This window comes from Diadema antillarum, unplaced genomic scaffold (assembly GCF_040938485.1).
Source record: "Diadema antillarum isolate AM-2024a unplaced genomic scaffold, OU_Dant_1.0 seq00000856_RagTag, whole genome shotgun sequence".
NCBI lineage: Eukaryota > Metazoa > Echinodermata > Echinoidea > Diadematoida > Diadematidae > Diadema > Diadema antillarum.
Genome location: NW_027271727.1, coordinates 16285 through 125483, shown reverse-complemented (window position 1 = coordinate 125483; position 109199 = coordinate 16285). Strand labels below are relative to the sequence as shown.

The window sequence follows — 109199 nt, the reverse complement described above, 5'->3', positions numbered from 1 at the left end:
TTATGGTCATTGCGTATGATCTCTGTCAGTAAACGGATCGGATAGTGCAGATTTAGGTAGGGCAAATGATGGAAACTCGTCAAATTGCTTTCTCATATCATGAAATGTAGATATGATAACAATTACACTGTAAGCCTTTTTAAATCTGTCTTTTTATGCACTCTTTTTCCTCACCATCTGTTAGTATTTCATATTCTTCTGTTTGTTGATTTTCTTTATATTTTTCCTTTTGCTTTATGAAGACATGGAATTATACTGCACAGTGAAATGTGAAAAAGGGATGATGTGTCGCATGCAGCAGAAAGGGTAATGAGAAAAGGCTTGCATCTGGCTCTGAAGAATGGTTGCAAACACAGCATAAAAAGCCACGGTAACTCTACACTCTATGCTTGCTGCTTGTAGACTGAGGCATATTATGTTACTGTCCTGTGCTGATGGAAAGTAAAAGTAGATAGCCTTTTGCACCAGCGGTTCAGTCGCTGTCATGAGCATGCAGTGCCCTGTGCATGCAGGCTTTACTTCACACGCACCAAGCCGACGTGGAAGCAGACTCGCATGTCAAGAAAGTCACAATTGGCATCTCGTTATAGTTCACAAGTTAGCGCTTCATGTTTTCCAGCACCCAGGCTCCAAAAGAGAAAAACCCGCAGTATGTTAGGATGGGGTGGATTTTTAATTTGACCTGATTTCTGGTTTAGCAGCAAATAGTGCAAATGATGTCTCAGATGTACTTACAATTTCTCTTTAACATGCTTAGTTTTGTCGAGCTTGCCTTACGCAAAACTATTTCTGGAGTCAGTCTTATTTCGCGGTTAGATTTCTATTTATAACCTTCCTTTAAGGTTGTCTCTTGTAAAACTCCACCATTAAATGTGGTCATTGGAAAAACTTAGTAGTGTCCCACACTGGTTGATATACTCTTGAAATCACACATACAGATTTATTTATTTTTTTAATCTTTATCAGATAATCCCGCCACCACAGGCACTATGTAATCAGATAAAGCTGTCCTTTAATAGTTTTCACACTTTAAATGCACAGTACCAGTGTAGAAATTCAGAAACATTATTCCTCTTGTAATTAATCATTTTGTTTCATATTTTTCAATGTTTTTGTGACACTGCATTCAGCACTTTTCACTGTAATATGTTCCACCTATTCAAGTTAATGTACCAATCAGATGGCAAGAATTCCCCACCTTTATCTGTTAGGGAAAGAAAAATTTCTATTGCTTACAGTGTGCAACTATCTTATTATATTTTGTGAAGCCCATAGTTTTCTATTCTGTGTATCAAAATTTTTACCAAACATTTGTAATGTAAACTAAAGCCGTTGAGAGGTTGTTATACATGTTTTTAAGGAGTATATTTCACACTCTCGATGTACAAGTAGCCATAAACTGCTGCTACAGTTACCGCACAGGTTAGTGCAGATGTTTTGAATTGTCCAAGGTGTAATACATTTTTTTTTTTTTCAAGAAAATCTTGCCAGAGCTAGGTTTATCATAGCACCTCATGTCTCTTTAAAGGGGAAATCCAGCCCAAATATAAGTAAGTCTGATTTTAAAAAATAAATAGATAAAAAAATAATGAAAATCTTATGAGTTCAACGGTATAAATTTGACTGAAATCTTCAAAACTTCAAAATATCGTAACTTCCGTATTTTTCATTCAATTTCGATCAAAATAATACCATTGAGCTCGAATTTACTCTTTCTTTTCAGACTAATTTATACTTGGACATATTTGGACTGGATTTCCCCTTTAAAGTTTGCATTCTTACACTGTGTTATGTCCCCAGTAGGAAGATATATGAGGAAATTTGTGTCGCATGAATACACTGAAACAATTGCAACAGACTTGTGAAAACACAGGTGACATACAATTTATAGGACACACATTACACAATGAATGTCTGCGTAAGTTCTCAAGTGTGACATTGTAGACACCATAGTGTAAGGTTCAAATGGCAAAACTGACACTGTGTGCTTCACTCAGAATCTTGTAATGAATGAAGTGTTGTACACTCCATTAACATCACAATGTTACATGGGCATTGCTGTGTTATACAGAGTAAAACCTCCCATTTACACATATTCATGAATATTGCATTTGTCATTAATATGATGGAAAATTGATTTTAGGAATGTACATCGAAAGGCATGTACAAAGATAGGATATTGATTAGGATATAGAGGATTCCATATCACTACAGACAACTTTATTGATGTCCAATGTCATGCCTTTGTGTTCATTGATTAATTTTCCATTGACTTGAAAGATTTGTTTCCTTCGGAAAATTGTCTTTTTATGCATCAACTGAAAATTTGAGAATTCATCCTGTGAGAACCAGAAGGTCATTGTAACAGTACAATGTTGATGATGTTAGCACTCCTAGGGTTCTAAGATTCTAGTTTATAATGTGCAGAGATTTTTCTGACTTTGTTTTACTGATATCGCCAGAATGTTTTATTTTATCATGAGCATTTATCATAGCGCAATGTCTGATGGAAGAACCTAGACACAGGAATCAAACTGTACTTTGGCATGTGTCTCACTCACCTTTGCTGCAACCATTATTATGTGATTTTTTGGCATTATACAGCTGGACTTTACTGTTTCTAGTTCATATCCAAAATGTTTGGTAATACATATTTTTGACATGTGCATCACTGAAGAACTAGTTTGACCTGTGGTCATATTGACTAGGAGACCTATTGTGTGTTTTGACTCAAAGGAATGAAATGGAGTGAGATTTATGTGTTTTCGTTCGCAAAGTATTAATGGCAGATTACCACAATGGCGCTATTACTTGATTTTTTAAGCCTCCGCCACGAAGTGGTGCCGGAGGCATTATGTTTTCGGGTTGTCCGTCCGTCCGTACGTCCGTCCGCTTTCGTTTACGCGATAACTTAAGTAATATTTACTGGAATTTTACCAAACTTGGTCCAAGTATGAAGTATGATGGGGCAATGATTTGAATAGATTTTGGGTGAAATCGGCTAAAGGTCAAAGGTCAAGGTCAAATCATGAAATTTATCCGTTTACGCGATAACTCAAGACTGTATGGAGCAAATTTCACCAAACTTTGTTGGAGGATGATGTATGATGGGACAATTACTTGAATAGTTTTTCAGTGAAATTGGACAGAGGTCAAAGGTCAAAGATCAAGGTCAAATCCTAAAATTTATCTGTTTACGTGATAACTCAAAACTGGATGAAGCAGCTTTCACCAAACTTGGTCCAAGGATGATGTATGATGGGACAATTAGTTGAGTAGATTTTAGTGACATTGACAAGAGGTCAAAGGTCAAAAGGTCAAGGTCAAATGCTAAAAATGTTGCTGTTTCCCCCATATCTATGCAATGCCCACAGTTATTTTCTTGAAACTTAGTGTAGACATGTACTACTGCATAAAGATTCTCCAGAGAGAGTTTCATGTCATAAGGTCAAAGGTCAAAAGGTCAAAGGTTAGGTGAAAATGTTGCAATTTCACTTTTCTCGCAAATGGTTCAATGTATCTTCATGGAACTTGGTACATATGCATGTACTGACTGGCAGGGATTATCTTGGGAATTTAGGGGTCATGGGTCAATAGTCAGGGGTCAAAGGTCAAGGTCAACTCCTCAAAATGTTACTATTTCCCTCATAGTATATGCAATGATTGCATTATTAGTTTAAAAATTTAATATATGTACATGTATTACGTAATGGAGATTCTCTTGGAAATTTCCAGCCAGAAGGTCAAAGGTGAAAGGTTAAGGGTCAAAGGTTAGGTTTAAATTTAAAAAAATATATTTGTACTGTAATTACACTCTTTCTTCATACCTTGAAAATTATACTCAATGCATAAACTTATAATAAGGTCGGTCAGAAGTCAAGTAAAAATTTCAATTCCCCAAATATGTGTACCTGCACTCTTTAATAGACAATTATAGCAAACCCAGTTCATGGAAAGTGAACATTCAAGATATTTCTGACAAACCTGTGATTTCAATATTTTGCCAGTTATGTGAAACTGTCATCACACATTGTGAAGACATTGTACTATACACCTATTAGGAGAATCATGCATTATGGCGGAGGCATCAGTCGCCGTAGCGACATTTCTAGTTTTTCATGTTTCATGAACAATTACTGTTAGACTAGTTATGAATCCTTTTTTTATTTTAGTCTTTGATGCCATCCCCCCCCCCCCCCCAACTCAATTCCACCTCACCTTGGAAGCTTTGATCTATTGAAGGGTAATGTTCAGTATGAGAAATCCCCTCTTATCTGCAGTCATACTATCCATTTTTGGTATTCAAGGGCCACTCTCACTTGCCAGTACAGCAGGAATCAATCTTTGAGAGAACTTAGCTCTGTTCAGACGTGATTGCAATGGACTGGTATTACACCTTGCTCAAAATTGTCAAGGTGTACCAGGAGTGCACTGTGTCTACACATACCTCCTGTCAGTCTCTAGGCAGTCCATACAAACTAAAGGAGATAGCACACGGGTGCCTTGAGATGCAGAGTTTCAGAAGTCGGCTGGGAATATGAGATGCCATGTGAGTGAACAAAAAGTGGATTTCAGGCTATCAAATTCACACTTCAAATCTGTGGGTGTCGTGCTCATCGGTATGTATCCAACAAAATAGAACATTTAAAAGACAAGATGTCTTGTTAGATTTCATATACATCTTTGATGTATATGAAATCTAACAAGACATCTTATTCTTTATGTCCACATCAATCCAACTTGAGTAAATCTCCTCAAAATTTGAAAGCTTGTTGTGTTTTACTGCAAAGGTGAATGGCCCTAAAGGTGACGTTTCATGCTCTTGTCATTTGTAGACGTATATTGGAAGAAAGTGTAAAATGACGCAATGTTGTAATCCATATTTGTCCAACCAACACTGTACGTTGGTGTAGCTGCTCGGGCGTATCCATGATGAGAAATTCTGAGCACATTAAGTCCAGAGACTTGTAAAGTCAGGAAGACTGCTTGAACTTGCGTGAGCAAAATTTTGCTCTTCATTTTTTCTCTTTTTTTTTTAAAGACTTGGTGTAAAAATTCTCTTGCTAAAGCATGCTATTTATTTGTAAAGGTATTGTATTGATATTTCCCATCATGTTTACAGTAAGATATAAAGAGCATTTTGCCGCTGCAGAAGATAATGCCATGATTCTTGTATTGTGTGGCGAAAAAAAAAAATGATATAGTAAATGATCTTATTGTTCTTTCTTATGTTTCCCAGAAGGCACACCATTTTGAATTCCTTTTAGATATTCTAAAATAATGTCCTTTTATGTCATTTATTGCGTCAAATATTTAAGATAGTAAAAGTCAAACTTTTTATCAAAGGATGCAAAAATAACATAAAAAGTTAGAAACGAAAGGTGAGAGAAAGTGTGTCAGATTTCGTATCTTGTAAGAAGATCTCTTTTTGTGTCTTCCACTGGCTGTGAGAAGAAAAAGAAAGTATTAGATACATCACTGGTGGATTTTATCCAGCAGGGTGAATAGTTATGCTGCCACGTGATTATAGCATTAATGATTTATGATATGTAGATTCAGAGGAAACGCTCTGGCCCGAATTCACAAAGGTGGTACAATCTTTGTCCATGATTTAAACCATGGACAAACGTATGGGGCACCAAGTGTCACATGGCCTATTTCGTGGACGAAATCAGTCATTTCATCATCACTTCGTTGACGAAGTGTTGACATTTCGTAAACATTTCGTAACGAAATGAACATTGCGTCGATGAAATCAACAAAATGACCGATTTTCTAACGAAATAGACCATGCGACGCTTGGCGCATCATACATTTATCCATGGTTTAAATCATGGACAAAGACAAAGATAGTACCACCTTAGTGAATTGGGGCGTATTTGTCTCTTAGAATAGGTTATCATGTGGCTGGAGTGTTACTGAATCAAGCCCACTTTCTATATAACTCACGTAAACTGATTATGACCTTGTCTGAGTAAAGAGCTTTGTGTTTGATGAAGGCCGTGGTGTCAATTTTTGATTGATCCTCAGATAAAATTTGTGGCCATTACACTGGCACTTCCTCTTTAATTCACAAGTAGTATTTCAATCAAAATCATGCACTAAATCAAGAATCTCCCTCCTTTCTGTTGTTGTTGTTTTTTTCCTTCACTACAGACAGAGAAGAGATGAGTACGTAGTCATCCATTATGATTGATATTTGTCCATGAAAGTCAATTGGGGAAAAATACATTCAGAGCAAAAAAAAAATAAAAATAAAATAAATAGATAAATAAATCTTAAAGATGTAAAGCTGTATGATGGGGGCACATTTATCGAAAAATAGAAAACAACTGTAAAAGTGGAAATTTTTGTGCACTTTATGCAATGTGCAACTAGGGCGTAAATGAAAGCACAGTAGTTTTTTGTCATTCCATGTGTAATACTGGTACTAGTTCATATTTTGACTCCACAAAATTAAAAAATGTGCAAAATTTACCTTACATTGTACCTGTCTGAGCACGAAAAAAAATTACTCATGCCAAAATTTCCACTCTTACAGTATTGCATTCAGAGTTCAGAAATTAGATTTGATTTACAAAACATATAAGTATGAAATATTGAAGAAAAGACTAGAATTAAATAGAAAGTAGGCATGATGCATGCATAGGCCCTTCATGAGAGTAACCCTTAGCAACCCAAGATCATGTTTTAGGGCCTGTCTGACTTAGCAGCCACCAAAGGGCAAAAAATTCCAGTTCTACAGATCAAGCTTGAAGCAAGTGGAATGAAATAAAGCAAGTTGTAAGGACTAGAAACACACATGCAGGTGTGAATATTCAAAAGAACTGGTCTAATAAAGTACAAGTGCAATGCCAGTGTAATATATCTTCTAAATAAGATGTGGAAATAGTATTTTTAAAGTGAAGCGTATCAACAATTCTAGAAAGACTGTAAGAAAATAGAGTATAGGAGCCCGAAGTAAATAAGGTCCAAGAAAGTTTTTGTGCTCTTGATTTAAGAGGAAGTAGTTGTGGTGTAAACAAGAGTTTTGCAGATATTTGCAGTTGTAAAATCAAAGACCTTTAGCTGCAATAGACGCAACTAACGTTCTTGTGGCTGATTAATTGCAGCATTCTGTTTCAGTGTTACTATCACGATGTTGAATGTTGTCCCAGCACATATCTACCCATATTACTAATCATAGCAGTGACAAATATAATGTCTGCAGCAGACCACTCATTGTTGTCATCGCGTAGATTCAACCCTTCACATAAACATGACTATAATTCAGATTGATGAACTCTTGTGTCAGTTTTTTTTTTTTTTTATTTCAACTGATTTACAATTTGCCCGTCATCAACATAAATAAGCATTTATTACTAACATATCGACACAAAAATTAATTATTTTGAATAAATATGCAGTAACCACAGCTATAAGGATAAGAACCAGCACTGGCTGTCGGGCGAATGCTTGGAAGTATAGTGGATACGACACCTGTCAAGTAGTGAAGGAGGTCGTTGGTTCAAGTCAGACCTCAGTACGTATCTATGCCCATGATGGCCTTTTTTTTCATCATGGCTACTACATATACTAACAAAACAGTGAATAATCGGTGCTTATTTATGTCAATAAAGGGCAACTTGTCAATCATTTGCTATGACTATGATTGTATGTCCCTTCGTGGTATGGAGATCTTGCAAGCTTTCGTTTGTTTTTCTTTCTTGTAATGCCTTATGTTGCCTTTTGTCATGTTTAATGTTTTGTGAATATGATAGCATTCGTGATCAAAGATTTTGCATCGTAAGGAGATGTACCACTGATTTTGCTCAGAGATGGCATTATTGTGTTGCTTGCATTCTGTTTTAGTGATGCTGAAGAAAAATATATATATATGAAAGAGAAGGGAAGGACTGGATTATCATCTGCTTTTACGTTTCTTGTAGACGTGGAAAGCTAATGGAGGTACACAAACCAAAATGACTGTGATGAATAAATTATGTCATTTCCGTAATAAACATTACGACTGCAACTGCAGGACAGATATGAATAGACTGAAAGTTCCTCTTTTCTAGCATTATTTTTTTTTTATGTGTATGATGCATGCTGACTGGCAAGGTAGTTTAGCACGTGAGATTTCATTTCTCAAAGAGTCATGTCAGTCGTATGGTATAATGATTTTGACAATGTTGGGATGGATGTATGATACCATGGCACTATGTAGCTCTATGATAATACCATTTGCATCGTTTTGCAGGTGCAGGGGTTTCTATTAAAGGATAATATAGTTTTGGTTGAGATTGGTCTTTGGGTTTGCAACTTTTTTGAGATAATGAGAGACCTCTTGTGACATATTTAAAAAGCATACCCTTCCAAGAGGAATTCAAAGTTTGTCTGATGAAAATTGGCCTTGAATTGGCTGAGATATCCAAAAACAAAGAGGTTGCAATAAAAGATGGGACCCACCTGTTATTAGGACCACTTTGTTTGACTTTGTTTATGGATATCTCAGCCATTTCAAAAGCGATTTTCTTCAAATAAACTTTGAATTTCTCTTTAATTGTGTGCTCTTTAATATTTCATAAGTGGTTTCTAATTATCTCACAAAAAGTCTAAATCTTAATCCCCCTCTCAACTAAAACTATGCTATCCCTTTAAAGGAATTTTGTATTTTGTTAGGGGGTTTTGGCATTGTATGAAGAAGCCACTCATTTATAAAGACAGGAATATAATGCAGTCTGAAATTCTACAGGGCAATTCTGCTCCATTGACACAGCAATATGATTGCAAAGACTCCTGTCAGAGTCATACGTGATATTTGCCACTGCCGCCTGCAACAGGAAACAGATGCATCATATGTCCATCAGCTGGCATTAAAATGCTGTGTCAGCTGATGTGCTGTATGCATGGAATATTTCCATATTAATAATTATGACTTAAAAATTAATAACTTTTCTGCTGAAAGTGCTCCACTTATTTCTCATTTGTCACTCAGGTTATCAATTGCAAATTCAACTCACACAAAGTTGTTATACAAGTCCATATTCATGACATACATGTCATGTTGATATCCAGTAGCTTACAACACATGCTACACAAGATGCTTTCATTCTCACACATCCATATAGATGTACACTTGTATACACCTACAAATGATTAAAATATATATGATTTTATTGTTGATTTTGATAATATCTTCAAATATATTATTTGTGATTAAATGAGTGCAGCATTATTGAAAAGATTAACAATCTGTATTTTCTTGATTTGGAGGTGAACTTAGGTACCAAACTCTGAAAATGATATTTCCCTTTTTGCATTCAAACTCATTGAATTATTATTAGGGACTTTAGGATAGGATCGGGAATAGAATGCAGTCAAAATTATGAATATAATCATTGATTATTGGTTATTTGCTTTCTTTTTTAAAAAAAACCAAGAAATGAAGAGTTTGTTTGCAAAAACCGATAAGTCCATATTTTCCCAATGGAGATATTTGCGATTAAAGGTCGAGAAAAATAAAGAGAATGATAAGAAAATGTTTGCTTCTTTTGAACATAACTTCAAAAATATACCTTTATATATATATAGTGACCAATATATCATTTAAAAGGTATTATTTTGTACTTTATGACAGAGACCGTACTTCAAAATCTTCAAAAATGGACTTATTGGTTTTTGCGAACAAACTATTCAAATAAACTTGTGATATACTATATACCTGATAGTGTTATATTTGGGTGTTAAGTCATAACTATACAGTGCACTCCCGTTAAAATGAACACACTGCAGTTAGGCCTATAACGAAATTTGGTTTACAATGGAATAAAAATTCAGGCCACAACTTTATTTTTTTATGTCTTTTATTGTTTATTTGTTCAGTTATAACGAAATTTCGATAGAACGAAAGAAAACTGCCGATCCCGACGACTGCTTCATTATAACGGGAGTCCACTGATTATGTGTCCATACAGGTAACCTTTCCTAAGGCAAACTCGGTCACACAATTCGAAATACCGGTGTTTACTATGGGGAAGAACAATTCCATTCATGGTGGATATAAACATCTTTTAATTCTAATTATTGTGTAGGTCGATTTTGATGGTTCAAGTCAGATTTTCTCCAGTACCGTACCTCTGGATTTTTACTTGGGCAAGGACGGTTGACTGGATAATAGACTTGCCGGTACAGAATTCTTTCAGAGGTGATTATTATTTTAGTATTTACACATCATGGTGATCACTTCAATGACAACTTCTCTTTTATTTTCAGATAGAAATAATGAGCCTTGTAACATTACAAGCATTAATATTTTGAAGACAGCATCGTTATGTTTTTACCGACTTGGAGGAAATAATGATTGATATTAATTGTGATGAATTGGAAATTCCTAAATATACCCAGATAAATGGGAAATAAGAAAATTTATCATTCTCTTGTGCCGACACCTCACAAATTTAGATAATTGGGCTGTTCGTGAGTCGTGACAGACAAGAAGTGCGCCTATGTCAAAAATATTTTCAACAATGCTATTATGAAACATCTTAGTACAAGAACTTTAGTTTCACAAAAATACAAATTTGGGGCTAATGAATAACAGCGCCATCTACGTTCAATCTCTGGAAGTGGCTCAGATCAGACAGTTTGTCCATGTCGCATCACAAGATTTAAGGGTCGCGAAAAACCTTACGAAAATGGGTAAAGGTGGCATTGAAATACCTGATTGGCGTATATACAAGGTAGAAAATGTTCCGGAGTTGAAAGCTGTCCAGGAGCGACTGGCTTTAAGAGGTCTAAAAGACCCATGGTTGAGGTAAGTATTTCACATTCCAAATCGAGGGGGTATAACTACGCAGGGAAATGACACAGTCCCGCACGTATATTTTGATGTAGGACTTTGATGCATTGGTAGGAAAGGGTGTAGGATTTCGTCTTTGTACAAAAATGTAACACTCCACGTCCCTAGATAGACCTACGTACCTGACCTTCTTTGTATGCGTTCTGTTCAATATCATGCTGTATGACATTGATGTGTCTTATCAGCTATCAGCAGGGGCGGATCCAGGAATTCCGTAAAGAGGGGGCGCGTTTACAAAATTAAAGGGGGGGGGGGCGCACGCATCCCTCCCCCTATTTTTTCCTTTTTATTTCTTTTGTTTGAACAAAAAATAAAGGGGGGGGGGGGGGCGTGCACCGGTTGCGGTCCTCCCTGGATCCGCCCCTGATCAGTAAGTTCAGGGATGCCAAGTTCAAAAAATTTTTATGAGTGAGATTTTCATGACTCTGCATCGCTCGGCATTTCCGTGCGCGAATGTGCGCGCAAGCGAGGGTGTAGGACTCTAGGAGGGGTTTTTCCCTCTGTGGCCTCCCACGGTAGGGAGCTTTTTCAATTTTTAGCCCTTAATGGTGCCATCAGGTGCTTACTTAAGTGATCAATTTTTACTTATTTTGAAAGACGTAAGGGAAATATACCCTCAATTGCAACTATCACTTTAATCTTTTGAGGTATGCTCCATATTATAGGCTCAAGTTGCCGACTTCGCCAAATGCGGGAGAAAAATGGGTGCCATGCGTAAGAACGTGAGACAGACACTAAATGCTTGAGTCGCAGAATGCGTGAGACTAGGTAGCTCTGTAAATTCTGTAATGTGATGTTTGTTTTGGCTTTGCTGTGTGATAGATGTGTAGGCACTCTCATTGGAAAATAAATCTAAACTTAAAATTGTCTAACGTTATTTAGAGGACTGTCATTGGATTCAGATATATATATCAAATGTCATGCGTGATGCTTGCTTTTTAGGATATTTGTTTGGAATCCGGAATAAAAAGAGAGAAAACTGTCCTTGAATATGTCTAAAAATATGTATACAAATGCCGTCACATGAGAATTCGATATCGCGATAATAGCTTGCTATCTCTAAGCAAAGGCTACTACGCATCCGTTACGCGCTCTGAAATACGAATCTTCTGCTACCAGCTCGTTCGCTAGCGCAGCCCTGCGAGAATGCGAGCCGCAGGCAAATGTGTCCCGTTCGTGTTGCCACTGCTTTTGCCGCGCTGAACTCCGGGGGCCGCGGGCCACCACAAGGCCGTAAGTTGCAGGAGCCGCCGAATTCTTCGTCCTTTGCCAGTTTGCCGTGCCACTATACTAGCGCATACTGACAGTGAATGGACCAGAATAACGCGGTCATGTGCATTTTTATTATAATTTATCGTAAGGAAACGACAATTTGAAACTGCTTTGGACATCGACACACAACAAATTTTGCCAACGAAAGTACTCTTACCATCATGCCTCCATTCACGCAACACATTATCGTACCATACAGTATAACTGCATAGACGCACGCTCGGGTTTCTTCCCGCGAGCGCAAATGAAGACTGCTCACTGACCGATATCATGTGAAAATTGTTCCTGCAAGCCCTACTTTGTGTACTCATTGCATCTATGCGCTACTCTGCGCTACCATGCCATGGTAAAAGAAAAATCGTACAAGCATTCAAGATTGTTAAAAAACACTAAAACATAAATAATTTGGACACACTCATTGATTAAATGCGATATTTTTCACGGAAAACTCGCATGTGATCTATTCAAATGTAAAAATTAGCCTCGGATTTCACTGTTGTTTCTATGACATATCGGTCGCATTCCCTCACAGGATTGCTGTCTTTAGAAAGCAGCAGTACTGATACAGTAGCAGATCACCGTACATGAGTGTGAAAACCGATTCACACAAAGTGAAAGGAATATTCATACGACCAACTTTCACAGAGCAACACGCCGATAGCAAAACGATCACACAGAATCGGGAACGAGTTACGCATTGACTTTTGTGACACATCCGCGACAGCGCCATCTAGTGCCTATGAATGTACCTAGATGTGCATTTTGTTAAGATTAATGTTATGTTCGTTATCAACACTTAACAGTTTAAGATTTGACCATGCATGTTGCCTGACGTGGATATAAAAACTATTACAAACAAAAGGCTTCTATACGGGGAAATTGGGCCATCTTCAGCATGCATGTATCATCATACATGAATGTGGTATGTGGAAATGAGCTGCTGATAGTGGAGGTCTGTGCTCTCAGAGTGCTTTTCTTGTTTAGAAAAGCTGCACTTGACTTGCTTGGTGCCCATACAATTACAATGTCAATGTCCAGTGTGTGGAATATGAATGAATAAGGTTTCTTGTTTTGTGATTTGTTTGTTTGTTTGTTTTTACTTGTCACCTGGCTTCACTCCATCACAAGAATTTACCTATCATTGAAGTTGAACAATTCCAAGACTGTAGTCCTAACTAACAGTGCTTTCAGTCCATACAGCAATATTTTATGACATACTCAGAGACTCCAACTCTCCCGTTTTCGACGGGAGATCTCCCGCCGAAAGCCCATTTTTGCACAATCTCCCGTTCTCCCGTTTGAGATTCGATTTCTCCCGCCCTGGCTCTGTGTCTCCCGGTGGAAAGGATTTCTTACTTATTTCTATCGTATATTGAAAAAATAAGCCTTAGATAGCACCAGAGAACATCTTGAATCCTAGGAACTTCGCGCTTCGCACACATCAACTTGGAGTCTCCCGTTTGGTAGGGGTTTCGGGCGGGAGAATCTCCAGATCAGAAGGTGCTTGGGGTTGGAGTCTCTGCATACTTAATGAAATGAACAATAATGCATGATCAGACAAGGGAAGGACCATTGAGTCATAGCTATGCACTTTTCTGAGGGTAGTTATTAACCCTAACTAGGCCGGGCTATTTAGGTAGTTGATAGAGCCGGGGGGGGGGGGGGGGGCCTCCCAGGCCCCCCTTGCAGATCTCGGCCGTCGACCGCGCGATCGTGACGAAAATTGGCACACACATTGCCTATGATGTAATCTATAATACCTTGAAGTTAATTTTTCAAAAAATTATCATTTATGCTAAATTATGCTAATTTATGCATAATGATGCATGAAATCAGACTATTTGGTATAAATCACAAAATAAAGCTCAAAACAGGCACATTTTTTGTGTAAATATTCTTTTTAGTGTCCTTAGCAAATGTATTTTAAAAAAACTTGTGACATCAGAAAAAATTCTGAAGTATTTTATTGTTTTTTTGAATTTCTTATGTATTTTGTTGTTTTGTGGACTTTAAGTTTTTCATTGTTTTTTCGATGAAATTTGTCCGCGACATCGCTCTGAACAAGAGAATATGTTATTCATTGATTTTAATCAATAAAACACCAAAATAATCATGCTTTTATGAAATTTGCCTGTAAGCACAGTTTGCATTGAAATTGTACACGAATTCACGTTTTTGAGCAATTTTGGGTCTGACATGCGTAACTTCGGAACCACGCGCCCGGGCATTGGAAATTTGGTGTCAAAAGGTGCGGGAGACTCGAAAGAAAAAAGTCCTGAAACGTCGCGGCGAAAGCTTTTTGCGATTGTGATACATCGCGCGGAACGTCGAGGGGGGGGGGGCCTCGGAGGGCCCCCCCCCCCCCCCCCCCCCCCCGGCCTAGTTAGGGTTAAGAAGGGACTTGTATCTTTCACACTTGTGCCTCACACATTACACATCTGTTCCTCCAACAGTACTCTTTCTGGTAGAACAGCAAATATCTACTGAGATAAGTAAAGTGAGGTATCTTGTCTCCATATTTCTGTCTGTCACGTACAGGAATGAGGTCTGGCGGTACCAACCTTGCTTCAAGCGGCTCTCGTTTTGGCAGGTACTCTTCCGTGGTTTCCCCATCGGGGCTGGCCTCTTCGTTGTAGCTGTTGGCCTGGAGAAGATGTTTTCCTCAAAGGATGATCATGGACACCATTGACCACCGTGAACCTTTGAGTTGAAATCACTGATGTCATGTTGTTTTTCTGATTGTCATCATTGATAAGAAGTGAACTGTGAGTTGTGAGCTACATAGAACTGACAGAAAGCCTGCCTGCCGTGGATCATCACTCCTACAGGTGCTGAGGGAGCTGCAGACAAAATAATATCAACGATTTTTACTTTTCAAAGAGACCTAATCATCACTTGTCCTTTGAAATGAAAGAATAGCTTGAAAAAGAAAGAGAGAGATAATCATTGCACTGAATTTATGCTGTTATAACTGCATCACCACTACATTTCTTCAGTGGTGTGCGCAGCATGATTCCTGTTACTATCCTATGAATTAAAGGCAATATCATAAACAGGATTTTATCAACCTTTACAGGTGCATATACAAATTTCTTTAATATATTTGACAAAAAATGTACTCCTCTGTACATGCCTACAGCACATACACTACGTATGTGTTGTATTGCCTGATTTTTAAAGATTAACACAAAATCAAAGATGATATCATTTTGCAGAATCAAGGACAGAGCTTGATGTACTACATTAAGACATCCACTCTCCAATTATCTTTATGCTGTGTTCATAGGAGAAAAAAAAAATATATTATGGATGGAAAATCCCTTTAGCTGCTAAACTCATGTTAATATCACTATGTAGAATAAATTCTGTGGTAAATCTAAACTGAAATTTTGGATACTTCAAGTGTTAAGCCCATTGACATTAATCAGTATTGTCATGAAAGATATCAATGACTGGACATTGTATCAAAGTGACTAAGCGGACATGATGGGCGACTGGATTTGAGAGTGCAGAGGAGTATTCCTATGCATTACCAATCCATGTGCAGTGATAACAGCCTACTTCAGACTAGTTTCCAAGCAGACAGTTAAACAGGAAAACAGAAACGGATGAAGCTCCCTCACTACTGTGTCCTGGTAGCTTACAGGCGCTTTTTTTGTCAGATGTTTTTAATGTTTACTGTGTTATTGAAAGAAACAAAAACTGCTATGTGACCAGAAAATAAAGATTCTTATATCACAGAAGTGGCAAAAGGATATCATTTTCAATTCTTTAGTGATCATTATTGGTATGAAGTCCAATGAAATGGGCCAGAAAAGAGAGAGAGAGAGAGAGAGGCAATAATTATAGAGAGTGTAAGGAGGAATTTCCATGGAAATGCTTTTGACATTACAGTATTGTTAGTGTGATTGCATGATCTAGACAGTTACTTCATGAGACTTCCTAATGCATTTTTGTACCATAATATTATTCACTTTGCCGACAAGTTGTGACTTTCATGTTATTTTGTTCAAATTTATTCACAATTTGAATGTGAAATGGCATAGCGTACTCTCAACAGTAAGGCTAGAAGTTCCATCACACATGAAACTTTAAACAAGGATGCCAGTTTTCAGGCAAAAGCCTGAATTCAGGCCCTGGCATTTTCAAAGTTCAGGCTTTTTCGTGTACAAAGGAGCTTCATGTAGATGTATTTCAGGCCTTCTCTTTCATTCTAACTGGCATCCCTGTTTAAAGATGTGGAAGTTTTTAGTTTAACCCATTTTCAGGGTACCACTTACATGTACACGTTAGATGACACACCTCGTTGATTTGAACAGAAAAATATAAAAATATTGTGGACAATAATTTTTATGGAAATTAGAACCCCTGCCCACCTTCATATCTTCAGTAAAGATAAACAACATTACAGTTATGCAAAGGACAGACATGTGTGGGTTGTTTTTGTTGTGTGCTTTTGTGTGTGTGTGTGTGTGCATGTGAGTATGTATGTTTTGAGGTTTGTTTTTTTAGAAAAGAAAGATGGGATACTTAGTATCGAAAATTTGTACAAAGGAAGTCGCGTAACTATCACAATGAATCTGCATGTTGCACATTATTTTGACAATCGTGTACGTGTACTGAAGCTTATGTGGTGTTGTTTGATTTTACTTTAAGAGTAGCCTCTTAGTAACTTTGGACAACTGTATTTCACTACTTTGTTGGAAATTTTCCCTTACTGAATTTTCATCCAGTAAACATGCATGTAAATCTAAGTAAGGTAACATTGTAGATGGGTGTCTATAGGAACACACTGACACTCAAAGCAATACAACCTTTTCTTTGCCAGTTTTTTTTTTTTTTTTTTTTTTGAAAACCGATACCTTTATTACCATTTTTGGAATAAGCAAACATAATTTTATATATTCTTCTCATAAAATAACAACATCAATATCATCCATATCAATTTCTCTCTTTGTACAAGTCTAACTCAATGCTTCACAGTAATACACACTTTAGACCAATACAAGTATTGGTATAGAAACATTTAGAAACATTTAGACTTTGGAAGTGTACAAAAACCTATATAAATACTTATCTGTGCTACTTACAGTAAACAATATCTTACAATACATTTCCATTTTATCTACTTTAGGTCCCCTTTCATAAGAAGCTAATACAACACTGGAATGGTGAATGCATTTACCATGGCAACATGTTGCCTGTGCCAAATCAGCTTTGACATATTAGCCGTTGCTATAGTAACCGCATTTGGCGTCTCACGATAGACCAGTTTACTAATATATTCAAATTATACTCGTACAAATATTACAGCAGCTGTATGTCGTACCTGACAACCAGTAAGCTTGCTCAAAACAGCAGCGTAACAAATTCATGCAAACCAGCTACTTTTCTTTAGACCATGTTTAATAAGAATCGGGTGAGTTGAACAGCAAATTGCCCAGTCCTCGGAAGGAAAGAAAAAAATCAAATAATTTGACTACATAGTAAATCAGCCCCATGTTAATAACAAAAAAAAAAATACATAAATAGATAAACTAACAAGCTCTTTAGGAAACAGGGAACCATGTACGGACTTCCCAACCTTTCTGACTGAAAAATAGGGATGATTTGGCTCAAAAGTAGAAAAGAAAGAGCAGTTCCGATAGGAGTGTGTAGTAAAATCATCCAGAAAAATAGGAAACTCCTGTTGAAACAAGAGCTGGGAATGGTACAAATTCAGATTCTTTCCTCCAAATTCAGTATGTTTGGGAGGTCTGCATGTATTTAAATCTGATGTAACAAAATCCCCAATTGTACAAGTGATATTTCTCGTAAACAAAGCTCTTAAACTATGAAGACGTGTCCCCTGACTTGCACTCATTATAACAGTAAAAATAATGATAAAATAATAATCATGGTAATAATAATGCTCTAAAGAGTCCCTTGAAAAAATTCCTAGAAAACAGTATGTTTCTGAAATATTCTAGTAGTGCTACAAAATTAATACCATTTTTTAAATAGTTTTTCTAGATTATTTTTGTGACTTTTTGTGTTATTTTCTGTTTGTTACATGTATTCTTTTTTGTTGTTGACACACGATATTGGATTTAAAAGAAAACAGCTTTCGTGATTTACTCAGACTGTACCAACATTGGGAATACGGGCAATGTCGACCAGTTTGCACACACGATTACAGTTTGCACGAGTGCAACTAAACACCTGTGAAATTCTCTCTACGGACTGAATTGTACTGTATCCCGTGTCTTGTTTCTGAAGATTTTATGTCATTTTCTCCCAACCCTTGCTAAAAATAAATGTAAACTCTTCTTAAATTTCCAGTTTGCTCCAAGTTTTCAATTCAAAACTTATCCTACATTGTGCCAAATTACAGTCTCTTGATGCAGTCCCTACTAAACTATGTACTGGCTAATCATCTCAAAACTTATACCTGATTATACAGAATATTTGACAAAAAGCTTTTCAATGCATTTGAGGTAATATTTGCAAACATATGGTAACATGGAAAATGTAAATGATGTAAAAAGTAAATCGTATCAAACACTTATGCATGGGGGATGGCAAAGTCAAAACATCAAACAAACGATATGTACTTACATCATACACCACACATTCAATGCTAACCTTAAAAAATATACACTGTACTAGCATATCAAAGCATCATACATACCACTGAAATGTACTTCCTGATTATTTTGACCGATACCTTCATGATACAAAATACAAGGTCAGGAAAATGTCACACAATAATGGCAGCTCTATTCTTTGCACACTGCATGAATGGATCCCTATGGAGAAAACAATATTCCAAGACATAATTGCATGTCATATTACATATGAGGGAGTGTACTGTATAAGGCGAATATTTCGCGAGGTTTTTATTTTCGCGAATTTCGCGAGGCGGGTCCTATTAGCGAAATTAAAGACACGCGAAAATATTGACTCTGATCCAGATGTGAATGTGACATACGCGTGTACACTTCTCTGTTCAGTACAGGACTCCATGATCGCGAATTTAATCACTCGCAAAATCGTCGGGAATTCCCGATTTGCGAAAATTTAGACTCACGAAATATATGGTGTATACAGTACTATAAAAACAAACAAATGAAATATATAGTATGGGCAAACCCAGTTCAAACAAACATGGCTACAACCAGACCTCATTAGTCCAGGAGGATTTCTACTGGGTGAAAAATTATTATTTCCCTTTTTATGTTGTTTGTATGTTTACATGAAATTTTGTCATAACAACAAAATTCTAGCAGTCCAAAATTATCTTGTGGCAGGGTTTGCCTATGCACTGATTCCATCTTGGTCGATCTGACACAATGATGAGTGCATCACACCATGTAGTGACTAGGCAGTTTTCTTCACAGTCCTTTATGACTCCTTTAACAACAGGCAATAACCATCACCACCTAATCTACACTAGTCTCCTCACAAGCCAAAAGCTAAAAATCTCACATCATGTGCAGTATATAGCTCATCATTCATTGGTTCTGACTTTTAAAAAGCCATTCACATCCAAAACTTGATGGTGCGAGTTTGTTTTTTATTCTGTATTTATTCATTTATTTATTTATTTATTTATTTATTTATTTATTTATTTATTTATTTATTTATTTATTTATTTATTTATTTATTTATTTATTTATTTATTTATTTATTTATTTATTCATTTATTTATTTATTTATTTATTTATTTATATATTTATCTATCTATTTATTTATTTATTTATCTATCTATCTATTTATTCAATATGGTAAAATTGCACTGTTACTCTGACCAAGATGGAAGTTCACACAAACTTTTCATTGATTACCTACCTCTAGGTAGAGAATGATTTTTAATGACAGCTATTCATAGACCAACTTTGGAATAGCTTTGAAGTTTCTCAAGAGTATCAACGTAACCTGCAAATTATGTGCTGAATTCTTCGTACCTGATTACAAGCAAAGTAAAAGAATTTGCTCTTCACAGACAAACAGACAGGCACACACACACACACACACACACACACACACACACACACACTTTGAAATGTGTGGTCTGCTACTTAATTTCTGTAACAAACAAACAGATGAATTCCATATACCCTTATCCAATAGAGTACAGAATGTTTTGAACTTTTTTCACAGAAAACATAAATGCAATTATTGCTTGGCGATTAACAGTTCCTGTCATACAAAGAACATCAGATGAATAAATCACAAACACATAATCACAATGACTCTACATTCAAGTCTAGAGTCAACACTTTTGGGAAATCAACAATGCCAATATTTCCGTACAACCATACATATACAACATTGTACAATATAAATCATTCAACTGCAAAAATGCTAAAACACTACTTGAAATTATATTCATTGTACATCATGCATGAGCCATACACTATATTGCATTTGAACAGAGGAGAATTGTAAAAGTAGAAATTTTTCGCACAGCCAGACTTTAGCATGAATATAAAATCACGCAAATATTTTCGCTTAACATACTTCCAGTACTTAATGCCCTGATTCTGCAAAATAAAAAAACAAAACAAAACACCAAATTCATCTTACCTGGCTGAGCAGGAAAAAACAAATATCATTCGCGGGGAAAAATATCCACTTTTACAGTATGACATACAGGACATATGTGGAGACTTGTAATGCTGGTTATTACGACATACGAAATACAAAATTCACTATCTGTATGAGAATAGCTGAAGAAATGAGCAAGCAGGACATACACGGATAATGTCTTTGAAGAAATAATGAATGATGTTACCTACATGGGAATGCAACTGGGGATATTCTACTATAGGAAGCAATGAAAAAGAAAAGGTTTTAAAAAGAGTGTTGATAACTGGAGAGAAAAAGATGCCAATTGAATATGAAATAAAATCAATGCACCTGGAACTGGGCAGAAACAAAAGAAGAGAAGAGATGGAAATATACGGAAAAGGAATATATAAAGTAGAAAGAGATGGAGAGAGAGAGACCCACTGGCAAATGCAGCAGTAGTAGAAGGGCATACATTGAATAATAGCTGGACAAAGGAGGAATATATTGGATGGCACATTATAAACATTTATATAACTCTAGTAAATTCACTAGCATTAAGTACCTTTAGACACATTTCAAATCAAATCTAATCAATTATGCACTGAAATCTGTAAATACAAAAAACATACGTAATATAAATAAACCCATCAAGAGCCGCTTCCAAGACATCTACATAATTGTACATAAATCTTGAATAAATTAAACAGGGGAAAAATATAGAGTGCCCGCACTTGCCTATCAATAGTACTCACACTAGAACTAATAAGTTTTCTATGTCCACCACATATCAGGCTGACATCATAATGGTATCCTGAACACCAAGCCACACTTCCTATCAAATCTCCATCTATAGATGAGGTTCCGTGATGTCGAAAAATGCATTGCCTGAGGGCAAGAACATATCACATGTGTATTAATATGTGTACCGCATACAAGCTGACCTGGCTGACCTGATAAAATCACACGCTATGATGGAACATGGGATGGAACGCTTATGTGCTTGCCCAGAGTATTGGGGCCTCCCCCCCCCCCCCCCCCCAAAAAAAAAAAAAAAAAGTTTTTGCTCCTCAGCATGACTTCATGACATCATTGGAACCTCATCTACACAGAACATGATTTCAAACTTGATAATTGATATTTCATTTTGATGTCACGTTATGAAACATCTGTGCAAATCTGCACTCAATTTCCCAAATTGGAAAGTTTTACCTCAAGTGGTTTCACCTCAAGCAATTTTTTCCCCCATCGTGACTAAATTGAGAACAAAATACATTTTTGTACACCCACAAATATGCAATTAGGTTGGGAGGAGAACACAGAGTTTCTAACATCCTTGAATACAAGCTTGCCAATGTTGATAATCAATCACAAAACCAGAAACATAAAAAATGCATTGTCCATACAAAACTGTAGCATTTCATAGTAGTGCATGTGCAGTGCATGTATTTCTTGAAAAGTGTAGATAAAAGCTCCTACACACCAGCCGTGGTGCACTGTTGAATACACCTGGAACAAAAAAAAAAAAAGAAAATTATTAAAAAGCACTATTTTTCAAGTGACATTATTGTCTAGTGGTACATTAGGAATAACGTTAGGCAATCACCAGGATGTGTCCACCCACATGGAGCAAGTTGGAAAGCACAATTGATGTCAAATGTGACATGAATGAATGGATCAAAACCCATAAACAATAATATTATGCTCCTACATTTTTGCACTTCTGTGCAAAAATGTATCTGCGGTAAATATGGGATACTTTATGTCTAGAAGCATTACATCATTCTTCTAGAGCAAAATTATACTCATTACGATGATGACTGCCGAATGATCAACAGGTGGTATAATGCAGGGGCCGTAGATTGTTTTTTAATGTGTGCGGTGAGGGAGGGTTGCAGACCAGGGGTTAGGAGTCAGCGGTACCTCCCCTTCCATTGATCTTTGATGTAATGTGAAACCACCACAGTGTAAACACACATCACTCTATACCTGTACAAACTGCAACAGCGTTATCATCGCCTAAAGATTTAACCCCATTTTCAGAACAATTCAGAATTCCCATCTGATAGACATTTTTACAGATCCTCCAGGTTCCAAAAAAAAGTGGATTTGACCCTCTGGCCCGAATTCACAAAGGTGGTACAAATGAAGCCATGGTTAAACCATGGACAAAAACCATGGAGCGCCAAGTGTCGCATGGAATATTTCGTTATGACATCAGTCATTTCCTCGATGAAATGATTATTTTGTAACGAAATGACAACATTTTGTAACTAAATGAACATTTCGTCCACGATATGATAAGTTCGTTAACGGAACGATCATTTTGTCGACGAAATGACCAATTTTGTAATGAAATATTTTGTGCGACACTTGGCACTCCATGGTTTTTGTCCATGGTTTAAACCATGGTTTCATTTGTACCACCTTTGTGAATTCGGGCCTTTGTGTACTTTGAGTGTTGATTCGCACATAAATCCCCATTGTGCTGTACACATTGTCCAAAGTCCCTGGTACAGAAGGGTTAAGCAACAGCTGGTGAAGTGTCAGGAACCAACTTCCTTTGTCTTGAAGCTGAAGAACAGCTTAATTATACAAAATCAGACAAAATTATAAAACTCCCAAACCATGTAGGCTCAACCGCAGACATCAGGATAAAGTGCTAATGTTGTGCTGAGTTGATTGTCATTCACATCATGTAACCTTTTATTCAGGTAAAACTTGTTCTTCTATCATTTTTCTTCTGTAATTTTGGCAGTAGCACACGACAGTATAAGAACCATGTAACCCTGAATGGAATGTATACGGAAATGCAGGGGAAAGTTGCATCACCTAGCCCTGGACACTTGATCCTTCAGCAAAGACACAACTGAAAAATGATGAGAAGGTAACTCGATCGTTCAGCCGTATGCTCTTGAAATTGACTGCTCAAGAAAGACATGCACTGTACACTTCCATTGTATGGATTCATGAGCTGATGAATGCCTGAACGGACCTAAAATAAATGCTTTATATACGGAAATCTAGTTATATGCACAGATTGTACAATGTATCATATCCTCCCTCTCATATGGTTTGAGGATCACCACAAAAAATATGATCATACATCACCAGCAGTGAGGAACATCATGCCTACATTTCACTCATCCTATCACTCATTACTTTGGTTTAAATCCTTCAATCACAAGAGAACAAACAAACACAGAAATGAATAGGTGGGAACATGATAAATATGTTTTTCACGCTTCCTAGACAATAAACTCCTTTTTTTCCCCCTTTCCACAACATTCTATGTAGATGCATGTCTCAGAAATGATTTTCAGTCACACGACATCACATTAAATTCGATGAACCTGGGTCTTATTTCATATAAAGTTGTAATGGTAGCAACTCTTGTTGAAATGGCAAGTGTCATGGTAACAAGAATCCTGCTTCCTGATTAGCTGTTGCTACAAGAAGTTGCAATTCCAGCAGGAATTGCTTTCATAACATCTTTTATGAAATTGGGCCCAGCTTGGCAAAAAAAACCCCTCCCCTTATATGGTGAATGGAATGGTCTTGCAACCATGCTACAGTTGTAACTGAAGGTGGAAAAGTTAGGTCCTCCCTGCTTTTCTATGCTACTAGACCTGGCACTGTAAATTACCAGAAAGCTATAACAGATTATTTCTTTGCCTGTTACTGCATTGCAGATGCAGATTGCAGATGCCAACTAAAATCCATGAATTTGTAGACATTTTCAGAAGTTATGTCTGATAATCCTAAGTTCTCATGAATAAAATAGCAAAAAAAACCTTGGTGGCATTAGACAAATAAATTTATACTACTACAAAAGTAATCACTGTGACGAATTGGCAGAATTGTAATTTTAGTGAAAGTGTAAGACAGATGTAGGTATCTTTTAAAGAATAAAAATAAAAACACTTGTGTGTGGTTCAAATAGCATCAGTATTTGATACTTCTGATCATTTCTCTGAAATAACTTTTTTTGAGCCTCAGACCTAAGCATGCAAAGTCAAATGATTATGCCCAAAGACAGACAAATAAATGAAGAATACGTGGAAATCTTCACTTTCTCCGGTTACAATCAAGTCTGTACCTCTTATTCAACACTTACACAAACGTTTGGCAAATGTATGAACTCATTCAAAGTTTGTACACTTTTGACAGACCGTAAAGCCGTGAAAACCTTTTGTCTGTAGAAAGACTAGTTTATTATATATCTATCATTGAAACACCTAGTTGTCTGTGGTTGCTTATTTACTTAATTTGCTTATCTGCCCAGTGCAAATCTTGAAAAAGCACAGACATCTGAAATGACTTATGCATGTCGATAGAAATATGTCTTGGGCTCATGTACACCGAAACACCACAAACTACACAATTTCATTTGCGACATGCCATCACTTAGCTAATTAGTTTTCTTTTCAAGGATAATCTATGACTGCAAGTGAAATTATCCGAGATAAAGAAATAATGACTGCATGTCGGCAATTTCTGGTGCCCTGAGCACATTTCTTGCGGCCTGTCACTTCGGTCATCGATTGACAACTATGGGTATGTCAGGAAGACCGACAGCGTAAGAAATTGCTTTGGAAAAGTCAGTAATGCATACAAATGTTCTGGAAGCAACAGGATGATACAAAACAAGACAAAACAAGAGGAAAAAAAAAATAAGAGTGAGATTGGAGGTCAATACGGCGCGATTCCAATCAGTCTCATTGAATCATCAAAGCGTCGTCTCATAGCTCACGCTATTTCGGCTGCCGCTCTTACTCCCATTGCTCTGATTCCCATTCAAGCCCTGATAAGTGACCGTTAGACCGTCCGGAGTGGACATACCAGCCTTCCCACCGATGGACAGGCCATCTATTCTCAGGTTTTCTGCTGACCTGTGGACATCTTCTTTTGACCGTGACCTCTCAACCGACTTATTGTCCGTCAGGTTGGAAGTCCTTTGTGATTGGCTAACGCCCTGCGAGAATCCATCGGCCCGACTTCCGTTTGTCGTCACTCTCGAGTGCGGCATGTTTTGCAGTTCCAGACCCTCCATGCTACGGCTGCTGCGCTGCTTGACCAGCGGGAATTCCTCACCATTGCCCGTCCCGTTGTGGTGATGCTCATGGTTGCCATGGCGACGTGACCGCTGCTCGTCCACCAGGTGATCCGAGTTGGTCTTCCGCACGATGATCTTTTCTGAGTTGGTGGGAACGTGCCGGTCACCCTTCTCTACACCCTCAATCATCACAGTTATTGTTGTCGTTGTGGTAGAGTCTGAAACAGAAAATGACAGAAAAATCCAAACAACGTGTACACACTACCATTCAAAACAAGCACTTGCATTCATAGGATTTTCAATTTCCCTGTCCTGATATCAGCAAAAGAGAGCAGCGAGCAAAACTTGAGTGGCATAGTATATACAAAGCATAATAGGAATATATCTCTTATCAACCATAATATCCTCTTTTACATTATCCTGTATAGTCGATATAAACTTCTGAAATGCAATTTAACACGTTCAACCCCCAAAACCTCCATCCATACGATAAATCATTTCAAATTCAATAATAGACATCTCAGTTTGTTGTCATATTACGAAATATTCACACACATTTAGTACTATACACTACAAATAGGATGTTGATAGGATTTGATTAGTAACTAGGAAAGCACTCGGAGAGTGCAGACCTCCGCCAAGCAGCATATTTCCACCCATACGAGCATTATGAAAATCGCCCAAATTCCCAATATAGAAGCTTTGTTTATGTCATCAGCTTCCAGCTACACATTGCATTATCTGAGCAGAGCACGCTCTTTAGAGTGTGTATGTAAACCTCAATTATGTGCAGCTTGAACTCCACAGTTCATTGACCCTATCATTCAAAAGATTAAAAAATCCTTCAAAGATCCATAAAAATTCTGAGATCACTACCCAAATTTCCTTGTGTCATCATCAACTTTTTCTGCAAGTTTTACTAAAATCTGTTTCCAACATTTTGAGTTAATTTACAAACAAACTAACCAACATCGATGAAAACATAACCGCCTTCCTTGGCGGAGGTAATGATATTTCCTCGGTTTAGTCGTGATGCTTGGGGTGGTTGGTGGTGTTGGAGATGGGAAGAATGACATAAAGGTGCCACCAAGAACAAACCTTTGTTTCTCCTCGTCTTGAAAGACGCATTGGTGATGGCCGCCCTCTTGACCGCCGGCGAGGCTGGGGTGACCGCAATGTTGATGCCCACTGGACCGTCGCTGGGCCGGCCAGAGGGATTGCTTTCTAGGGAGTTCTGGATGGCATTGGTCACCTGGGGAGAACATGAGAAATGTCCATTTCTTGTTTGACCGCTTCAAGTGACCAGAGAGGTACCATAACACCCTGTGACCAATTATTCACTCACCCTCCTTCAAATACACCTGTACACTTTGTGCAAAATCTTTTGAGTCCAGGCAGAGTTTCAAATTACCCTTTCATGTTAACTTCCTTGAATCTAGTGTACAGTTTGTTTTCAATAAACCCAAATATTGGGCTTTTATCATTCTTGCATAATCTACTTAAAATGAACATTGCATAATTATGTATACATTAACAATCACCAATCGATCCCAAATGGTAGTATCATGGTATTATCAGTTTTATATGAATGAAAAATTCATGAACAATTTGTTCCTGTTTTGCAATATGTTTTTGCAGTTGAAGGCACCATACAAAGTGGGATTTGAACCCCAAACATTCTGTTTGCAAATCCATTGTGTTACCCACTACCACACACTGACTACTTACCAATAAGACCTCAGAAAAGAGTTCATAGCTTGCTCTGAAGTGTATGTCTTCAAGTGCCTGTGTGGCAGCCGTGGCATGGCCATTAAACCTTGGACAGAGAAATCAAAACAAATCAACAAATCAACTTTATTATAAATAATCTATTATCTAATCATGAACTGACCAAACTTTGCAATGTATAAAATATCCTAAAAGATTTTTTTTCTTTTTACATGAAGAGAGATATCAGACAAGTAAAGACATTTTGACAGACTTGATCACTCTTCATAGCAAACAGAGGCTGATCACTTGCCACAAGGATCTGAGAATTGCAACTGTGCATTTGCTTGTCTAATTTGACAGTCTATGCTGCAACATTCTTCAACAAGCATTGACAGTTGATGTCAAAAAATATTTTATATCATGTCCTAAAGAAACCTCTTATGAAATATGAAAGAGCATGTAATTCTATGAGGAATTCATCGTTAATTTGATGAAAATTGGTTTTGAAATGGCTGAGATATCCAAAAAAGAGCAATTCTAATAAAGTGTGGGACCCACACTTTATTACGATCGCTTTGTTTTACTTTGTTTTTGGATGTTTCAGTCATTCCAAACGCGATTTTCATCAAATAAACTTTGAATTCCTCTTGAAATGGTATGCTCTGTACTATATCATAAGTGTTTTCTTGGTATCTCGCAAAAAGTTAAAAGCCTAATTTTCATCTCCATCAATACTGTACCATCCCTTTAACATGAACCCTTTTTTTTTCATTCTTTGTTCCTCTCTCTGTGACAGAATGAGATTTGAATATACTCCTAAGAGAAGATTTTCTCTAAATATTAAGATATTACGTTCATCCAGCACACATTATGTGGAATCATGAATATCACACACACACACATAAAGTATATGGCATAGACTGTAATATGAGGAATGTTTGCATGCATTTTAACTTCACCAATTTCGTAAGAGCCCAAAATCGAGAAGTTGAAACGCACACAACAGTTCTTGCCTACACTATCTGCATAGAATGCCACTGGCAATTCACAAAAATATCATGCTTTGAAAAAAGGTTGCCCCATTCTAATTCGTGAAAAATTTCATACCACGCATATGTCTTGTTTTACAGTAGCTTTGGTAGATTTGATCATAAGAAAGAGATATATTTCAGTCATATTTACTTACATTGCGAAGTATACACCAGTCATCAGTTCCAGGAGAAAGTTCGGAGTGAGTGCAATCCTGGGATGGTTGTGAAGATTGAGATGGAGGTCACTGGTCTTTGAACTTTGACCCGAAGATGAACGGCTGCTGCCACTGCTAAAGCCTGTGCGGGTCAGTCTGGAAGGCGGGAAAGAAATGATAGCAAAAACAGAAAATAACAATAAGCATTCTATTTTCGATACGGTGATCTTGGCAAAAAATAGGAAATGTGAAGTTGCTTGCTCTTAAATCCAAAGTACATCTTGTCTACACATTCTGAAAACTGGAACTTTTTAGTTTTTCTGCAGCATGTGACCACAGTGTGTCAATTCTCGTCCTAATGTGTTTGATTACCTCATCCAATAGAGTGTTTGATTGTATCTATAATCAGTCCCCATATTCTCTAAAACTTCATGCATGTTTCACTTACGGATGGCTTTCATTCCATTTCTGGGGAAGGTTTTTTTTTTTTTTTAAATAAGATGGGATAAATTTCACATATCTGGGCAAGCTCAGTCTGGAAAACTCAACAATACCAAAATCAGGATTGTAATGTTCGCCAACTTTATTGAGATCTGGGATTCAACGATGATGCGCCCCATGAGAGGTTGAGTACCGTACCTTGAGTATGCGACGCACATCGACTGAAGCGCGAGGGAGGAGAGAAAACCGATGTCTGCGTTGAAGTGGGACACGACATGGCACAGGACATCGAACCTGAGGGGGAGAGATGGGAGAGAAAGCAAGAAATGTAGTCTGACTATTAGGCTCCAAGAATGAAGTATTGTAGCTGCAAGCAAAGTACAAGTAACTAGAGAAGCACTCTGAGACCGCAGACCTCCGCCAAGCATGCAGCTCATTTCCACCACTGATCTTGTTCTTCCACCCATATATACGTACTTATAGCATTGTGTGCTGAAAGTCGCCCAATTTCCCAATATAGAAGCCTTTGTTGCGTCATAAACCCTCAGCTGCATGGCGCGCCTCGCCCTAGCAGAAACTAGAGCACGCACTTTAGTGTGCACAGGCAGACCTCAATACACGCAGCCTGAACTCCCAGGTTCATTGACCCTACCTGCCAAAATGTCAAAAATCCTTCATAAATTCCCCAGAAATTCTTGGATCACTACTAAAATTCAATCATCTGTTAATACTTGTATCATTCTAAACCTTTCCTGCAAGTTTCATCCAAATCCGTTAACTCCTTTCAGAGTTATTTTGCACACGGACAAAATAACTAATTAACAAACGAACACACAAACCAACGGTAACGAAACATAAACTCCTCCCTTGGCAGAGGTAATAATTCATAATAATATCTGACAACATCAAAAGCCGTTACCAGTGTTCCCATATTTCCTAATGTACATATCAATGCAAAAAGGACACACAGAATGTGCGGCAAATGGCACACATGGACCTTGTCCTTCTTTACAAGTATCTAGAACAAAGAATACTGCACACTGTTTGCTATTGTGCTAACCACTGCGATACAAATTTATCAACAATGACAACTTTTGTCTGTTCCTTTAAACTTTAGTATACTGCAAAACCAGAAATATTTGCGGCATGAAATTTCCACCAGTTGGAATCCATATAGTGCAGACAAGAACCTTTATGAGAGTATCAATGTTGTGAATCTTTGCTCTCATGAAATTTGCAAAATTAAAATGCACACAAAAATTTCTGGTTTTAGAGTAAGAAATAGAGGTGCAATTTGGTTGTAACAGTATCAACAACAGGAGCAGCAGCTGCAGTGTTTCAGTGAAAATGCCTTCAAAAGTGGTAAAATTACAGGAGCATTTTGTTCATATTTCACACATGAATGTACAGTTGATGTGCAAAAAATGCTTTTGCACACAGAACATCATTTGTTCATAGATATCTTAATAGTGACCTTGATATAAACTAGTTTGCGCTTTAATAGCAATGTTTCAAATAACCACAAATTTTAAACCACTGAAACAAAGCAGCTGCAAAACTCAATATCATCCACTTAATACAAAATCCAACTTGCTTTTCACAATATGTGAACAACGGAGGCTTAAGAAATGTATTCCATGTGCCGCAATGTACAGAAACCATTCAGGCACTGTCGATGATATTGCTTAGTATTGCTGGTTATGTCTGATTAAGATATGGTTAGAAAACACATTTCTCACCATGACCTCTGAAATGAATTTTTGACCTTGCATACTATCAAATTCAGGCATATGAATCTTTTAATTTCTGCCCTTATTACAAAATCATATTAAACATGGATGTTCCTAGATGACATCACAGCTGAGCAATGCCATATCTATACAGGCATAGTGCAGTGACCTTTGACCTCATGGGATTCTACCAAATATCTATTAGAGCAGGACATCTATACCTAATGTTAGATAGCACATGCCTGGGTCGCGCTTCGTACCAAGAAAACTCATAAGACAGTCTAATCGTGACAAGGAAATCTGGGTGAGACAGACAACCCATGAACATAATATGCCTGTATTATCTTTGGGGCAGAAGTATTAAGAAGAACACAAAGGAACGACTTGCGGCGACGATTTATGTGCCTGCAGCAATTTTCATAATTGCGAAGAAGCATGGTGCCAATATACGTGTAATGTGTTTGTGTGTAAGTGTGTACTTGTGTATGTGTGTGTATATATGTGTGACTGCGTGTGTATGAGTGTGTGGCATCTATATGCTAGTGTGCATGCCCGTGTGTTTGTGAGTACAACTGTACAATGTGTGTTATTCATTTTTTGTTTGTTTGTTTGTTCATGTGTGTGTGCGTGTGTGTGTGCACACTTGTCAGTGAATTATCAACAGTACCAGTACAAGCTGTACATATTCTAGTCTTTTACGTTGGCTCAAAATAGACAGGTCTCCACTGCAAAGGGTTTCCATCCATTATATTTTCTCTCCTGTGCAAAGACAAATACATCATCTATTCATTTTCACCTCGATGAATATATATCACCACATTCTGACGGGGCTGCACATTTGTAAATGTCAAATGTATCCCCACGTGCCTTCCGTTCTTCATTCAAATTCAAGACACAGGTACGATCCATTAGGCTTTATCCAGTAATCCAGACAAAAACTGTTAAGAATGCATCACGACAGCCCTCATGAAATGCATTTCCTGAGTAGATTTCTCTCGCCGTCTGGCTCTCTCTGTCAGCAAGTGAATTTCATCTTGAAGGTATTCATAGAAACTCGAGAATTTCTTGCATGTAAACAGATCAGTTAGGAGCAAGACAATAAAAAAAGGGGAAAAGATATGTAGTCATGTGCACACAACTTGATTATGCGGAGCATATCAGGCTGGAGGAAGAGAAACGGAAATATCAACAAACAGACTGCAGAGCCCTCATAATCAATGCCAGAAATACCTATAAAGAAATGTTTTGTAGATCATTTTTATACCCAATCAATAATGCATCACTCAGAATTCTCTGCACACAAGTACTGAACACGTGAGTGTGGCAAAGTTCTACTCAGAGGTACTTGATTATGGCTTGCCTGTGCTAACTTTTGGAGTTGTTTTTGTCTTTTTATATAAATTTCTTTACTTCTTTGTTGGTCTCATCTTTTTTATTTGTTTGGCCAAGCCATATTTCAGTTTCCCTAATTGTGAGAATGTAGCAAGGAGAATAGAGCTGGTTTGCTTTGCCTTTTGAGTGAAAAAAAAGAAAAATAAGCAACAAATAAACTATAGCATTGCTTCATGATTCCTCTCTCGTAGATCACTAAACTCCAAAGAAGATCAGTCTTCACAGGTAAAATGTAAAATCCTCAGTACTGTGTACTGACAAGCATGATTGTATTACTAATTGCCATCTCTACTGATTTGGGGTTGTAGAATACCACTTTTTAGTGATTTGAACCAGCTTACTGATTCTTTTTTTTTTCAATACCAATTTAATGATTTTTGGCAAACCGTCAAAGAAATTATTGGAAGTAAGATTTTAGTTACCTTTGTAAGTGTGTGTGCTGTTCTGTGTTTCACCTTGACTTAGCTCCAAAATAATAAGGATAAAATATGATACCGGCAAAATTGACTTCTATAATCATGGTGATTACTGCCAAGTAATTCACAATGCAAAACAATACGTCTTCTTCTACTATATATAAAACTCCCTATAAAGTATGGATCAAATAACATTATTGCAAACTAAGAACATGAAAAAGCTTTTAAATCAATCCCAACCACCACTCCCCTCGCAACTTCAATTCAATCTACTGCGCAGCTACCTCTTTTTCACAGTCATATTCTGGCAAGCACCAGAAAGCACACAGCACTGCGTAGGGACTGAATACTCAAAGAAGCTCGTTCTCATGGTGCCCTCCAAGCAATGCAAATCTGGGTCACTGGTTTATATAATCATCATGGCAGCAGTGCATTAGGATCACACGACACATCACAGTCCCACCAATAGATTTTCATGTCAGTGCTAACAATGAAGGTGACAGCGATACAATGCACTCCCAATAGGGGTACACACACATACTTTGAACCCCAGCCCCCGCCTGTCATCATTGCTCACCTGTTTTGTGCGTTGACAGTACTAATCTGTGGAAGAGGCCCTCTAGTGAGCGCTGTGTGGTCATTCGGATGGCTGAGCAGTAGGTTGTCAGTCAGGGCAAGGGGACTCATGGGCTGTAATGACAATATAATGTACAGTATACACATAGCCTTCATGAATATTCATGCACATGGTAATGAACTTTGACCCATGAAACATACAATAAATGATAAAGCCACTAACAAAGTGGACAAGCTCCTCGGTTGACAAATGTCAAAGAAGTGGTTACCCACACCCACAGAAAAGTTTGTGTTATTAAAGAGGAGCACGAATCACAAGATACTGTATAAATCAGTAAGACTTCAAGTAAAAACATTGTAAAACATTCATCAACACAGCTTATATTCTACATCAGTTTTTAATCCTTGGCACACAAAACAGAAAGCGACAGAATGCTTGTCTAGCACACAATCTGGACTTTTGTAGAATTATGAGGATGGAAAATAATTAAGAAAAGAACCAAATCAGAAGAATGAAATAAGGTTGAAATTATGTACACATTGCAGTTAGAATTAATACTATACTGGTCAAGGTGTCACAGATCTTCCCTAATTTACTAAGGGTGCAGGTAATTTGAGAGATCTTACCTCGTGGTATATTGAGGGCCTGGCTAGCGTGGGGATGGTAAATACTTCAGCTTTTGCCGTCCCATCAGCCTCTACCACTTCCTGTGATGACAAAGAACAAAATTTCAATTTCATACACAGATGAGTCAAGGCATAAAGCACAAGCCACTATAAATCACAACTTCTGCTCTCTGTCCAAATGCCTCCATTGCATCAACACCAATTTCTTTTTCACATACAGGTGAGGCAAAGGTAAGAAAATCAGAGCAAATATTGTCGCTGGGATGACAAGACAATGTATCTGCAATTTTGGTGAAAATGACTTTTTTGGATTAATGGTCAAATAATAGGTTAAGTGATGTCCTGTCCAAATCCCAACTGTCTTACTCCAAAAATGAAGCCACCACAGTATGTCAAAGGAAAGGCTATCCCATTCGCCACAGTGCTTTGGCCACCATGTTTTTTTGCTCTCCTGAACGTACATTTGACATTTTGTGGATATGAGGTCTTGTCGCCACAGCTACGATATGCCAAATGGCACTTTTCCTTCAACTTCACTGACAGTTGACCTAGTAAAGAGTGAACGTCACCCTAAAATTTTATTGTTATATTTTGCACAAACATGTTGCGGAAAAGAGTTCATGGTATCTACACGAGGTTAAATTTCACACACAAAAGAGGTAAGGTACGGAAAGAAGTGCAATTACGTGAAATTGCATTTTTGCTCTAATTCTATCACATTATGTGGCAGCTACACCTACAAGCTAAAAGGAGGTTCTAAGATGAATAATGAGGAGAGAAGAGCAAAGGAAATGGGAAAGTGGGATACAAATCACATATGGATTGGAAGGTAATACATAGGCCTACAGTTAGATAATAAGAGATGGCAGATAGATAGGGTATTAAAGCTACTTTAAAAGGTGACACGACATTTGCTATTGCGACATTTACTTGAGTCTTATTTTCTCACAGTACTTTGGGTTGGGGTTGTGATAGAGTTTTAAGTTAAGTTTGATGTGAGGATGAGGATTAGGGTTAGGGTTATGTTTGTGGGTAGAATTCATGTTTGGCTCAGCATGCGAATATTTCTATGGGAGCAATATTGTCCTAGGAGCAAATGTCATGGAACCAATTTCAAGAGAATGGAAAACACACTAAGATTAAAAGCTGTGTGAAGGAATTATTACGGAATCATATTAAACATGTAAGAGTACCAGTACACATAAAATTATCAAAGTAAGGAAGATATAAGGCATAATGAACAACAAACAGATAGAAAGCATGTCATGATCGAAATTTCCTACTTGTCAATATTAACATCCACTAGAATTTACACAAGTGGTCTCCAATGAAACCGCAGCTGCAGCAAGTCCATTCTCACAGACAGGTAGACGAAAAATGAGATGCAAAATTTCCTTCCTGCATGATCTTGCTGCCACATCTCTGTCATGTTTGGACAACATGTGGCAAGTTGTGTCAAGAATCACACAACATACAACGTATCCATGAATGTGTGGCGCAAGTCCATTTCATGACAACATTCATTTCTGATCAGTGTGAGTCCCCTTAAAATCTCACTGATCAAAGGAGAGACATTTTATTTTATTGTGGTTATATTTTGTCACTGAGATTGCTTGAACAATATCACTTGTAGTGACAGGTTAATGCCAACAATTGATTCAAACAAAAAATATTTTCATGTACATTTTCTTCACCACTTGGCTATTATGCACACAGGACAAATACGTTTTTTCTAGTGAGCATATCACATATACCTAGTAAAAAATTGCCAAAACAGTATGTGGAAAAATAATATTCAATACACATTACATCATTTTGCAGATTACCAAGGGAATGAAGGGTAGGACCACCTACATTGTGTACATGTGATAATAAGCAATGCTCTTGAAAATGATTAGAACAATGGCCTATTAATCCAGGGCAGCCTTTTCAGTATTGCCACTGCTGTAACGGAGGATTCTGGCATTAGCATCACTGTAGCAGTGCCTGTAACCATTCTATACTCCCACGTTGAGAGGAACATCTTTTACCTCCTTGAAAAAAAAAAGAAAGAAAGACGGAAGTATTCAGTGGGGCTTGAACTTGGGACTTCCTTTCAAATCGAGAGATATCATTCACTATACCAAAGTGACCCTCTCAAAGGCAACATGATCTGTTCTCAATAATGTGATTCTCACTTTGAAGGAAATCGAGACTCCCCATCGTGTAAGGAGTACCAGGTGTTTGGCAAACCACCGAAATACGCCGAGGAGGAAATTCAAGGAACATTTCCCATTTCCTTACTGCCTAGCTGGGAGGCACTTTAATCACAGCAAACATCGGCACATAATACCGCTACTTCAACGCCATCGCTCACACAGTGATGCCACTTCCTGGAAATTGCATGATGGCAAATGCAGAGTTTAATTCACCTCAGGGGTGTACCACAGTTACAAAGAACAGATTGGCAAAAATGAAGAAGCACAAGAAAAAGGTCCACCTGATATCGGTAGAGAGGGTGATAGCAATCTCGGGTAAGTAAGGCTAGCATAATAGCCTCCAGGAGGGAGGAGGTGAAATTGCATTACCAGAATTATGTCAGCGCTAACACAGTCGATTCACGGCACGCCAGATGCATCGTGCCGTTGTTCACCACTGGCAATGCCATGAAACGAGATATGTCCATCACTTCATCATGTCAAACAGATGTGAAAAACTCTGTAAGTTGTTACCAAACTTTATGGTGACACATTTGCTGTATCAAAACACCTATGGACAATTTCTAGTCATTACTACCATGTCCATCATGCTGTCTGAGTTATGATTTTACTTGATGAAAAGGGGAAACAAAATGCCATCACGAATGTAATCTGAGGAAAAAGTTTACAGCTGAACAAACCAGGAAAATAGCTTGACAGTTTGTGAAAGTCAAATTTTCGCATGCTATTTCAATACTTGTCCTACCAAGGAGGTACTAGGGCAAGCTACCTCCTTGGTCCTACAATCAGGGATCCAATTTAGCATTCTGTTCTCTATTTTCATTGGAGACAACAAAAAAAAACAACTAAAATTGGACAAGGGTTTCTTGTCTTTGACAGAATTTGTATGAAACCGTCATTTTCCTGCTCTTTTTCCCTCAATAACAAAAGTGAAAATTAACCCCTGAAGTCACTTGACAATCAATGAGATAAAAAAAGAGGATTTTTTTTTCCATCAAGGCTACCGATTTCAATGCATACTTCCAAAATGAAGAATGTCAATGATATTTTGATGTTTAGACTTCAAACCTGCCCTTCGGTGAACATATTAACAAATTATGATTAGTGACATATGTCAGCTTGAATCCATGGCATAAATTGATGGCTGTTATTCAGTTACTCTCCCACGCTTCTGACATTAATGAAATGGATATCAACCCCACCTACAAGGATGACTACAGACAGGCTTATCATTAATGCAGCTTTCTTATTACTCTAAAATCAGAAATATTTGCAGTATGAAATTTTGCAAATTGCCATTGGCATTCAATGCATATGGCGCAAATAAGAACTTTCACATGTCAGATTTTGCTAATCTTGGCTCCATGCAAAATTTGCACCAAAAAAAGGGAGAAAATTCATGCACACCAATATTTCAGGTTTTAAAGTAGGCCCTATATATATATATATCCCCATATCATTTAGTTTGCAAAGAGAGTGCAGATATTCAATCAGAATGCAAGAGACATATTGCAATCACCATAGTTTTCAAAGGACCAACTAGGTTCTGCATCATGGCAAACACAATGCACTAGCTCTACTGAGCAGCAAGCTATTGGAGGTTGCAGCATTTTGAGACAACAGAGCACTTGAACAGCAAGGTGTCATATCTTGCAAAAGACATTGCAAGTAGCATAGTTCGCATAATAGACATTGTACTAATTCCATATAGGTAAGGCTGCGTTCACATAGAAGTATTCGGTATTCGGTATTCGGGCACCGAGTACACCATCACCCGCACCGTCAACTCACCATCCCATGCAGTGAGGATTTCTTCCTCCTACATCCCAGCAAATCTTATTAACAATTTCTACACAGCATCAGAATGTCAGTCTACATGCTTATTTTTGCTAAAGGGCAAATCCAGACCAAAAGTGTCATTATTTCATAAACTAGAAATATCACTTAAGGTGATTAATACCCCCGCCCCGTGACGACAGTCTTACCCAAGGAATGATCTTTCCTTGATCTTCTGCCATTTAAATGCCGTTACCATGGCAACGCAGCTTCCGACACGTCTGAAAAATATGTCTTGCACATCTTCCCACCAAGACTATTGTGTGTGCCACATTTCATAAGCTTTTGTCAAAAACTGAGGAAGTAGTTCAATCCACAAGATCTTTCCTTGATCTTCCACCATTAATATGCCGTTACCATGGCAACGCAGCTTCCGACATGTCCAAAAAATATGTCTTGCACATCTTCCCACCAAGACCAATGTGTGTGCCACATTTCATGAGCTTCAGTCGAATACAGAGGAAGTAGTTCAATCCGCAAGATCTTTCCTTGATCTTCTGCCATTTATATGCCGTTACCATGGCAACGCAGCATCCGACACGTCCGAAAAATATGTCTTCCACATCTTCCCACCAAGATCAAGGTGTGTGCCACATTTCATAAGCTTTGGTCAAAAAACTGAGGAAGTAGTTAAATCCGCAAGATCTTTCCTTGATCTTCTGCCATTAATATGCCGTTACCATGGCAACCTACTTTCGGGTACTGTCAAAAAATGCGTCTTGCACATCTACAACCAAAGGCACACATCTGTACCAAGTTTCATGGAAATTGGGCAAAAACTGAGGAAGTAGTTTGCAACACAAAAATTTCCATCATTTTGGCTCATAATATGTGAGCTGTTACCATGGCAACATACTTTTTGTCACTGTCAAGAAATGTGTCATGCTGACCTATATCCTAAGACAAACATTCAATATGAATTCCATGAGAATTGGAAGAACACTGATGAAGCAGTTTTGCCATGAAGCATTTTGCCCTATATTTTACCAATAACATGCCGATACCATGGCAACGCACTTTTTGCCACTGCTGAAATATGTGTCTTGCACATTAACATATTCAGATGAACATCTGTACCTAATTTCATAAAAATTGATCAAAAACTGTGGGAGGAGTTCGCGACGCAAGATTTGTACCCATTTTTGCCCATAATATGCCGTTACCATGGCAACGTACTTTTGGGTACTGTCAAAAAATATGTCTTGCACATCTACAACCCAAGGCACACATCTGTGCCAAGTTTTATGGGAATCGGTTGAAAACTGAGGAAGTAGTTCGCGACGCAAGATTTGCAACGGACCGACCGCCCGACCGCCCGACCGCCCGACCGCCCGACCGCCCGACCGACCGCCCGACCGACCGCCCGACCGCCCGACCACCCGACCGACCGTCCGCTGATTCCTATATACCCCCTTCAAACTTCGTTTGGCGGGGGTATAACGAGAGACGGTATAAGCTGCAAGAAAATCGAACAAGCTCGATTCCCACTTTGCTATACTTTTCGCAGCTATTCGGTACATTCGAATAGTGCCCTCCTATGTGAACCGGTGTGAGGAAATCCTATCGTTCGATTCAAGCTATTCGCGTGCCCTCGAAAAACGAGCCCGAATACCCGAATAGTATACTTCTATGTGAACGCAGCCTAAGTGATCAAAGCACAGTGAAGAAAGCAAAAATAATTTTGCAAAAGATAATGCAACTCTCGCATTTTGCAAATTGCAATGCAGGTGTCACACTTATCGATATGTATATGCAGGTGTCAACGCTTTGGCAACATACATTGCAAAAAATGCATGTTGCAACATACATTCAAGTTGTTGTATCACATTCTGTTGGACACAAGACAGTGTTTCCTCAGTGATGTACAGCAGACATACATGTAGAAGTTTAGAATTTTGCTGGAAAGTCTTGAGGTACAAATATCAAAGTTTGCAAAAGATATTGTGAGTAACAACCTACAATATCATGCAAATGACATTGCAGTAGTAGCATTTTGCAAAAGACAATGCAGGTTCCACATGGAGTAAAAGATATTGCAGATGCCACATTTGGCAAGATACAATGCACATTGCAAGTGTACCTTCATGGGCAAAAAAAATAAATAAATAAAAAAAAAGTAGCAGGAGTAGTAATTTGCAAAAGAAAACATCAGCACCATATCATGGTTTTTGCAAGACACTGCAGTGACTCGCATTTTCCAAGCAAAATTGCAGGCATCGCACTAAGGACTGTGCCAGTTTCTTATCTGCCATGAACTGAGGGCCAAAAAGAAAAGTCAATCTTCTTCAGAGTTACAGACTCTGTGCAAAGTCAAAAGGTATGTAGGTTCATGCATTGAGAATCAAATTTCAACAACCTTTTAAACCCATTTAAGTATGCAAGACAAAACAGACAAACAAAAAATACAAAATAGACAAAACTGTTTGTGGTTACAATTAGAGACAAATTTTCAGTCTATTCATCTTTTTCTTATGAGACATGTCTGCTCCTTGAAACAAGGCCATTAATTTGAACGGCAAGCACTGATGAGACTGTATGGGAACTTGTCTCGTACAATTTTGCTGCATTATGACTTGATCGGGGCAGAAAGTGGGAAAGTTCCGAAAAGGAATTTGGCCAGTCACAAACAATCACTCACATTGTGTGCGTGACCTAAAAAATGGCTTCCATTTTAGTTGTGTGGGATGGCACTACGACTAAAGGGTAAACATAGATTTGACTGTTAAATTGATATATATAGCATGTATGTTATACAGAGAAAGTGACATCCACAGAGAAAGAGATAGAGAGAAGAGAATGCCCTATTTGTGCTAGTTTTATTTCCAGGCTTTGGACTTTTGGTTTTCTTTTCAGATCCACCAATGACTTTGTTTTTTCCTATCCACCCTTGAAAATGTTGACCTGTATGTGGACTTTGCTACTTTTGTATTTCCACAAACTGAATGATCTCTTTCAAAATGTACTTTTACTTCTGTTGTTATTTGCTTGCATATCTTTTCATATCGGAACAGAATTAGAAACGAAACTCACACAAAAACATCACCAGTGATAACATACTGCTTTGTGTGGCACAATGGCCAACATCACAGTACAACAGTATCAGTGGACACAGCTTGGAAAGAAAAAAACTATGATGAAGTATATACTTCATTCTAAACTAAATGTGATCAAATTATAATAATAATCTGTGCAGTGATCATGAAAAAAAGGATGTGGCCTAAGAAAACAACAAAAACCAAACACTAATGCAGCAGAATCTGAATTCCTAGAAAAAAAAAATCAAATTGCTTTATTTTTTTATTCCAAGGGGAAGAAGAGAATTTTATAGTCTGATTTAGGCAGCTACATACATCAGCTTTCTCTCCCACAATAATTGCACACGTTAATGTAGACAGAAAATTTAAACTCCAGTAGGCAGTCACATCATACTGTCAAGCAAAACACTTTAATAGCTGGTGTGAGTGATCCATTTCGAGAATCAAGGGAGTAATTGCTCTTTTTACTGTCTTGAAAGAGCATGAAAGCACAAATGCTATTTAATGCCTCGCTAAAATACCGCTAATGGCAGCACCAAGGGTAGGTCTTTCTGCAGATCTAAATGCCAGATTCCCTGCCTCGATTTCAATACAACTACAATCATCATAATACGGGTTGTTCAAAAGATGTGTATATATAATTGTAATGCATGTATAGCCTCAGCTCTTATTCTTATTTCAAGGTTGATGCAATGTAATGTCCTGTGTGCTATCCATCTTGACCTTTTGAGCTGCACACTTGGGTAGTGCAAGAAAGTAATATCAGCAAACAGACAAACATACGTATATGTACAAAGATACACAAAACAGCCTCAGCAAGGCATCTCAAGATTGGTTTCTCAGGCAAGGCAGTTAGACATAACATCAGGCTTTGGGAAATGCACAATGCAAATAAGATGAACTTAAAGTGCACTTTGGGGGAACTTGGAAACTAGCACCGGACGACACTGCTTAACATTTGGGTTGCTCAATTCAAGATATCTATTAAAGAACTTTGCTTATTGAGCCCTGTGATGATGCTTAAATTCATAAATGACTAAAACACACACACACACACACACACACGCACACAACCTTTTGCTGTCATTGTAAAAAAATGTATGATGTTAATATCAAATAACCATACTAGCAAACCATTGACTAACTTTTTCATTTAAACACTTTGGTCTACAGGAAATATTAAGCACGGCGAATCATGCCAATCGCTGATTTTTACATTTTTAAAAGCATTCAGTTTCAACCATTTTTTGCCCTTTTGATAACATACATGTATGTATACTCAATATCAATGGTTCTGGTATGTATAGAACCATGCACCTCAAATGTTTCAAGCTGAAAACATTGTTTTACAACAGTGCTTTTAAGTAGTGGAATATATAGATGGAATGAAATATATAAATATGTTAGCTTACAGCACATGAGGGTAATATCACTACACTACCATACATCAAAACTGTCTCTAGAGTGCAATAAACATTTCCATCCGCACAGTCGCTTTCAGCCACGCTTGAAATGATGTTAATGTTGCTTGGCAGCGCCACATTTCTCTGTCTACACACCAGTGATTTTGGAAGAGGCTTTCAGCTGTCAGGGAACAGCGTAAAACTCAAAAGAGATAATCAGTAGGCAACATGAAGATCTTTCATGTGGTGACAACTCTAAACTTTAGAGGTATGCATTGCAGTTGTCATGACAAACACATCATCTTCATTCATCTCATTATCATAACAAGTCATATATCATCCAACGTTGACCTTCTTGAGTGTGTACTGTAAAACCAGAAATATCCCTTCGCATTTTAATTTCTTGAATTTTGTGCAAGCCAACATTTGCAAAATTAAAATGCATGAAAAAGTTCTTGTCTACATTATACTGCATTGGATGCCAGTGGCGATTCGCGAAAATTTCATGCCACAAATTTTTTCTTGTTTCACAGTATACTAGTATGTTCAAGTCTGCGTGTGAATATTTCACACAGCGACTGGTCTACTTCTATTTCTCTCAGTTACAAGCTGTACAGCACCAAAGACTTCATTGTGACATGATAATGGAGACATCTAAAGGAAAGAAACAAAAAGTGGGAGGAGGAGAAGAGACCGCACAGGGTAGGCCCTACAGGATTCAACTTTGACACAGAGACTGAGACAAACAGACATACAGAGTGACAGACTTACTGACAAGCAGACATGTGGGAAAAGATAAAAGATGACAGACAGACAGACGGACAAGAGATGCAAGACGGAGAGAGACTGATGACTTTACAAACCAACATACAGACAGACTGACAGACAAGATAGACACACAAGAACAGAAAGACATACAGCCATAATAAGGGGAGACAGACAAAACAGACATACAGAGAGGGAGATAGAAATAGAGAGAGAAAGAAGGGAGGGGGGACAGAATAAGGCTCATATGATTAGGAGTGCATGCTATGCCTCGCAGCTGGGCCAAAATGTAAATACAGACGTGTAAACATAATGAAACATCGTCTGCGGGGCTGAGACTCCACTGCCAGAGAATGAAATGTGCCCATACCTCTACAGACACAGGGCCAGGAGAGATATGTACGCAGCAAGATAATAATTTCTAGCTTTAAACACAGCAGTCAGCAATTGTTCTTCTGCTATATAGTATTTCCTGCAAAGACTTCAAAATTTTTACCACTGCCTTGCTTCAAGCAGAATAATCATGTATAAGCTGTCATTTTCATTTACAGATATTTTTGCGAATGAGGAGAATTATCATCAGTAATATGTGTTTCTTGCATGAATTGATTGATACAATCTCTGCTTTCATAATAATCCTGACTATTCCTGATTATCCAAAATATTTTATCACTGCAGCTACATCCTACTTCCTTAAAATCATGGTTAATGTTTGAATCTAATTGAGACGTTAGCATCATAAATGCCCTTTTTTTACATAAAAGTTAATGGATAATACTGTGTAATAGTTCTACTCATTGACAAAACTTTTGCTTCTTTTGCATTCCCCTTCCACACACCATACACATACAATATAGACACACATAGACAAACACACACACCATACAACAGACTACAGCATACAGCATACATTTAAGCGCTACAGTGTATATGAATTCGTCATATAATAATAATGATAAACTATTATTATTATTATTATCATTATTCTTATTCTTATCATTATCATCATTACAATTATTATCATTATCATTATAATCATTATTATCATTATTATTATCATTATCATTATCATTATTATTATCATTATTATCATTATTATTATTATCATTATCATTACTATTACTATTATTTTTATTAAGTAAACAGCAGTATTGACCACTTCAGGGAGTTATGTCCCATAAAAATCGAAAATTTTTGCTTTTAATGGGAACAAAGACAAGGCCTTACTCAAGTTCCTGTATCAATATGAAGTCCATAATAGTCTTGCAACTCAAGGGACAGCATTTACCAGCTGTCTGCAAGATTACTGTATGGAATCCAAGCAGGCTTTGTGGAGAATCAACAATGCTCCGACAGGTAATGGATTCGTAAGTGAAATTATATAGTATCATCCATACCAGTCTACATCTGCCACGATAAAAGTACGAGCAACCTTCGAGTCGATAGGTGAGACGCGAAGAAAAAGCCTCAGTTCAAAAGGGATATGTTTGATAAATGCTGAATTCCAGCATGCCCAAAGGCAACACTATCATGCACAATCACTGTTGGTTTTGCTTCACAGCACTGCAAGAGTTAAAGGTGAATAAACACACATGATGTTTCATTGCACTTTAGAGGGGAATCTATCCATTGGCCCGAAAGTTCCAGAAAGCTCACAGTTGTCTACAGAAAGGGCACTAGATCAAATTTGACTATACAGAGAAAAAAACAGTCACGATTTAATATGAAAGAGAGGACATTTGACGGTGCTGAAACTTCTGGTGCACTCACACACACAGACACAGACACCCACACACAAACAACCAAACACATACACCATGTTAAAGCAAAGATGCCAAGAAGAGTTTCCAACTTCACATCCAAAGCCATTAGAAGAAAAGGCAAAACAACAACAATAAAGAGCTAGTGCTTGCCATTTTCACCAGTATAAACCATTTTGAGCACCTCTTTCTATCCCGTAAGTTCATATGACTTACCTGCTTGGCTGGAAAAGTTTCAGCAAACTGTATCTCCTGATCAAATGCATGTCACATCACATTTAAAAAACAAACAAAGCAAGTTTACTTTCAAACATTTGTTCAAGAACAATACCAAAGTTCCTACATTTTTCAAACATTTACGGGTAAGCTACCGATTTTCCCCCATCTAGTTTGTAAGCACGTAAATTCATAAGCTTTAAAAAAAAAATTTAAAAAAGATCATTTGATTCCAAACAAAGTCTGCCCGAGAAGAAACACATAACTTAATACACATTCATTGAAATGCATACTGTATACACCATATATTTAGCAAAGTCTAATTTTTCGCGAATTGGGACTTCCCGGCAATTTTGCTGGTGATTAAAGGGACTGTACAGTAGTGGTTGAGGTGGAGATTCATGTTTTGACCATTCTTAAGTGAGATAATGAGAAACCTCTTATGAAATATGAAAGAGCATGTATTGTAATTCTAAGAAGGATTCAACGTTTATTTGATGAAAATTGGTTTTCAAACGGCTGAGATATCCAAAAAGTGAAAATAATAAAAGGCGACAGGTCACAACTTTATTAGGATCTCTTTGTTTCACCTTGTTTTTGGATATCTCAGTCATTTCAAAACTGATTTTCATCAAGTAAACTTTCGATACCCATTAGAATTGCATGCTCTTTGACATTTCATAGAGTGGTTTCTGAATATCTCGCAAAACGTTAAAAGCTAAATCCTCACCTTGACTGTACACAGAATTGTACACACCCTTTAAATTTGCGACTGTGAAGTACAGAACTGAACGGAGAAATGTACAGATGCATGTCACATTCTTGTCAGAATGAGAATTCATATTTTCGCGTGTTTTCAAATTCATGAATAGAACCTGACTTGCGAAATTCGCGAAAATAAAAAAATGAAATATTCGGCGTATACGGTATCATACAAACAGGAAAGGAGGAATCAAAGGTATGACAGAATCTCAATGCAAGTTTAATACAAGTTGTCAACTAAGTGTGAAGTTGGTTTAGTTGCAAACGATTAACAAATTGTCCTTCGTCGATGTAGACAGGCCCTGATTATTCAGTGTTTTGATAGCAGCTTTATTAGTAGTCTTGAGGATTTACACATCTGTCTAGTAATCAGAAGATCATTGGTTTGAGTCAAACCCAAATATAAGTATGCCCATGAGTTTTTATCATGGCTATTATTAAAACACTGAATAATCAGTGCTTATTTATGTCGATAAAAAAATGGTGATTTGTCAATCAGTCGCAATAAAATATACAGTGTTTTCACACATTGATAAATAGTAATTTGTCAATCAGTTGCAATGAAATGGAAAGTGTTTTCGCATGTTGATAAATGGTAATTTGTCAATCAGTTGCAATAAAATGTAAAGTGTTTTCACACATTGATAAGTGGTAATTTGTCAATCAGTTGCAATGAAATGTGAAGTGTTTTCACATAGAATCAAGCCATTAATACAACAGATGTGGCTGTCTAGCTCTGAAATGTAAATCTACATTTGTTCACATAAAAAAAAAAAGCTGTCTTAAACAAAATATTGCAGCATACATGGGGGAGGAGGGGGGGGGGGGGGGGTCTGTGGGAAAAACTGCAAGAGTCAGCCAAGAATGGCTTTACCGTATCAAACCTAGACAAAAAACGGAAGAGCAACAATTCAACAATCCTCTTGATCTAGACTTCACTGCCGACAGGAATATAAAGTCGCTTCCTTTTTCTTTCTTTGAAGTACCACTTCAAAGAAAATATCCCCTGGCTATAAAAGAAAAAAAAAAGATAGCACAGGGAATGGAAATCTTGCTGACAAGCAATGCCTCGGAACGAAATTTCATGATACAATGTAACTCAAAGGAAAACTGCTCAGAGAAATACTTCATAAAAAAACAAGAACAAATAAACATTTTGCCTACTTCCCATGAATATCATACCAAGACAAATCCACTCATTTCACCTGTTCAAGAATTGATGACAACTCTATAGACTTGTTTTGTGGTAATTCTTGTGTACCACTGAGTCCTATGATTCAGAGGATTCACAAGTTGATAGTTTCACAATCGTTACGTCAACCTTCTGCCAAAATTACATCTTGAAGATATTACAATATCAAATAGTCTGAGTGATAGCTACTAGGCACCAATTTAGGATAATATATAATTGCAGACAGGAGCTGACATGCTTAGTTATTGCAGCATGAACACGACACGATTGTTATCATTCCTATCATCACCATCATCACCATTACCATCATCAACATCATCACTATCACCACGTTTAATTTCATTAGAGGAAACCCAAACCCAAAGAGAAATGTGGATTGAGTTAAAGCAGCAACATTAGTAGAAAACATCAGTGAAAGTTTGAGGAAAATTGGACAATTGATGCAAAAGTTATGAATTTCTAAAGTTTTGGTGTTGAAACCACTGGATTAGGAGACTACTAGAGGTTATGACATCATGTGTGGACAACAATATAAAGAAAATATAAAGGGAATTCCACAAAAATTCACATTTCTAGCATAATGAAAGAGCACTTGACTAACTGCCTTCAAAAAGCAGTATGTCAGTATCAAGTTGATAATATGTGTAATTTTCATGAAAAAGGAATTTTTGTGGAATTCCCTTTATATTTTCTTCATATTTCCACCAGAAAAAGACACAAACTGTCTCACTTCACATGAGAAATCCGCCACTGTATGATCCGAGGTATTTCGTGACAAAGATTCACACTCATATCTGGCATGCGCATCTTGTGCGCAGTTTGAATTACCAACCTACATGGCGTATACCAATGCATTTTGCAATGTATTTTGCAGTGTATTTGCATAATTTATATTGCAAAATTCTGTGCAAAATACTGAGGTATTTTATTGTCAATGTGAATGGAAGTATTGACAACCCTTCCTATTTGTAAAGTTTTCAAAAAAGACCAACAAAAAAAAAAAAACCCAGAGTTATCATTTACTCTAACACTTGATATTACTCTCACACTTGAGACACGAAACATTTAATCCAAAAAGTGGATAATTCAAGCGATGCATCCTTGTCGGAAGACAGACTAGGGAAAAAAAAACAGGAATGTTTGAAAAGTAAGGTAATCCATTTGCACTATATTCTGCTGCCATGCATAACACTGCAGGGTGGAATGACAAGCAACTAAAAGCATGGTTGAGGCAAATGTCAGACTTGAGGTATAATTCCGTCTTGACATTAAACGGCTTCGATGTTATTCAAATCTCAGCAAAGCCTGGAAAGACATTCTCTGATCTACCAGTCCTGCGTGGTGCATTGCTGAAGGCCAAAATAGAGGCTTAGGTTGTCTTCATCTACATACATTTGTCGATACATGAAGACAATAACAAGATGGGAAAAGCATCATCATTTACAAAGGAACCACCCCCAAACCATGTCCATGTACTTCACATTAAAGGACAAGTTCACCCTCATATGCATGTAAATTGAGAGAATGCAGTAATATTAGTAGAACATCATCAGCCTATACCAAAACAAAAAACATCATGTATAGTCGACAAAGAAGTGATTATACAGATATATATTAAGATGTACTTCATATAGTTTGGTGCTTTCTTCTTTTTTTTTTTCTTAAAGGGCACTATTTCTTAAGCAAAGACTCCACAATCACTTCAACTAACAGAGGATCACGAATGATCATCTTGTAGAAACCAAAGTAACTCCCAAGCACACATCTTCAGGGGACACACTGGTTTCATATCAAGATGATCATGATAATGATGCTTCAGTTTTCACCCACCAAACCTCTGTGGTGCTAATGGTGCTATCCCAGAGGGCCATGCAATGATCATTACCACTACCAATGAGCTTTACCTAGAAACACATCACTCATCTACACACTGGGGTCCTGAGGGGCAGCATGGTTTCAAACTGTCCTTTCAGAGGGTGTCTGCACTGGGCGGGGAATTGATCTCGGAGTCCTGTGTACAAGAATCACAAGCCTTATCCACTAGACCATCATGCCATTGAGTGACTTCATAGAGTATCTATGAAAGAGCTATACAATGTGCCAACCCCTTGCATCTTTAACATGTTGAAAACAGGCTGATTTTGCTACAACATGCATTTCCCAAAGACACCTGCCTGGGCATACTTGAGACTAAATTTCAATGGGTTAATACACACAGAGAGTGTGCTTCAAATTGTCATTCAGTAGGTGTGAGACATGGGTATGCTACAATGAACATGACCACAGACAATGTCTAGGTAGACAGTCTGTCAAATGTTGTGGAGCAAGCTTTTCGTCAAGAGCTCATGCCGCCAAGTATATTCGGGTTAGTTTTGTTGTTATCGTCGATTTATCCCTTCTCTTCTAAGCCTGCTCAAATGCCACTGAGAGCAAGAGATGATACATAAAGTTTTCAGTTTTTTATCCTTCATTCATTCCTTCATCATAACATCATGGGGATGAGTTATGCACAGTGTACAGTCACTGTGATTCAGATTCGAATTTGAACTTGAACTTGAAAGTTAAGGTCTATTTGAAAATCTCTCCAAGATTACCAAATCTTTTTTTAGTTTCTCTCTATTTTCCTCAAGAAGTAGTTTCTCTTCACCTCGCCCCCTCTTTCTCATCCATCTTCCCACCTCCAAACAAAAAAAAAAAAAAAAAAGAAGAAGAAGAAAGGGGAAAGGGGAAAGAGACCCGACACCTTCAAGATACAAAAACAACAGATCCATAAGTGAAGGAGGGGGCAGGTAGGAGGCTTTTCCCAGACAAGATGGAGGATTGCTATGAATTCAAACACTCGAGAGAACAAAATGACCCTTATTCTGGCACTTTGATATATTTTTTCTGCACTTGATTATCCCACTATGGTGCCAGAGCGGAGTGAAGAAGATCTATCTTTACCCTGCTTCACTGAAAATAGAAGAGAGCACAAATTATAAAGTGGAAGAAGGGGTGGGGAGTGGGGGGTGAGGGTGGGGGGTGGGGAGAGTGGAGTGGTGTACCTCTGGGATGGAAGCTCCTTGTTAAAGGGACTGTACAGTACTGGTTGAGGTAGGGATTCATGTTTTGAACATTCCTAAGTGAGATAATGAAAAGCCTCTTATGAAATATGAAAGAGCATGTAATTTTAAGGATTCAACGTTTATTTGATGAAAATTGGTTTTCAAATGGCTGAGATATCCAAAAAAGTGCTAATAATAAAAGGCGACATGCCCCAACTTTATTAGTATCTCTTTGTTTCACCTTGTTTTTGGATATCTCAGCCATTTCAAAACCCATTTTCATCGAATAAACTTTTGATACCCCTTAGAACCGCATGCTCTTTGACATCTCATAGAGTGGTTTCTGAATATCTCACAAAACGTTAAAAGCTAAATCTTCACATCGACCAGAACTGTACACACCCTTTAATGTCCTCTCGATAAATTAACCTAGAAGATGAGTGCAATGCAAAGACACTTTTCAGTGTTTACCAGGCATTTTTGTTGATACCATCTGGTCAGAAAATGGGTGAAAAGGTAATCCTTCCAAGATAGGGATAATATAAACATATATTCACATACATTGGATGAACAGTGCACATCCTAAAAATGAGATATATATTGATGAAATTCTTCAGATCCCACAAGATGCAGTTCACTGCATGCATCTATTTCATCATCTGTTTCACCATGGATCTGTCTTATAATCTGTTTCATCACCCGTTTCCATCATCGTCAACCTGCACAGAGCAATGCGAGTCTCTATGGTGACGAGTTCATCAGAACTGGATTTCTTTTTTTTTATGAAAAGGAGGCTATGGCATTTCAAAGCTTCACACATTTTCATCAAACAGTAATTTTGGCTGCTACTGCACACAAAAATTAAGGGGATCGTATGATTTTGTTTCAGATGGGGAATCAGGTTTTAACTTTTGCCAGATAATAACAAACCAATAAGGAATATCAAAGAGCATACAATTCTAAGAGGAATTAAAAGTTCACTTGATGAAAATGAAGACAGCGTTTCCTTTAATTTGAATAAGTACTACATATCATTTATTATCTATTCTATTTATAAGTGGTTGCTTTAAATATAATAATTCATTCTACAATTTGCTTATTTTAGGGTTTTGATTTCCACAAAGTCTTCACCATTATGTCCATCTGCTTTTAACCTGATTCACAGAAACTGAATCACACATGGTGTGGAAGAGCCCCTAAAATCCTTTGTTCTACTAGTTTACACCATCATAGTGGGGTTCGCATTTATGTTGCAAACTGTTTGATTTTACAAAGATTGAGTACAATTTTGTTTGCAGTCTCCTTTTAAGAGAAAATGGCACATTGGTACCCACTACAATGTAGCTATTGTGTCAGCACAGTCTCATTCTTATGACAATGAAATTAGTCCTTTCAACAGCATATTCCCACAGCTCTCGTAAATTCTGATTCAACTTTAAAGTGACTCATCCACATGTAGTACCTGTAATCAACAAATTACTCTACTAAAATACTTAGACTATTACCCTCTTCACCTTTAATGTGCTTTGTGCACTAACTGGCACATACACTGGAATGCTTTCTTCGCCAGCTGCCACAGATATTTGCAAACTATAAAATGGCCACTGAAAAGAGATTACCTAATCCCAAATCCCTCCTGCGTTACCATGGCCTTCCTGTTAGAATGAGGTACAATGCTATACTTGAGTGAGCTTGCTAATTTTACAAAATACAAATGTATGTTAAGTCTGGATGGGTTAACTGAATGATGAAGAAAGTAGACAAAGAGAGTTGCTTGGTGCATGCAAATATGTATAAATCTATTCTTTTTCTTTTTATACATCACTGAGGATTTCTTAACGATTTTTGATGTGCACCTAATAAAAAGAATTTCATGAATTTTCATCAAAGTAAGCTCACTTTGGTACCAGTTATGGGTGTCCACTTGAAGATTAGCTCTTGGCTTCTAAAGCACAATGGGCATACTTCAATACACAGGTAGCTTACTATGTACACATCTTGTACAGATAGCAATAATGAGCAGTATCCTGCATGGTCACAGAACAGGATTTCTCCCACATTAAGAATGATAACCGTGGAGTGTAATCCTGTATGTTCCTTTATTCTTACATGCATTAGGGCATACTAACTCTGAATAAAATCAGTCACTCCTATCCATCTGTACAGGGGAGAGCATAGAGAGCAAGAGAAAATCATTCTTGATTCCATGAGCATTCATGTGATATCAAAGGGCATCCCTCCCTGCATCCCGCATCAGCGGAGCTGCCTCAAGGCCAGGCGTAATAGGAGAAGTGGATCGCATCTGACTGGCGGACTGAGTTCCGCATGCAGCTGCCAGTGTAATGGGGCAGAGTGAAAAGGAGCCAAGAGCACTTAGCACACAGGTGCGCCCCCATATCAACAGAGCCCCACCCCCCTTTAACTCCAATCAGAGCTCTATATATGTAGTCTTTTTGCACATGCTTTTTCTTTTCCCTACAACCTGCCATAAATTTGCTGGTATCTTTTTCTTTTAATATCTTTTTAAAAAACATCATTGCCAATTTACAGTATATTGTACCCTCAATTTGATAGAATTATATCAATGGCATGTCGATTCTTTCTTGTATGGTATTTGACGTTAATGCAGGGTCTAGAACATTCTGATAGTGAAACATATCTGCAAATTATACAATTAATGGAAAAATGCATTATGTATCTGTAGTAACATTTGAATGAAGGTATCAATTTGTATTCAATAATATATAGCATCTCAACTTTTCATTACTGTTGCTACTGATGTATCCTCACATCATACTTTATAGTAATCATAAGTTTCTCACCATTATCACCAGTCAGAGATGAATTACAAACTTATTCATTAGATTTTTAGTGACTGCATATTAGCCTAATGATGACTAGACTCCTCAAAGGTTTATTACATGTACCAGTGAAAGGAAATGGTTTTACCTCCATACATGTGTATTGAGTGAATGCAGCAACATTAGTAGAACACATCAGTGAAAGTTTGAGGAAAATCGGACAATCCATTCAAAAGTTATGAATTTTTAATGTTCATAACTTTTGAATGGATTCGGAAAATTTGATTTTTCTCAATCTTTCACAGACGTGTTCTACTAACATTGGTGCATTCACTCAATCAGTGCATGTATTTGAAGGTGAACCTGTCCTTTAAAGGAACACAGTCCTCACAAAATTAAAAAAAAATATGTTGTTGTTGGTACCTCCAATGAACTACTTTCACCAAAAACAAACTGTAAAATCACCAAATAAGCTCGTACATTTTGGTTGAAAAAGTGTGACTCTGCATGGTGAATATGCTAATGAGCAAGTCTTGGCGGAGAGTCATACGTCGTCGATGCACAGCTCTTCCCAGCCGTGCTCTGCTCGTTATCCGTACGCTTCCTAGTTTACCCGGATGCATGAAGACGTCGGTGGCTACTCCGACTCGTATTTGACATTGTTTCTATGTTGTGTGTGTGTTTGTGTGTGTGTGTATGTATTGTGTATTATATTCGCACGTGTGGACGGTACAACTAGATGATAGATCTACGGTAGATACGCGTACGCACCCCGTACGCGGTTTGCCCTTCGCACTTTTCCAGTCTCAAGCGCAGCTGCAGCCCTACCTGTCGCCGCTCATGCATGTTCTATAGTACGTACAGAGTGTACATATTTGTAGGTAGAAACGATTCTACACAGGCCTGCTAGTACTCTACAGGGGCGACCGCATTCAGCGTCGTCTGGTCGGGCTATCTTACATCAGTAGTTTTGCTCGAATCGTGCAGAAAATTTCCCAGGAAAATCCTTTTTTTCCGTCCCAGACCAACAAAAGTATCGTGAAAGGTGAGCTGTATGGCTGGGAAATATCGGTACAACGATGCCGAACATAAGAAACTTAGGGCCTACAAAATCTCGAAATCGTGTTGTGACCTACCTGTGCGTGGACAATTTGTAAAGCGATGTTTTTACGTGGACCGGCAGGCTGTGGCCCTCGGTTATAAACCGAGAAAACTCCTGAAACCAGATGCAATCCTGACCATTTGCTCACATGAGTTATAAAACAGAAACACCTCGAGCATCGACTTCGAAGAGAACCGAGGGAAAAAAGCGTAGAGAGGTAAGGAAAGTGGCTAGCTATGTTTAATTTACCGTGGGCCTGCAGCCGGGGTTGGACTGCAGTACAGTGCCACTGAGCTAGCTGCTGCCAGTGCCGACTGGACATGCACGGCAAAGTGGAGCGAAATCATATCCCTACGACCCCCTGTGTTTACCCTTCCCAGCTCACGTCATATTTTTTTTTTCGAGGAAAGGCGATTATCTGACTACTTACAGAAATATTGAGATACAAACAATATTTTCTTTGAAGAATTCGACTCTCTCATGCACAGGTTATCTTCGGTTTGAATGCCAAAATCGACTGGACGGAGTCGAGTACAGTATGTATACATTGGTATGGTAAGGATTTGCGCGTGAGAGTGGTTTCTACGCTAAGAAGTATGCAACACGGACGGAAGCTAGAAAACGACCGTGCCTATTTGATGTCAAGTTCATGGTATATTTGGTTTAAAAATACATATAAATTTATGTTTACAATATTAATTTTTCGTAAATTATATATATCTAAGCTTGAAATATTTTGTTTGAAATTATAAAACCACAAACTTTCACATTATATGATAAAATTGCAACTAATCATTTGAACACTTAAATTGGTTTTTAGAGGCACGGCTGTCAACTTGGTGAGTAGGGCATGCACTACGTAGCATCTTTTTGCCGGCTCTTTCACGATCGCTTGCAGGAATTATTTTTCAAAAATCGCATAGGAGACAATTTTTGATGTCCAAGCGTATAAATTGGTGAAAGTTTATATTTTTTACTCTTCTTAATTATCAGTACAGTGAAAATCTCAGGACTGCTTCCCTTTAATGCTTGCTCAGACAACATGTCATTTCAGCTAATGGACGTCACACACACACACACACACACACACACACACACACACACATATACAAGAAAATCTGTCATCTCCCAAATCACGGCAAATATGACAGCCTCTGGCTAAAAAAGAAAAAGAAAAAAAAGAGACCAAGTCCATTATCTGTACACAATTCTTCAGTCTAGTTTCTGCTCAACACATTTCATAATCACACAAGCAAGCCTTGACCATCTGTTTATTTCTCACGCTCAAGTGAAAGCAATGGCACTGATATATAATATCATGATTGGTATACGTTTCACGTCAACACATTAGCTCAAATTCCCACTACTCTTAAGAATATCTGAAGTTGGCAGCTATGTTGGCAGCTAACTGTGTGACATTTCACAAAAGATAAAACTGGAATTTAAGTGCACCAAATTTCTGCAGGATCTAGTTTTTGTTCTGTGATTGTTCAGTTTCTTCTTTTCTACACCACTTCCTATGTTCACTGCGAAGCCATATAACTTACTATCTGAACCAAATCCAACACTTTGTTAAGACCATCTTGAGCACAACCTCCTACCCAGCTCTGCAGAAGATCAGTAATCATACGCATTTCAATATAATGCCAAAGCTCATTCTGCATTGATTGATATAGTCCCATCCATACATATTTGTGTATGGTCATTTGCTTTCAGCTTGGAAGCAAAAGAACACACACAAAAAAGAAAACTCATTGCTGCAATTCCACAGGATTTCACCACAGTAGACAGTAACTTGGCATTGAAATTAAACTCTGGACTTCTGCAGTAGTCATATTCTTGTCATGCCTAAAACTATGCAAGTCTATGTCAGCATAACTTCCCGATCTTTTGCCAGTTTGATCGTGGCTAGAGTGCCACCATGCCCCTTCCTAATGGATTGAGTCACACTGCTACACTTGATTATGCTTGCTATTCTAACACGAGGTCAAGTGTGGATGAATTTCTACTGAATACTGATGAAAGAGCGTGACAAGTAAAGCTAGGTGAATGGGCAAATTTAAAAGGGTCAAAGAACCTGTCCAATGCAATATGCCTGTTGCTTGTGTAGATTCATGATACCCTGATCACCACTTACGCGGCCGAAAGAATCTAAATATTCACTATATAATTTGTAGTAATTTTTCCACCATTTCTCTTCAGATTCCTTGGATATGCCAACAAAAACCTTCCAAACATGAACTTGCATGGTTTCAATGTTACCAATGTGATTAACCAAAAAACACTGCATGGAAACACACTAGTCATGCTCAGTCTAGGGGAAGGTGCATTTCCATGCCTTTAGTATACAAATGATGCACAGGATAGAGTGTGTTAGTGTAGGCGTGGTGCACTCGAGGGTATTTACAATTGTGAAACATGCACGAGGCGAAGCCGAGTGCATGTTGCACTACATTGTAAATACCCGAGAGTGAGCTACGCCTCCACTAACGCCACGAAATAATCCTGTGCATCATTTGTTTTATAAAATGGGTCGAAAATTCGAAAACTAACATCATTTTTCAGCGTTTTTCACGTACCTTTGTGGGTCAAGACGTCCGAAGATGTTCGTCCCAAACATTTACGCACGTCGCACTCGCGGAAGTCCCGCACATACAGTATAAGTATAATGGGGGGTTGGGTTTCCGGACACTTAAGTTCCCGCATGAAAACTTACTTATTTTACATAGAATATGCACCCTTTACCTTAAAGACTTGATATAGACTCCTCATATAGGCCTACTAGACAACATACTCTGAAAACGGCGTGAGAATTAACCTGCTAAATCATTGGATTTGCTCTTCAAAGTGACTCCATGTACGCGTCCGGTCCCATAACGCTTGGTCTACTGTACTGTACAAAGTGTACGTATAGTAGAGTATACGTACGTACGCCACACATGTTATGCACAAGGGAAGACAGGCCGGCCGGCCGGCAGCCCGAACTAGAAATTGTTTACAGGATTGACAGCGCGTATGCATGCAATTCATCAAAGGAGCCGCCGCGCGCACAGACGATCGGCAATCTACCATAGGATTACAGGCAGTGCAATTGTACTGAAGTAAAGGAAGGAGGTGTGTCTCATTTCAGCGCTTCCTATTGGCTACATTCTTGAACCCATTTTATAATTAATCATATTAGTCTATTAGCAGTGATTGACAGATGATGTCATAGAGAGAATCTTTGTTTGGAAAGTTTTGATGCGCATATCCACATAATCTGAAGAAAACTAGCAGAAAAATTATTATGAAAAATATGCCATGTACTTAGATATTCTTTTGGCCGCCGAAGTGACACTCACAGTATTATAAATCACGACAAATCATCATGCATAATTTGCATTGCATAGGTCCTATAATGCTCCGAGAATATGACATTAGATTGTAAATGATATGGCACGCAAACTGTTTGTCAATGGTAATGAAAGGGTTATAGCCCAAGCAAGTTTCCCCAATACTAATATTCTTCTTTGTATGGCACAGCGTGCCTGGTTGATACCATTTTCAGACTACCGCCAGTCAACTGGGTCAAACCATAAGCCCCTGACACCATTCGCCCGCTTTATGGGGTCAACCACTTCACCTGGTTAGCATCATACTCTTTGCTGTGAACGAATTAAAGTGGGTTCTTTTATGTGCATGAGACGTGACTAACTTACACACGAGTCCTTCATTTGATGTCCTATCCGAGGGGCAGAGCGTTTTGCCTCTTACGAGGGGGGACAGCATGATCACGCACAACATTGGTCAGCTAGACGCAACGGAAATCAAACTCGAGCCATTTGATTGTAAAAGCAAGTCGATGATAATCAATCAATGTATGAATCTACACGTTGTAAGTCATCATGGATGATTAGGTACAGTGTGATCACAGATATTGACTGATGTTTCCCATGCCAATGAAGAAATGATTTCATTACGATATGAAAGCAGATTTAATAGGCTCTTCAGATGGCACTTGTGGTGACTTACCAGGTTGTAGATTCCCAGCAACAGACTCTCCACACGACCAATATTCTGTGACGCACAAGAGAAAAGAGACTGGATTTAATTAAATGTCCTCATACTAGTCAGCTTCGACTGTTGATTACACGTTGATTTGAGTCAAAATTAAATTTTAAAAGGGTTTCTCCTAGGCATCAAATTTATTGTTCCTCCAGCTGCTTCATCCAAGCATATTACAAACATTACTAATCATATGTTTGTTAATATTCATCACACTCATTTTTTCTCTCATTATCTTTGAAAGATACACAATAGATTTAGTTCACTAAAGAGCAAAAAAAAAAAAAAAACTTCTTAATCAACAAAATTGCAGGATGGTATCTAATATATTAAGTTCATTGTGAATTGCATGTTTTCGTTGTTAGAATTTTTCAGTAGGATACAGATCATAATGAAAGCTGAGAAAACAACCTACACACAGTGTCTCAGAACACTATGGAATCTCTGAAGATGAAGAGATCGAAGTGTACCCTCAGTCTAGTTATATCAGGTGCAGAGTAACGTCATGGTAAGTTTATACTGAGTAAGGTATATTGGATGGAAGTGTGTTACAGGTGCAACTGTGGTTGGGTATTTTCTTGAAACACATCAATTATATCAAATACAAAGGGCGCAGATCTGGGCCCCGTTTTAGCAAAAGATACAATCAATTATAAATTTCCTTAACTTACAGCCTGCCATAGACTTACGATAGACCAATTATAACTCTTCATAAAACAGGGCCCAGGTCTACTGAGCATTTCAGATTCTTTCTTTCTGTCAGAAAGCAATCCGAGAGTTACATAGAGGAACAACCTTATGGTCAGGGGAGTTTCACATCAGTATTAGAAAGACGATCAAATCTCTCCTCAGTATAGTTTACTATATTACATGTATGCATAGGCCAAATGTCATGGTTAATTCTATGAGAATTGGCAGGGGCAGATGGAATGATGGTATAGCATACCTGCCAACCCTGAGACATAATAAATCTGAACAAACAAAGAAAAATTATTTAAAAATCTGAACTTTCATAAATTTCATATACTTTACTATTAACAGATATTTACACCAAAAAAAAATATCAATCAGAACACATTGAAATTAATGTGTTTTCTATCAGTGAAAAACCTTAATATTCAGATTGAAACCCAACAGTTGGCAGATATGGTATAGAGGGCTTTTTACACTTGTGTTTCTTAACCCCGGACTTTCTCTGACCCAGGACTATCGTTAGTCCCGTACCAATTTTTTCAGCTTTTTACACTCGCCAATTAGTCCCGTACTATCTCTTGTCTGGGGCTAAGGAGAAAACTGACCTTTTTACACTCGTATTTCTTAGCCCCGGACTTTCCAAACCACATGAATACTCATAATTACGCTGTGTACTGTACACGTACACGCACGCACCGGCAGCACTTGATTACCTCGTTTCTGATTGGTCAGTGAGGGTCGGACTTCGTCTCCGTCGCTTAGCCCAGGATTATTTTTTCGTTCTGTTTACACTCACTTGCTTGGCACCGCAATTGCGGTGCTAACCCCTGCTATTTTGCAGGGCCAGATAGTACCGTACTATCGGTGGGGCTAGCCCACTTTGGCAAAAACGAGTGTAAACAGAAAGTGGGCTAAGGATAGTCCCGTACCAACGGTGGGGCTAAGGCCCCCCCTTAGCCCCACCGTTGGTCCGGGGCTAAGCAAAAATTTACAAGTGTAAAAAGCCCTTTGGTGTGGGGGCAGCAGGAATGACTGCCTGAATGGAGAAAGGTGACTATTACATAATAGGGTGGACCAGCTGCTACAGCTCCACTTCCAGTCACCCCTTATTGTGCTGTCAAGATGTTTGATTTAATCTAAAGATAAACCTAAAGATCACAGAAAACGATAACTTAAAATTCCAGATTCTAATAGCTTTGATAATGTCATTCTGCATTGTCATGCAACTTAATGGTATTCAGCAATAGGATACATGTTATCTAACAAGATATTCAAAAATTAAATAAGATAGATGTAGAGCTTTTGTAACTGTGTTTCAACCATGCTGAAATAAACATTCGTGCAGCATACCGCTAATTCTGCTTCAGTGTATTTCAGAAGACTGACATAGCTTTACTGAGCAAAAATGAAATGTACAATGTTTTAATCTGATAAAAGGAAAAATTTCAGCCTTTTTGCTTGAGAAATGAGGCAGTCAGCGAGAGAGCGTGTCAGTTTGAGCCGTACACAAAGGACAGGCTTATTTAATAATTCACACACGTTCTTGCACCTGGGAATGCTGATAAGTGAGTGAAAAAGCTACAGTTGTAGATTAAGATTCTCTGCAAGTCTCAACTGTTGTGTGAGATTTTGTAAGAGCGTGCGAGCGTTTCTGCCTGAAGGAGATGGCACGAAATTTCTGTCGACATACATGAAATCCTTTCTTCATCTTTTTCTTCTTTGTTTGGTCAGTTTCTGTCTTGTCCTGTGACCTTTGTCGGTCAAAACGCTTTTGCCGTTCCCTATGCCACAATCCTTCACCAGATCTAATCTAGACTGTCATTCTGGTATTAGAGATACATACAACATGATGTTTTTGCATGCATCTGTGTGCATGGTGCAATAGTAAATTGCTAATACACACACCATTTTGTCATTTCTCATATCTACAGTCATCAGCATGCTGCAATGATTCAACACTGGGAATACAGAACCTTTAATTCTATGTGAACATGTCGATAAACGGGAGGAAAATAAAGATATTGTAATTTACGGTGTATCCACTGTGGCAATATCATGCTACCATTTTTATTTCCTACCAGAAATTTACTGCAAGATCAAAATCTAAATTTTCACACTTTGCTCCCCCGTAGTCCAACAGCATCATCAGAGAGAGCCGATCTTGAGCGAATAACTGTAGGGCAATTTGACTGTGTCCAATTTCATACCATGTATATTCAGAAAGAAACATGATCTGTTTGGGGTTTTTTCTACCTTCTTTTGGTTTCCTGCTCTACTTCCCTCGAAGGATGTAATGTTAGTCTTGTGATATTAACATTACTATCATAATCATCTTAACTTGCAAGTCTACTAAAATATATAATGCAATTCAAAACATGATAATTTGTGGCATTAAATTTTCGCGAATTGGAGCCGACGGCCTGTTTCGCAGCACGAAATTTTTGCAAATTACAACTGGCATCCAATGTATCGTAGTGTAGACAAGACCTTTCATGTGCATTTCAATATCGCGAATCTTGGCTCTGATCATTCAAGCATTGAGAATTTAGGGTTTCTGGGACGAACACTGAAATAGGGCTTTCTATAGATCAGTCCGTACAGCTAGCATCCTCCGGTCTCGGGTTCGAATCCCAATGGAATCCCATTTTCTTTGCTCAATATTCCTCTAATAAAAAATATTCATTTCTGGTCAGTTTTTCTGTTTGCGTTTGTTTCTCTCACTGAATTTGCAAACTTAAAATGCATGCAAACATTTCTGGTTTAATAGTATGTGAGGGAAGGGGAAGTTTAAAAAGGTGAGGACGGGGGAAAAAATGGAGAAGAGATGGGAGAGGAGAAAAGGGATTGGAAGATGAAGGGGAGAGGAAAGAACGGGTGGAAGGGGGATGGAAAGAGTAAGGGGAGGGGAGAGGGAAGAACAGGTGGAAGGGGGATGGAAAGAGTAAGGGGAGGGGAGAGGGAAGGGCAAAAAACAGATCGACAGAGAGAAGAAAGGGGAAGGTAAAAAGGAAAGGAGAAGGAAATGATCTGAGCGGAAGAGGAAGGGGAAGGGGAAGAAGAGGGGAATATGAAGGGGAAGGAAAGAATGAAGGGAAGGAAAAGAGAAAAGGGAGAAGAAGGGGGAGTAAAAAAGGAAGAGGGAGGGCGAGGAGAGGGAGCTGGGTAAGAGAAGATAGGAAGGAAAGACAAGGTGAGGAATGAAGAAGTTCAGGAAAATGGAAGGGGAAGAGGTAATAAAGGAAAGTAGAACGGGGGATGAAGATGGAAGGGTAGGAGGTGGAAGGGGGAACGGGGGATGGGGAAGATAAGGAGAAGGTGAAGAGAAAGAAAGAAGGGGGAGCCATGAAAAGGAGAGCAGAGAGGGTATGAAGTTTGGATGGGAAGCAGGAAAAAAGAAAAGAAAGAGGGTACGGGATACTTGTAAGAGCTGGTTTGGGTTTACAATGTACGTTTACCTCTTGCATGGCGATGGAGCGGAGGTATTGCCAAATGAGGAGAGGAGTGAATTGGATGCAGAACCTCTTAAGTTCAAGGTGTCCAGATCGATAGAACTCGTACAGCTGGCTACACACTGAGTCCTGGTACTGAGGTGAGACAAAAGAAAAGGAGAAGAAAAAGGAGAACAAAATATTTGAAACATTTGTATCACAATATAAATAGGGTACTGTAAAAGTGGAAATTTTCGCGGTGTTGAAATTTTCACGCATTTCAAGCAACCCTAAACTAGCGCGAAAATAAAAGCATGCAAATATTTTTGTTTGCCATATGTTCCAGTAGTTGATGTCTTGATTCCGCGGAATTAAAAACATGCGAAACTCTTCTTACCCGACCGAGCGCGAAAAATTAGTCGCGCGAAAATATCCACTTTTACAGTATATTTCATGGTATGGACACTTTTCAAAATTCTGCACTGTACTGAACTACACAATCGGTCATGTAGCTTGAAAGGAAGAATATGCATATATTTGTGGGGGTATCAAAATGAAATTATACGGATGTATAATGCTATCCATGACATTTGCAGTATGTACATAAGAATTTAAATGAAATTTACCTCCTGGAACAAATTATATTTTGTACATACTAAATGCAAAGAGGTGACTTATGTGAAACTGCACACTGCATGTCTAAGAGCTTCCAGTACTTTGCAAAGACATATTTGCACTCTTTCGTATTCATTTTTTTGACATGAATCTAGAAGGGGAAAATACCTTAGTGAGCCAGCATTATGCCTAAAGATCTGAACAGACACAAAGGAATTGCACAATGTAATGCGCCACCAGACAGTGATCTACGGTTGCTTGTGTACTAGCAATATGTAAATGAACATAAAGTGGTTTCATCTTTGTAGCGGAGCATTTCCCTGGCACGGTCCATCACATCCCAGGATGCATGTACCTTTCACATCGCCTTTCCCTCCTCCTACTCCCTACTCAAACATAATTCGCTAATGAGAAGATTGGATGAGGCTGATTAATTGATAACATATTCATGGCACTACGGGAGCATTCCTGGTGATTAGATTCTCTTTGGTATGAAGAATCCTATCTGTTCATGGTCCAAATACTGTATCTCATATCTGTTTATGGTCCAAACACTGTGTCTCATACCATGAAGTTGCAGAGCAACTGTATAGTCTGTACAAACAGATTCCACACAGCTTCCAAGTCTATATACACCTCTCTCACAATGCGGAAAGGAAAATATCACTGATGAAAAATGAAATGTATTTCCTGAAACAAAGAAAAGCAACCACAAACTTAATTGCAATAAAAGAATCTTCCCATGAACGTGGCATTCAACCAGAGTTATGCAGCATGAAGTTCCTAATCAGGCACCAAAAATATTGCAGGCAGTTGAAATAATGACTTCATATTCAACTATTTACAACAAAAAAAGGTGATCAGGGGGGGAAAAAAGAAAACTTATTTGCAACCATTTCAGTGTGCCAGAATAAAACTGTATTTGGCAATATCTGCTAGTGGCAGAAAATATTGATACAATTCATTTGGGACAAGCAACTCAAATGTGATGTAAAGCATATCCTCAACGAGGGAATGCACATCATAACAATTTCAATTTCTAAATGTGCTGGTTGAAGACTAGTCCTAAGCATTCTTGGGCTGGAGTAAATAGGAAATGCATGTTATAAGAAAATCAGTCCGTTTTCAACGGGTTAAATGTTAGTGAACTATTGTACTTTGAAACCCAGTCTGATATTTATCAAGACATTGTCTCTTAAAGAAGTGTAAACCATAAAAAAGCAAGATATTTTCGCAGCATGAGTTTTCACAAATTGGAGCTGATGGCATTGTTTGCGGCATGAAACTTTTACAAATTGCCAGTCAAGAACTGTGGTATTTGATGCACAAAGTGTAGACAAGCACTTTCATGCGCATTTTAATTTTGCGAATCTTGGCTCTCACTAAATTTGCGATATCAAAATACACCTGAACATTTCTGGTATTACAGTACTCTTGTCCTCATTACCTTTAGGCTTCAAGCCAGACTTTGATTAGGCTTGTTTACTTTCACCAAAACAAAGAGCTGATCTGTGATGAATATAAGTACTCCAGTGCACACCATTGCAAAATTCACTAGATCTCAAAGAGAGCAGGCTGAAATTTGACTGAGGTCAACAGGCAAAATAAGTACTGGTACCTAGGGGTCTAGTGGAGTGTACGGGTACGAGGGTTTTTTTGTGTGTGTGTGGGGGGGGGGGGGTGTAAAATATCAAGTCCTCCATCAAATGTTGGGAACTCGAAGGGGATGGGTTACATACATTGGAGAGGTGGGGACTTAATTAAAATGTCAGCCGAGTCCACACAGTCTGACAACTAGCTACGAGTTTATTCCCGACAAAGATTGATCCGGGACGGATCGCAGCAACGACAGGTCATGCAGACTTTTTCCCCAGAGGGAAAGGAGATAGTATTGCCGGCCACGCAGGAGCTCACGGCGGATGCAGCAAGAAAGAAATAGAATTCAAATTCAAGCTTCCATACCTTCCCTTAAGGTGAAAAATGAATACACCAAAAATTGACTACAAAGTATGAATAAATGCACACAGACATAAATGTGTGTGTGTGAGTGTGTATCAAATGCTAATACAAGGATAATGACATCCTTTTTACATTCTATGCACTTAACTACACAAAGGAAAGTGGCATACTCTAAATAAACTTGTACATAATATGCAGTTATTTATCTGCATGTTTTGTACAATGATTTCAACACTGAAACGAATATGAAATCTGCGGAGGCAGATACCGGTATTCTAGGCTAGGAGACTATCCATCTCAACCTGATATATACATACATAAAAAAAACCTGACCCTTTTTTACTGTCAGTGAAGCTCCTATTAACACCAATCTTGCTGGGCAATCAGCTTCGGCAAGGTCTCTTCCGCCGTTATCAGTCCACGAAACATGGCTGATGCATTATGTATGACCACACATAACTCATCCAACACATGGGTAGCATCGCCGTGACTGCTAAAGAGAAGCACATCACATTCCGTAACTACTGGATTGATGAATAATTTTTGGAGCGCAGTATTGATAAATCAACCTTATTTCGTGTTGTTGGCTTTGTTCAGATCATAATCATCTTCTAGTCTCAAAAAAAAAATAGGCTGAAAATAAAAAAAGGGATGTTTGTTTGAAAATCACAGTGTCTGAAATTATACATAACTATACCTCCTTCTATGAATGTCAATATCAATTTGGGCAATTTGAAATTTAAACATTTTAAAGGTCGCTACAGATGATGAATAATTGTTTATGGTATTTATCTAATGTGTCAAAATGCCTATCTACACACTTGATTTTATCTCAATTTCAAAAACCCACTTTCTCTGCACTGTTTATCTCATAATCATCTTTTCAATACTTTTATAGGTCAATGTCTTAAGATAGTAAAAAAAATAATAATAATAATGTATCAGGTACATAACTTACACCAAAGAAAGAAAAAATAAAAGAATTGTGTTATGGAACCAAAACCAGAAAACTAAACCTTGGCAGCTTTTTCAGGCTTTCATTGGAACTGCTCACACAAGCATAAATTATGATCTAAGAAAATGAGAGAAAAAAAAAAGACTGAGTATTCTTTTCTCTGCAAAACATCACATGGGGTAATTTGGTGTGTCAATGAAGACAAATGAGGTTTACCACATAAACATCTATCACCTCGCTAGTCACGAAATGATGATGACGACCAGCCAACCGTGGGGCGCTCGCTGACAAGATAACTTGAGGTGAGCCCTCGGAAGTGGGCAGTAATTGCACTATGCAACCACGATTAGCAATCTGCATAAATCATCTGGATTCACAGGCAGACGATGATCACTATTGCATCTCATCGTATCAGTCGCTCTGATCCTGCTTTCCTCTCCATCTCTTTCTCCATCTATCTCTCGTTCTATCTTTCCATTTTTTTCCCTTCTGTCTTGTCACCTTCACATTCTGTAATTGCTTCATAAAATCACCTCTCTGGTGAAACTTGATAACTCCCATCTCTCCGTGAGCTGTCCTCAGGATATTTAAGGACACCAGTGTGAGAGGCATCTGTCTGATGAACACCTCACACTCTCCCTCTCTTCCCTCTCTTTTTCTTCTTTTCTTTCTCTCTCTGATTGCTTTAAATCATCTTTCTCACACTCTCTCGCTCTTTAAAGGGGGGAGTCCATCATATCTTGCTTTGTATGAAAACAGAAAAATCACAGAAGTACTGTAGATCAGTTATGTCTTTTTTTTTTTCTGGGGGGGGGGAGATCTCACACACACACACAGTTATGAACTGATAAAGGTTTAAAGAGTAAGACAAAATGGCAACCCTCTGTGACGTAGGTGTTAAGCAGCTCTCCATTCGTTTTAATTTGTATGCACAAGATTTCACGAATTTTAATTTTTCTAAAATATTCTGGTACAGACAGTTCTAACATATTTGCTGAGGAAGACATGCAAGAATGTATAATTACTCCCATCATATGCCAAAAACAGATCTGTAGTATTTTTTTTTTCTCATGACATGCGAAAAATGAAATTTTGTTACTTTCTGTGTACAAATGGAATGAAGAGCTGCTCAACATCTATGACATGTATATTCTTTTGCAAATTCGTCTTGCTCCCTGAACTTTAACAATTAAGTACTATTTTTGTGTGTGTGTGTGATTCTCACCCTTGGACTGTAGCAATTTTTTTTTTCATACATTTGAACATCACTATTCAGCTCAGTTAGAAAAGTTTGATAATACATACATATCTGAAATTGATCTACCAAATCATCAGAGCAGTATCTTTAAAACAAGTACACAAAATAGCAGTTGCTTTTGTTTCCAATAGAAGCCTTTCTAACCACACCTGCAAAATCATGAAATATAATCAAAGGCAACAAAAACAAAACAAAACTATACACTCATCAGTGAGAAAAAATCTCTTGAAAAGAAAGTGACAAGATTCTGATTTTCTTTTTTTAATGCAAGCAATTGGCAATAGCCTTCCATTGACGTATAAGTGCCATGATTTCAGTGCTTTTTAGTAGTAGTAATAAATAACAAAAATCATGGGTATACTTACTCATCCATGTCCATGATTGTGTATTTTTATCATGGCTATTACTCTAAACACTGAATAATCAGTGTGCACTTATAGTGACAAAGGGCAATTTGTCATCAATGTGACAGAAAAATAACTCAATGCAAGAATTATCATTCTCACAGATTCTGACACTTCTCAACAATATTCATGGCACTTTCTTTTCCCCTACCTCATTTACTGTACATTTGGTTGTTGACCTACAAGGAAAATGTGCTTGATGTAAGAATCATTATTTTGAATAAGAATTCTGACTCTTTCTCAACAACTACTGACATTTTCCTTTCCCCTACCTCACCTACATCTGGTTGTTGACTTGCAAGGAACACATACTTAATGCAAGAATCATAATTTTCAATAAAATTCTAACTCTGCTCACCAATTTACGGCACTTTCCATTTCCCTACCTCACTTACAACTGGTTGTTGACCTACACGGGAAACATACTCAATGCAAAAATCTTCCCTTTTTTTGGATAAGATTCTGACTTTTTCTTAACAATTCATGGCACTTTCCTTTTCCCTACCTCCTTACAAGTGGTTGTTGACCTACGAAGAGAACGGAAAGCGGAGAAGATCATGATGGATTCAAAACTGCTTCAAGGACAGGAGAAATGCTAAACCTTACCTCTAACCTTTCCATCATTGTGAAAGTCACTATTCAGTCAGATCACTGCATCTTCACAATACATCAGCGGCGAACACCACACCCATATATTACAATATTACATAAAAATACACTACCAAGTCTGTCGGTTGCATTTCATATCAGTTTGAGCTAAACTACAATGCAAATTCTTGTGTCCATATACTTTGAACAATCATAGTCCTTACATTGTATATTGTAGATCACAAGGAATGAGATGTCAATGGGGAAAAAAATCAAAATAGTTTCATACTTTTTCTGCACTGACTTCACTTAAAGAGAAAACTCATCAATATGATTTTCTATCATTTCTGCTTTTTAACACTTGCTTACATGATCTGTAGGTTTTGTAGTCTATTGTTTTTGAAACAATCTCTCCAGTAGATATTGCATAATTCACATCTAGTCTTAGATTATCACTGTTTAACCATGAAAGTACATTAAAGCAATGCAGCCTTTTGGAGTCTCGGAGCAGAGTGTCCCAGAAATCGTGTTCTTAAAGTTTCCTATGCTCAATTACGTATTGGTTTTTCTCTTTGCAGTTGCAAAAGGAGTATTAAAGCCAATCAACCATCAAATGATTCCATCTGCTAGCAGTTCCATCATTGATTTATGACATCCAAAAAAGACGAGAGAAAAAAATACTTCTGCATTCTGTATTCATACACCATCTTATACATGTACATAGATATTTATAATAATGTACTGAAAGCTCACAGGAAATGAGCAAACCCTGAAGACGCTAAGGGTATATATCCATTCTATTCAATACTCTATACCAAACTAACAGGTGTTTTCGTGTCTTCTTGTTTTCCTACACTTGTAAATGCCCACAACAGCTCAATTTGATATTCATTCAAGACTTCACAAAAAAAAAGAGAAGATTATCTGAAATGTCACTGCATATAAATAAAACTCTGGGATATTATTAAATATTGATGCATAACAATACATATTAATCAGTTTGATATATCTCTCTACTGAACCAAGGGACACATCAAAAGGCGCTCAGAAAAAATTCTCTCAACGCTATCTGCTAAATTACGCATTGTGAATATTTATATCATGCATCACCCGGCTCATGGGATTTTAAATCACATAAATCACAGCTGCAAATTCACATGATTTGGGGCTTTGCTTTGGTTTTTAAATGAAAAAAAGAAAACACTGTTTTGAAATCAATCAATGAATCATAGCTATATCATATGTCCCAAAAGGATTACAACAGGACCCTCCGCAACAATAACTTTAAAAGTATTTAATTTTAAAATTCAAATACAATTTCAGGGTAGGAAACAATAACTTATTACCAACATCTTACAGAAAACCCTATCTGATTTGCTTCAGTGGTCAAAGAGAAATGGGGATTTTTGTAAAGCATGTCAGGAATCCCTTTCCTCCAAGTTCTGTCCATTGTGTTCACATATTAATACATGCAGTTCCAAGAGCATTCAAGTGCTAAACATGGAAGAATCAGACCCATGACATGCTTTTAACAATAATTCATATTTCTCTGTGACCACTTAACCAAATTGAATGGGGTTTTCTTCAAAATATAGCTAAGATATACTTTAATAAGACCCTGAAATAGCATTCAGACAGTTCAATCATATTGGAAGTTATCAAGGCAAAAATCAGATTGCAATTTTTTTGGGGGACATACTGTACATGGGCAAAAGAACGCAGGGCTCAACACTAACTTTTTTCTCTCGTGGCCCCTTCAGGTTACTTAGACCCCGTTTACAGTGCGGGGCTGGGCCGAGCCGCGGCCGAGCCGCGGCCGAGCCCAGCCTCAATTGCGGGGCCGAGCCCCGCAATTTTGTCCGTTTACACAGCCGGGCTCGGCCGCACTTTTGATTCAAACCTTTCAATATTTTGTCATAGTGGTGCTCTGCTTCTAAATAAACGCAATTTGGTATAGTCTGGTTTTCAGACCCTTTGTCAACTGAATTCCGTGGCGACGAAGTCGCCGTTCAGGCAAAGGCCTTTGCCGAAGGAAAAATCCTTTGCAGGACAAAACCACCTTAAACTATACTAGTTTTTCTACATTGAGGGGGTTAATATCCTGAATAGCGAAATAATACGAGCAGAGGGTTTGGAAGGCAGACTAAAATTGGCTGCACATTTGGCCCAATATGCGTTTACACTGAGAAAAGGCCGGGCTTGGCCGCAACCGAGCCGCAGCCGAGACCACCTCCAGAGCATGGCCAAATGCGCGGCCAATTTTGGCCCCGCATTTGGCCTTTTGCTCATTTACACTGAAATGAAGGTGGGCTCGGCCGCGGCCGAGCCACGGCCGAGCCTCGCACTGTAAACGGGGTCTAAAAGCCTTGAATATCAAATTTTGGTGGCCCAAAACAGATTATCATGTAGTGGACCGAAATAAAACATCTACGTGAGCATTTATCAACTCACTTCTGGCACAGAAGTAAGGTTTCCAAGCAACTTATAGGGAATTTTGGACAGTTGATAAATGGAAAGCTGTTTTGATTTTGTGGTTAAATATACATTTCTGCAACACACACAAGAAATGAGATTGCAAACTCGTTTGAGCCAGAAACTTGTTTCAGTAGAGTTGATAACGCAAAGCCATTTTGAAACGTATTTATAGCTTGGACCGGTCCATGCCAGCTACTGCCAATGGCTGAGCTCGCTTCACATGCTCATTATAGCCATCATACAGCGAGAGGGCCTTGACAAAAGGCTAGAGAGTAGGAGACTATGTTTGGCAACCACACGATACGCTCATGTATGTTGTTTGCGTGTGCTGAGCAATACTACTGTTTCATGGAAAGGTGTAAAACTTACAGTCTCCCCGCAACATATGATTTTTTTTTTCCATCTTTAACTGATTTTTGTCTTTTTTTACCATAGACCTACAACAAAAATGGTCATTCAACGCAAAATAGTTCTACTGACCCTTTCACCCACCATGGACCTACGAGAGGTCCATGCACCAACTGATCCCTCAAGTTTGTTTTAATTTTATCTAATGAATCTGTCAGTATCAAAATCAAGGCAGGCAAGGAGTGGATTTGCACTTTAAAACCATCTGCCTTCACATATCAGCAGAAATTTGTGAGAATTCCAAAAGTAGGGCCATTTTGCTACTTTCAGGAAGTCGAGATTCATTTTCTCCTCCCGGGAGACGAGTTGCGCCACTGCTCGCTTTTTACCAAATACCTGATCCCATGAGACGTCGACTGCGTAAAACTTCCTACACCGCTGACGCACGTTTCCATGGAGACGCATCAACGATTCGCATCGTCAACCGGCTAAACCTAACCCGCCCACTGTGGAGCTCAAACTGCACTCTCTCACCCGATTGAGTTACTGCCACTTCATGGAGATGTCATGATGACAACAGAAAGAAACAGAGGCAGAAGGGGAATTCATAATTTTATCAGTCTTGGGTTGAATCAGCGCAACTGTGTTAAAAGATAACTTGGTGCAGAAATAAAATGTATCAAGCTCGTATGCACATTGCATATTGTGTAGTCGCAGACCACTGTAGATATCTAATACAGAGGGTGCACACCAGGAACTATATCAAAAGAAATATTATATATTATTTCTCGTCACATGAAATTGTCAAGGATATGTACAAATCTATGCACGCAATGATAAAAAATTGAAAGATCGATCAACACTTAAAATCATCAAACAAGAATTTATACAAACATCATAATTCATTAATTAGGGATTTTACTTTTTGCAAATTTGTAGAGCTGACTGATATTCACAAAATTTACAACTCACAAAATTGTTGCATCCTATATCATGATTGGGCTGATATCAGTCTAAATGAGTCTAAATGTCTAAAATCACCGACTTCTTTTTGGAAAAGAGAAAATATTCACTTTTCATTCCATTCTTGTTGTTCCTGATTGCACACACAACCACTCGTGAAACTGTCTTAAAGGACAAGTTCACCTTCATAAACATAAGGATTGAGAGAATGCAACAATATTGGTAGAACACATCCGTGAAAGTTTGAGGAAAATTGGACAATCGATGCAAAAGTTATGAATTTTTAAAATTTTTGTGTTGGAACCACTGGATGAGGAGACTACTACAGCTTGTGAGTCAAATGCATACAACAGTATAAAGAAATGGTAAAGAAAATTCAACATGATTTCACTTTTTTTGCATAATAATAGAGCACTTGACTTGCCTCTTTCTAAAGGCAGGGGGAATAATATTACCCATAACATTTGTCGGTAACGAGTCGGGGGAATGTGTACTTTTTTCAAAAGATGAAATTTTGTGAAATTCTCTTTATATTTTCTTTATATTGTACACATGTGACATCTAAGTTATTCACACACTGCAGTAGTCTTCTCATCCAGCGGTTACTGCACAAAAACTTCAAAAATTCATAACTTTTGAACGGATTGTCCAATTTTCCTCAAACTTTCAATGATGTGTTCTACTAATTTTGCTACATTCTCTCAATCCTTATGTTTATGAAGGTGAACTTGTCCTTTAATGTCCCAAATTGCAAATTATCATGCTCGAGAAATTTATGGTATATATACACCTATTCAACGGAAGCCATCTTGTCACTGTTTGTAGAATGCAGCAAGGAGCTACATTGTGTACATGTCTTATAGCTCCAAGAATGCACTAAGGGTGCACATGATGCATCACGCGTTCCCCCAGGGTACCGTAGTACCCCGGGGTACTACGTTGTGTAGCGCCACCTCAGCCGCAGAGAAATGCATGCACTGTGTGTGTGTGTGCATAGTCATCCCCATGCCACTGCATGCTATACTATGCATGCATGGCACGCTGTTCTAGCAATAGTGTGTGCTTCAGTGCAGTGCAGTGGCTAACGCGCGTTAGCTTCGGCACCACTTTTTGGCAACTCAGGGTACAACCTTTTTAAAAAAATAAATAATTCAACAAAATGGCTGATTTTTATTTGGTACCCCAGGATACCATTTATGTCATCATATGTTCAACTTTTCTGTGTCATAATCAGCATTTTGAAACATGACTAGTGCAAAACAGGGCTGCCTCCCAACTATTAAACCTTGTTATAATCAGCATTTCAAAATGCTGATTACAAATGTACAATTGTTGACAAAATAAACACAAAAAAATTCCTATGATTGACGTACACACACAGGTGTGCTTGTGATATTAAACTGCATTAATAATAGACATATGCTGGCCACTTTCATAGCCATTTGAAACGTGAACAATGCACAAACTCAATTCAGAACTTCTGAGAAAGTGCACGCCCCAATTTGACCTGCCTGCTTAGGTCAACATAGCAACCGCAAATGCTCTTTCTTGACCTAAACAGATTTTTTACAAATTTAAAAAAAGCGCAGAAACAGTACCCCTGTAAATAGTATTTTGGATCAGTGTTTTGAATTGTTGCAGTGTTACAGAACATAAATTCTGCCTTTGCTTTGAAAATTGAGCATAAACTCACCTTAAAGGGTGTGTACAGTCCTGGTCGAGGTGAGGATTTAGCTTTTAACGTTTTGCAAGATATTCAGAAACTACTCTATGAGACATCAAAGAGCATGCAATTTTAAGGGATATCAAAAGTTTATTTGATGAAAATCAGTTTTTAAATGGCTGAGATATCCCAAAACAAGGTGAAACAAAGAGATCCTAATAAAAGCTGTGGCTTGTTGCTTTTTATTATTATCACTTTTTTGGATATCTCAGCCATTTGAAAACCAATATTTATCAAATAAACATTGAATCCTTCTTAAAATTACATGCTCTTTCATATTTCATAAAAGGTTTCTCATTATCTCACTCAGGAATGTTAAAAACATGAATCCCCACCGCAACCAGTACTGCACAGTCCCTTTAAAGTTTGTCTGTTCCAAGTATATGTACTGGAGTATACTGCCCTCTCTGGGGCTTTCACATTTTTATTCTGTGTGTGTGTGTTGTGTGTAAAAGGTTGGTAGGAAACGAGACCTCAATGAGTTTCAGTGATCTATTCTCCAGAAATGTCATCTTTCAGGAGATGAGATCTATAGTGGGAGTGGAGCATGAAGCTTGGCAAATCAGCCAAACACCACCTGACTCTCTCTAGTCTGGGCTCAAGGCTGAATCCCTTTACTTTTTTCTTTTCCCATGATATACTGCGAAAAACATGAGTGCGAAACCCTTTTTTTCTGCCAAAACAATCATCCCATAAACAAATGAGTCTTGATAAGATTTGAATTCTGACCTATTTATTCAATTTTTTTTAAGATATCGCAATTGAAACACTAGTGAAGTATGCAACCTTATGCTATTGGTTACCAAACAATCAATCGTAGTGAGTCATTATGATTTTGATATAATTGTTTCACACCTCTGGAAGAAAGACTAGTTCACTCTAGAGTGTGTGCAGCCATGTAATTTGTGGCACATGATGGAATAAACACACATAACTTTTCTCCTGCATCATCCATATTTCATACACACAGAAGGTTTTGCATTGTAACCATTCTGAGAATGATAAAATGCTGAAGTCACAATTTTTTTCATGAAATCTCAAATACATACACACAGGTAGGCAGAAAGAGATAGCTGTGGATTGCATACACACTAATAATGACATGATTTGTCCAAATTTTCTTCCCATTGATCCTTTCAACTACAATTTCAATTTCAATTGTCATTACATGGCATGTCTCTTCAGTATGATCTAGCTCATTTAAAGTAGGAAATGTCAATATGAACACATCTCAAAAGTAAAGAGTTCACAAACTTTTAATATTATCATTACCTGCAAAACAAAGCAGCATTTTTTTTTTCAACTGTATGGTTGTTTCTAATTTCCACCACATTGGGCATGTACATGTAGCCTTCCTTTGCCATTTTTTCATAAACCCCAGATTCTAATTGATAATACGATCTGTTTTTGCCCCCAAATCCATTTGAAGATTGGATAGGTACCATACACATAACTTTTGCAACCACTCAAGAGAAAATCCAGGAGTCAGTAGTAGTGGCATTGTCTGGAAAATAGCTCCTGATGGAATTAATAAGGTATACACAAATTATTTTAGCATGTGCATTCTGCTTCAAGATAAGTCTTAAAGGGACAAAATGGTTTTAAAGCTGAGTAAAAAAAAAAAATATGCAAATAACAGATCATCTCCTCCTCATTATGGCTCCTGTTTAAAAAGAAATAATAATGATAAATGAAATATTACACACATGTTACCACCTTGAGTGTGGTTCGATAGCCTACACAATGAAGGAATTGCACACTGCCTGGACCAGTGTCAGTCAAAATATTCATCCACAATTTAATCTATATGGACAATGCCATTTCAAAAAAAAAAAGAATGAAAGAAAAAAACTGAACAAGTTTTTTTTGGAGTGCCTCAAATGTATACTGACTACAATTTCTGACAACAATAGCGTGAGTTCTGTCTTTTTCAATTAAAATAGTATTTACTTCCCACATTTGGCTGAGTGCTTAAAACTTGTGCAACAGAATTTCAAAGTGGTTCTTCTGACCTATTCAGGCCAAATTTCCATCTTGAAAACATCTGGAAGATTTGCAATTTCCATACTTTCTAAGCTTTCCAAGCTTTCCCTACCAGTGAATTCTCATTAATGAGGGTGTATGCTGCATCCTTGTAACAGAAACAGATGCCTCTGTAAGCAGCCGTTTCAGTATGTGCTTAAAAAAAAAAAAAAAAAAAAAGTACACATGTACACTTAAAGGGACTGTACAGTACTGGTTGAGGTGGGGATTCATGTTTTGAACATTCGTAAGTGAGATAATGAGAAATCTCTTATGAAATATGAAAAAACATGTAATTTTAAGAAGGATTCAATGTTTATTTGATGAAAACTGGTTCTCAAATGGCTGAAATATTATTAAAAAAAAGTGATAATAATTAAAGGTGACAGGCCACGCCTTTTATTAGGATCTCTTTGTTTCACCTTGTTTTTGGATATCTAGGCCACTTCAAAACCGACTTTTATCAAATAAACTTTTGATACCCCTTAGAATTGCATGCTCTTTGACACCTCAACCAGAACTGTACACACCCTTTAATGTCCTGCCAACAAGACATCTAGCTTAAATAAAAAAGGGGATTGGAAAGTAATGCACTAGATGTATGGTCAGAATGGATTTATAAACATGTAAAGAAGATGTACGATTCCCAAATATGTCATTGAAGTTTATTTATCTGAAGCCAATATGAAAAATATATGTACAATTGCAACCATTACACACTCTTGGGAATACCTACAAAAAGAAGTATATTACCAAATATAACTACTTAAAGCCATACATGTACTTTGGTGTAAAGCATTCCAATGGCAAAGCATTCCAATGGCAAACCAGTTCTGACAGTAAGAAAAAAACCAAAAAAAAAAAAAAGAGAGAAAAAAACTTCCCTCCCTCCCCCCCCCCCCCCCCCCCAATCAAAAATAAAAGCTGCGGAACAGTGAAGACACTGAAGCAGAAAAAAAAGCTGATATAATAGACAGCATATTGAGTGAAACAAAATCTTTCTCGCTCCAGTTTTCTGCTTGTTCTGCATGATGTTCACTTCCTGGCTCTTAAAACACACTTGACCAGGTGAACACTTAAATGGCGCTTCCCTCAAGATCAAAGTCTGTGCAGTCGCAATGCATAAGCAATCCATTTATTTGCCAACATCATGTCTTTCAATTTTTACCCAAAACCATATGTTGCGCTTTGCTTTGCTTTTTTGTTTTGTTTTTGTTTTTGTTTTGTTTAGAGTTTCTTTGTTTTCTTTTCTTTTCTTTTTTGGCATGAAAATAGCAATAGGATTCAAACTGTAGCACTAACTACCCTTTGGGTTTGCAATGACAGGACGGTGATATCCTCTGTAATTGTGGTGTATTTCCTGTGCACCTATAATGTAAAAAGGAGGCAACCCTTAGTCCTAAATTACCCTGGTAGACAATAACAAAGACCTAGAGAGGGAATTTGCTGTAAATTCACATTCATGGGGATTCAGTGAATTCAGGTATTAGAAAACCTCATCGCTGAAATGGAAATGATATCCGCCTATCCCTCCAAAACTTATGAGTCTTTAAAGGGATTGTATAGTTGTGGTTGAAGCATAACTTCAGGTTTCTAACATTTTTGGTGAGATAATGAATAGCCTCTTAATATGAGATGTGAAAGAGCATGTATCCCAAGAGAAATTCAATGTATATATTTGATGAAAATTGGTTTTGAAATAGCTGAGATATCCAAAAGAGAGCAATCCTAACAAAAAGTTGGACCCACCTTTTATTTGGCTTGAATGTTCTACTCTGTTTTTAGATGTCTCAGTCATTCCAAAACCGATTTTCATCAAAGAAACTTTGAATTCCTCTTAGAATGGTATGCTCTGTACTATTTCATAAGTGTTTTCTTGGTACAAAAAGTTGTATCTCGCAAAAAGTTAAAAGCCCAATCCTCATATCCACTAATACTTTACCATCCCTTTAAAGTTTTGGTTGAATCCATTTGCCATTTTCATCACTGAATAACAAGACTACCAAAAAATCAACAAGCAAACAAATCATCTGGCTGCAAAAGCACTTTGAATCTCCAGATTATGCATGCCTTAACAAAGACCAGAGCATGACTACAGACACCTGAAGTAAATTATTGTGAGCGGTAAAGAAATATAGAAGAATTCAAGCTGGACCAATTGTCACATCACGATGCATATCACAAGAGTGAACTTTTTTTTCCTCCACAAATACAAGAATTAGGGTTTTCACATCGAGTTGCAAAATAGATTTGTAAAAGCTGTTAATTTTGGATATGTGTGAGAAAGGGACTACCTGGTACAAACAGTATTGATGCAGCCATGGAATGCTACACTGTACCACATCTGACTGATTCTCACAGATAAAATGTCCTGTTCCTTAAAGGCATAATTTATCATTTGCAGATGAAACAAAAATCCAGCTTTAGTACTTCAAAATAGTTCTAAATGTGAGTTAGGGATAGAAACTACCAATGTAAAAAACTTAATAAGTATAATTACTGTTAAATATACATTGTGTGAAAACAGTTATTTTAATAAGAATGTCTCTCGGCTAAACCATCTACAGTTATGGTTTTAATATTGAGCAAAATAGTGATGTCTCCTATTTTTGGCTTTATGGCAAAATGTTTACATGGTACGATGTTTTGCGATACAACAGACCTACATGTATGCATCAAATGTGATAACTTGAACATTTTTTAAATCACTGCTCCCAATGGTAAACAATACCTTTTTAGCGTCACCCTCACATGGATATCTTTAGAATGGAAGACAGACATAGTCCTTCCAACATTGTAATAATTCTGATAAGAAGCTTGCATACCATCAAGAGAGCCTGAAAATCATGTCACTTATAGACAATTCAATGATTGTGACCTCGAATGATATAAAATTCAGCTTCAGATTTACCTAGATATCATCAACAAAACTCTGATCTCCCCCCCCCCCCCCCCAAACAAAAAGGAGCTGGGGAAATCTTCAATATGTTAAATGGGCAAGCCTTGTGTAGTATGTTTCCTTTGTTTAAATTACCTTGCTTTACAGTACATGTATTAGCCTGTGAGCTGCCATGATACATTATCACTATCTTCCCACATTCTGCTTTATCACCGTTCGAGAGAGTGCGGTGACCCATATTTCAAGGGATGCCAAATTAGGCACATCACCTCAAGCTCATTACCTGCCACACTATAATAATCACTCGGGAACGTTTGCTAATTTTATCCCAAATTAGAAATAGGATTTCTATATTAACCCATATAGGCAATAACATTTGAGCACTGTTCTAGATTGGAACCCTGTAATTTTGAACTGTACAGTTGGTGGTAATGCAAACTTTTCGTGTGTGACAAATGCAAAAGTTGAATACACTGAATATATGCAATTTAAATCCATGAAAACAACAACAAAAAAAGACTTTACACAATGATCTAGATATATTAGGAATACCATGCAATTCACAGAGTCAGGATTTAATGACTTTTCTCGCTCTTAGCTGAGGAAATACATACATCGTAGTAGAAGAAACAAGAATGGCAACACCACTACCTGGCAATAATCGATGGTACTGAAGATTAGGGCCTATACCATACATGCATACTACAACATCATACAGTTTGACCTCGGTCATATGGCAAATAAATTCCAGATTTTCAGAGCTGTTATTTGGACATGGCCTGGCACACGATTGTTTTTGAGTTTTCAGCGCAAAATATTATTGCTAGAAGGAATAAAAGACCACAAGGAAGGTGGATAGATCCATTCATATTCAATTTCACTTCCTCATTATTTGAAATCTGAAACACACAAATCACATATCATGTTCAGGTTGAACAGTAAAGTGATAATTCCTTGTGTACAATTACTAATGTGCTTGAACATACAATGTAATCTCACCTAGCCAGAAGGGTACCAGTCCCAACATGGCCGGATATAAACTGAGGTTGGGCATACGTATTATTGAAGTACCAGTACCCTGAACACTCTTGAAGCAAGACTAGGTCCCTCATTGGGATTCCTAACCAGAGGCAAGAGCCATCCTGTGTCAATAAGGAGAGGGCACCATGGTACATTAACCAGGGGTGGTTGAAGGGGTCTTCACTCCTGGAGAAAATATCCATGATCATCACTTTGATGCTCTGCGTCGTGCATTTCTGAAGCTCAACACAATCTAAAATATGAAATTTTTGAACATACATGGAGAAATGGAGACAACCCTCAAAGTATTGGGGGGGGGGGGGGGGGGGGCGGGCTGGTAAGATAGCCACATCCCTTACCAGCTGTATCTTTACATACTACATGGAGAAGTTAGCATCTAATTATTGGGGGAAATTGCAAATAAGATGAAATGTCATGAAATATTGAAAGGGAGTACATTTCACACACAAGATCAAAGACATAGTGCTTTAATAAAAAATATGAATTTGAGTTACCTGGTAATTTAAATTTACTGAAAACCATGGTTTTCACATTTTGCTGTCAACTTGAAATCCTGGCAAGAGAGTACAATTTGCAAGCTTGGTTTCCTGGGCCAGAATGGTTTGTGGTCAAGTGGGTTCAAGATTACTAAATCTATATTGAAATTTTCAGTTTTTGATAGAATAACAGTTTTTATTGACAAAGTAGCATTGTACAAAATAAACCCCTCACCTTCCCCAGCCACAAGAGTTTATACCATTACAACAGACTAGAGCTGACATCAGACAAAGCATGTACACATCAAGTCCTTTAAGTTCTTTGTGCTGCAAAAAAACAATAAAACAAACAACAACAACAACAACAACAACAACAACAACATGTTCCTCCTGTGATGGTGAATGTACAGGTTGTAGAGCCACGTCGATACACGCCACAGAAGGTCCTTCAAGTTCAACTCAAGTCTCCACCCACACAAAACCAGACAAACAGACAAAATAACAGCCCTCAGTGCTGTCTCAGTATGCCATAGTACATATATGTATGAGCTGGAACTCCAACATGATGACCACTCCAAAGTGACTTTCATGCAATCTCCTGTGTATATAATGCAAAGTGAGATGGTCAGTATATTAAAGAGAGGATGTGTGTGTGTGTGTGGGGGGGGGGGGGTGAGGGAAATCCACTGTATTCATCATTTGTCAATCCTGGTGAGATCGGTAAATCATCAACCCCCGCGATAAGTAACACCTCAGCACCTTGCCTGTCTGTCCATGTTCATTCGTATTTCTTAATCATTTCCTAGCTCTCTAAAACAAGCCATACATATATATATTGATGTCCAACAAATTTGTGCTGTACGCTGCTTCCATTTTTGTTTGATAGACCCAAAATGGTGTAACTAATGAAGATTTTATGATGTCACTTTCGTCAGATGTATAAAACTGCATGCAATATCAAAAGTGTACAAGAGTCAGTGTATATAAGAGTCTATTCTATTTTGCTTCATGGTATTGGTAAAAGTTTATATCTACTCCCTTCAAAGTACAAATGTGATAATGTCAATACTGCTATTAACACCTTCTAATGTGTATGCATTGATCATTGGCTTTTAATACCGCACTGGAAGTTGTTTACACAGACACTTGTAGGTGTGTTATGCATCATAATGATTAATATGAATATGAGGATTTCATTATTGTACTCTCTAAAAAAAATTGAGTGAAAATTTTCACTCTTGAAGGAGTGAATACAAAAAACAGTGAATTTCGAGTGAAATTGGAGTGAATTTCGAGTGAAAATGTTCATTTTCACTCGTTTTAGAGTGATGTCAGGATCACTCCAAAATCTTCGAGTGATCCCTGAGGTCACTCCAAAATGAGTGAAAATGAACATTTTTACTCGAAATTCACTCCAATTTCACTCTAAATTCACTCTTTTTTGTATTCACTCCTTCAAGAGTGAAAATTTTCACTCAATTTTTTTTAGAGAGTACTTTCTATGTGTACATGAGAAAAACTGATACTCAATTGTAATGGTCCACATTTCTGCCTGCTGATGTTGCAGTAGCTGCACGTGCACTGTGTGCCTGCATGTCTCCTACATTGTACCTCAAAAGAAGTTTTCAGTACACACTTGGAGCAAGTGTTATGCTAAGTTGCCAAATGATCAATGGAAAAATGCCCATGGTGGATTATCACAAAGCATTTGACTACTTTTTAAAGGTTAAAGACCCCAATGGTATACTCATGGGCAAGGTAAAAATAGGTCAGGATGTTATTAATTACAGATCTCTAGCTCACTACCAAAATAGCTCAGCCTGATTTAGTCCTGAATACTGAAAAGTTATGCAGGGCAATGAGAACAGAAATTCTTGTTAACATCATGGATACAGTGCACAAAATTATGCATCACAGCGAGGATGTGTATAATGTGTCTGCATGTACAGACGGCATACATCTTTCATGGATCTCCCGCGAAACTTGATCAGATTTTCGACGATCTGCTAACGTAATAAAAGTATCCTATTCCCCTGACTATCATTCCTATCTTGTGTGGAATACCAGTAGAGTGGTAGAGTCACTGTCCATGGAAACTGCGTGTCTGGTGTATAAAAAGAATATGAGAACAAGCATGTCTGGGAGACAACAGGTTAAGATCACCTGCACATGAGAAAATGCAGTACCGATACTCTGGTTGGTTGTAGACAGTCCTATCAGAATGATGGTATGGAAATACATTTAGATGGTGAGCTCAGCTTTGGGTATCATACTCAATCAAGAATCCCATACGATGTCTCTCTATCATTTCAAATGAAGGGATACGGTAGTACAGTATTGGTGGAGATGAGAATTGGGCTTTTAAGTTTTCGCAAGATACCAAGAAAACACTTATGAAATAGTACAGTGCATGCCATTTTAAGAGGAATTCAAAGTTTATTTGATGAAAATCGGGTTTAGAATGATTGAAACATCCAAAAACAAAGTAAAACAAAGCAATCATAATAAAGTGTGGGTCCCACACTTTATTAGAATCGCTCTGTTTTGGATATCTCAGCCATTTCAAAACCAATTTTCATCAAATAAACATTGAATTCCTCATGGAATCACATGCTCTTTCATATTTCATAAGACGTTTCTCATTATCTCACCAAAAGATGATAGAAACATGAAATTAGGTCTCAACCAAAACTATATCTTCCCTTTTAAGCTGACTTGCGACAATCAATTTACAGAGTAAAATCAAACAAGCGGAATACACATAATGTAGGATAACAGTTTAAGAAAGATCAGATATGAAATGAGACAGGCATGAAATTTGAAGGTTGAGGATTTATTCAACCAAAGGTCATGTATGAGTCAAGTACACTGAGTGCCTTGATGTCACTGCCTCATTAGTCTTCTATCAAGGCTTCTAAAGAGATAAATACACTGAGCTTTGAAATTCATACTTAATGTAGTCGCTAAAGTAAATTAGGCACCTTAATTAAGCCCCCTCCACAATAAATAATTACAATATGAATACATCTCCTTGACAAATTGCTCTCCATTGACGTAAAGTTTTCTAATCTCGACGGATAAATTTCATGAATTTGAAATGAATGCATCTATCATAGATTTATGCAGTGCATCTAGTATTTATTTCCTTTGTCTAATCCCCACAAATAGAAGTCTTGTGAAGTTATGGCAATATAACCTCATCTGCTCCGCATGATGATTATGTTTGTGTGCAAATGTAACCTGGGCCCTGTTGCATAAAAAAATACAATCAAGCATTATAAGTCAGAAAATCAAACATAAGTCTCTGAATACTCAATTCTGATTGGCTGATACCTGACTTATATTTAATTTTCTAACTTATGTCTGATTGCATCTTTTTATGCAACAGAGTCCAGTATCACTGTTTATGAAAATATGTGGAAATTTCTAAGAAGATTCCTTACAAGGTATATCTGATGAATATTTTTTTTGTGTCTTGTTTGATGGGTTATTTTTTCTAATTTTGCACAAATATAACTTTTTCAATCAAATATAGAGTATTTCGGCATAAGAAAAGCATTCCTCCCCATAGTATACAACATTCTCATCACACAGTTGTTCTTGTTTTTATTACAACAGTAGCCTGGGCAAAATAACTTTAGGAAAGAAGCCATCTCTTGTCCCTTTTTTTTCTTCTCTTTAATATTCATGTAAACCTCACCTAAATCTACCTTGCATAGGTAGACAAATTGGCTATAAAGTCAAAGAAAAGTTATACCATGCATAGATACGAACAAATAGTAAAATGTGTTCATAATTCTGCTTTGTAAGCTGATATTCAAGTCAAAGGATTTTTGCCAGATCCTTTCCTTTAGAATTACCTCTAGACAAGGTTTACTATAGCTGGAAACAGATTTTTTTTTTTTTTGTTCTTAATTCTCCTGCCACAGTGACCCCCGACCCACCCTCCCCCCCCCCCCCATTCTGCCACAAGTATGAAGTACTAGTAGTCATATCAACCAATGTTACCTTATTTGATACTAGCCTTTCCTTTTGCTGTTGCTGCTGCTGCTTGTTGTTGTTGTTGTTGTTGTTGTTGTTGTTGTTGTTGTTGTTGTTGTTGTTGTTGTTGTTGTTGTTGTTGTTGTTGTTGTTGTTGTTGTTGCTGCTGCTGCTGCTGCTGCTGCTGCTGCTGTTTTTCTGAGTCTCTTACATTTTTTCTTGCTTTTTTGTATGTTTTCCAAAAACCCTCATTAACATTATGAAAGAATTGCAACATTGGTGAGTTATTAGTGTCAGTGGCTGTTGGGTTGCCCTGAGCACCACACACAAAAGTGAGCTCAATTTGACACACTGTGATGTGTTTGTGACGTACGCAATCAATACCCAGTAAGTCACGTGTTCCTCAACAGAAAAAAACCCTGGCTGATGGCCGCTTTCGACAACCAAGCAGCTTGCCTCGTCAGCTACGGTCGTATTAACACTGTGAAAGGCCCATCAATATCTTCCCACCAGTATTCTGACTCAATGAGATGCCGTCACTGCCCTGCGTTCATTCTAATATAGCGATCCTCTAATTACCGCTGGAGTATTTCACCCAATTAAAATGTGACAAGTGTATAATAATGTATAAGGGAGTGATGTCATCCAAGAGATGAAAAGTGTCTGGTAAATGGCTGCTATTGCAATACCAAGATGCGAGCACTGCTTACAGCATGTACAATCATTGCTGAAAACTGATCTATTTAGGGCTTACCCAATCCTAATTGTTGTTGTTATTGTTACATCATATGTACATAATGCTGTACATTGTATATTTATTTAATATATTTTCCACTGAGAAATGTTATATGTAAAGTGTGTTATTTATTATTATTATTATTATCAGCATCATCACCATCATCATTATCATTATTATTATTATTATTATTATTATTATTATTATTATTATTATTATTATTATTATCATCCTCATCATAATTAATTTATTACTATTACTATCATCACCAGCATCATCATCATCATCATCATTATTATTATTATCATTATTACAATGTAAATGTGATGTATTAATAAACCTGGGGGGTGTTTCATAAAGCTGTTCGTAAAGTTACGAACGACTTATGAGCGACTGGTGATCAGTTCTTGTGCTGAATTATGGAAATTCTGATAAGTATAGCACATCAGAACTGATAACCAGTCGCTCGTAAGTTGTTCGTAACTTTACGAACAGCTTTATGAAACAGGGCCCTGGGCCCCACTTTATCAAAAGATATAATCGATTATAAATTTCCTTACAACACAAGCTGCCACAGACCTATGATAGAAATCAACTATAGGAACAATTACAACTCTTCATAAAACAGGGCCCTGAACTCGCACTAACTCAAGATCTAACAAAAGGTACATGTATGTTGATATTATGAATAATGTTTTCATTCAAAATAACACTGAACTAGCATACCACAGCGGTGTTCTCGTTTTCATATTTGATACTCAAACTGTAAAACAAGATACAGTTCAAACAGACATTTATGACCAGCTAACAGGATCAAAAGAAGTAATCCACAGAACAATTCAATAATCTCTCACTGAACCCCACCTTGCCCTCCCACCCCCCCCCCCCTCCTATACCCCATCATAGAATACATAGAAAATGCAGCTCATAATATTCTGTTGTCTTCAACTTTGGGTGAATGATGCTTCCGTTGATGGAACGGCCTTACTATAGTGTGAAGAAACAAATTGATAATTGGTGAAACGTCGCAACGTGTGAGTTTAATGCAACCAGTTTTTTTTTTATCAAACTTATTATCAATCCTGTACTTTGACTAGATCAGTCTAGCATATAGTTATTGACTAAAGGAAACCAAAACCCAAAGAGCAATGTGAATTGAGTGAAAGCCGCAGCATTAATAGTAACATATCAGTGAAAGTTTGAGGAAAATCGAACAATCGATGCAAAAGTTATGAATTTTTAAAGTTTTGGGGTTGCAACAACTGGATAAGGAGACTACTAGAGTTTATGACATCATGTGTGGACAACAATATGAACAGTTCAGAATTCCACAAAAATTCATTTTTCATGAAAATTATGAATTCAATCAACTTGTTACTGATATATGTTAAGGGTACCTGGTAATATCATTACCCCTGCTTTCTGAAAGAGGTTAGTCAAGTGCTCTTGCTAGAAAAGTGAAAGTATGTTGAATTTTCTTTTTATATTTTCTTTTTTGGGAGTAGTCTCCTTATCCAGTCATTACAACACCAAAACTTTAAAAATTCAAAAATTTTTTGCATCAATTGTTAAGGGTAATATCATTCCCCTGGTTTCTGAAAGAGGTTTAATTAATAGTCAAGTGCTCTTTCATTAAGCTAGAAAAGTGAAAGTATGTCGAATTTTCTTTTTATATTTTTTTTAATGTTGTTGTCCACACAGCATGTCAAAAACTGGAGTAGTCTCCTTATCCAGTCATTACAACACTAAAACTGTAAAAATTCACAACTTTTGCATCCATTGTCCGATTTTCCTCAAAATTTTCACTGATGTGTTTTCATAATGTTGCGGCTTTCACTCAATCAACATTGCTCTTTGGGTTTCGGTTTCCTTTAGCTGTCATGACCAATGACAGCCCAGAAGACATACACATTCAATTATGCATTTAAAATCAGTATCAATCTGTTTGGAATACAGGAAGTCTGACAAAATAACACACAGATATCATAATAAATCTCACAATTTTAACACAAACATCACCCAACTCCCTGGATTTATTACTCTAAAAATCTGTACTGTATGTAAAGGCAGAATCTACACTGAAAATAAGGGTATTGTATCCTTCAGGAAGGAACACAAAAAGATAGCACAATTTTGTCCCACTTATTGTGAATATTTCAGATCAGACTGCTCAAAATGGATATAAATTTCACTTCACGGCAGGTGCACAATTTCGCTGAAGTCACTTCAGGGCAAATCGAAAAGGGACAGAGAATGGCCTGTTATATACCTCTCTGCAGTCGTTAATACAAACCTCTTTCCCTATATGAGGCTGTTTTCTTGGCTTCTCGCCTCCCTGTGACATTTTCGCAAATAAATCTGAGACATTTGTGCTACTTCAGAGTGCTCACAAGCAGCCTATCTTACTAATCACATCTCCCTTTCCCCTAAGTCGGAGTACAACAAAATGGGACCTCACTAACGTGATGCGTTATCTTGCAGGCCAAATACATCAGGAGTGATTTCCTTGTTATACCTCCCTCACACTGGCTCATACTACTAGTGTTTAAATGCACAATGCAGAGCAGACATTTCAGACTTAAACATACCATCCTGCAATCAGTAATTGAAAACAGAATGATGTTGAGGCTACTGTCTTTTTGTTGTTTTGGTTGATATCCCCCCTCCCCCCATCACACTCCAGAAGGCATGATAGATCATCTGCAAATATTGCATGTGAAGTATGTTACTTAGACCGCTCGGCAAGGGGCCGTTTCATAAAGCACTTTAACAACATCAACAAAAAGTAAGATCTGTGATAGATTGCACAGTGGCAGCCAAAAATCATCAGTGAGCATTTGAAACGGCTACCATGGCAACTACAAATTACTGTATCTTAACAAAAATTGCAAATCTTTGAAGACAAGAAATAATGGATAGTTTCGATATCGATTAAAAAAGATAAATAAATGAAAAACAAAACAAAACATTTCATCAGAACAGAAACGGGAAACTACTTTGTATACAAGTTCTTTAAATTTGGCCATTAAAGTTGTCATTTGAAATGCAAAGACTTGCTTTTAACGGTAACAAGCTACCCTGGGTCAAACAGTGGAAATGGAACAATATATCACAGAGTATAAAGTGCAATTTATAAGGACAGTGTCTGTATCACTTCCACTGTTAGTGTTGAGTCAATGCGTTTTCTTGGGGGCATTGTTCTTGCATAGTGTTGAATGTATGGTAGGCTGCATGTATACAATACCAGATTCCTTTGAGCCATAACCACCATTATTGATTTCTAGGGTCAGTTTTTCAGAGAACTCTATGCTAGCGATCAATTATCAGAATTTCATGGCACTGAAGTCTAAACTCATGTTAGCCATTGAGTTTTATAGCAAGTATCCTGCCTGGAATTTTTAAGACCTTTCTCCATTCATGTTCTGTTTAGAGTGTAAACCTACCAGATACTTCGTGCTCTACAAATATACAAATGATGCACAGGATAGAGTGTGTTAGTGTAGGCGTGGTGCACTCGAGGGTATTTACAATTGTGAAACATGCACGAGGCGAAGCCGAGTGCATGTTGCACTACATTGTAATACCCGAGAGTGAGCCACGCCTCCACTAACGCCACGAAATAATCCTGTGCATCATTTGTTTTATAAAATGTGTCGAAAATTCGAAAACTAACATCATTTTTCAGCGTTTTTCACGTACCTTTGTGGGTCAAGACGTCCCAAGCATTTACGCACGTCGCACTCGCGGAAGTCCCGCACATACAGTATAAGTATAATGGGGGGTTGGGTTTCCGGACACTTAAGTTCCCGCATGAAAACTTACTTATTTTACATAGAATATGCACCCTTTACCTTAAAGACTTGATATAGACTCCTCATATAGGCCTACTAGACAACATACTCTGAAAACGGCGTGAGAATTAACCTGCTAAATCGTTGGATTTGCTCTTCAAAGTGACTCCATGTACGCGTCCGGTCCCATAACGCTTGGTCTACTGTACTGTACAAAGTGTACGTATAGTAGAGTATACGTACGTACGTACGCCACACATGTTATGCACAAGGGAAGACAGGCCGGCCGGCCGGCCGGCAGCCCGAACTAGAAGTTGTTTACAGAATTGACAGCGCGTATGCATGCAATTCATCAAAGGAGCAGCCGCGCGCACAGACGATCGGCAATCTACCATAGGATTACAGGCAGTGCAATTGTACTGAAGTAAAGGAAGGAGGTGTGTCTCATTTCAGCGCTTCCTATTGGCTACATTCTTGAACCCATTTTATAATACAGGATATCACTACATTACTACACACTGGTTTTTGTTGCAAAATAAAGAAAAATGTGCTTCAGCATACAAATTGTATAAATCACTTGTAAGACACAAGGGGAACCGGTTACTGATTCCTTAAATTGGTGCTAAACATCAATTAAAAGGGGGAAAACATTTACAACAAAAACAAAACAGAAAATCACTTTGCACTTGAATACTCCGCCCTGTATACTGCATTGAGATACATGTCTAATGGCATGATCAATTTTGTTGACCTACAATTCTATTTCGGGAAGCTCAAATGATTATGTTTTACTTCATACACAAAACAAGCAAACAATCCAACTTTATCTGTCTCCCCCCCCCCCCCCCCCACTCTCCCTAAGCCCTTCCCTCCCTATCTTATTCTCACCCATCTACCTATTAAACTCTTCTTCATTCGGTTCATCTTCTTTCATTCTTTCCTTGCATATAATACTCTTTCGTAAAACCACATCAGAGTGCGTTTCACTATGTCAGAGACTCCAACTCTCCCGTTTTAGATGGGAGATCTCCCACCGAAAACCCATTTTTGCAAAATCTCCCGTTCTCCCGCTTGAGATTTAATTTCTCCCCGCCCTGGCTCTTTGTCTCCCGCTGGAAAGGATTTCTTACTTATTTCTATCGTATGTTGAAAAAATAAGCCTTAGATAGCACCAGAGAGCATCTAGAACCCTAGGAACTTCGCGCTTCGCACACATCAAGTTGGAGTCTCCCGTTTGCTAAAGGTTTCAGGCGGGAGAATCTCCAGATCAGAAGGTGCTTTGGGTTGGAGTCTCTGCTATGTTACAATCACATGATGTATTTGTTTATTTACAGCTTTTTGCATCTTTTTCTCTCACACTCTCTCTCTCTCTTCTCTCTCTCTCTCTCTCTCTTGCTCTTCTTCCTTGTTTTCCGATAACATAAATCTCCTTTCCCTAACTTCTCCTTCCTCACTTGGATTTTTTTTTTACCCATGTGGATTTTCATCCAGAAACATAAACATTGCAAATCATCGCGATATTCGAATGGGGTTTGCTGGCGACTGAGAATTTTGGCTTCAGACACTTGGCAAAACATAATCCGTGCATGTTGCTGGCAAGTTTTGCAGTCTTCACAATAGCTCAGTTTGATCCAAGTATCTCCTGATAAACAATGTTACTGCCATCAGCAACATGCTTTTACATAATGCCTGTGGCATTTCAAATTGGCAGACATACAAGGGTTAAATTATTAAACAAATTCAGGAATTAGACACCTTTAATAGCAAGGGCAAAAAATTGAGAGCTGTCCAGACTTTTGGGATGGGTGAAAAACAAAACAAGATGAACAGGTTTATAACGTTGTAATTTCAGAGCTTCCCAATCAGGAAACAAATGAGTCAAACTTGCTATATGAAAACATACCGTGGACATTAGTACAGTTCTGGTTGAGGTGAGGATTTAGCTTTTAACGTTTTGCGAGATATTCAGAAACCACTCTATGAGATGTCAAAGAGCATGCAATTCTAAGGGGTATCAAAAGTTTATTTGATGAAAATCAGTTTTGAAATGGCTGAGATATCCAAAAACAAGGTGAAACAAAGAGATCCTAATAAAATGCGTGGCCTGTCGCCTTTTATTATTATCACTTTTTTGGATATCTCAGCCATTTGAAAACCAATTTTCATCAAATAAATGTTGAATCCTTCTTAAAATTACATGCTCTTTCATATTTCATAAGAGGTTTCTAATTATCTCACTTAGGAATGTTCAAAACATGAATTCCCACCTCAACCAGTACTGTACAGTCCCTTTAACACTCCTAAAACAATAATGCAAGCAGTAACAACAACAACAACAGCAATGATTAGTAACAAGGAAACAAACACAACAATCACCAGAGAAAGAACTTCAACATTATTAAAAGGGAAAAACAATTCTGAACATCATCCTTCATCATAATTATTACAAACTGTCCCCTCACTACTTTACAATTTTAGCAACTGCAATTGACCGGCATATCCAGCATTTTTTTCCCGCAAATTTGCTGCTGATGCAACATAATATTCTTGCATATATTAATGAAAATGTCTACCCTATGCACTTAATACCCTTAAACACAAACTACATGTGTATACACACACTGAACAGCTAACACTCACACCAACCACCAGCACATGTAGAAAAGTATTCTTTATTTTCCCACATCTCTCTCCCCCCACCCCCCCCCCCACCTCTTATTTTTCTTCAGAGACTAAAATTAATACTCAATTAAATAACTGAATGTTTACAAAGTTTTAGCAGCCTGGTTAAGCAATTAAAAGTAACATCTTATTTTGAGCTCTGTTGAGAATGGAAGGCACTATGCAGCTATGGGCTATCATGATGGGCAAGAAGCCAGAACTTTCCATTGCTGATTGAAGATCATCAGTCTAGTCAACTGCACATATAGGGCTTGGGTGTTATTTTTGTTTCATGTGCAAGGATGAAGACTTGAACCATCATAAGTGCCTATGACCATAATGGACAGAATGTGTGCTCCACAACACTGATCAAATGGATTGCTTTGAGTTTCCAGCATAAGGCAGCTATCAGACTTTATATTGGGCATATCAATTGTCATTGCTTAATGAGATTGTACTGCAAAATGAGGAATGTCCGGGTGCATCTTAATTTTGTGAATTTCGGGAGAGCCAAGATTCACAAAGTCAAAATGCAAGTGAAAGTTCTTGCCTACACTTTATGCATTGATTGAATGCAAGTGACAATTTGTAAAAATTTAATGCCGCGTAGCATGCCGTCAGCTCCAATTTGTGAAAATTTCATGCCGCGAAATATCTTGCTTTACAGCATTTCACTCCTCACAACCACAAATACACTATACATACTAGTGTGTGACACAAAATTGTACTTACCCTATAACACAAGCAGAAATACTAACACATGTATTTCTTTTTAATTTCTTTATTCTTTATCATGAAGGATTCTGCAAATAGTTGCATAAGATTCACAGTTGAGTGAATGAGGATTAGGGAATTTTCAACAAACAAAAATTCCTCATATCAGTGACTGCCGGATATAATGTACAATAATTTGAAGGAATAATTCACAAAATGTACTTGTACATTATGCATCTTATTCATTGCTACACTGATGAAATCTTGCTAAGTATTATCAAACTGTGGTATTTTTATGGCAAAGCTTTAAACATGTCACTATTTCATTCATTCTATAATTCCCAGAGACTGACAAAAGTTCATTCATGGGAATCATGAAGATACAAAAACATTCATGATCTAAGACCCCGTTTACAGTGCGGGGCTGGGTAATTGCGGAGCCGAGCCCCGCAATTTTGTCCGTTTACACTGTCGGGCTCGGCCCGGGCTTTTAATTTAAACCTTTAAATATTTTGTTGTAGTGGCGCTCTGCTTGTAAACAAACGCAATTTGGTATAGTCTGGTTTCCAGACCCTTTGCCAAATGGACTCTGCTTCGTCGCCACCTTTGCCGAAGGAAAAATCCTTTGCAGGACGAAACCACCTTAAACTATACTAGTTTTCGACGTTGAGGGCGTTAATATCCTGAATAGCAAAATAGTACGGACAGAGGGTCTGGAAGCCAGACTAAATTTGGTACCGCATTTGGCCCAGTTTGCGTTTACACTGAGAAAAGGCCGGGCTCGGCCCCGGCTCAGCGGCGGCCAAGACCACCTCCAGAGCGTGGCCAAATGCACAGCCAAATTTAGCCCCACATCTGGCCTTTTGCGCGTTTACACTGAATTGAAGGCCAGGCTCTGCCACGGACGAGCCCGGCCTTTTCGCTCACTGTAAACAGGGTCTTAAACGACATTCAATTTATAAAGTTAGGAGCATGAGTGGAAGAGAAACAGAGAAAGAAACAGACATGACATGCCATCCCACATTCTTTTGAAATTTATTTGTATGATATTAGGGAAAGTTCTGGGCAGTGGCATCTTCCTGGGAAACATTAGTATACAACAGTCAACATAAACAATACACTCAGGCATGATTATAAAACATGTTTATGTTAGAATATGTTATGTACATTCAATAGCAGGCAAGGAAAATGTTGTGCGAATACAATTAACCACTTTTGAAACTGTCAGGGAAATATAACCAGTACGGTTTCAGGTGTCAATATCAGTTAAAAAGACTGAAAATGGCATGGTATCACGCTACATGTTGGTACCTCACTGAACATTTTTATACAGAATATCAAAAGCCACGAAATACTCACCACTGATGAGCTCGAATTTAGCACATGGAACAAAGCCTTCAAAAGATCCACATTCGCACTGATCTGCCGGGCGAATCTGGGCATTTCTGATCCCGGTAACGACTGCCAGAAAAAGAGGAATCCCAGTGGAATTATAATGTCCATTATTACCACCATGATTGTTATGTGTGCATGCAAAAACATTCATATTAATTACAATTCATTTTCTGCAGGAACTGCCTCTACATAACCTTTCACAAACAATACATGTACTTGGCCTAAAAATAATAACAAAAAATATATTTTAAAAAAACCTAATGAATTACAACTCACCTGCATTTGACAGTGCAGCATTTCAAATTGCTTTTCATATGCAAATTATGAATAATAAAAAAATCATAAAAAAGAATACCATATGAAACTAAGAGCAGAGAAATGAGTCCCCATAATAAGACCAATTAAAAAGGGTTCAAGTTCCACCTGGGTACCTGGTGTTAAACATTCGTATTTTGACAAATGGAACAAAAACAAATGAGAGAAAAAACAAGTACTCAATGAACAAGATACATGAAATGCAAAAGAAAAACCAGTAGAACGATCAATGATCTCTTCACATAAGATTCTTATATTCATTTATTCCTCAAACAAAAACTTGCAAGGCACTTTACAGGTAGATGCACAATTTTATAAAGCACTGTACCAAAGATATCAGGGAGTCAAAGCTTTTCAAAGCTTTAAATGAAATCTCATGAGGTTTTTACAACGTTCAATCACTGGCCATCATGAAAATCATACACATTGTTACATTTACAAGAATGAACTGAACAAACCTTATTCAAGGTCATATCTAAGTGAAGACAGAGGGAAATTACACTGCGCTAACGGGATCAAAACAATTTTTGAAACAGTTAATTCTTTTCTAGCGCCAATTAGCATGCACAGTGAATGGCATGCCGAACAAGGCCTGCACATAACTGGTTACCAGCTTCAAGTTAGCAATCAAATATGGAGATACTATGAAGAAGGAAACGGACTGAAGAAAGATTGAAAGAGAAAGAGAAAGAAAATGAAGCAAACAAAATGAAAGACAAGGAATTGTCTTTCATTTTGTCTGCTTCATTGGGGGAAAGGAACAAGCAAAAAAAGTATTCATATGACTCAGCAAAGGTAAAGATTGCCATAAAGGTATTACCGTAATTCATTTGTAATTTGTGTGCTTACAAAATGATTTTTCTCATTTCTGGCCTCAGAAGATTGCAAGATTGGTTAATCCACAGAAGGTCGAGGTTTGGTTACATCGTCCAAGAATGCAGTGCTCAGCTTTTATTCAAAGTAAATTCATGCAGTCAAAGTGTCTCTGATATGGTATCAAATGGCTGTACATGTTAAAGTGTGATATCAAACGGGACTCACCTTATATTCCGTCAGCCATTCTCTCACCAGCTTTTGGTCCATCTTTAGCTTGTCAGTTATCATGAGGACTACAAAGAAAGAAATACAGACCAATAAGATTTAAAAAAAAATTACAAAGAATGAAATATCAACACAAAAGCCGGGGGGATGATTGTGATGCCCGATGAAATATCATTTACTAGACCCCCTCTAATATACAATCTGGCACCATACTGTAGGGCCTATTTGTATATCATATTTTGGATCAAAAAGTTGTCATCTAGTGATTGGTTGAAAGAGCTTCAGGGCAATCCCACAATTACAAATATAGGAGGACATGACATCAATAAAAGAAATGTGCCTCTTTATCCTAATCTTTGATTTATGATAACTAATGCCATGAATGTTCAGAAATCATAAAGGTCTTTCAAATTTATAGTAGATTCTATTTCTCCTATTCAATGATTTTGCAAGATTTAAAACCATCAATGTACATGCATGGGACTGGGGACACTTAAATTCATCTAAATGCATATCACAATGGGTTCCTTCGATATTTTTCCTCCAAGTTTTTCTAAAGGGAAAAATTATTCCAGAGGTCATGGAATATTTCATCAATTACAAAGGGGTGAAATGACCCACGGAACTACTCCGGACAAATGTAACGTTACTAACTGTACTAATATCAGTAAAATCACTACTAACCATACTTTTGGGGGTGTACAATTGTAGCTAAAGAATTATTGGTCGACCTGCTAAAAATATTTGCGGGAACATTTGTCATGATGCAATAAGTGAAATCAAAACAACACTTTGTTTGTAGTAACTTACATTTTTGCACTTTTTGTGAGAAGACGTTGAGTTTTTTTGTTTGTTTTTTCATGTCCTTTACTTGTATCATTACTAACTGATCCTTTAAGTTGCCATGGCATCTCTAATATTTGTTAAATTGTATTCATTCTTTTCTATGTCATAAACCTGGAAAGGGTGAACATGTTTTAACATGATTTTGACTTGAAATGAATAAATGGTGATTTAGTAGTAGAAATAAATATGTAAAATTGCTTAATGTAATGTTACTAATCACAGAATTGCCCTTTAAGTGATTATCTAATAATTTCAGTTATGTCAGTGTTGGCATGTTTGACACTCCATGGAATGGATGGCGTACCATTTGCAAAATGTAACTTTTATGATGACATAATTCTGTAAATGGCCTACCTAGATCTACTTTTTGCAAAATTGTCACAAAGCAATTATGACATCACAAAGCAATTCCGACATCGTGCGCTGCTTCGTACCATCACTCTGTAATATGTAACAATTTCTAACTAAAGGATTGTAACATGACAAAGCAATTCTGATATCATGCACTGATTCGTACAGTCAGCTAAAGATCCTCCACAACATCGCATGCACCACACAACTTCTCGCCTCACATTTTCCCTTCCTTTCTTTGATTTTTTTTAATCCAAAATATAAAACAAATATACAGATGTGATAATATGATCAAGTTACAACTTGGTAGCACCTCAGTGACACAAAAAGTACTAAATTTATTCACCTCAGTTCAGGGGTTGTGCTCCTCTGCGCTCTGTAAATAGTAAATTTTACTAAATTGTTATTCTAGTCATCTCTTCCCATGGTCTCAACCAGAAACTCTCAAGGCAACATATATTTGTCTATTTTATTTATTTAGTAATTTTACTATCAGGCCTAGATCTAATTCACGTAAATTTGTAACTCACTCTCTTACAATATATGTTATAAATTTACATGTACAGACACCCAGCCCAGTTGACGTTGACCCACCTTCCACCTCATCATTTATCAATCAATCATCTGTCTTGTCTAGCAAGCTAAGTCACTGAGCTGGACTTGTCGTGGTATTCACGTGAGGCATATCAGGGCAAGACGCCCTATAAGAGTCACTTACAAGTGTGATGAGGCGAGGAAAACACATTCTTCAATGGCAATATCAAGAAAAAGACCGCAGGGTATGCCGCCCTATACCCTAACCTAGCCCCGGAGACCGCGCCGCCAGGCACACTGCGTGTGGCGGCTGTCGCAGTTAACCCTAACCATACTTTATTGACCGCTCGGGCGCGGGCCGCCCCTGGCCCACGATCGGGCGTACCGGGGCAGGCACCACCACCGTGCACCGTGCCGTGCGTACCCCAGCAAGTGTATTTTACAGAATGTTGCGTAGAGACTCTAGCACCGGATGTCACAACAAATATATTCTAAGAAACACCAGAATGAACATCTAAGCGATAATAAACCCACAGCACATAATGTATATTTAATAACTCACCTTAGAACGTATTTCAGAGTAAGCGATGGCAACGAGAGAATACGCTGATCGTCTCACACAGATATGCGAACGCCTATGGAAAAGTCGGCTCACATACCCGTCTAGCGACTGTGCAGTGGTCATTGAATGACCCGACCGTGTGCGATCGGGCTGTGTTGTGTTCGTGAATACACTACAAATACATACAATCTTATGTTGTAGCTGGCGCTAAACACTTCAACATGGCGACTTTCTTGAGGAGAGCTGTGACAGGTGATTACCAAACTCGCTGTAGATCTACTGATGATTTTGTCCATACATACCAGCCAAAGATCACAAGTGCATGTATTTTCAATGCCATAATCATCCCTCATAACTTTATTTGAACGAAAAGTGGTAGAGAAACGTAAAGAAAGAATTAGAAGTAATATGAGGTGACGAGAGGTCGGTAAATCTAGTTAGTTTGCAATAGTCCCATTCATTAAAAATGAAGTTATGCACTGCTAAACGTTCATGACGTGAGTGAATGATGATAAGGCATGTGAGTGATGTGTATCAGTGTAATTTTGTGTGCTGGATACTGTGGTTTTGGCAGTGTGCGAAGTGGAGCCTTTTTGATGCTGTAACCGTTAGATGTCCATGTATAAGGTTGTTATCGCGGTATCATACTCATAATAATAATTAGCCCGACCAGACACCGCGTGCCCTGGCGTCTCCACAGCTTGCATTAGCGACTGGTGACTAGACTGGGCCGGTCACTGTCGGTGCAAGTCACTATCACAGTGACCTTGTGCTGTGGGCTGCGTATTAAAAAATTAGACTCTACATTTATAGTAATGATAATATAAGGCAACACTTGCCAACAACAGTGTGGCGTCATGGCCACTCTGCACTTGGAATAAAAAGTAACAATTTTTATTGCCTTTTTTAGACAGAAAATCTGTCTGTCCCTAGGATTTTTTAAAGCATCTTTTTTTAACTTTTACGGCTCCGTAACACGTAAGGAGATTCTGTAAAGCCAGACGCAGTCGATCTCCGTGGAACATATCCCTGACAAGATAGTGACCGATCTTTCAGTCTATCCCTTTTTTAGCGGCACATGAATGCACATGCATATTCAATAGAATTCATATGTAGCGAGTCTTTGACTTACAAATCTTCAATCTACAAGTGCCAATCCTGTGCAATAACAGGTAGCAGAACCCCTTCCCGAGCCTAACCACACCGGTGACCCAGTCCCACCTGATTACAATGGTGTGATGTATCTCTTGATATATTATGGCTTTAGTATCGTGGAGACCAGCTAGAGACCGAAATACAGGATTTTGTGCCAGCATTTGCAGCCGGACAGCTGATCTGTTTAATAGATGAGATACTTCCAATTATCAACGGAGAAATTGATCTAGAATATAATCTGTCGCAGTGTCATAATACGTGTAAGAGTTCAAGGAAAAATTTTGTGTCGGCCTTTAAGCCTTGCTGTGCATTAATTCAGCAGCCAAGTCGCTGAACATTGTCGTACAGGCCTACAGCTTACATACTGTATACACAGTGCATGCAAGATCGTGCATTATTGGAATTTATACATGTAACTTGCATTAGTACGTGGAAATCAACAAAATAACAAAAGAAAAGGAAAGAAAAAAAAAACAGGACTTCTCAACTTACCTGGTTGAATTGAGTGATTTAATGTGATGTCGACTTGAGCAAATTTTTTCTGTTTTACCTTTATTAACAAGAACGATATTAAGTGGTCATATTTTACAACTCAGTTTGAGTATTGGCAGTTTGGGCTAATGCCTGAACATGATATCTTTTACTGTTTTTCTTTTCTTTTCAGTCTCTGTGTGGACCCCATCGACAGTGTTCGTCAGGACCATGAAGTCTGTAAACACGCGGAAAAAGAAACCCATGCACATCATGCGTGCCAAACTAATGGCCCTCACGGAGCACAGAGCAAAGAAAGATCCGCGGTCTCTAGCTGAGCAGTGTGGCATGAACTCCAGAATAAAACCAGCAGCTGTTGAACAGGTTACTTTCCACTATCCAGCTACAAAAGTGATGGTGATGATGGTGATGATGGTGATGACAGTGATAATAATGGCGATGTTTTCTCTTCCTAAAGTACCTAGTCTACTTTATCCTGTTGATCATTGTTATTCTTCAATCATGCACAAATTTGTGACATTTTCAAAAATGATACAGGACCTTTAAAGAGGGACATGTTGGGCATAACAGCTCTTCCAAAGATATCTGCATCAGGTATGGTTTGATCCCTTGGTTATGAGTCCAGAGCCTGTCCAGTGTACCATAGCACCACTCTTTAGTTTTCTTTGAATATGATCTCCCTCTGCACCTGTTAAAGGGATGGTAAAGTATTGGATGATGTGAGGATTCAGCTTTTAACTTTTTGCAAGATACCTAGAAACCACTGTATGAAATGTTAAAAAGCACAATGTTACAATGTTAAGAGGAATTCAAAGTTTCTTTGATGAAAATCATTTTTGATATGGCTGAGATATCCAAAAACAAAGTACTAGTAAAACAAAGTAATCATGATAAATCATGGCTCCCATCTTTTATTAGGATTGCTTTGTTTTGGATATCTCAGTCATTTCAAAACCAATTTTCATCAAATAAACTTTGATTTTCTCTTAGAACTATATCCTCTTCCATATTTCATAAAAAGGTTTCTCATTTTTTATCTTGAAAAATCATCATCAAAAAACATTGGAATCCTGAAGCCCCATCTCAACCAAAACTATACCATCCCTTTAACGGTAAAAGAAAAGGCACTCAATTGGTTCACAAAGTCTAAATATCCATTTCCATTGATCTGTTTTCCTGTATAGCCCCATCTGATGGAGGAGTTCTACGCTCAGCTGGTACGTCGCGTCTTTGAGTCCAGTAAACTCATCGCTGTTTTCCAAAATGATGGGATAACCACAGAACAGCAGAATGATATCAAACGCAGACTGAGGAAACATAACATTTCGTACAAGGTGCGACAAATCTTGATATTCCAAAGTATTCTGTTATTGCTGGCATGTCTGAAATGAAATGCCAGTTGTTTCCTGATGGACCAAAATCTTAAACTTTTGATTGAAGTGTAGAAATTATTACAAACTTGTGAATGAAGCAAGGGTTTTATTTAGTTGTTTAACATTTGGTTATTGTGTGATTATTTGATAAGTATGTTGTATTGTTACCCTGAGACATTGTGTGATGTTGAGAAATGATGCCATCATATAACTTTTCATGTGAATATGTGACCCTGCACCTCAAAACAAACAAAAAGTCGCCAGACATGAATTTTAGTTACCAGGTAAGACCATATTCTGAAAGAGCAGACTTTAAGCTTTAAAATGATGTATAACTCAAATCAAATGGACTCTCCTTACCTATCTAAGTATTGGAAAGAAAGCACAAACTCAGGAAAAGTGTGAACTGAGAAAAGAGGCTCTGAAGTACAGTGTCTATTCAAGCGCTTAATCTTTACCAAACCGTGCTGGCTGTGCGATGAATGGGACAAAAAACAGGAAGTAAACCACCAGAGTAACAACAATGAAGGGATTATCAGATTAAACTGAAATTAAGCACGCCTCATTAACACATTCTGTCCATAATCAATGCCAACTTTCAAAGCAGTAGCACTATCCTTTGAAAAGTTATTAGAGTTGAAAGTGAAGAGTGTGGACAAGGTTTTTCAGAAATGAAAGAGGGATTCTAAAGACACACCTAATCACACTATTCTACCAAAAATGTTCGAGATAAAGTGCTAAAAAAAAGCACACTTTCCTGCCCGTTTTATGATACCAAATTTTAGCATAATGTAAAAAGAACCCGGTCTTTCAGAAAACATGAAAAAGTTAAGTTCAGCTAGGTTGACCCATTTCACTTATTTTTTTAGTCCTCACACAAAATCAGTGTGTGCGACTTTATGTTCGTTTTGAGGTGCACGGTCACATATGATTGTTATGATAACATTCAGAGATATAATATAATGATAATAATGATAATTATGATGATAGCAGTGATGATAGTGATATTGTAATTGATAACAAATAATGATGAAATAGATTAAGATACTGTAATACTGATATTGATAATGATGATCATCATCATCATTATCGTCATCATCATCTTCATTAACAGCATGAGAATAAGATAGTATCCGGAGTATAATAATGAAGATGAATAGTGTTACTGTTATAGTATGATTACTTGTAAAATTAGTTGTACTTCTATTGTTTCATTACACAGTATGAAAAAAAGTTACCGCTATGATTAAGATTCTCAGATTTCTTTGATCTCTCTTTTTTCCTGTTTGAGAATAATATTCTTCCATCGTGCACTCGATATGTCACAGGTGTACAACAATCGAATAGCCTGCCAGGCTGTTTCTGGGACGAGACTGGAAAACATACACCCCCTCTTTGTTGGTTCGTGCATCATTGCTGTATCAGAGGAGCCAACTGTCAAGGAACTCCTCAAGGCCACGAAGAGATTCCCTCAGATTCATTTGCTGGGTAAGGGACTGCTTCCTACCAGGTTTTGTTTTTTTCCCCACGATTGTTTTGACTTACTTCAGTTTTCTGCTGTGCATTGCATAATTCTTCTTCCTCGAAACTGTCAGACTTTAAGAAAACTTTAAATGTTAGGATTGTTGGTTGTCTTCCTTCAGTATTCATCGCCTTGATGCAAAGTTTATTCCCACCTCCACCCCCCCCCCCCCCCCCACTCCACACCCTACACCGGAAAAAAAAGGGGGGGGTAAATAGATGAATAAACAGCATAATTGCAAAGAAATGAACACTTCAAATTAAACTCAGCAGCTCATATACCCTTTTTCTCATATCCCTCCCCTTTAAAACAAACAAACAAACAAACAAACAAACAAACAAACAATTAAACAATGACAATCTCCCTCTACCTATCTATCTATCTAGCTAGCTAACTGTTTGTACTTATTAGCATACAAGATATCTGTCAGTTTATCTATTCACCCCACAATATCTCTATTGTGACAAGATACACTGCAACGAGTAATGCAAAGATTTGTATTTTACCTTTGCCACATCTTCAGGGGGTCTAGTGGAGGACCAACTGCTCTCACCCCGGGGGATGGAGGAGTACGCCAAGCTCCCCTCCCTCGATGTTCTCCGGGGGCAGCTGGCAGGGCTACTCACTTCCTCCGTCAGCCGCACCTACTCCCTCCTGCAGACCAACCAGCAGCAGCTGGCGGCCAGCCTGGACCAGTTGGCCCAGCGGGGATGGGAGCCAGAGGAGGGAAGTGCCACGGAAGGGAGGTGATGATAGCAGAGAGGGGATGGGGTGGACTTACGTAGTAACAGACAGACATGAGGAGTATTCGTGCATTGTATACAACGGGTCGCCTGCCTGGCATTTGTTTGAATGTATTATGTCTCCATTTGATGTACCTGTGTGTAACACAGAGGAGCAGTCACAATAGATGGCATGCATTTGAAAGGTAGAGATTAATATCACTCAACACTAGTTCCTGATTCCTTTGTTTATCTCGCTCAAAGGTTGTAAGATGCTCTTGCATCTTGAGATAAAAGTATATCTACATACCCCTCTTTCATTTAAAAAGAAAAAAATAAAAAACAGTGTGTTGGGGTATTGTGTAACTACATACAGTTTGGTAACAACAGTACATTCTGGTAATGACAGTCTGGTTCAAGCACCTATGTATGAAGAAAACATCTTTGTAATTTCTTATGAAGAACTTGAAGCTCTTCAGATTAAAAGTGTACTCCATATACTGGTATTTGCTTTTCCTGGAGCAGAATTCATGGGCACACAAAGACAAGAATTCACCAGTGAGAAAAAGAATACTTAGCTACTACCTAAAGGAGGTGATACACCATGTGTTGTTTAATCAAAATCATATGATTTAGAGACTTACCGCAAGAGGAAACTTGTGCACAAGTCACAAGTGAGTGCAATAGCATCCATGTGAGGGGAAGTATTTTGGTATGTTTCAGCCAGGTAAAGGTTTCTTATCGAAATGGACCATTAGCTGGTGATTATTTGTTGTCATCAAGATTGCCAAAAATGTGCTAATGCAGACTTGCACTGGTAATTCTAAGGTCGTGCACACATACAGTATTTTCCAGTGTCCTAGTATTTTAACCTTACCCCAACTAGAGACAGCCAAATTACTAATTATCAAGGTGTAAAAATATTGCTAATTATACAACAATGGAGGACAACCACTGTAAAGATAGTGGCGTGGGTGGCATTACAGTGGCAAAATGTCTAGAGTAAAATACCCCGTTTGCGGCGGTTTGAGGGGTTTCCCACACTGTAGACAAATCAGGCAAATTATTTTCAACCATTTCATCTAACATAAATAAGATTATTGATACTCAATGTTGTTATCACAAAAATATGACCAATGACAAACGCAGTGGTCAAGATAGACCAGGGCCAAACCCTGGCACAGCATAGGAGTAGGTCGGCTTGCGGCACGATGTACAATTCCTATGCAGTATGCGCATGCTCCGCGATCTTCTGCTGAACGCCTTCACATGGCTCGTGAACGCTGCGCAAGTGCCAATTCCCATTGGGAGAGCACAGGGAAATAGCAGGCGCACATGCACTGACTGCAAACAGGGATCGCAATTCTGGCGGTGTTGTTGATGTCTTTCTTGTGTTTTTCAGATTCTTTCTGTGGTAACATCCACTTCCAGAAAAAAATGGCAGCCCACATCGGCTTGCGAAAATTCAATTTCTACATGAGGACATGTTTTTAAACTCTATGAACATCGGGAAAACAAAAAAACAAATCTACTTTCTTAGACCATTTGTTCCTGTTTCTTAACTGTAATGTTAAGAAGTACTAAAGATGAAATATTGGATGCGAGATGTTGCCATTTTGGTGAGAAAATGTTACTTTTGTCGCAGATTGCACCCATATTATCGGTTGATTTTTGTAGATTGGTAGAGTGCTAGTAGTTATGTGTGGTATGCAAGTATAGAGTGTGTCGCTGTGTTTAGGGGTATACTGTATTACCGAATATATTGTACCTGCCGTGAACAGGTGCACAGCCACAAACTGTGACAGTTACTCTAGTCCAGGTGCTTTTGGGGACCCTAGTATGCAAGAAAGCCATTTGTGTTTCCCGCCGTATACTGGTTATGGTGGCCAGAGAAATGAAAGTGTGAATTAAAAGGATGCAGGTTAGTGATTTGAGCACCATCACCAAATATGTCAGTGGAGACCATCTTTACGCATACACCCACTTGTGGAGGCTGTAGCATTTTAGGTCTGTGTATGGTTATACCGTGAGAGTAGGTACAATGAGCAATGCAGGAATGAAGTCAAGGGACTTTTTGATCTCATCAAACAGTCGGGATGATTTTCCTTGCAAGAGTACAGAAGATTGTTAAAGCTGGTGATGGCTTTGGAATATTTCAAGCCTCTACAACAAACAATTTTGAACAAGAACATTCTGAATGAGTGTTCAGAATCATTCCAACCTATATCGTGAAAGAATTGGGTGTTACGGTAGTGATAGCCTTCGTCCCATAGCACGCTGGCAAAGTACAAAAATCATCATAATATCCTGTAGATAAAGAGAATATCCAAACCACACATTTTTCAGTCACATCTTTCATCATTATGAAATAAAAGCAGCCTGTGTTTTTAGAGGTGTAGTGACTCCAGGACCCAAATGGAGTCCTCACAGTCTTTGTAGGGGGTTTGCATAGTGAAATGACCGTGGTAGGAACATGTGTAGTTCTGCACCCATGGAGCACCAGTTTATGAAATGAACTCCTACGATCCTCCGTACTACTGTAGTAGCTTCTTCTTGTGAAGTACAGTCCACCTTCTGGTGTATTACATGCTCTTTGGCATGTCAGTGCAGTGCATATGGTGCATCCAAAAATGATTAAAAAAACCAAACAAACAAAAACAAAGTCGACTCAATGTGCAGTGCGTGTGCAAGTTAAAAAAAAAAAGAAAGAAAAAAGTAACTGCTCTCCCATTGCTGGTGGAGTTGGATATACTGCACATCTCTTTGGAACTGGTCCAGAGTTGCACAGCCCACCATCTCCAGGGGCAAAGAGGGCCGGTAGAGGCCTATGGAGTCTGGAAAAAGGGCAAAAAGCATGAAAAGCTTCCCAACTGCTGGATCAAGAGTACAGTTGAACCTCTCGTATCCGGACAAGTCGGGACCGGGGCTCATCCGGATAAGGGATTTGGCCGGATACGGGAGACTCAATGCTTTATACATGTACATATACATACACATGTACTGATGTAGCCCATTGTAGTACCACATGTAGTAATGTGTATACTGCAACCTTTTCATTGTTACACTCAGTAACAGACCCCAAAATAGAGGTTCGTGTTGGCAAGAATGAAATCATTTTTTTAAAATAAATTCTTGGGATGATTTACCTAAGTAATTATTAAGAAATGTATTGAGTAGATGTTGAAAATAAACAGTCGACGAAACTACGCTTCAAAATTCGATCATCACGGCTCGGCAAAGTCGACTGTAGGTCGCCATTGTTAGATGGTCTCCCTCTCTCTCTTTGTGTGTGTACTGTGTGTGAACAATGTTTGAGTGTTCAATATCATTCGTTGCTCAGCCAATGACTCGAAACAATTCATGTCTATCTAGTCATATCGACGGCTGTGTATGGACCTATATGTGGCAATGCGATATGAGAGGACTCTCGAGAGCGCATAATCTGTCCATGTTCTTGCAATGATTTGGGGATGTTTGGGGATGTTAAAATGTCTGAAGGTAGCAATTTGGAAGAAAATTTGATGTAATGTATGTAAATTATGTTGGAAATAATGTGTAATTCATGTGTGTTTGTGTAGGATTTCTCAAGGAGTTGGGAATCCCCCTTTCCTCCCGTAATTATTTTTTAAAAAATCACGGGGAGATTGCGTCCGGATAATAGAGAGATCGGATAAAGGGAGGCCGGATAAGAGAGGTTCAACTGTACTTGCAGCTCTTTCATATGTCATCATTGTACAATTCCTTTAATAGTGTACACTACACTAAATATCACAAACTCTCTCACTTCTGAAAGAAACAAGTATCTTCAGTTTAAAGATAAATAAATAATTAAATGAATATCCTGCATTGGTTTGGCAGTTTGTGTGCTCTCTGACAATGTACTACTTGGTGTTCAGTAATTTACCCCATTTTGAATCATGGTCTAGAGTCATGAAGACGTGAAATGCCAACACACTGCTCCTTGTACATGTTGTTTCATATTACCTCATGGGAGAGAGAGAAAAAAAAATGACATGGAATAAATGACAATATGCACAAAATGCATTCTTTGTTTCATTCTGCGTCATACCTGTCTCTGTGTGTGTCCATCTAATGTGATTTACGATGTTTTGGTAAACTTTGCAAAATGTAGGTCTACTTGGAATTAAATACCTGAATACAAAAACGACCCAAGTCCAAATTTGGCTGTCTTTGGAGACCCTTTACGAAGTCATGCAAAGACATATAATCAGTCAAATGATTGTTTTACAATTAAATTTATATAAACAACATTCTACTAACTGAAAAACTAAAAACATTAGGAAATTACCTAATGATTTCTATATTTTCCTAATTTTCTGTAATGGACTTGGGTTGTTTTTATGTTCAGGTATTCAATTCTCAAAACAATTTACTCCACTAGATACACTGTGAGCTGGGCAGCATTGTGTACAAGTGAACCATGTGAAGTCAACATACATAGCTTTTTGTCTAGTTTACTGTACGTATTACATAATATATTCATACCGCTATACACATACACACACACACACACACATACAGACAGACAGATATACATGTATACCATACACACACACACACACACACACACATTACAGACATACAATTACTTCATGCCTTATTCTATGGTAAATTCCCCGCTTTGATTTCATGGGAAGGATTGTTTGACTTTCATATCCGAACTCATCAGATTATTGAATACAGTACCCCGTACTTAAGAATGAATAATGCACACACCTTGCCTACATTGAATCTATTTGGACTGAAGAAATAGCTTCGACTTAGACAGAAAATTCAACTTATGAGGGAGGGCTTGGAAAGACCTTTGACTTGGGCCATTATTCAACTTATGGGAGGTCAACTTAATTAAGCTAGGTTGACTGTATGTACACACTGATAAAAAAAGATCAAAGACACTTGTCAAACAGGATAAGATGTATAATTGAAATTTTATTTTTTCATTCATGATTAGGGCTATATAAGCATTTGTGCTGACCTAACACAACTGCTGTATTTCGACAGGTTGTGTACAGTGGAACCTCATTTATAAAAAGGTCAGATACAACAAAAACCCTCTTGTAACAAGGGGATTTTGCTGGACCCAACTCTTTATATTTCTTTGTTTTTGTACCTGATAAACTGAGAAATCTGAAACACAGTAAGGTACTGTACAAGCTATTATTTTTGCGTACAGATATTTTCTTGAATGAGGAGGTCATGGACATTTTTGCGAGGTGTTGTTTTTGCGAATTGACGCTGAGGCTATTGTAAGTGCACTATTACACTAGTGCATGGTGACATTTTCGCGTGTTCTTAAATTCGCGGTCCAACAGTAATTCACAAAATTCATGAAAATTGAACCATCGCAAAAATAACAGCTTATATAGTAATTGTCATGGCTTTTAGGTCCTTCTTATAACAAGGTTCCACTGTACAAAATTATTCCAAACGACGCATCAACCTCTGTGGAACACTTTGCAGGCATTTTACAACAAAATTCATCTAACAGAAAATTTGGTGATTAGTTATACACTACAATTCAGACTGAAAAACAGTATGTAGAAGCATACCAGATTACTGACCTAAAGTAAAACCAGCATGGTCAGTGCAACATTTGTTAAAAGTAACCTCAGATTTTTTTTCTTTGGTGACTTTGTTTTGATCTATGTGCTTCTGACAGGTACTTTGACTGCTTTTGTGCTTTCAGAGATGTTTTATGTTGAATGAAGAATGACCCAAGTCAGAGCCCTGACTGCACTCTATAAAGCATGATTTCTTTAGTCAGAAAATGATTGTCATTAAGTTCATATGCATCTACAGACTAATGAAATGAACTTCTTCGTGCCCTTGCAATACAGATTTACTGTAAAAGTGGATATTTTCGCACGACTAATTTTTCACGTTCGACAGGGTAAGAAGAGTTTCGTGTGTTTTTGATTCCGTGAAATCAAAACATCAACTATTGGAATATATGGCATGCAAAAATATTTGTGTGCTTTTATTTTCGCGCTAGTTTCTGGTTGCGCGAAATGCGCGAAAATTTCAACACCGCGAAAATTTCCACTTTTACGGTGTGTGTATACTTCAATCAAAATGCATTATATTATACGATAGAGTTGAGAGCTGTGAGCAAACATACACATTGTATGGAGATATGATATTTTCAGCGATACATGTAAGAAGTCTTTGTACACTTAAAAACATGGGCAGTTTCTCAAATACAGAGACTAGTAGAGCCATACATACAAGTTTGCTCTACTGTAGACTACAGAAATAAAGAAATAAAACATGCAAAATCCATTCTGCCAGCTGGCACCAGGCAGGTAAAACACTTTTTCTTCTTTTCATTCTTACAGTTGTAGTTACACCAGCTCCATATTTGAGGAATACCAGCCCAGAAACAATGCAGATTGCCTTCTACTAGAACATTGCAAGTGATCTTTTGTGAGAAACATTATGTGATACTTGCTTGAAAAACTTCAACTATGCAAAAATGCAGGATCTCATCCACACACTGCTGAAAGACCCAAATCCTAGTAATTCACTGATTTTTTTTTCCCCTCATTAGAGAAATATAATCTCATTTTTTTTGCAATCTAAAGGATATCAATGCTATGTAAAAATGGCTTCTTAAAGCTTTTTTATTCAATGTTACTCTATTAAATCAATTTCAATATCATGTGGAAAAATATATTGTATATACATGTAAGTACATGTACGTGGTAAATAAGAAAATATGATATATGGTTAAAATACATCCTTCTGAAGAAAGGAGGGCAATATCTAACAATTATCTGTATGCAAACATAAAGTCACTCTAATATTGCAGCTTGCAGCAAAAATGTAGCACTGACTTTATGAAATAGAAAGACTGGATGCCACCCTAGCAAAATGTGGCAACAACAACAACAACAATATGCATGAAGTACTTTTAATCTTCAGCCACAATACATTGTATTTTCAGCAAAAGGAAAATGGAAAGACACCCTGGTACCGACTTCTCAGCGAAGGCAATATGATATAATAGCATGTAAATATATAAACGCACACATATAGCACTGTATACATTATATACCTTTGCTGAGTTTAAATGGAGACTAAACTACATGAAATATAACAGAGCTCAAATATCTTGATATATTTTTATACTAGATTTTTCACAATGTTAAAAAAAATAAATCAGCTGCAAAATTATTTACAAGCAAAG

General features: G+C 37.8%; 3 protein-coding genes across 3 annotated transcripts; 2 read left to right on the top strand and 1 right to left on the bottom strand.

The window, feature by feature from the left end:
* The first annotated feature begins 10631 nt into the window (after window positions 1-10631).
* Window positions 10632-15404, top strand: LOC139740509 (NADH dehydrogenase [ubiquinone] 1 beta subcomplex subunit 3-like). Its single transcript, XM_071651101.1, has 2 exons — window positions 10632-10795; window positions 14651-15404. The coding sequence occupies exons 1-2, from the start codon at window positions 10677-10679 to the stop codon at window positions 14799-14801; spliced, it is 270 nt and encodes an 89-aa protein (XP_071507202.1). The 5' UTR covers window positions 10632-10676; the 3' UTR covers window positions 14802-15404.
* A 9463-nt stretch (window positions 15405-24867) lies between these two features.
* LOC139740508 (hyccin-like) lies at window positions 24868-96835 on the bottom strand. Its single transcript, XM_071651100.1, has 12 exons — window positions 96729-96835; window positions 94436-94503; window positions 93044-93145; window positions 62103-62231; window positions 57922-57966; window positions 33797-33877; window positions 33171-33283; window positions 29254-29349; window positions 28615-28770; window positions 27447-27534; window positions 26817-26970; window positions 24868-25936 (listed from the first exon to the last, which is right to left on the bottom strand). The coding sequence occupies exons 2-12, from the start codon at window positions 94496-94498 to the stop codon at window positions 25392-25394; spliced, it is 1572 nt and encodes a 523-aa protein (XP_071507201.1). The 5' UTR covers window positions 94499-94503; window positions 96729-96835; the 3' UTR covers window positions 24868-25391.
* A 114-nt stretch (window positions 96836-96949) lies between these two features.
* Window positions 96950-102020, top strand: LOC139740506 (large ribosomal subunit protein uL10m-like). Its single transcript, XM_071651098.1, has 5 exons — window positions 96950-96980; window positions 98548-98738; window positions 99560-99709; window positions 101077-101236; window positions 101794-102020. The coding sequence occupies exons 1-5, from the start codon at window positions 96950-96952 to the stop codon at window positions 102018-102020; spliced, it is 759 nt and encodes a 252-aa protein (XP_071507199.1).
* Window positions 102021-109199: the final 7179 nt, after the last annotated feature.

Excerpts from the sequence above, each read along its gene's own strand:
- LOC139740509 (XM_071651101.1), top strand. The coding sequence starts at position 10,677 with ATGGGTAAAGGTGGCATTGAAATACCTGATTGGCGTATATACAAGGTA. Across the intron at positions 10,796-14,650 it reads CTAAAAGACCCATGGTTGAG|GAATGAGGTCTGGCGGTACC; the intron begins GTAAGTATTTCA and ends TGTCACGTACAG.
- LOC139740508 (XM_071651100.1), bottom strand. The coding sequence starts at position 94,498 with ATGATAACTGACAAGCTAAAGATGGACCAAAAGCTGGTGAGAGAATGG. Across the intron at positions 93,146-94,435 it reads AATGGCTGACGGAATATAAG|TCGTTACCGGGATCAGAAAT; the intron begins GTGAGTCCCGTT and ends TTTTTCTGGCAG. Across the intron at positions 27,535-28,614 it reads ACTGGTGTATACTTCGCAAT|GTTTAATGGCCATGCCACGG; the intron begins GTAAGTAAATAT and ends TCTCTGTCCAAG.
- LOC139740506 (XM_071651098.1), top strand. The coding sequence starts at position 96,950 with ATGGCGACTTTCTTGAGGAGAGCTGTGACAG. Across the intron at positions 96,981-98,547 it reads CTTGAGGAGAGCTGTGACAG|TCTCTGTGTGGACCCCATCG; the intron begins GTGATTACCAAA and ends TTTTCTTTTCAG. Across the intron at positions 99,710-101,076 it reads AACATAACATTTCGTACAAG|GTGTACAACAATCGAATAGC; the intron begins GTGCGACAAATC and ends GATATGTCACAG.